The sequence below is a fragment of the Pipistrellus hanaki genome, assembly GCF_964339955.1.
Source record: "Pipistrellus hanaki genome assembly, chromosome: 17".
Classification (NCBI taxonomy): Eukaryota; Metazoa; Chordata; class Mammalia; order Chiroptera; family Vespertilionidae; genus Pipistrellus; species Pipistrellus hanaki.
This window is the reverse complement of record NC_140519.1, coordinates 10568817-10686495: the sequence shown is the minus strand read 5'-3', so window position 1 is coordinate 10686495 and position 117679 is coordinate 10568817. Positions and strand designations below refer to the sequence as shown.

Genomic DNA, 117679 nt, shown 5'->3' with positions numbered 1-117679 from the left:
CCCGACAGCCCGTCCTTCCCCCCTCACGGGTCACTCACTCTCCTGGAGGGCTTTCTTTGCAGGTTGTGGTCCTCAAATCCGCACAGCTCCGATGTGGACTAGTCCTGCAGAGGGGGGCCCAGGCTTCTGGGAAAACCAGGCAGTGTCACCGCCCTCCCCACTCACTTCCCCTCCATTCCCGCATCATATTTTAAATGACGAAAAGTTCAAACCAACGCAAAGAGAAACGACTCACGCTCCAAGCTACTCTGCACAGGTTCACGGGCCTGACGTGCGTGCGGGAACTCTGGTGCCTTGACATTCATCCCCCACCCCCAGCCCACGCACCGACCTCAGTGCTCCGCTGAGCCGCACTAACCCTAAGATATGCAGAAACTTCAAGGGAAGGCCTGATGGTTGAAATCAATGGATACCAGCTTCTTTTTATTTGCATGTTTCATCTTAGAATCCTAGGACTTGTGGGAGCATAAGCAAGCGAAGCTTAATGATCTTTTTTTTTTTTTTTTTAACAAATATATATTTTATTGATTTTTTACAGAGAAGAAGAGAGAGGAAAGAGAGTTAGAAACATCAATGAGAGAGAAACATCGATCAGCTGACTCCTGCACACCTCCTACTGGAGATGTGCCCGCAACCAAGGAACATGCCCTTGACCGGAATCAATCCAGGTCCAGGGACTTTTCACTCCACAGACCGACGCTCTATCCACTGAGTCAAACGGGTTTCAGCATGTAGTGGTCTTATAAACAATCTTATACACATAGGTACTAGTACACAGTCTGCCCTACTCAACACCCTGTATTTACAACAAAAATTTAACATCATTTTACTCTCCTGGAATTACATTCATAGATAATGCCAGTTATTTACACAGATAATTTCAGGAAGTCAGTGTTCTACAAGTGAAAAACAAAGAGAAAGTCATTGATTCTAAAATGCCATACTAATATCAGTAAAAATAATAAAACAATGTTTTTCACTATGTAAATAAGTACACCAATATGAGAACTATACAGGCCAAAAACTGCCCCCCCCCCCCCAATAGAATTTCAATATATTTCCGAGGGAGCAATACTGTGTGCACCGAGAACCTCTCTGAGGAAAGGAAATGCTTCAGATACAGAAACTCATTCTTTTGCTCATGCATTTAACAATCATTTTTGAGCAGCAGCTTCTACCAGCACTGTGGAGGATGCAAAGCTGAGTCAGGCAAAAGTTCTAAGCACTGGTATTACTGACTTCAAGGAGATTACAGTCTAGTAAACAAGCAAAACAACATGAACGTAAAAACATCAAACCAGCTTTCGCCGGTTTGGCTCAGTGGACTGAAGGGTCCTGGTTCCATTCTGATCAAGGACACAAGCTCGGGTTTCGGGCTAGATCCCCAGTAGGGGGCATGCAGGAGGCAGCCAGTCAATGATGTTTCTATCTCTCTTTCCCTCTCCCTTCCTTTCTAAAATCAATAAAAATATATTTTTGAAAAATCAAGCCAGACATCAAGGAGAGATACATAAAGAGACCCTTTTAAGGGTATGGACTGATGCATATAAATCATCTCTCTCTCCCTCTCTTTCTCCTTTCCTCCCTTCTTCCCTCCTTCCCTCCCTCCCTCCTTCCTGCCTCCTTCATCTCCCGCTTTTTTCTTCCTTTTCTGCTGTCTATCCTCCTCCTCACCTGCCTCCCAGTTCTTTAACTTTAGCACCAGCTTATGGTGTCACCTCCTTCTCTCTATAAGCTGTCTATCTGGTTCATGGTCATGCCCACAGGGCAATTCTGTCCAGGAAAACAATTTTAATAGCACAATGCTAATGACAATGTCCTCAGCTGGATTGCTGCCAATTATTTGTAATCCTTCTACAAAGCAAGACGCACCCTAAAAAAAAAACAAAAAAACTACTTGCAGACCTAAGCAATATGAATATATAGTTCGCATAGCAGATTGTGCCAGCCCACATAAATCTGTTTAGAGATCATGCTCACAGAGCAACTTGTTTTTATTAAAATAAACTCATTTGTAAAAATTGTAAATATGACTGATTCCAACAGCTGCGCGGCTGCCGAATTAAGTTCTTAGCCACGGACTGGCACAGTCAGAAGAGTCTAGATTTTTTATGCATGTGTTTTGTGGTTTGTCATACACAGTCTGGTATGGCAACATTTCAGCACTGTTAGGGAGGAGAAGTTGTCCAGCAGCTTTTAAAAAGCACAGCACTGCCGGGACCGGTTTGGCTCAGTGGATAGAGCGTCGGCCTGCGGACTGAAAGGTCCCAGGTTCGATTCCTGGCAAGGGCATGCACCGTGGTTGCGGGCACATCCCCAGTAGGGGGTGTGCAAGAGGCAGCTGATCGATAACTCTCTCTCATCGATGTTTCTAACTCTCTATCCCTCTCTCTTTCTCTCTGTAAAAAATCAATAAAAATATATTAAAAAAAAAAAAAAAAGCATAGCACTTTGGCTGTTCAGAGCCTCTTCTGCCTTTGGAACCATTGAAAGAAATATTTGTAGGAAATGAAGAAGTTTGAATTAAAAGTTCTCAGCACCGGTGTCTCTGAAGAGAAACAGGCTTTTTGTTGTCGTTCCCCTCTGTTACTATTTTTCCTTTTTCTACTCTCTGTGAAAAAGTCTTCTATAAAACATGATAGCATCAAATTAAGACACTTTAAACCTTTAACTAGAGTTTGGTGAACGTGAGAATGTAGCACTAGTGAAATTCTAATTCCCACATTTCTTTTTTTTTTTTTAATATATTTTATTGATTTTTAACAGAGAGGAAGAGAGAGATAGAGAGTTAGAAACATCGATGAGAGAGAATCATCGATCAGCTGCCTCTTGCACACCCCCTACTGGGGATGTGCCCGCAACCAAGGTACATGCCCTTGCCAGGAATCGAACCCGGGACCTTTCAGTCCGCAGGCCAACGCTCTATCCACTGAGCCAAACCGGTCCCGGCTAATTCCCACATTTCTAATGGCTACCTCCGAGGTGAACAAATGTTACTGCTAAAGCTGGTTCAGACTGAACAAACTCAAAGTCAAGTTAGGGCCACGTCATTTCCTATTCCTCTTAGTCTTTGCTTTGGGAAAAATAAAAATGTTATTGATAATAACAGTAAAAGCAAGTTGATATTGTTGGTAAATGCCCTATTTACTCTGTTCCTCTCCTATTTCTATGTCTGGTAAGACGATATATATAGAACTACAGAATCAGGAAAAACTGATTTGTCAGTATTTATTCAAGGAGTAACATGTCAATACACATAAACTAAATTATGGTGTCATCTGGTTTGTTTCCTTCATTGGTATGTACTCTATTTCCATTAAAAAAAAAAAAAAAGTCTACGTCAACACTACATGTGGAAAAAAAAAGTGTCAATGTATATTTTTTTACCTGAAATCTCACCATACAAATAAGCCTATAGGACCATCCAAGGAGAAAGAGATACCAGAGTGAAATAATGCAATGCTTCGTTGTGTTTCAAAATCTTAGCTGAGAAGTCTAGAGCAACAGTTCTAAAATAATGTGCATGGCTGAAACCGGTTTGGCTCAGTGGATAGAGTGTCAGCCTGCGGACTGAAAGGTCCCAGGTTCGATTCCGGTCAAGGGCATGTACCTTGGTTGTGGGCACATCCCCAGAAGGGGGCGTACAAGAGGCAGCTGATAGATGATTCTCTCTCATTGATGTTTCTCTCTATTCCTCTCTCTTCCTCTCTATAAAAAATCAATAAAATATATTTTAAAAATAAAAAATAAAGTAATGTACATGGAAATTGTTTAAAATGTAGGTTCTCAGACCCTGCTCCCAGGGGAGTGGAATTCAGTAGGACTGGGATAAGGGGGTGAATCTGCATTTGACAAACAGCTGGTGACACTTTTGTTAGTGACCTATAGACTTCACTTTTATGCTGATTGTCTGCACTTTTGTGTAGCATTAGCCAGGCTACAGTGTGCAGAGGATTTGAAAACATTCACTGGTGTTGAAGCCCCAGATCCTCTGCATCTGCAGCTGTTGCCGCCTAACAAACCTACCAAAACTCGGTGGCTTAGGAGCCTAAGCTATTACGTGGCTCATAAGTCTGTGGGTCAGCTGGTGGTCCTGTTAACCTGAGCCAGGTTTGGCTGATCTTGGCTGGCCTCGCTCATGCATCTGTGTTTAGCAAGTGGGTTGTCTGCAGCTGCTTGGTCCAGGAGACTCATTCATATACCTGGCAGTTGGCTGTCTAAGGGCTGGTTCATCTAGGATGGCCTCGGTCACACCTCCATGGTTGGCTATTGATCACAGGGTGATTGAGCCATTTGTGTCTCATCTTCCACTAGAATAGCCTGGACTCCTTCACATGCACAGGGTTCTGAGAAATCAAGACGCAGCATTTAAACCTCTTTGGGCTTGGCTCATAACGGACACAGTCGTTTCTGTCACATTCTCCTGGCCAAAGCAAGTCACAGGGCCAGCTCAGACGCCACTTCTTGATGGGAACAGCTACAAAGTCACACTGCAAAGTATGAGGGTACAGGAAGGGCAAACAGTTGTGACCATTTTTGTAACTGACTTAGCACAATCACTATATGATTTTTCTTACCGGACCTGTAAAATGAAGATAATATTATAAATGTGCTTTATCTCAAGGGGTTGATCTTTTAAAATTGATTGATTGATCGATTAATTGATTTCAGAGAGAAAGAGAGAGACACAGTTTTCTTGTTCCATTTATTGGTTGATTCTTGTGTGTGCCCTGACTGAAGATCAAAACCGAAATCTTGGCATATCAGGATGATGACCTAACCAAATGAGCTACCCGCCAGGGCTATGGCTAATATTTATTTCCCAGCAAATATTAGCCATGGTGATGGCTAGGGTCTTTCCAGCCTGAAAATCTTACACATCTATATCCCTGTGGAAGAGAGATTAGGCTGCTTTTTTGGTGGCCCTTCCAGCAGGACTTTGGCCTTGATTTTCTCTCTTGATTTCAAGATGTGTCAGTTAGCACTCTTCTGGTTGTGGTCCAGAAGTCCTCTCACGCTGGCTCAATTAAAGAAGCCAAAGCTACTATTTGTCCTGTCGGTCCATCCCATCCTTCCCACCCTTGACTCTCCTGTAAGATTCCACAGAAGCCGGCCCAGCTAAGTGGCCTTAGCCCAGGAGTCCAATCAGGCTGTTCAGCTCCATTTATTAGAGCTAAATGGCTGGTTCTCAGCGTTCAATTCCAAAATCTAAAGAGAGAAACTGTTTGGTCCAGCACATACTTTCTTACAAGTTCAGCCTGACTAGTCTGCCATGGCAGGGGGAGTGGGTGGTTGGGGGAAAGGGCAGCTTTATGTGGGCAGCAGAGGCTGTGAGCAAGGGCAGTTCCTTCAGACGATGGCTATAAGCCAGCAGACAAAGTGGTTCATATTTCCTGGACCCAGGCAGCCTTCGCTAATGTTTTAAGTTACGTCCTCATCAGAAAGTCAAAGGACTCCACTTCAGGGACCTGACAGAAATCCAACTCCTTTCTGACCACCTCCTGATAAAGTGGAGGCAGGGTGGTCATTTTCTCCCACCCACTCACCAAAAACCTACTACCCGCCTCCGCTGGAGCACAAGTGAATTAGTTTGCTAAGGCTGCCCTAACAAAGCACGACAGACTGGGTGGCTTGAGCAGTAGCAATTTGTTTTTCTCTCAGTTCCAGGGACTCTAAGTCCAAGGTGTCAGTAAGGTTGGTTCATGCTGAGGGCTGTAGGGAAGGATCTGTTCCAGGTCTCTCACACCTGCCGTGGCCTGGCACCACCCACTCATCTGCTCCACCACCCTGCTGTGGTCCTACTCTCTTCAGGGCTCATCAGGGCTGGCAGCGCCTCCCCTGCTGCTGGCTTCCAGAGCTGTGTCCCCCAGTTGTCAGTGCACGTCATAGCGAGCAGTCAAACTCCCGGTTGGGGGGACAATTTGCATATTAGGCTTTTATTATATAGGATTAGCATCCACCCTAAGGATCTCCTTTTCACTTAATTACCTCTGCCCAGATCCTATCTCTAAATACAGTCACATTCTAAGATACTGGGGTTAGGACGTCAACATATGAATCCTGAGGGACACACAATCGGCCCCTAACAACACAAAAACAGCCCTCACTACAAACAGTGTAAATGGTACCTGAGCCCGTTCTTTCCTTTGGGACATCACTGGGCTTGTCTATAATTCCGCTGTCGGAATGCCCCTGTCCCTGAGGCTTCCAGTAACTGCTTGCTGACTATGTCTACCATTTATAAACAAGCCCTTTTTAAAGCTTAAGTCTGTGAAAAAGTGGTCATACTATGTGCTTTTTGAAGGCTTGTAAAACATTATGAAGACATTGTTTTAAAATTATGTGTAATCAAATATTTTGTTTATACATTATCTAAGGCATTGGTTTTCAACGCTGACTGAACAATAAAATTACCTGGTGCTTTAATTTTTAATTTTTTTTTAATTTTACTTTTTGTTGTTGTTAATCCTCACCTGAGGATATATTTTCCATTAATTTTCAGACAGAGTGGAAGGGAGGGAGGGAGGATGAGAGAGAAACACTGATGTGAGAGCGACACATTGATAGGCTGCCTCCCACACTCACTTGACCAGGGCCTGGAATTCTGGTATGTGGCCTTGACTGGGAATCAAATCCATGACCCTCAGTGCACAGGCCAACACTCTATCCACTGAGTCACACTTGCCAGGGCACCTGGTGCAGCCCACCTCCAAAGAGTCTCATGATTTGGTTTCAGGTGGGATAGAGGCACTTATTTTTTAAAAAATCTTCCCAAATGATTCTAAAATGCAATCAGTTTTGAGAACTACTGGCCTCACATAAAGGTTAGGGGAGACAAACAAAACTCGTAGGAAGCACCTCTACCTGCCAGGCCACGAGCTAAGTGTTTTGCTGCATAATTTCATTTTCAAAGCAATCCTGTGAGTGTTAGTACTACACCTATTTACAGGCAAGGAAACTGAGGCTCAAGGACATTGCCCTGCTCAGGATCACAGAATTGGTTCTTGCCCTCACAGCTACAATTAAAATACCCAGAATTAACATATTAGTGCTGTGTCTTGTCATTTTTTATGTAGTTGAACTCCCACTATCTCATTTTAATTGCGAATGCTATAAATGGAAAATATTCGCTTGGAATGATAAGGGTAGAGGTTGGTCAGGCCTTCTCCATTGTCCGTCGAAGGAATCAGCACAGAAAGATCCATTTTTGGAGACCTACCAGTCTTGACTTCCCAGTGACCCTTCCTTCACAGACTCAACAACCATAAAGTGAGTATAATATCTCTGATGGTCAAAAAAGACGAAGCTGGGCTGCTGTGAACAAATGTCCTCAGCTTAACATACAAGGATTTCTCTTTCATCAAGGTTTCTTTAGCTCTCCATCTCCGTCTCCGTGGGACAAGTCCCCACCAAATGGTGACTCAGGGTCTAGGCTGCCTTCTCCCTCAGGCTGTCCCATGTGGAATGTATGTCTCCTAAGTTGCTGAGGCAGAAGGGAGGGAGATTTCCACCAGCTGGTAAATGCTTCTTTAGAAATGACACATATCACGTCTGCTCAGAGCCCTTTGATGAGAACTAGTCACAGGAAATGTGGGGGAGCACAAAAACATTTTGGTGAGCAGTATATGTCTCCACCCTGTTACCTGAACAAAGGCATCGTATATATATTTCAGAGGGAGAAGGAAGGAGAAACATCAATGATGAGAGAGGACCATTGATTGGTTGCCTCCTGCAGCCCCACACTGGGAATGGAGCGCACAACCCAGGCATGTGCCCTGACCAGGAATCGAACCATGACCTCCTGGTTCATAGGTGAGTGCTCAACCACTGAGCCACGCTGGCTGGGCAAAAGGCATCTTTTGTGGAGAACACATTCAACAAGATTGAAACCTAGGTTGACTCCACAGGCCCTCTTTCCCACCACACAGTGAAGCCTCTGGTCCATCCTTCTGGCCTTCAGTGATAAAGAGGAACCTAAATGCTTTACTGAGGTGCATTGACATGTAATTTTACTGTACTATACATTTCTTGGGGGACAGGGACCATACCTCATTCTTATCTCCCTAATGCCTTGCATACAGCAGGACCTCAGTAACAGTATGTATGGACACGTATACAGAAATTCAGCAAGTATAAATTGGTCAATGCAGTTAGTTCTTGTCCTCAGAACTACAATGAAAATGCCCCCAAAATAACATATTAGTGTTGTACCTTGTCATTTTTAATTGAACTATTATCTCATTTTAATTGTGAATGTTATAAATGGAAAGTATAGAGCAATTTGCTCAGATTTTTCATTAATTTGTAATGTATAAGCTACCTCCACCTTCCATGTTTCTTTCTCTCCTATGTCATAGCTTACAGCCAGCAAGGTGATACAATGCTATGTTTGTAATGCTTGTACCCAAAAGTTAGATACCTTTTTGATCAGATAGATCTTCAGACCTTTTAACAACTTAAAAAAATTTATTGTTTAAAGTATTTTGTATGTCTCCTTCCCACCCCCCCACATTGACATTTCCCCAGATGTTCCCACCCTCTAGCACATGGCGTCACCCCACTACCGTATCCAGGGGTTATGCTTATATGCATGCATACAAGTCCTTTGGTTGATCTCTTACCCCCCATCCCCAACTACCCTTGCCTTTCTTCTGAGGATGGACGGTCAGTTTGATGCTTCTATGTCTCTGGATCTATTTTTGTTCATCAGTTTATGTTGTTCATTACATTCCACAAATGAGTGGGATCATGTGATATTTATCTTTCTCCCACTGTCTTATTTCGCTTAGCATAATGCTCTCCAGGTCCATCCATGCTTTTTTTTTTTTTTTTTTTTTTTTTTTTTACAGCAGCGTAGTATTCTATTGTGTAGATATAACACAGTTTTTTAACCCACTCATCTGCTGATGGGCACTTAGACTGTTTCCAAAATGTAAATTACCATCACTCAAATTGTTGCTATGAACATAGGGATGCATGTATCCTCTATGACTGGTGTTTCTGATTTTATAGGATATATCCCTAGACAAGTATTTTTAAAAAATCTTTATTGTTGAAAGTATTATATATGTTCCCTCTTTTCCCCCATTGAACCCCTCCAGCTCACCCGTTATGTGACCTGCCCCAGGCCTTCACCACTCTACTGTCTGTGTCCATGGGTTATGCATATATGCATACAGTTCTTTGGTTGATTACCTTCCATCACCCACCCTCCCCTGCCTTCCCTCCAAGATTCTTCACTCTGTTCCATGCTTCCATGTCTCTGGATTCACTCCATTCATCATTTAACAAAATTTTTTTTTTTTGAAAAGTACTTGCAAGACAGTTGAGGGACAATATAAAAATACTAGAGGCCTGGTGCATGAAAATTCATGCACTGAAGGGGGGTCCCTCAGCCCAGCCTGTCCCCTCTCACAGTCTAGGAGCCCTCAGGGGTGGGAGGTGACCCAGCAATGAGGGGAAGGCAATGCCCCATCACACCTCTGCTGCTGCCACTGCCAGCAGTGCAAGCCTCGACCGGCCCTGGGCAGCTCGGGGGCTGAGAGGACTGGAAGACACCATCTTGTGGCTGTGGTGCAGCCATCTTTGAGGGCAGGACAGTCAATTAGCATATTTCTTCCTTATTGGCTGTGAGTGCTGCCATATTAGAAGGTGGGGCAGTCAATTAGCATATTCCCTCTTTATTAGATAGGATAAGACATAATTTTTCACTTTATATACAAGAAGGTACATTCTGATCTTTTTTGTCCTTAGACATTTTAGATTTCATAAAAATGAGAATTAGTTTAAAAGCAACTTTTAAATATTTACAACATATTTTCATTACCAAAGCAACTTTAAAAAAAGATGAAAATCCATCCATTGTCCTCTTTCTGACCACTATTAGCATTTTGGTATATTTTCAGTTTTTGTAAAGCTTTTTTTAAAAATTAATTTTTGAGAGAGGAGAGAAACATTGTTATTCCATTTATTTATGCATTCATGAATTTATTCTTGTTTGTGCCCTGACTGGGAATTGAACCCACAACTTTGGGGTATCAGGATGATGCTTTAACCAACTGAGCTTCCTGGCAGGGTAAAATCAGCTATTTATAGATAAAAGAAAATACACGTAGTAGTCTGTTTCCTTTTCTACAAGTTTATTTGGCATAAGATTATTCAAAAACTGTCATTTTGGATAGACATTTTCATTTAGCTAGTATGTTACTGATTATATTTCATGCAGCAGCTGTGAGGTGAAGGTTCAGAAGAAACCAGGGAATTCATTTGAGTGATGGTAATTTACATTTTCTCCCTAGTGGGGTGGGGAAGGAGACTTAAAAAAATTTAAGGAAGAAACAGAAAAAAGATAATAAGACATATTCTGTAGCCCTAAATGTGAAATAAGCAAACTAAATAAAAGAAATAATTACACCAAATAAAATTGGGGTAACTTATTTTTATTCCTAAATAATTAAAGTAAAAGCTTGTGTCTTTTTTAAGACCCCGATTTTCCTAAATATTCACAATAAGTAGCTATAATTAGGATTCATCACACATAATCAATTTCCAAATTATTTCATGAATACATTATCTATTGCAATGAACCCCTTATACCCCCAATCTTTACCAGTTGAAGTTTCACAATCGTCTTTTAAATCAATACTTTTAGCAAACAAATGTTTGCAGGTCCAGGGTACCCATGTTTGACATGCTTCATCCATTAAATGTTTTAGTCTCAATATATTTTGGATGTTTAAGTCATTTTGATTTGGCATGTGCTCTGAAGGTAGTAGTATTCCAAGAGCCCTGTCACTGCATGCTAGGTGCTGTTCTCTCACTCCCAGCCAGAGCTCGGATGTTGGCAGGGTTGATTGCTCAAATGAAGTGATTTTATTTCCAACCTCTGTATACTAAAATTACTAGTAGATAGCCTAAACTTAAAGCTTCCAGGGTTTTCCTCTTAAAAACACAATAGAAACGCAATCAAACATTGCTATAATACAGACAATCTTTGAAATTGAAATTTTAAAATAGGCTGTCACAATAAAATGAGTGGTTTGTGACGTTCAGTAATAGCCGAGAAAGCTAAAAAAAATGCAGTCATTGCTGGGGCATTTCATTTTTCTACTTTTATGTTATAAAGGAAGTATCTTAGGTTAGGTTCTCCCCATTGTAGATCCTGAGTAAAAGATGTGAGAGCAAGTAGTTATTTGGGAGGGGATGCAAAGAAGTACAAACAGAGAAGTGAAGTGAGGCAGGGAAGGAAAGGGAGCTAATATAGCGTGCAGGCTCAGGCGGGTATTGGCTGGGATCTAGGACACAACCACATTGGAGTACATAGAGACAAAAATGTTGAACACACCTCAGAGCTGCCCCTCTCAAGATGAAGGAGCTGAGGTATCATTTACCAACTCCCATCTGTATTTGGTTGGTAGCTATTCCTGGGGAAATTGTCCAGGGCTTTTAAATATACACATTTTTATTGTTTTCAGAGAAAAGAGGAAGAGAGAGAAGCATCAATGAGAATCATTGATGGGCTGCTTCCTGCATGCCCACAACCTGGGCACATGACCTGACTGGGAATCAAACTGATCTCCTGGTCCATAGGTTGAGACTCAACCACTGAGACATACCAGCTGGGTGCCAGGAATGAGATAATGGTATTAGAGGGCAAACTAGCACTCTTTTCCTTAAGGTCCTATTATGCAATGCGTTTTTACTCCCACATTACCCCTCAGCAAAAAATAATTAACTTATATTCATGTCCTAACAAAGTCACTCATTTTATGGGGCAATCTCAAATGCATTATTTTGTGCAAAAAAGTAGTGTGTGTGTACGGGTGGTGGTTGCAGTGAAGACATTGAATCTGAAGTAACCACAATACTGCAGTACATATTTATAGGGCTCCCTGAGACAATTAAAATAAAAAAGCAAAGGAAGAGCATCACTCCCCATTATTTAACAGTAGGCAGTGCACAGTGATCTTCCAAAAGGAGGGAAAGAGTAATTTGACATTGGAGAAATCTGAGAAACATTATTTCTGCCATGTGGTCAATGCCAATCATCATGACATTGATAATAGGTGACTTGACATGATCACTTTACTTTTGTGATCTTCCTCCCAAAATCCAATGCAGAAAAAACAGACTAATTGTAATAGAGGGGCATCTTCCAAAGTATTTGATCAGTAGTCCTCAAAATCATTAAGTCATCAAAAGCATTTACATCCATTACTGGAACTGTTGTTGTATTTTAATCCTCATTCTAGATTTGTCTTATTATAACTATTTTACTAGAGGCCCAGTGCACGAATTCATGCATGGGTGGAGTTCAGGGGCTTGTCCTGATTGGGTTGGGGGTAGGGGTTGATCTGGGTGGGATCAGAGGGGGGGGGGGGGTTGTGGTTGGTTGGCTGGCTGGCTCCAACCCCTGGTCAAACTCCTGGAGGGGACAATTTGCATATTAGCCTTTTATTATATAGAATTTTAGAGACAGAGAGAGATGTGAAATATCGATTGGTTGCCATACATTCCCTGACCAAGGATCAAATCTGCAATCTAGGTATGTGCCATGACTGAGAATCAAACCCACAACCTTTTGGTGTATAGGACAATGTTCTAACCAAATAGCCTTTTATGATAGTATCTCTAGAAAAAGCACAAATATTTTACATTTTGATTAAGTTCTATTTATCTAATTTTCGTCTTGTTGCCAATGTTTTTAGTGCTATATTTAAGAAATAATTGCCAAATTTAGGATTATAAAGATAGGTCCTTGTGTTCAAAGAATTTTAATTTTAGTTCTCAAATTTAGGTCTTTGTTCCATTTTATTAAATTATTTTGTATACAGTGTGAAATAAAGGTCCAGCCTTGTTCTTTTACATGTTGATGTCCAATTTTCACAGCAGCATTTGTTGAAGGGATTATTCTTTCCCCATGGAATGGTCTTGGGCACCATGGTCAAAAATCAATTGCCCATAGAAAGGGAGTGGACTGATAATTATCAGGGGGAAAGGGATGTGGGGGGTGCAGGAAGAGGCTGGATTAAAATCGTACACCTATGGATAAGGACAATGGGGGGGGGGGTAAGGCCTGAGGGTGGGGCGGGAACCGGTGGTAGGGAGTTATGGGGGGGAAAAGGAGAAACAATTATAATAATCTGAGCAATAAAGATTAAAAAAAAAATCAATTGCCCATATATATATGGATTTATTTCTGGACTCTCAAGATTATTCCATTGATCTATTATATCTGTCCTTATGACAATACCATTTGTTTTATTAATGTAACTTTTTTATTAATGTGCATTTTGGAATATGGAAGGAAGTGTGAGTCCAATTTTCTAGATTGCTTCAGCTATTCAAAGTCCCTTGCAATTCCATTATTAACTGAACATTGACTTCCCTATTTCTGCAAAAAAAGTACATTAAAAAAATATATATATATATTTTACTGATTTTTTACAGAGAGGAAGAGAGAGGGAGAGTTAGAAACATCAATGAGAGTCATCGATTAGCTGCCTCTTGCATATCCCCTACTGGGGATATGCCCATAACTAAGGTACATGCCCTTGACTGGAATCGAAACTGGGACCTTTGAGTCCGCAGGCCGATGATCTATCCACTGAGCCAAACCTGTTTCGGCTACATTGAGATTTTAATAGGCATTGCACTAAATTTGTAGATATCTTTTGGGAATATGGCTATTTTAATAATATTAAGTCTTCCAATCAATGAATACAGGATGTCTTTCCATTTGTTTGGGTATTTAATTTCTTTCAGCAACAGTCCTGCACCTCCTTGGCTAAATTTATTTGTAGGTGTTTTATTGTCTTAGATGATACTGTAAATAGCACTGTTTTCTTAACTTCCTTTTTGTATTGTTCATTGCTAAGGTTTAAAAATAAAACTGACTTTTATCTATTGATCTTCATTCCTGTCACTTTGCTGAATTCATTTATTAGCTTTAACATTTTTGTAGACTCTTTATAAGATCATGTCATCTGTGAGTAGTTTTACTTCTTTCCCCATTTGGATGTCTCATTTATTTTTCTTGTCTAATTACTATAGACTGACTGTACTTTTAAAAAAACTGTATATTGTATTGATTTTTTACAGAGAGGGAGAGGGATAGTGAGTTAGAAACATGATGAGAGAGAACCATCGATCAGCTGCCTCTTGCACACCTCCTACTGGGGATGTGCCCACAACCAAGGTACATGCCCTTGACCGGAATCAAACCTGGGACTTTTCAGTTCGCAGGCCGACGCTCTATCCACTGAGCCAAACCGGTTTTGGCAAGACTGACTGTACTTTTAAGTAACAAATGAGAAAGAAGCATTATAGGCTTGCTATTTCAGTATGGTTTTGAAAATCTAGGAATGTAGACCTATTACTTCCCATGTCTGTAGACAGTATGTCTGAAAAGGACAGGAAGCTCATCAGTCTTTGCAGCCTAAAAACCTATACCATATAAACATTCCAATGTCAACATTATAAATTATAAGCAGAAATAAAACAAAATTTTGTACCTGTTTTGCACTGAATTATCTCTAGAACAATTCAAAATGATGAATAGAAACAAATTTGAGAAACAATTTTTACATTTAATATTTATTACAGAAATTATACATACAAAATGAAATCCTAGTTATAAAAGATGCATTTGGAATAAATTATAATAAATTTCAATAAAAATAAGTATGTATGTGTATATGTGCATGAATCCAGAAATATGCACATATTCAGTGTTTATAGTGAATGGCATTGCTTTATGCATTACTAAGAGATTATCTTTTAATTAAGGTATCTGAATTACTGGGTTTTTAAATGCTTTAAATATAATATCCAGGTAAATCAACGAAAGGCAGCTCAACGAAAGGAAACTATTAGAATCCAGAATATCTCATTTGAGATCATTATCCCCTAACTCCTTTAGAAAGTTTCCAACAGAAGCTATTTGACAAATATTAGAATGGCTCCTAAAAAAAAAAAAGAAAAGAAAAAGAATGTGCATGGTCGTGAATGGTTTTATTCCTTTAAGAAAAAAATATATTTTTGGTATCATTATTACAAAATTTATTATATTTATATAATTGCATATAAAAGATATCTATAGAATATAACCTAAACACAAATTTAGAAGGATATAAACATTTTTCAAATATAAAAACTTTGTGCTATTAAAAAGCTGTTCAACAGTTGAACACTGGCTTTTATGTGAATGAGCAGGGCAAGCTAAAGATAGATGAGAGACGGATACTGAAGACAACAAAAGGATGGCAAAGATACAATGGCTAAGTTTCTAGTATGATGCAATAAACTACTGCAGGACAGCTAAAATTAAAAGTGCTTAAAACAAAAAAGTATCAATGTCACTAATTACTCTTCAATGTCATAAAACATTAGCTATCTTTATATTGAGTCGTTCATATTTCAACTACTGATATGCCATAGCATCACTATTACTATGTGCCTTGTTCCATCCAATTCCCAGTATTTTATCTTTGTAATTTATCTTACACATGTACATAGATACTAAAAGTTTAAATATTTTTATTTACTATTTTAATATTTTTCTTAACAATGCAAGATTTCACCTTGCATCAGTTATGTGAACATGACAGAGAACTAAATAAAAACAGAATATAAAGAATATGTGATACCATGACATCAGGATCTGGAACAAATGAAGTTTTCTACCTCTTGCTCCATTTTCTAGATAAAGGGTAGAAAGGAAAAGTAGTAAGTTTCAATGTGGAAACGCTAAAGAAACATTATTCTATTGCTTCCCCCCCAGTAAGTACTCTTAAGAATGTATTACCCATGCATATATCTGATATTGAAAACAAAAATTTAGTTCAGTATTTAAGACTATCATATAAACAGATCACTGATGGGACTTCATTATTTAAATCCCTTTCAAATGAGTCTGAGATGTGATCATCTTATGTTAAATTCAAATAGTTATAATCAAGACACTGATGTACCTATTTATAGGTACTAGTATCAGATATATGTAACATGTAGGTACCATAGTATATTTTAGTAGGTATACTAAATACTACATATACTAGTAGGTATATATTTTGGTATCAGTAATATTTATATTATACTATATAGGTATTATCCAGTATCTTTTTTTAATTTCCTCTTTTCCAGTATCTATTTTTAAAAGTTAGAACTCTAATGCAAGATCAAGAAAAATAGGTATGTCTTAAAAAGGAGCTACATATCTTCATTAATACATACAGAAAATAAAGGTTTCCCCATAACTTGCTGATATTATAGTTCCATTGTTTGCATATATTAAATAATGGTCTTTAAAGCCGAGACCGGTTTGGCTCAATGGATAGAGCGTCGGCTTGGGGACTGAAAGGTCCCGGGTTCGATTCCGGTCAAGGGCATGTACCTTGGTTGTGGGCATATCCCCAGTGGGGGGTGTGCAAGAGGCAGCTGATCGATGACTCTCTCTCATCGATGTTTCTAACTCTCTATCTCTCTCCCTTCCTCTCTGTACAAAATCAATAAAAATATATTTAAAAAAAAAATAATGGTCTTTAAAGATTTTTATAAAATAAGTTTATTTCTTATATATATTAGTTTACCTGAATAAGTGTTGTTTTGTCATAGTCCCTGCGATGCTGATAAATACACTGGCTGATTACTGCATATAAATTTTCCAACTGAAAAAGATTGTATTTCTGGCTCTTTTTAACAACAGTCTTCAAAAGATTCTAAAAGAAAACATAAATGTTTACATGTGAGAGAAAATCCTCTGAGATGTTTTAATTTAGAACACTGGGGAAATTTTTAGCATATAAACCAGAGCGAGGACAGACCACATCACCTGATGTGACATGGCAGCTCTGATGATGGCGCTGTAATTTGGTTGTAGTTAACTTTTATCATCATTCTCTGATCCTAGTCTCTGCCCTGGGTAACTTACATCCTAAAAACTATAGTTGAGGAGGTTGCCAATTTCAATTCTAGTCATAAATCTTTACAGATGAACTAGATTAATAGGGGGGAAAAAGCACCATTTTTGCAGGGTATTTTATTACACTATCAGTATATAGTAACTAGTTTCATTATGTGAAAAAGAGAAAGAACTTCATAAATGATGAATTACCTCACCACTTTACAATTATTTTTCTTATAAAAAGGATTTTCCATTTGCTTAGTGTTTTTTTCCTCATGACTGAAATGGTCATTGGATTTCTGATTCTTCAAGTCTGGCCCTAGCAGGATATGTCATTACCTCAAAAAACATGCCATTATGGCTAAGTAAAAACTAACTAAAATAGTCATAGGTAACAGTCATAAAAACAATTTGTGGAATAAGTAATGTAGTCAAGTCTGTTAAAACTATAATATCAATATACTAGCCACCTTCAACCACCACATTTATAAAAGTTATTCTATGTCAAACTTATGCTTTCATAAAAGATCATTATTTATTACATACTGAATTGATACAAAATACTATTACAGTTCTCTTTTGGTGTGTTATGTTACTAATATACATATGACAGCATTACAATTTCAATTTACATACTTTTAATCGCTCGTGGTCCACAACAAGTGAGGGTGTAGGCTGTGAAAGAATTGCCAAAGCCTTTTCAGCACTGATGAGCTGCTGTTGCTCTATTTGGGAATGTCTAGCTCGAGTCATTTGCAGAATCCACCTTTCTAGAAGGAGTGATTAAATAACATTACTATTTGGTAAAACACATTATAATGCCTAAAGTAAATAAATATTAAATTGCAGGACATATTTATTAAGACACAAATACCAATTCTGGTATACTGATTCTGTTGTAAGATTAAAATGATCCCACTTACACACAAAAAAATTAAGAACATTTGAGTATTTCTCAAATTGAGTATTTTAGGGGGATCCTCAACTGTTTTCTACTTAGGCATAACACACAAAATTTAAGAGCTGGAAGGAACCTCAGTAATCGAGAATAGGAGTTGCAAACAACCACCCACAGACAAAATCTGGCCTAGCATTATAAATAAAGTTTTATTAGAACACAACCACTCCCATTTTACATATGCTTGTCAGTGTGGCTTTCCTAGCAGGTTTGAGTAGTTGTGACAGATACTGTGTGGCTAAATATTTCGTATATGGCACTATACAAAAAAGGTTTGCATATCCCTAATCTAGGGCAATCTATTCACTGATAGATTAAAAAAACAAGGCCAAGAAAGGTGAACTGACTTTTAAGGTTAACATACCTGTTATAAGACCCCAGATAAGAACCCAAATCTCTTAATATGTAAACAAGTACATGTCCCACTAAATAGTGTCCTTTTAAAGACGATAATAATAAAAGAAAAATAAAGCAATTCTGAACCTAAATAAAACATACTAAATTATATAGTGAGAAGACTAACATTTAAAGTATCTATACTGGAAAGACTGTATCCTAGTCCCTTCTGCTATGATTACTCAAACACACTGGAACTCATTTCAAGGAAGTATTTGAAAAAGATTTACCTACAGCATATAAGCCATTGGGGGGAAAAAAGTCTCATTAACTCACTTAATATTTGTCATTGACCAAAAGAAAATGTTTACCCTATTCCTGCTCTTTTTACTTAAGACAAAATAATGTTTGCCTTTTCCAAAGATCAAATAAATCTACTGCCAAAGATCCAAGAAGATCCATCCAGATGAAGACAATTCTCAATGAAAAACTTTGGAAGCAGAATTAGAATATAAATAATCTTGGACTTAACCTACAATATAAATAGAGGAATGATGGTTACAGTTTTTCTACACCAATCAGCAAGAACCACAAGAAATGGCTTATCTTGCTTAAAAATTAGGTTATTTTGCCAGCTTTTAAAAAAATTGCAGAGCCGAAACCGGTTTAGCTCAGTGGTAGAGCGTCGGTCTGCGGACTGAAAGATCCCGGGTTTGATTCAGGTCAAGGGCATGCACCTTGGTTGTGGGCACATCTCCAGTGGGGGGTGTGCAAGAGCAGCTGGTGGATGTTTCTCTCTCATCGACGTTTCTAGCTCTCTATCTCTCTCCCTTCCTCTCTGTAAAAAATCTATAAAATATATTTCTTTAAAAATTGCAGCGCCAGCCGAGACCGGTTTGGCTCAATGGATAGAGCGTCGGCTTGGGGACTAAAGGGACCCGGGTTCGATTCCGGTCAAGGGCATGTACCTTGGTTGCGGGCATATCACCAGTAGGGGGTGTGCAAGAGGCAGCTGATTGATGACTCTCTCTCTCATCGATGTTTCTAGCTTTCTATCTCTCTCCCTTCCTCTCTGTACAAAATCAATAAAATATATTAAAAAAATAAATAAATAAAAATAAAAATTGCAGAGCCAAATCCCTTCACTTCTTGCTTTAGATTATTTTACTCAATCCTCAAAATATCTCATTACCAGCAGCTATCTGCCCCAATTCTGCAGAAGAGAAAACTGAGACTTTGAGTCAAGAACCTTGCCCAAAGTCACAAGCTACCAAGTAGTGGATGGACTAGGGTCTCAAATCCAGGTCTAGTAGATGCCACAGTATTCTTTTAGCAACAGTGAATTTATTAGATCCATAGTTAATACTGCTATCTTTCCTAATGAATTAACACCTGCACTACAAAAGACAAGGACAAAAGGCTAAATTGAGATGGTAATTAGTTGCTTAAGAACTCGGAGTAAAACATCTTTTAAAACCAGGAAGTTGTTTGAGACTTACCTTTTGCTTCACTTTCATTAGAAACATTTATTATTTGAGAGTTTAAAGAATCTCCATTGCAAGTAATCTTATCTTTCTTCAGTTCTGTACTTGCAGCAGCCTTCCCAGATTCAAGTTCATTCTCAATGCTACAGATACTTGAGTTATTTCCCAAATCTATTTTGCTTTCAGAGCCATTTTGCTGTATCTCATTTTCTTCCATTGAAGACTCTCCTGTGTTTCCAGTCTCGATGTGGTCTACACTTGTATCGTGATTTTCCTCTGTATCACTCTCAATTTTGTCATCTGTGACATTTTGGCTGCCATCTTTTGTCTGTGAAATCTTTTTTCGTTTTGTGATGGTGCCTAAGTACCACTTCGACTTTTTGCGGATCTTTCTCTTCAACTGAGCTTTAGAGAATTAAAAGAAAAAGGATAAAAGAACATTCAACAATTTTGTAAAGTCTATGGGGGAGAAATATACCTTGAGATATAATAGGATAAGCAAGTTTGAGAAACCACCATAGTTTTGCATGGTTTGTATAGAAACAGAAATATATAGTACTACAAGGCAGAGAAGTGGGCAATGACTTGTCATTCTGAGGAGTTTGAGTTTTACCTTGAATAATTTTTTTTTAAAAAATCTTGAATACTCCTAACTGGTTTTCTCGGTGGATAGAGCGTTGGCCTGTGGACTAAAAGGTCCCAAGTTCGATTCCGTTCAAGTGCATGTACCTTGGTTGCGGGCACATCTCCAATAGGAGGTGTGCAGGAGGCAGCTGATCAATGTTTCCCTCTCCCTTCCTCTCTGTAAAAAAAAATCAATAAAATATATTTAAAAATAATTTTAAAAAATCTTGAATAATGCCTAGCTGGTATGGCTCAGTGGTTGAGCATTAATCTATGAACCAGGAGGTCACGGTTCAATTCCTGGTTAATGCCCAGATTTCGAGCTCCATCCCCATTATGGGCATGCAGAAGGCAGCGATCAATAATTCTTTCTCATCATTGATGTTTATATCTCTTTTTCCTTCTCACTTCCTCTCTGAAATCAATACAAATATGTTAAAAAAATAATAAAGTAAAACACTGAATAATTTTAAGGAGGGCAATGGGTGATCTGTCTGCTGCATGTATTACAAAGAACATTTTGGCAGTAATCTGAGGAATAAACTAAAGAAAAGGCAAGATTAAAAATGGCTAACACTTAAATGCTTATCATACAGTAGAAACTCTTATAAGCTCTTAATGTATGCTAAAAGTTACTGAAATTTCACTTAAACCAAATCAGTTTGTTACCATTATCAACATAATTTCACAGATGATGAAACTAAGGTATACAAAGATTAAAGTTTCTGCCTAGACCAGACACAATATATAACGATACTGTAACATTATGCTTAGGAGATTCATCTATACCAGGGGTCTTCAAACTTTTTAAAGTGGGGGCCAGATCACGGTCCCTCAGAGAGCTGGAGGGCCGGACTATATGAACTACTAATCCCTACTGTAACACCTTGGCTGCGCTCACTGCCCAAAAAACCTGGCGGGCAGGATCAGACTCCCCTGGGGGCTGCATGTGGCCCGCGGGACGTAGTTTGAAGACCCCTGATCTATACTGTTAACTGTAGTTGAAGTTTAATCATTCTCACTGTTGAAAATAGTCCTCATTTTCAATTCTATTGTTGATGGACATTTGGGTTGGTCCAAGTGTTGGGCTATTTTGAATATTGGTTCATTCTTGTATGTGTCTTTGGTAACATAATGCATGCAATCTTGTTGTGTATATAGTTAGGAATGGATTGTTTTAAGGAAGTCATTTTTCATGTCCTCAATTTCTACATATATACTTGGTTATAGTTCATTTGACTGAGAACCCTCTGGTAGAGGTTTCTTGCTGGTTTGCCTTTCTCATACTTCCTTTCCTTCTTACCTCTTCCCATTTTTACAAAAGTAGGGCTTACCTATCTCAAATCAATTATCCCAGGAAGGAAAAACATACAATATAATAAGGGAAAATTCCAACCCCAGTAAAATACACACACACTTTTAAAAATTTCTGTTTAAAAGCATTGGTGTTGCCCTAGGTGGTTTGGCTCAGTGGATAGAGTGTCGGCCTGCGGACTGAAGGGTTCCAGGTTTAATTCCAGCCAAGGACACATGCCTGGGTTGCGGGCTCAATCCTCAATGAAGGGCATGCAGGAGGCAGCCGATCAATGATTCTCTCTCATCATTGATTTTCTCTCTCTCTCTCCCTTTCACTGCCTCTCTGAAATCAATAAAGAAATATATATATAAAAGAAAAAGAAAAAATAAAAGCACTGGTGTCTAATAAGGCATTAAGGAATTAAGACAACTAAATCTGGAAAAATAAATGAAGAGCTGAGAGTTTCACATTCATGGGGCTTAAAGAACAAAACATGGAATTAAGAGCCTGCCAAGGAAGGGAGGTCTTTGGAAAATCCATAGGCTTTGGGTTGGTACCTATAAAGGTATACCCTAAAAACAAGGAGGAATAGCAAATGACCAGGATTTTAAAGAAATGAAAATTAGTTTCAAATCAAATCAATCCACAATTAGATGAAGATGAATTGGGACTGCAAGTGGCATACCGTTACAATCTGGATTTCAAGAATGCATAGCTGCCTCAATATTAACCAAACCAATATAATTCACTAAATCAACATAAATAAAGGAAACTGAGGGAGAAAATAAATGGCATTGGAAGAGCATAAAGGTTACAATTTCATAAGTAAAAATCACCCAAGTGCACTTACCAGGAGTGCTGCAAGCCACAGGAATATTGAGCATCTTGAGCTTTTCATTCTGCTCTGGAACCAATCTTTTATCACCAGCAGAAGTGGAATTTTGCTTTGGCATCACATGGTAATAAGATGGAGCATATTTGGAGGAGCTACAACCTTATAAATAGACACACAAAACATCAAATTAAATTTCTAGATTTCAAAATTACCTGAAGGATTAATTAAAAGCACTCACACTACATTAAAAGCACCCTTTTCTAATGCCAAATCATTTTTTTTTTTACCTCTCTTCTTTCTAGATTCCTGAATTTCTTCACAAAGCTGCTCAAAGTCTTCATCAAGTTCTTCTTTAATTATTGCATAGGCAGTATCTCTTAAAGCACATGCTCTGTGCCTAATAAGACGATCTGAAAAATGAATAAAGAATTTAAAATTTTCTCCTTTTAATAACTTACCAAAAATAAATTTAACATTTTAGATTAAGATTGTAGCCATTATAATTCTTTTTTTTTTAGTTTTATCATGAATAGTAACAGTTACAAAAATTGTGTAATTCTTTTCTTTGTGCAATCTAGTATCCTAGACATCTAATTCAATATGGCAGACTAAATCCAAAAAATTTCATTGCTATGTCCTATCCATACCTTTTTGAAATATCAGAAAAAAAAATCTAAGTAACAATCAATAGCAAAATTAAAATGACAAAACAAAAACAGAAAGGAAGTCTATCAGTTATTAGAGAACAGAATGTAAAGTAATTCTAGAAGAGATATAGAGAATGTTACTGCATTGACAGAGAAACTAAGCAAAGATAATGAAAGAGCAAACCTACACAAGAAACACTGGAAGAAATCCTAAACTGAGTCTAACTACTGTAAACTGGAATATGCTGAGGCAGAAAGCAGACAATGAGTGAATACAAGGTTGATTGAATGGGTTTTATCAGTCCTTCTCACAGGGCAATGACTGCAATATTCACACCCAAGATGAAGATGACAGCAATAGCTACAATATCAGAAGGGATGTAGGAGGGGGCTTCTAACATGGCATTTGGCCTGAAGAAAAGCAGAGCAAAGTTGGAGTACTTGTTTCAGAAGTGTGGGGGCATGAGGATCACTGAGGAACTTGCCAGGAATGCAAATTCTCAGGCCTTTATTCTATCTACAGATTCAGAAACTCTTAATCTCAACAAGTCCTTTAGGAGATTGATACTTCATAAAGTTTGAACACCACTGGTCTAAAGTAATTTTAGGCTGCCACATGGACAGAAAGAGAAGCCAAAGAGAAAAAAAAAAACCTGTTTTCACAGTAAATGTTCCTTCCTTCTAGCTAAGGGGCATTCCCAGTTTGGTAGCCTGTTTCCACTGCTTATCATCAGAAGTCTGGAAAAGCCCAGGGAAAATGAAGTAGACGACTAGTGAGCTTCTCAATTGCTGAAGAAACTCAGTAGGCCCCTATGCTAATTAATCTTATTTACAAGCACAAACAACTGTAACAGCCAATGTACTAGAGTAGGGGTGTCGAACTCAATCAGAGAAGGGGCCAAAATCTAAAATCCAGCCTAAATCGTGGGCCGAATGGTTTACTGAACAGTCATAAACTGACAATGTCATAAACTGACAGTGGAGTGCAGTGATGACAGCGCGGTGCGGGCCACATTGCAAGGCCTGGCGGGCTGGATTTGGCCCGCGGGCCTTGTGTTTGACACATGTGTACTAGAGGATAGCTAATGTAGGAAACAGACTATTAAAACCATATGAAAGTGTTAAGGACAGACACTGCATCTATAAAACAAGAACAGGATGCTAAAAAAGAAAAAGAAGCACCAGAAGAAAAAATATTTTTGGAAATAAGTTTATCTAAAATATTTAGATATTTGAATGCATCACTATGTGTGTCAGGGATGGGGAATGTCTGGCCCATGGGCCATATAAGGCCCTCGAAATCATTTGGTCTGGTCCTGCCAAGGCAACCCCATGTGGGACTCAAAATTCAGTAAATCTAGGAGCTTTTTTCAAAGGAACATAAATTTATACTAAGTGAATTATATTAAGTGAATGATGTTGTAAATATACAAATGGCCATAGGCAGAAAAAAGGTTCCCCACTTCTGATGTATATAAAGAAATATGTAATTTTTAAAAATCCTGTACTTTATAAAACTTTTAATAGATTGGGTAAGGGGAGAATGGGTACATGCATTGAAAAGATATCCTCAAACTTAAGTGTCCACCTTTGAAGAAAAGAAATAGAAGAATTAGTTTTTAAAATATTGTATTACTTTTGTAATAAAAATTATAATTATCATAACCAAGAAAATTATTTCAAACCTATTTGATTACAGAGTGTTTATTTTTCCAATGTGAGAAAGAATATTAGATTCCCCCTCCTCTTCCTCCTCCAAGGTGTCGCAGGTCTGAAATAGGGCTGAGCCACCGGGAGGCGCAGCCCTTTGGATTCCCTGCGGTTCCTGTCGCATTCACTCATATCCTGGCGGCACCGAGCACGCAGCCGCCAAGAGGGTTTAAGAATGCAATGGGCCGAAGCCGGTGCGGCTCAGTGGATAGAGCGTCGGCCTGCGGACTGAAGGGTCCCGGGTTCGATTCCGGTCAAGGGCATGTGCCTTGGTGGTGGGCACATCCCTAGGAGAGGTGTGCAGTAGGCAGCTGATGGATGTTTCTAACTTTCTATCCCTTCTCCCTTCCTCTCTGTGAAAAACCAATAAAAACATATTAAAAAAAAAAAAAGAATATTAATATACAAAGGAAACAAGCTAAGTTGTTATGCAATATTGAGTCTTATTAGAGAATATATTATGTAATAAACACAAGGATTTTGGAGTGAAAGAAAATTGCATTCAAATTCTGCCTCTGCCACTGCCTGGCAGTATAACCTTGAATAAATTCTTTAACCTTGAAAAACTTCATTTTCCTTCGTTGTAATGTAAGGGGTAAGGCTGGTATAAGGATGAATGGCGGGTAAATCCAAGATGGCTGAACAGGTAAACACCTAGCTGTAGCCACACACAACAATTTCAATAAAATACAACTAAAATATAAAATGGACATTACCCAGAACTACAGGAAAGTCGACTGACTGGAAATTCTACAATGAGAAGCAAGGAAAAAACCAGAAGGAAGAGCAGAGGAGCTGTAAAAGCCTAAGGTACAGAGACACGCGGCGCAAGGAGAGGACTGAGCCCGAGAGGAGGGAGGCTGAGTGCCTGGCTGGCATTCACTAGCGGGAAGGAGATAAAAGCTCCGACTGTGTTGAGCCCCAGTTCCGACTGCTCTGAACCCCAGTTCTAGGCCAGACCCCGAGGACCCAGTCTCAAACAGAGGAGCTGGGCTGTAAGGCGGAACCCCGGGGGAGCGGCGAAAGGAGGTCCCGGAGGCACGCACATTGCACGAAGAGAAGGGACCGTTGGCTGTGCTGCGGGATTGCCCTGGCGGGAAGGAGACAGGGGCTCCAGACTGCTCTGAACACCACCTCCAACTCCACTTCCAACTGAACTGAACCCCAATACCGGGCTCAGTGGGGGAGAGCCTAGACTGTTTGGTAGCAGGAGAAAATCGAGGGCACCTTTCTCTCAGAGGCACTTGCAGCGAGTACTGAAGGACCCTGAGATGCAGGAGCCGCATAGGGCGGGGCTGATGGAAGCCAAGGCTGTAGGCTCCACCCTGAAACCCCGCCCCATCAGGGAAGCTGCGAAAATTCAGAGACGAAATAGATCACAAACGAAAGAAATGGAGGACTAAAAGCGACTGGATATAGAGTTCAAATCTACGCTTAAAAGGTTTTTCAAGAATTTCCTAGAAAAGATTGATAAGACCTATGAGGATATGAAAAGGGATCAACTAGAATTAATAAGGAATCAACAAGAAATGATAAGGGATCAATAAGAAATAAAGAATACATTGACTGAAATAAAAAATATTATACAGAGTCCTAAAAACAGAATGGAAGATCGCAAGAATCAAGTCAAAGATTTGGAACACAAAGAGCCAGAAGACACTCCTCCGCAGAAGCTAGAAGGCAAGAGAATCCAGAAAATTGAAGATAATGTAAAAAACCTCTGGGACAACTTCAAGCGAATCAACATCAGAATTATGGGGGTCCCAGAAGATGAGGGAGAGCAAGATATCAAAAACATACTGAAAGAAATAGTGACAGAAAACTTCCCCCACCTGGTGAAAGAATTAGACTTACAAGTCCAGGAAGCGCACAGAACTCCAAACAAAAGGAATCCAAAGAGGACCACACCAAGACAAATCATAATTAAAATTCCAAGAGCAAAAGACAAAGAGAGAATATTAAAAGCAGCAAGAGCAAAGCAGGTAGTTACCTATAAAGGAGCACCTATACGATTGTCAGCTGATTTCTCAACAGAAACCATGCAGGCCAGACGGGAATGGCAAGAAATATTCAAGGTGATGAATAGTAAGAACCTACAGCCAAAGATAAACTATCCAGCAAAGCTATCACTCAGAATCGAAGGTCAGATAAAGAGCTTCACTAAAAAAAAAAAAAGCTAAAGGAGTTCACCACCACCAAACCAGAATTATATGAATTGCTGAAGGGGGTTCTTTCAGAAACATTTGTAATAATATGAACAATAAAAATTTATTAAAAAAAAAAAGGATAAATGGCACTATGAATGTAAAATGTTTATAATATAGCACCTGGCATAAAATCAACCCTTGAAGTTAGTTAGCAGCCCCCATTCCACTAATGCTCACCTCCAGGATCTCTATCTGGATTGTATTCTAAAGCATTACTACAGATCAGATCAATATCACTCAAATAGTCTTTCACAGTCAGATACTTGTGGAGATCAATTTTACTGATTACAGATGAAAGGTCCATTGGTTGCTTTATTACAGTAACATAATCAGGAACCTAAAATTCAAGCAAATGACCAAGTCACTTAAATTAACTCTGAACAAAAATACATTTGAGTAAAGTTTCTTTGTCAAGCAATACAGGAGAGAGGGAGAATAAATACATAAGAGATAATGATAATATATTAATATGAAACCTCTGACTCTCTTTAAGGTTGGTTTTATTTTGTATTTATTCTTAGTCTTGAGCAACTATCTCTCCTGTAATAGCCTATATCTCTTTCCTCAACCAAACGCCACCCATCCTTCAATGAAAACGCAAAAGCTCGCTCTCCAGCTCACTCTGTGTATATAAGAAAAAGATCATGTAGTATTAAGACATTCGCAGATTGCTTCTAGAATGTTTGGGTTGAGCAGACAAATTTAGTTGTCTATTCTCTGTAGGAAAGGAAAATGTGTTCAATAGTTCTTGAAGTTTCTATGTGCTTAGGACATTCCTGGTAGGTTTTCATATAGAGAAAACAAGTTCAGAGTGTAGGCATAGAACCATATGAACTATTTAAATAATCTCTACTTTAGAAGCATTATAGTTTAGAAAACATTGATTCTAAGATTAAATTAATACCTCATCAGGGTCAACAGGTTTAGTAAATATTCTGAATCGCTTATCAATAGCAAGCCTATGTGTAACATTTCTTAAGAAAATCCTCAGTTCTCTAAATGTATTTTCTTCTTGTTCTTCTAGTTGTTTCAATTCTTCTGCTGTCAATGGTCTTGGCTCAGGTGGTGGTGCTACTGGGAGTACCTCCAAGGCCTGCAAAACTTCACATAAATGGAAGGTTTTAGTTACTACTCTCCCAGCATATCAATAAATCATTCAGAGCACACAGTATCAGGCTTTCAGGGCTATCCTCCTTACATATGCCAGGAATCAGAGGATTTGGAATACTAACATGGAATACATTCCCCCAGCAATAACTGGTAACTTGTAATTTGGAATGCTCATTTCCAATCCACTGCCTCTGTTCCATTTTTAGATAATTTAACAGGCGATTACAACTTTGAAAATGCATTATTTCTAGGACAAAAATATTCTATTGAAATGTATTTTTTACTACTTAATTTTTGAACTAATGAAAAACTGCCGTATATTTAAAATAAAAAGAAGTTAATTTTGTTTAAAGAGTACTGAATACTCAGGACAAAAAAAGAAATATGAGAGTATTGTTGCAATAAGTTATCAATCTATTATTAAGGGAGTAAAAGACATAATTACATCAATGTAATATCATATTAGTAGTAAGAAAGAATAAAAAATTAATTTTGCCTACATATGTTAAGGAAGAAAATATGAGTTATACTAGAAGAACAAAGAGTTCCTTAGGCAGAAATGGGGGTGAGGATAGAAGCATTATTGACAGAGAGCAAGCATAAATGAACTTATGAAAAGGCAGAAATATGTTGTGCATGGTTTAAAGACAGAATGCTTTGTAAGGAAAGAGGTTAGGGAGGGAGGTAACAAAAGTGCCAAAAATGGGTTCAGAAAGACAGATTTGGGCTATACTATGAATTCAAGCCCAAAGTATCGATACACACAGATAGAAGCTATGCTTGAAAGGTTGTGTGGGCTTTAGGAACCTTAGTCTATTTTAATGGAAAACAGATTTTTAAGCAGTAGAGGTAGCAACCTCATGCCTGAGGTTTTAAGCTTGTAATAATATAAGATGGCAAGGACATTAATGTTTTATTCTTCCTCAAAGTCATTACATACTAACTTTGATATAAGAACTAACCTGCTTTCTTTTTTGATATAGGAGGCTTAGCAGCTTGTTTTAGAATTAAATCCTCAAAAAATTTTGTCCGTTCTTCTTTACCAGGTAACTGAACATTGAAAATTTCTCCATAATCACGGATAAATAATTCTTGCACCTTAAAAAAATAAAAATAAATTCAACAATAGGTTATTATATACAATTTTAATGACAATCTAAGTTGTTTACTAAAGAAATAATTTTTAAAAAATATATTTTATTGATTTTTTACAGAGAGGAAGAGAGAGGGATAGAAAGTCAGAAACATTGATGAGAGAATCATCAATCAGCTGCCTCCTGCACCACCCCCACCAGGGATGTGTCCGCAACCAAGGTACATGCTCTTGACCGGAATCGAACCCGGGACCCTTCAGTGCGCAGGCCGATGCTCTATCCACTGAGCCAAACCGGTTTCCGCAAGAAATAATTTTTTAAAAGAAATCTTTTATATATACTGAATTTATGAATAAACCAGGCCTATAACTGATTTAAGAATTTAAAAAATAGGATCGCCGAGACCGGTTTGGCTCAATGGATAGAGCACATGTGTCAAACACAAGGCCAGCGGGCCAAATCCAGCCCGCCAGGCCTTGCAATGTGGCCCGCACCGCGCTGTCATCACTGCACTCCGCTGTCAGTTTATGACATTGTCAGTTTATGACTGTTCAGTAAACCATTCGGCCCACGATTTAGGCTGGATTTTAGATTTTGGCCCCTTCTCTGATTGAGTTCGACACCCCTAGGATAGAGCGTCTGCTTGGGGACTGAAGGGTCCCGGGTTCGATTCCGGTCAAGGGCATGTACCTTGGTTGCGGGCACATCTCCAGTAGGGAGTGTGCAAGAGGCAGCTGATTGATGACTCTCTCTCGTCGATGTTTCTAACTCGCTATCTCTCTCCCTTCCTCTCTGTACAAAATCAATAAAATATATTTAAAAAAAAAAAAGAAAGAAAAAAAAAGAAATAATTTTTTAAAAGAAATCTTATATATATACTGAATTTATGAATAAACCAGGCCTATAACTGATTTAAGAATTTAAAAAATAGGATCGCCGAAACTGGTTTGGCTCAGTGGATAGAGCATCGGTCTGTGGACTGAAAGGTCCCAGGTTCGATTCCGGTCAAGAGCATGTACATTGGTTGCGGGCCCATCCCTGATAGGGGGTGTGCAGGTGGCAGCTGGTCGATGTCTCTCTCTCATTGATGTGTCTAACTATCTCTCTCCCTTCCTGTCTGTAAAAAAATCAATAAAATATATTAAAAAAAAATTTTTTTAATAGAAATATCTTTAAAAAAAAAGGATATTTAAAACTCGACTCTGGTAACTGACATGGTAATATTTTACTTAAAGTCGTTTTTTGTTTTTTTTTTAGTCAATTCACTTTCACAGTCAAAGTGAAATATGAGAGAGGTGCTTCAATAAGAATAAAACAATCCTGGCTTGTATTCTCAATGATTAGAGCATATGCCCCACCCACACTGAAGGCTTATGGGTTCAATTCTCAGGAAAGAACGTGTAACTGGGTTGCAGGTTCCATCCCCAACCCCAGCTGGGGGTGTATGGAAACAATCAATCGATGTGTGTCTCTCACATCAATGTCTCTCTCTCTCTCTCTCTCTCTCTCTCTCTCTCTCTCTCTCTCTGTATGGAAGCAACCAATCAATGTGTTGCTCCCTCACTCGCCCCAGAAAAAAAATATCCTCAGGTACGGATTAAAATAATGAATAAATAGGCATAAACTTGGATAGTAATTTGGTACTATCAAAAATGCTCAATGGCCCTGGCTAGTGTGGCTCAATTGATTGAAGCATCGTACCATGCACCAAAGGGTCACAGATTCAATTCCCTGCTGGGGCACATACAGGAGGTAGCTGATCGATGTTTTTCTGTCTCTCCCTTCCTCTCTAAAATCAATAGAAACATATCCTCAGGGGAGGATTTAAAAAAAGTGTTCAATGTGCATACTCTTTAACTAAGCTAGTAATTTCACTTTTATTTTTTTATTTTATTTTATTTTTTTTAAATATATTTTATTGATTTTGTACAGAGAGGAAGGGAGAGGGATAGAGAGTTAGAAACATCGATGAGAGAGAGTCATCGATCAGCTGCCTCTTGCACACCCCCTACTGAGGATATGCCCGCAACCAAGGTACATGCCCTTGACCGGAATCGAACCCGGGACCCTTCAGTCCCCAAGCCGATGCTCTATCCATTGAGCCAAACCGGTCTCGGCGTAATTTCACTTTTAGAAAATAATGCTAGAAACCACATAGTAATGCTTATGCAAATTAAAACCCAAGGATGCAAAATAAATATATAAATAAAACTCAAGAATGTTCACTATAGCAGTTTAATAGAAAAGAACCCTAGAAAACAACCAAATACATATGCATAAGGATTTGGATAAATAAATTATGGTATATGAAGACAAAGGGAAAAGCTATGTTACTCTTAAAAGAAATAAGGCATATCCTGAAGATTACATAAAATATATAAAGCAAATTGCAAAATTGTATGCATCATATATATATACATACATCAACCTACCTAACAAGCACTTATACCAAATAGTTAACAATGTTATCTTTGATAAGAAAGCTTTTATCATTTTATTCATTCTGAAGCATTTGGAATTTTTATATTTTAATAAAAACAACTTTCTTTTTAAGTATAATAAATTTCCCCATACAAATTACCTCTTCTGGTAAAGAAGAATGGGGTTTGTCAGAAGTTGCAAGTAGTAAAACTGGAGCAAATGAAGGAATATTCTGTAATAATGTGGTAAATGTGGCTTTGAGTGTTGGTCCAACTATTTCCCACCACAAGTGGATATGAGGAATATACACTATACTCGGTGCTGTTCTTTTAGCTTCTCGAATCATCTAGTAGAGAGAAAAAGATTTACATTCAGTTAGAGAGTCAGCACATCAGTAATGCTAACTTTATTAGTCTGGAACAATGTTTAACATCCCAGAATTATCATATAAATCCATCAAATTTTTTAAATAGGGGAGTGGGTGGAAGGGGGCAAAGGGTGATAAGGAAAAAATAAAACAGAAAACCCTCACTAAATAACTAAAATGCTTCCCCCTCAATCCTGTTTATAAACGTTTGTCTCATTGTTAGAAAACATAACTGTTTCAAGCAGTTAGAAAACAATTCAAGAAATATAGAAGACTTTTCTGCTGTAACCAAGGTTAAATATAAAAATAAGTATAAAACAACTTTTCATTAAAAATTTTTAAAATAAATAACAAAAACAGAAGCAGTAGAATATCTGAGTACTTACAACATAGCAGTCACTCTTTCAAGTACAATTCTCACAACAGCCATACAAGATAAATACTATTATCTGCATTTTGTAAATGAGGAAAATGAGGCAAAGAGATCTAACAACTCTTTTAAGGTCACTTAGATATTAAGTGGTGAAAATGGTATTTAAACCCAGACTCTTTAATAATCAAGAAATTTATGCCTTAGTTTTATATATTTTTTAAAACCTAGTTACAAATCAGTAAGCAAAGAAAGTACCAAAAAGAAAAAAATGAGGCAATTCTATATTTGTCTCTGGAAGTTTCCTTTATCTACAGCTTATCTAGGCAACAATGAATTACCTGGGCACATGTTTCTTCAGGAGATGTAGCACTGATTCCAAAAAGAACAGGAATGTCTAATGTATACACTGCAAATTTTTCCAAAGCATGGATGACAGCTGGCGCCAAATGAGAGCCTTGCCCAAATCCTGGTTCTCCCACTATCAATATTCTTGGTCGAAAAGACATAGGTTGATAACAAGCATTTCTAAAAGAAATGAGTAATAAGTTATGTTTTAGAAAAATATAAAGTTTAAATTTTCCTCCCAAACTACCAACTATGGACTTATATAGTCAAAACTTTTTAATGTTTCATTGGACAATCATATCAACATGACTCACATGGTTTTGGAAATAACTTCCACAGATTTTTAAGAATATCAGCCTGGCCAGTATGTCTCCGTGGCTGATCGTCTACCTATGAACCAGGTCACGTTTGGTTCCTGGTCACGGCACACACCAGGTTGCAGGCTCAATACCCAGTGGGGTGAGGAAAGTGGGGGTGGTGCAGGAGGCAGCTCAATGATCTCTCTCAATGATGTTTCTGTCTCTCCCTCTCCCTTCCTCTCTGAAATCAATATAAATATATATATATATATATATATGTTTTTAAAAAGAATACATATGTAGTGACAATAGCAAGAACAATTTTTTTGATATTTTAATTTAAAAAAGAAAGAATAGTTGGCATTTTTTTATTTTTCAACAACTATCTCATTTAGTTTTAGGGAATTTACACACACATACACACACACAATTCATTTGCAAGGGAAAGGTACCTATTCAAATGAAGAAAATTAAAATTTTCTTTTGCTTTATTAAAAGAATTTTGAGGAAGCCCATTTTCACATACTGATGGAACATCATCATCACTGTATGCCAAGTCACTTTCTAGCAGAGGACAAGAAATATCTATAAACAAACAAAAAACTGTACATTAGTAACTTTTCTGGATTGCAAAGCAAATTTTAATGCAGTGCTTCAGTTAGCAATCAATGTACATCAATGACATTTAAAAAAAATAAAATATATTGTGTAGATATGAATAACAAGTAAGGTTAAGTCCTCATTTAACAGTCAATAGGTTCTATGACTTTAAGCAAAATTGTGTATAAGAAACAATTTTACCATAAGCTAATTGATATAAACTAGAGTTAAGTTACTACAGCATCTCATCATTGTTATAATAAAACGATGTTAAATGAATCAATGTTATTTGAGGAACTGCTGTAAATATAAAAATGCATTCCAAACTTAAAATATCCAAGCAAAGCATGACCAAGTTCCTTTTAAGATGTTGTGTATAAAGAAACATTTCTGAGATGTATAAAACATTTAGCTTTATGATTATGAAAATGAACTTTAAGTAACCGATCAAATTTCATACCGGAGTCCAGTGTTTTATTTGTTCTGATTTCCGCATGAGGAAATACTCTCTGAAGGGCTTCTAAGATCCTGTGAACAGTACTTTGCAGGAGTGGTTTCACAATGGTGGACAGTGCCTGCCCAGGTGATGTCACTGCTCTTTGGGAGGCTGGTATCATCTTTTGCATAGCTACCTCAAAATCTTTAGCTGAGATAGTAATTGAAGAGAGGTCCAACTGCAGTTTCTCACTAGTGTTATAGATCTGTGGGTAGCGTCGACGCAGAGCACATAAAGCAGCCTCAGAGCATATTGACTTAATATCTGCACCACAGTATCCTATCCAAGGCAAAAAAAAAAAGGAGGGAAAAAAAAGGAATAGTAAACTACTATCCTATTAGCATGATGATGGTTAAAATTAAAAATCAACCTAATAACACAGTAGCAAAATATTTAGGAGTAAGAAGGCTAATATGGTGATGCTAACCATCAACAAGTCAACTTTTGTGAGTGAAATAGGCAAATACTAATATAGCATAGAGGTCAACAGCAACAGTTTTAAGATCACAGACAAGTTTCAAATTCCAGTTTGTCATTTTCTAGATGTGTGCTCTTTGGAGAATCATGTATGTTCTGTCAGCCATTTCTACATTTGTAAAATGGGGATGTTACCTACTTTATAGGACTGATGTGAGAATCACCTGAAATATATGTAGAATGCTCAACAGGATAACTAGAAAACTGTAAACAGCAAAAGACACCTATTATCTACTTTGCTCTCAAAATCCCCAACAGCTAATTTGTCAAATATCTCGATTTCATACCCTGAACTTTGTAGGAAGGGAACAGTAGAGATGAGAAACAAATATAAGTTTATATTTCTTTAACATTGTGAGACTATATTTCTTTAAAATGCATGTATTTCTTTTAATGCTTAAAAGCAATGCTTACCAACACAGTTTTCCGCTAGTTCTTCTAGAAATATGTCCAGTGGTTTAGGATTCCAATCCCTGGTGTGTATCTTTAGAATTTCTTTTCGAGCCTACAAATAAAAACAATTTTTTAACATCTATAATAAAGTAAGTTATATTCAGATTAGAATGATTTCAATTTAAAATATTTTTAATTATCTAAAATGTTAAAGATATCACTCTATATTAATAAAAGAGTATATGCTAATTAGACCAAATAGACTAAATATCCTCAGCAGGGACCAAGGCAGAAGCAGTTAGGGGCGATGAATTAGGCAGGTCGAGGGGTTAGGGGCGATCAGGCAGGCAGACAGAGTGGTTAGGGGCAATTAGGCAGGCAGGCAGGTGAGCAGTTAGGAGCCAACGATCCTGGATTGCCAAGGGGGTGTCTGATTGCAGTCGGACATCCCCCGGGGGGGTCCCGGATTAGAGAGGGTGCAGGCCGGGGTGAGGGACCCTCCCCCCATGCACAAATTTTGTATACCAGGCCATCTAGAACCTAACCAAAAATATGAAATAGTAAAAAAAAGAAAAAAGTATTTGCAAGTTTAAGAACTTTATATTAAACACATATACATTTATAGCACTCAAGTTCCATTCATATAAAAGTGAATGAGAGAAAGTAACTAACTAATGAACTATTGTTCATTCTGGTACATATTAAGAACTGTTAGCCCAGCCAACATAGCTCAGTGGTTGAGCATTGACCTAGGAACCAGGAGGTCATGGTTTGATTCCTGGTCAGAGCACATGCCCAGGTTGCAGGCTAGATCCCCAGGAGAGGGGGCATGCAGGAAGGGCTGATCCATGATTCTCTTTCATCATTGATGTGTCCCTCTCTCTCCCTCTACCTTCCTCTATAAAATCTATATTTTAGAAAATTATATATGTATGTATGTGTATATGTACATATATATATATATATATATATATATGTGTATATATATATATATATATATATATATGTGTGTGTGTGTGTGTGTGTGTGTGTGTGTGTGTGTGTGTGTGCTGACAGCTCTGCCATATTTTCTGCTTGGTTTTCAAAAGATTAAGTGTTGTTGTTTTTAATATATATTTTATTGATTTTTTACAGAGAGGAAGAGAGAGGGATAGAGAGCCAGAAACGTCGATGAGAGAGAAACATTGATCAGTTGCCTCCTGCACACATCCCACTGGTGATGTGCCTGCAACCAAGGTACATGCCTTTGACCGGAATCGAACCGGGACCTTTCAGCCCACAGGTCGATGCTCTATCCACTGAGTCAAATCTATTAGGGCAAGATTAAGTGGTTTTAAAATAACATGGAGGTACCCATGAAAAAGCCAAGGCTAATACATTGGCTAAGGATTGACTGTCTATTTGGCCATATGTTCTGAAGCAAAGCAAAGTTGTATGATTAAATTCAAAGGCTGTGTTCAAATTGAAAGAATTTTAAGAGTATTTTTAAAGGAAGCATTATTTTAAAAAAAGAAATAATAAATTATCTGACGTATTTTCTTTAAATAGAGTAATATTCCCTAAAAAATACATACATACATTATTGGATGTTAATCATAGAACTTTGCTTCAAAACATACAAAACTCAACCTTCAAATTTTCACTGTACCAAGACTTGTTCATGATAAGGGTGGCATAGTTTGTCAAAATTTGAGTGATGTTACTTAAATTCTTACATCTTTATCAGGTAAGCTGAAAAGAAATTCTCTATCAAAGCGACCAGGCCTTCGTAAAGCAGGATCAATAGAATCCAATCTGTTGGTAGCACCAATGACCACAATTTCTCCTCTGCTGTCCAATCCATCCATAAGAGCTAGCAGGGTGGAAACAATTGAACTAAATTTAAAAATAAGAGAGAAGAGATTAATAGATTGGATGTGGAATATATCACTTCTTTTGGTAAGAGGTTAATGCATTAAGCATGAATGAATTTTCTTAAGAGTATCCCAGCCGAAATCGGTTTGGCTCAGTGGATAGAGTGTCAGCCTGCGGACTGAAAGGTCCCAGGTTCAATTCCAGTCAAGGGCATGTACTATGGTTGCGGGCACATCCCCAGTGGGGAGTGTGCAAGAGGCAGCTGATCAATGTTTCTCTCTCATAGATGTTTCTAGCTCTCTACCCCTCTCTCTTCCTCTCTATAAAAAAATCAATAAAATTTAAAAGATAATTATAAAAGAAAATACTTAAAAAAAAGTATCCCACTACTTTCAATAGATTTTTAAAATATGTGTAAAACAGTATACTAAATAACATGTACAGATTAAAATAAATAGAAAACATAGATGGTTTTTAGAATGGATCCTGAAAGCCATTTCATAAAACATAATTTTTCAAATTCGCAAACAAAACATAAAAAAATACTAGTAAGTACCATACAGATAAACAGTATCTAAAATTGTAAAATGTTCCATTGCATATAGATTATCAAAGAACCTCAAAATAAAATAGAATACATATAAAGCATAAAATAGAATATAAATAAAGCATAGAATTTTAATTACTTTAAATATTTTATTGTGGAGATCAGTAAAATAATTTCCACATCTTCATCACCTAGTTTCAACCAACAATATTCCTTTTCTATATCTTTACCTGATAGCTTTAAAAATCAAAACCTAAGGCAGATAATTTAATATAAATATATCATGTATGCATTTCTAAGATAAGGACTTTAAACACTCCAATGATACTTTGACATCAATGTAAATAATAGTAATTCCTTAATATGACCTAATACTAGTACCAAATCACCCACGATTTATTAATTTATTCAATCAAGATCCATACTCTGCACTTGGCCATACAACCCTCAAATCCATACCAGTTCCCATCACATTCCCTCCCTTTTTCCCCCTTCCTCCATGCCATTTATTCGTTAAAGAAACTGGGTCATTTGTCTTAAAGAATATTTTCCCCACATTGTGAACTGGGTTGATAGCTTCCTGATGGGGTCAACATACCTTGTCTTTTATCATTTATGTATCCTACAAACTTCTAGTTAGATCTGGAAGCTTAATAGATGCAGGTTAAATTACTTGGAATGGCACATTTCATAGGAATATGCCATGTGTTTCCAACTGTATACCTCAAGGGGTATACACAATACTAGTTTCTCACTTAAGGTCAGTGGGTTGAGTTTTTAAGAGAGGTGTTGTCAGCTTACTCTACTCATTATAAATTTCACTATGAACCTTTATACTTTACTGTTTAGCAGCCACTGGTAATTACTTGCTGCTTAGATCAGTATTTCTCAATATTGGCACAACTGGCATTTTGGGTCAAAGAATTCTTTGTGGTGGGGAGCTGTCCTGTGCATTCTAGGATGCAACTGCATTCCTGGTCTTCACCTACTATTGTAGATAGCACGGGCTCCTCCCCACACCACACCACACCACAAGTGTGAAAGTCAAAACTGTCTGCAGACATTTGTCCTCTGGGGACAGAGTCACCTCCAGTTGAAAACTACAGGAAGAGACTCACTTTTACATAAAGGGCTGCAAAAATGCTGATTTTTCTAAAAATTAACTCAGTAATTTCCTTTGCTTTTATTAACGGTGATTTTCCTATAAAGAAGAACATTAATTCATCTATTATGAAATTATCCTGATTCATGGCCTGAATCATAGTTATAGAACAGGAAAAAGAAATGCCTGATTCATTCTCTTTATCCAATTTTCAGAGTAATGAGTCACTGTCTTAGCAACCTCAGAAAACCCAATTAGACTTTTTAAGAAAGATCATTATATAACGACTTTTTAATGTACTTGATGCATTTCAATCTATTGCAGTCATTATTATTTTTGATGTTCAAATCGTCCCATCTTTGTCCGATGAAAACCCCTTCAAAATTTACTCCTATTTCATTCTGATACGAACTTAATAGTCTTCGATTGTTTCCTTGCTTCCAGGCATGATGAGATGTTGCAGGCTTGTCTTATTTCCTGCCTCAAATCTGCAATCTATCATCTCTCCTAATAGTGCTAGTATTTAGTGCCCATAATTTGTGTGCTAGGGGTACAATTGCTATTGGATTGTGATTGCTTCTAGACCCTTTTAGTGTCTAGAGCAAGTAATTATTTTTTTCTTTAAAAAAAACTCATCATGAAATCATAATGATATATATATTTAAAACATAACCAAGGAGGTAAAAGACTTATACTTAGAAAACTATAGAACACTGAAAAGAGAGATAAAAGAAGATATAAACAAATGGAAGAATATACTGTGTTCATGGGTTGGTAGAATTAACATGTCCATACTACCCAAAACAATCTATAGATTCAGTGCAGTCCCTATTAAAATACCAATGGCATATTTCAGATCTAGAACAAATACTCTAAAAATTTATATGGAACCAAAAAGGAACCTAATAGCTGCAGCAATCTTGAGAAAGAAGAACAAAGTTGGAGGGATCACAATACCAGATATCAAACTATATTACAAAGCCACTATAATCAAAACAGCCTGATACTTGCACAAGAACAGGCATATAGATCAATGAAACAGAACAGAGAACCCAAAAATTGACCCAAGCCATTATGCTCAATTAATATTTGACAAAGGAGGCAAGAACATAAAATGGAATAAAGGTAGTCTCCTCAATAAATGGTGTTGGGACAATTGGACAGGTACATATAAAAAATGAAACTAGACCACCAACTTACACCACACACAAGAATAAACTAGATAAAATATTTAAATATAAGTTGCGAAACTATAAAAATCCTAGGAGAAAATGTAGGCAGCAAAATATCAGATATCAGCTTGGCTGGTATTGACCTATGAACTAGGTTAGGGTACATGCCCTGGGTTGCAGGCTCAATCCCTAGTAGGGAGCATGCAGGAGGCAGCTGGTCAGTGATTCTCTCTCATCATTGACGTTTCTATCTCTCCCTCTCTAAAATCAAGAAAAATATAATTTTTAAAAATTGTGCTTTCTCCCTTCAGGGGGCGTGTTTGGCCATTCCCTCCCCCTTCTCCTTCCCCCAACATTTCCCCTAATCTCTAAGGGACCTTTTGCTATGGTCAAGAAATTCTTGTTTGCTTTTCTTATAAAAACACACACCACAAAACATATATATATATATATATATATATATATATATATATATATATATATATATATATATAGCTAAGATCTGGAAACAGTCTACATGCTCATAATGATATTTTTAATTCACAGTAAAGATTTTAATTGAACTTACTTTGTATCCTCTTTTTCTTAGGCTAAAATTTTATTTTCTAATGCATCAATATAATTACTTGTACATCAAATTTCTTGTTAAGTTTATTCTACATATAAAAAGTAATATATAAAACAATGTATGATTACTGGTAGGATATATACAGACAACTCCTTTTATCACAGTACTTGACATTTTCATTTACTACTCAAGAGCAACAAATGAAATTGTATAGCATCAAGTCAATTGACTCTCCCACTCGCTCTAAAAATCAATGGAGAAATATCTTCTGCAGAGGTTTAACAAAAAGAAAAATAAAACTCAAGCTAGTTACTGAGGACATTCAGGGCAAAAACTGCCTAATTTCCATGACATGTATCTTATATGACAAAATGTGCTCCATGGTAAAAAAATGACAGACTGTAATTGAAGCTCATGTTGATGTCAAGATTAGCAATGGTTTTTTGCTTCATCTATTTTATGCTGGTTTTACTAAAAAAATACAACTACCAAAGTTGGAAGGCCTTATGCTTGGCATCAATAGGTCTACAGGATCCGGGAGAAGATAATGGAAATCATGACCCGAGAGGTGCAGACAAATTACTGGAAAGGAAGTAGTCAATACATTGATCCCAGATAGCATTGGAAAAGACATAGAAAAGGCTTGCCAGTTTACTTATCTGCTTCACAATGTTTTTGTTAGAAAAGTCAAATGCTGAAGAAGCCCAAGTTCAAATTGGGAAAACTCAGAGCTTTGAAGGTAGTAGTACTGGAAAAGCTATTGGGGATAAGACAGGTGTGAAAGTTAAATGAGCTAATGGATATGAGCTGCCATAAAGAATCTGTTTAAAATTAAGACTTTTAATGGTGATAAGGAAAAAATACTATTTGTAATGTCGTCTTTTTAAATCTTGGTTACAAACTTAAATGCATTGTCCACTAAAGTAAGGCATAAAGCAAATGAGATGAGTGAGACAAACCAATGGTAAGTGGGGGGTTGTGATGTGGAATGTGGCTGAGTGTTCAGTCATAAGAGCATAACCAGTTTTTATCTCCAACCACTTGAAGTGCAGAAGCTGACCCAGACTTGAAAAATAAGTTTTCTCTTTCTTAAATTTTATATTCAAATTTGTAAATATCTTTTAAATATTGCCAACCAATTCAGATTCTTTTAAGATACTGCCTGAGCCAAATAAAATATATCCTAGCATGACTACTAGTTTAATATTCTACTACTAGCACAATTTCCTCATTTTCAGGATGGGAAAATTGAATATCCCTTGTGATAAACTGTTTACTTAAGGGAGTACTTTTCCTTAGTGCCACTGCCTCAAGTCCCAGTTCGTTTTCAGTTTTTCAGAACTTCTTTAAAATGAGCTTGTAGCCCTAACGGGTTTGGCTCAGTGAATAGATAACAGCCTGCAGACTGAAGGGTCCTGCACCATTTAACCATTATAGTGCTCATATAATACCAATACAGGGGAAAAGGCAGAAGTGTCATCAAGCAAATTTTTACCTGTGAATTTGATCTTGCCTGCTTGATCGTACTGGAGCCAGACCATCAATTTCATCAAAGAAAATAATGGATGGGCGCATCTGGTAAGCCTAGAAAGCAGGTTCAGTGGTTGCATGTTATCATGAAAAACTTCAAATATTAGACTTTATATAGACCATTTTAATCCATTTCATTAAAACTTGCTTACAAAACTTCTAAGTTATAAATCTAAATGTAAATTAAATAACTATGCTTTAAGGGTTCAGACTAAATTATAACACATGGCTTCATTTTATTTGCATTTCAACTGGAAATATTTCATACATACTTTACTAGTTATATAATTTAGATTTCATATAGCTATAGTTATTGGGACATATAAAAACCTATAAAAGACCAATTGTCAAAACAATATAAAGAATAGAAAATGATATAACCTCCCTTCCTATCTGGATGGGAAAATAATTAGCACGATGCATTAGTTTGAAAAAGACATACCTCAGTAAAGTTAAAACAAAAATTCTCAATTTAAAGAGATTTAAAAGCATCTGTAATAATATGCCTTAGTAGATCAGAATGTATTATCTCACAATATGTTGTTAATACAATCTGGCATATACAATTAAAGCCAGTCTAGGGATGAACTAATCTTCTATTAAGACATAGCTCACTATTGTTATCTCCCTAAGTATGAAATTACCGCTCTCTTTCTAGGTTCTAGGACTCCAAAGAACTTAGATCCAATCATTCCTTTCTCTTCTTACTATAAAACTATTCTTTATAGGTCAGTGTTATCTTAATACACAAAGAAAAATAATTTAGGAAGATTATATATTTGGATTAAGTCTTCTGAATTTTTGCTTTATGAAAAGTAATCAAATGCAAGATTTATCTAATCCTTACAAACTTTCATCTACAATGACTGAAAAATCTATATAGGTAAATTTTAATATCATACCTGATCAAATAGCAATCGTAGCTGTCTTTCAGACTCTCCTACCCATTTACTTAGACAATCAGCACCTTTTCTCATGAAAAATGCTACTCTCTTATCCCCTTGACTGCACTCATTGGCAAGTGCTCTAGCAACCAGAGTTTTTCCGGTTCCAGGTGGGCCATAAAACAAACAACCTCTGTAAAAGAATAAGTATTATTTTATTATTACTACATAAAAAAATAAGACTATTTAGACAAAATTACAAACCAATTTCATGAGTGTACCTAATTAGTGAATAAAAAATAAATGAGCCCTAGCCAGTTTGGCTCAATGGGTGGAGCATCAGCCTGTGGACTGAAGGGTCCCAGGTTCAATTCCAGTCAAGGGCACATACACAGTTGTGGGCTCGATCCCCAGTACGGGGAGTGCAGGAGGCAGCCGATAAATTATTCTCTCTCATCATTGATGTTTCTATCACTCTCCCTCTCCCTTCAAATTTAAAATCAATAAAAACGTATTTTTTAAAAAAGTAAATGAGACAATTAAAATATTTCAATTCACAGAGCACAACTTAAAACCTTGGAATTAATATTGACACTACAAAATTAATACCGAAACTAAATAAAAACCTTTATTTAAAACACATCTTCTTTTAATCTAGTCTTGGTCTTTTGGCTAAGATGAAGTAAAAAAATTTTCTTTTACTCATTCATTGTGCTCATCATATTACCTTTCCTAAATAAAGGAAAGGTTACACTTAAAAAGTTACACTTAAAGTTACTCATAAAGTTACACTTTTAAAAAGACTTCATAGTTTACAATCTTTGGCTTCAGTCTCAGTAACATAACACAAAGTTTTGTTAAAAAATATGTGGGGACTAAATAGGAAAGGAAGATAAGAGAGAACTTAAATAACGGTGGTTTGGTGGGAGGGACTAAGTGTAAATAATTTAAAATTTTTGTGACACCACTGCCATAGGGTAACCTACTGTTTTTTGCACCCCCCTCCCTCGCCCCCACAAAGTTCTAGTTATTTGTTGTTCTTAGGATAGAATTCTGATAAAATGAACTTTACTCATAATTCTTTTTTAAAAATATAGATTTTTAAAATTATTTTGAGAGAAGAAGGGAGAAGGAGAGAGAGTGTAACATCAATGATGAGAGAGAATCACTGATCGGCTGCCTCCTACACGCCTCCTACTGGGGATTGAACTGGCAACTGGACAGGTGGCCCTGACAGGTAATTGAACTGAGACCTCCTGGTTCATAGGTTGATGTTCAATCATCGAGTCACGCCAGTCAGGCTTATAATTAATAGAAATGTTAAAAGGGTATAGAAATACATGTCATAAATTAAAGTCTATCAAACTAATATGAAATAATCAGTTTTGGATCATCAAATAACTACCCTTGAAAAGAAACACTTAAAAGGAAAATCCCTGCCGGGACCGGTTTGGCTCAGTGGATAGAGCATCGGCCTGCAGACTGAAGGGTCCCGGGTTCGATTCCGGTCAAGGGCATGTACCTTGCTTTCGGGCACATCCCCAGTAGGGGGTGTGCAAGAGGCAGCCGATCGATGATTCTCTCTCATCAATGTTTCTAACTCTCTATCCCTCTCTCTTCCTCTCTGTGAAAAATCAATAAAATATATTTAAAAAAAAAAAAAGGAAAATCCCAAAAAAGCAAAAATGACGAAATAAGAATGACAGGGGAAAAGTCACAAGTGACAGATGAAATCTACTAAAAATTAATAAAATATAAAAGACAGTAAGATAGGGGCAATCAAGTGGAGATGTAAAAATCAAAGTACCTGGTAAGAAAACAACTAAACAAACAAATGGGGGGAAAAAAGTGATTTCAACGTACAAAAAACAAGGTAGGTACAGATTTTAAAAACATATCTATTGAGCCCAGCTGGTGAGGCTCGTGGTTGAGCACTGACCTATGAACCAGGAGGTCACAATTTGATTCCTAGTCAGGGCACATCCCGGGTTTTGGGCGTGATCCCTATGAGGGGCTTTAAGGAGCCAGCAGATCAATGACTCTCTCTCATCATTGATGTTTCTTTCTATCTCTCTCCCTCCCCCTTCCTCTCTGAAATCAATAAAAATATATTTTTAAAAAATGTATCCATTTAGCCAACAATCTAATTTGTGAGACTATATTTTGTTTATTTATTTATTTATTTATAAATATATTTTCTTGATTTTTTACAGAGAGGAAGGGAGAGGGATACAGAGCCAGAAACGTTGATGAGAGAGAAACATCGACCAGCTGCCTCTGCACACTCCCTACCGGGGATGTGCCCGCAACCAATGTACATGCCCTTGACTGGAATCAAACCTGGGACCTTTCAGTCCGCAGGCCAATGCTCTATCCGGTTTCGGTGTGAGACTATATTTTAAAGAAGGAATTAAGGATTTACACAAAGAGGAAGCAATGAGATGTACATCATATTGACACTATGATTATGAAAAGTTAGGAAAAAACTATAGTTAGCAACAGCAAAAGCAGATAAAATGTGACACAATCACATAATGGAATATTACTTAGTTATTAAAATACAAAGAGAAAATATGAAAACAAGTCTACACAATCATGTATTTGATTTCTATTGGAGTAAATACATGTTGTAAAGGTGAAATAAGAGAAAAAATTTCAGGGATTTTGTTCTTCCTTTTTAAGTTCACTAAAATATTTTAACTAGATAGTTCAATACTTCCTGTAAGAAATGCTATTACTTAATATTAATATCTGATTAAAAATTATGACGGAGTAATATTCCTGAAAAGTAAATTTAAAGACAAAAACTGAATTTCACCAATGTTTTAACTGATTATTTTATAGTATACAACTTTTACAATGCAAAAGAATAAAAGTTTACTAATTTTAAGTTTACTTAAATTAATTTTCCATGGAGATGGGAAGTGAAATGGAGAACAGAGAAGTGGGCTACTACCTTTCTTTTTTTTTTTTTAAAAAAAATACATTTTTATTGATATTTTTTATAGAGGAAGTGAGAGGGAGAGTTAGAAACATCGATGAGAGAAAAACATCAATCAGCTGCCTCCTGCACATCCCCTACTGGGGATGTGCCCACAAACAAGGTACATGCCCTTAACTAGAATCGAACCGGTTAGTGCCCTAACCGGTTTTGCTCAGTGGATAGAGCATTAGCCTGTGGTCTGAAGGGTACAGGCTAATGCTCTATCCATTGAACAAAACCGGTTAGGGCAGTACCTTTCGTTAAAGACTTACAGCATAATTTAATTTTTAAACTACGTACATATATTACTATGATACAAATTTAAACTAAAATTTAAAAATGAGAAGAAAGTATGTATGGAAGGAATTTCATTAAATGTTTGAAAAACCATGGATAATCTTTTTTTCTCCATGGAGAATCTTTTTAAAATCATTTTTTATGCTAAACATTAAGTAAAAATATTCAAAGCACTGAGGACCTTGCAGGAAAAACATACAAATTATTGTAGACCTAAAATATTTCAACAGAGAAGCATTATCTTTCTGGACAACAGTTGCATAACACAGATTTTTGGCTAAAATAAAATGTATAATTAAATTACCTTGGAGGTTGAATTTTGAATTTTTCAAAGACTTCCGGATAAAGTAATGGGAATACCACCATCTCTTTTAGAGCTGCAATATGATTAGACAGACCACCAACACTATCAAATCGTACCTGGTGATGAAAGGGAAATATAGACATTCTTTGATTTAGAGTCAAAGTTATTGTAAAATGTTAAAATGTCACTCTATCCCTAAACTATACACAACATACACACAATCAACTGAGTTAACACTAAAATATATCTTAGTTGTGGTCTAAAGATAAAAAAGAAAAATCTGTAAAAATTAAACTTTCTGATAAAAAAAACACCTTTAAAACTAAAGTTAAAGAACACTATTATTACAGTTGAAACATATATTTTAGGACAGTACTCACTGAAGAATCTAATTGCATTGGATCAACATCAGCAAGGCTTGCTCCAATTTTAATTCGATCTTTATAAATTCCTTTTAATTCATCTTTCCGAAAATTTAGTGGCAGGCACCTATTTTTTAAAAAGATGTGAAAAAATATAAACAAAACCATCAACTCACCTTTCTCCCCCAAATGCCATGTTAAAATACACGCATTTTTCTTAAGATTTTCAAAATAAATTAAATTTCAACTAGAGCAATCTTAAGATTATGAATTTCAGTTTCCTCATTTTCTATATAGGTTGAGAATTTGTTAGAAAATAGTTATATCTGAAGCTTTATTATTAAAGACATACAATCAAATGAAAATACCAATTTTTAAGAAGTTGCATCACCATAAGGTAATTCATGACTGAGAATTCAGATTGTATCAATACACATTATAACTAGAGGCCTGGTGCACGAAATTTGTGCACAGACGGTGGTGGTTGTGGTGGGGGAGCCCTCTGCCCAGTCTGAACCCTCTTCAATCTGGGACCCCTCAGAGGATGTCCCTGGGATCAGGCCTAAACTGGCAATTGGACATCCCTTTCACAATCCTGGACCCGATGGCTCATAATCACTCACCTGCCTGCCTGCCTGGTCACCCCTAATTAACCTCCCTCCCCCCACTGGCCTGATCGCCCCATGTGCCCTTGACCAGAATTGAACCCAGGACCCTTTAGTCCACAGGCCAATGCTCTATCCACTGAGCCAAACCAGCTATGGCTGCATTGTTATTATACATTAATCTGTTGTATAATTTTTTAATCAGTCAAGCTATTCTTATTCCTAAATTATTCAGCTTTCTCATTATTAAGAAAAAAGGTGATAGTTTTAAAAGGCTTCAAGTAACATTTACCTGTTGATAGCTCTATTACGACTCCTTTTCCTGCGCCTCTCAAAGTGCTGTTCATCTTCAGAAGAGGAAGAGGAAGTGGAATCACTACTGTGAATTGCATGCCTTCGCCTGAATTAAAGAAGAAACTAAAATCATGATGAAGAATGGAAGGGAAGAAAGGCATAAGATGTAAACATCAGAAATTCCTAATAATCCAAAATGGCTTATCCTAAAATGAATACATTTGCTGAACCAATGAAGTAAGCTTTGTTGGCTAAATCTTTTAAAGGAAATAAAAGACTTGGATAACTAAGAGGAAAGGGAAAAAAGATAAAAGGCTGTGGTAAGCTGACCATCAAATGTTCACTAAGACAGCATATGGTCTAGACCAGTGGTCAGCAAACTCTTTAGTCAACAGTACAACGATTGAGATTTCTTTTGAGAGCTAATTTTTTTAAACTTAAACTTCTTCTAACGCCACCTCTTCACCCAAGCCGTGGTATTTTGTGGAAGAGCCACATGAGGCACAAGAGCCGCAATTTGCTGACCATGGGTCTAGACCACATGTGTCAAACACAAGGCCCGCAGGCCAAATCCAGCCCGCCAGGCCTTGCAATGTGGCCCGCACCGCGCTGTCATCACTGCACTCCGCTGTCAGTTTATGACATTGTCAGTTTATGACTGTTCAGTAAAACATTCGGCCTGCGATTTAGGCTGGATTTTAGATTTTGGCCCCTTCTCTGATTGAGTTCGACACCCCTAGTCTAGACAGTTACTCTTCTTAGTCTTTATATAAATCAGTTACCCTCAAAGAAAGCTGAGAGAAAGAGGGTATTGGAATCTTTGAGACTGTAATTTTAGCAAATTATTTTCAATATTATAGAATATAAAATTTTACATTTGGAAGGGAATTACCTATTTTAAAATGTCAAATAATCTTTGAAGGAGAACATGAGAATTATTATGCAAACCAGAAGGGATCAAGAAGGGTTAAAAAAAGTGCTAGGAAACAGGGACAAATAAAATGGCCTTTTATCTACAGTATATCAGCAACTGTAAATTCACAACTACCACTTAACCACTGTGTAAATGTAAATGAGTTGCCAAACCCATATCTCAATCTTCTCACACAAAAAAATTTATAATGAAATTCTTAGCTTGGTTGATAGTATTAAATAAGGTCTCAAGTGCTACGAATATTCAAAGAAATTTTAAATCATTTCTACTACATTTTGAACAGTTGCAAAAGACCCACAGGGAAAAACCAAACAAATAAAAAACAAAACAAAACACCAAACACAAAAATATCTGGCTGGAAAACCTTTAATTATTCCATTGGCTTCAGATCTAGAGCTTTTTCTGAGTCAGAGTGCAATCATGGTTAAGTAGGTATTTCCAAAAATATAAAAGGTTCACTTTTCTATTGTCTATATAATGTAGGTAGGTCCAAAATCTCATACCTAAAAAATTCTGAACACAAGCTTTTCCATTATACATTTAGCAAAATATGATCTGAAATGTCATAAAGGCAATTCAGTCTCCATTAGTCCCATTTACTATGATTATTCATATCTTCTGCTATAGAATTAATGTATCTGACTAAGGAGAGCTGGCCCAGACACCATTGGAGATGTTTGTGTTGCATGTTACCTTTGTAAATCCCCTCTCAAAAATCTGAATTGTGAAGCACCAATGGCCCCTAGGGTTTTGGAAAAAGGATTATGGAAACATAGATATAAGTGAGAAAATCCTTCACTGTATGTCTTTCAAATCAATCAATAAACACTTTTAAAATAAAAAACATTATGAGATTTTTAAAATAAATTTACTGTGGTAATAGTTGCACAACTCTGTGAATATACTAAAAGCTATTGAATTGTATACTTTAAATTGGTAAACTATTATATATATATATATGTGAATTATGTGTCAATAAAGCTGTGATCAAAGAAAAATTGTTTAAAGGGTTATCAAAACCAATACCAAGAAGGTCAGTAAGTCACATAATATGACTCTAGGATACATAGTAAATCATAGTTCAGAGTACTTTTAATTTAAATGTGCCAGGATCCTCCACTAGTCCATGACATCCAAGGGCAGGAATCCTGGCTTCATCAGTTTTATATCCATAGTACTTGGCACATGGAAGTACTCAAACATTTGTTAAATAATTGGAATGGGGGCCGGGACCGGTTTGGCTCAGAGGATAGAGCGTCGGTCTGCGGACTGAAGGGTCCTGGATTCGATTCCGGTCAAGGGCATGTACCTTGGTTGCGGGCACATCCCCAGTGGGGGGGGTGGGGGGTGGGGGGGTGCAAGAGGCAGCTGGTCGATGTTTCTCTCTCATCGACGTTTCTAACTCTCTGTCCCTCTCAATTCCTCTCTGTGTAAAATCAATAAAATATATTAAAAAAATAAAAATAAAAATAAAATAATTGGAAGGGGGACGGGGGAAATCCTGCACCCAAGAAGCTATGCAACAATGTGAGACACTAAAGTGTAGACTCTGTGAACCAAAAGGGGCAAAAAGTTTCCTACCTGCTACAAGATATACGGTAGGTGGTGATTGTAGAGGTAGTCAGTCAACAAGTATGTTATTTCCAGTATGCTACTTCCAGCAAAGATGAGGGAAGAAATTAAATTTCAAAGTAACTGCCAGCCTCTCACTTCTGCTGAATCAAATAGAGATCTATCCCTTGAGTCAGGCAACCAAGAACTGCCTGGGCCTTATGATTGTTGGGGACTCCAAGGAGCAATATGCCTTATTCTCCTTTTCTGAAGATAATTAAATTTCACTATCAAAATAATGGTCTTTAACGAGGAACCTATGAAAAATATTGACAATGTGGCTTCCTTTCAAGTGCAATTTATCTTGAGTTTGCCTTCCTGGTCTTCTAGTTGTGAGAAAAGGAATAATGATACAAGAAATCTAGAATGTACAATTGTGACTTTGGCACTCTGAAAATTAAAAAGACACAGGGACATAGATTTATTTTATATTTTTCCTAAAAGACAGGAAATTTGTCAGCACCTACAAAGGTATTGCCTTCCATGACCAAAACATGATCAGATAGTCTGCTTCTGGGAGGAGTCTTTTAAGAACTGTTCAAATAGCTGAATTCTTACAGGACTTCAGTCTCACTTCTGAGCAAATTACTATTAGGAAAAAAGTGCCATTTCCCACCTCAGTTTCATTTTTTCCTGCCCTTTTAGTTTTCTCTAACAAGCTCTCTCACTCATGAACAACTACAATGGTACTATTATCCAGAAAGTTCTAATAGGTCAGAAAAACTTTTACTACTTAGGAGAAAGAGGAAATAACAACAATTACCTCTTTGGATTTAAATATAAAAAACAAGCAACAAAAGTTGGGATGTGGAAGAAAAAAGAAACACACAAATAATTTAAATAGAGAAAATTAACACTACATATATAAAATAAATTTTTAAGATCAATCCAGTAAAAGATGGTCAGAGTTGTGACAAATCTAGAAGCAATGTAACTTAGAAGGCTTTTCATCTTAGGAAAATATATTTGTGATAGTATGTGGAGACAAAATTAAACCTATATTTAACTTAATGTAAAGACTAAAGAAAATAGTCTACATAAAATGCTTAATACCAAGCTAGGAATACTACAGTAAACACTGAAGCAAAGGAAGCTCTCTATTATTAAAGTGTGGAACAACGGAGTAAACTACCTTACCATGGTAGTTACTAACAATTCCTATTAGTGGAAGCAAAAACTAGTCAGTGGTAGTAGAAATTAAAGCACTACAGGCAGAGTTAACTACTTCCCCAAATATACAATTCTAGAATCCTATTCTGATATCCTCAATCCCAAGACTCTAGAATCCTACCGTAACATAGCCACAACTATGTCATAAATCAATTACTACTTCAAAACCAAACCTGTTCATTCGTTTGCAGTAAGGACTTCTTGGTCCCGCAGAAGATAATCGATATCTTGGTCTGGCAGGAGAAGCTGGGCCACTATAAAATATGTTGGGCTTTCTCTGGTGACGAGGTTCTAAAAGGAGTTAGAATGTACATGACATTTGAATATGTTTGAAGGTAATTTTGTTCTTCATATAAACACTTTCAAAGGTGCTGCCCCTTCCATGAAAATATTAGTACCGGTACACATCTACTATAGAATATCCTACAATTCATATTTCCAATCATTTATGTCTGCAGGGCTACTACTGAAAATATGTATAGCACATACACCAACAACCAAACATACACTGACCATAAATGACCATTATGATTATACTGACAGATAACAGCTCACTATCAGAACTGCATGAGGCACAACTATCATAAGCATTGAGGCACAACTTTAACAAACAATAAGCAGTTATATTTATATAAACTGACAAATTAAGTAGAAAGCTGTATGATATAAAATAATTAAAGACAGACATGAAATTTCAAAACAGCTCAATTATTTGCTTTGGGTAGTAACTATAATAAAATGTAACTCTTTTTCGAAGAATTGACTTATTGCACTTTTAAGATAGGTTAAGAAAGACAAAAACTATGTGTATTATGCAAAATAAAAACTAAAAAAATAATAAAAAAGGAAGGGCAGAAAGACAAAGGTAATAAAATTATATCTCCTGGGAAAAAAATAGCATTTACTTTCCAATGGAGCCTGGTAGTAAACAGTAGCTTTTCTCTGTCTAAGATAATATCGTTTCTGATTATCTTCTTCTCCATCTTCTTCATCTTCATCATCTTCCTCTTCACCATCATCTTCATCTTCTTGGTCTTCACCCTCTTCAGATGATTCTACAATTTAAAAATATTTATTAGGATAATCACACCAAAATGTTAACACTTTTTAGCATAGGGTAACTGAGAAAGAGACCCTTCTGTTAAAATATATTTACTTCTAGATTCTTCTTCTTCTTTTTAATATATTTTTATTGACTTCAAAGGGGAAGGGAGAGGGAGAGATAGAAACATCAATGATGAGAGAGAATCATTGATCAGCAGCCTCCTGCACATTCCCCACTGGGGATTGTGGCCATAACTTGGGCATGTGCCCTGATAGGGTATCAAAGAGTGACCTTCTGGTTTATAGATTGATGCTCAACCACCAATTCATACCAGCCGGGCTCTTCTAGCTTATTCATAGAAAAAATCTAATTTTTTCTTTACATTTTTTTTTTTATTGATAGATTTCAGAGAGAGAGGGGAAAGGAGAAACATCAATTTGTTATTCCACTTATTTATGTTTTCATTGATTGCTTCTTGTATAAAATAATCTAATTCTGCCTTAGTTGCTTTGGCTCAGTGGATAGAACTGAGGACTGAAGGATTCTGGGTTTGATTCTGGTTAAGAGCACATGCCTAGGTTGAGGGCTTGATCCCCAGTAGGGGGTGTGCAGGAGGCAGCTGATCAATGATTCTCTTTCATTATTGATGTTTCTCTCTCTTCCTCTCCCATCCTCTCTAAAATCAATAAATATATATCTACACTAATAAAAGAGAAATATGCAAATTGACTGTACCTCCACAATGCCCACCAGCCAATCAGGAGTATGCAAATCAAATTAACCCAACAAAGATGGCAGGTTAATTTACATACACAAGTGCCAGCAGCCAGGGGTGACAATGCAAGCGTTCTGCACCGCCCCAGCATCTCTGGGCCTCTGGGCTGTGTGGGAAGGCAGAAAGGCGGCTCTGGCCAGAGCAAAGGCAGAGCCAGCAGCCAGGGGAAGGAAGGCCCTTCTTGCACGAAATCTTCATGCATCAGGCCTCTAGGATATAAAAATCTAATTATTTCACAACATTAAATAACTTTTTAATGAAATAAAATAATTGTAGAATTAAAAACTAGAGAAAGAAAAAAGGAACTAGAGAAAAAAATTTAAAGGCTACTGTTAGCCCTGGCCAGATAGCTCAGTCAGTTAGATTGTCATCCTGATACACCAAAGTGGCAGGTTCAGGTCACATACAAGAATCAACCAATGAATGCATAAATAAATAGAACAACAAGTCAGAGTTTCATTTTCTCTCACTCTCTCTCAAATCAATAAATAAAAATTTAAAAAATAAATTAAAAATAAAGGCTACTGTCAGTAGGTACCAAATTAAAGTCTATGGTATTACTGCTAATTTCATAAATACAGATAACTATACTGGTAAGCTTCAAGTAAATGTAACATGTTGACAAATTTAAGTATCTCCTTATTTAGCTTTTTACCTTTTAAATTTCAGTTTGGATATTCCATCCAGCTTTTCTGGCTGTCCCTGAGTTACATAAGAGAATAACTCAAATAATCTACTTATGATCATTTAAACACCAAACACTTAAAATGCATTTCCGACAACTGGTTTTCACTCAAGAAAATTTCTAACAGAGTATAGTAATAAGTCTTAAAAAGAATAGCAAAACTTTAATAATTTCTTTTAAAAATAAAAATAGGTAAATACGTTATCTGGAGATATGTTATCTTGTATTACATAAGAAAACCAGTTTTATTGCTTTAGAATAGTTGATTTCAAATACTTTCCCAAATACTATCCTTTAAGCTCTCCCTGCCCTCACTTTTTTTCTTTTAAATTGTGACCACTGCCCTGGCTGGTTTGGCTCAGTGGATAGAGCATCAGCCTGCGGACTGAAGGATCCCGAGTTCGATTCCAGTCAAGGGCACATGCCTGGGTTTTGGACTTGATCCTCAGTAGGGAGCATGCAGAAGGCAGCCAATTAATGGTTCTCTCCCATCATTGGTATTTCTCTCTCTCCCTCTCCCTTCCTCTCTGAAATCAATAAAATATATTTTAAAAAATAATAAAAATAAATAACGACCACTACTCTGATCTCTCCCAAACTACTATAAAAGTCAGAGCTTTTGAATAAAAAGGCTACATTCTACTAAATAAAAGTACTCATATTAAAACTCAGGGATAGAACAAGAGAAAAGACTAACCCACACTGCCTTCTTGATTATCAGTTGTTTCTTCATCAGTTCTTTGAATACTTTTTTGTTTTCCTCTTGTGTACATATTAAGATTCCCCTAAAAACATTTAAATAAAAGCCATTATTAGTACACTTATTTAAGAAATTCAATAGTACTTTCCAATATTGCTTAAAATAAATATATTTACAGCCATAAACTCTTACAACTCCAGCAATAACTAGTGACTAGTCAAACAAATGCTGAATAAAACGATGATCAATTTAACAAACAAACAAAAAAGGGGGGGTAGGTACTATAGAAAATGTTAAAGATTATTAAATTATCCCCTTGATGGAAAATATATTTACTTCTTCTGTTTCATTAAACACTGTCAAGTCTTCTAGTCCTCTCATTCGCCGTCTACGCATCTTCTTCATGTCATCCATTTTTTGAAGTACAGCTTCAGCAGTGCTTAAAAAAAAATTATATAAATAAGCTAACACTGTAAAATATTGCATTTTAAAAAACTTAATTTTCCTTCCACTGTATTCTTTGAGTACTAGCATTTTAAATATCTCTATTTCTTAATTTACTTGTATATTTTTTAGATTTTCAAAAATAATTTATGTATACAGAATTATTATAAAGTCCTCTAGTAATAATTCTCCTTTATGCTTAACATAAACTAAATGTATTAAATATTCAGGCTAGTTAAAATTTATGACCCCTCCCCTACAAAAAGTTTTTGTCACCTAAATCATCTTGATCTAAATAATTTTCACTTACTTTGTTATAAGTTTATCAAATAGCACAGACTGGTTCACACTACTGTAACGACTTCTAATCCTACAACTGCGGCGAACTTCAACATCACCATTCTCTTCATGCAAGTGTTCTGGAGTCTGAACAATGTTTCTAGTCCTCAATGACCGAGTAACTGGAATTACTTTGTCTTCATAGATGAATACATGAAAATAAGTAGAAATAGAAATAGCACTTTAAAAAGAACTCTAAAATAAACGACTGAACAGCTACACTTTCACATAACAGAATTATAGTACCTTGAAGTTAGCTTTTATTAAAATATTAGAAAACAAAATTGAAGTTAACATATTCTTATCATATAGTCCAGCCATTCCATTCTCAAGAGAAAAGGAAAGATATATATATAACACAATGACTTGGACACAAATGTTAAAAGCAGTTTTGTGCTAGCACCAAACTGAAAATAACCCAAACATCCAACAAAAGATGAATAAAGAAATTGGGGGGAAAGGGAGAGAAAGAAAGAAATTGTGGTAAACAACCTAATTGCCCATCAATGGATGAATGGATAAAGAAGACATGGAGCGCTGGCTAGTATAATCAGTGGATAGAGGGTCAGCCTGTGCACTCAAGTATCTCAGGTTCGATTCCCAGTCAAGGGCATGCACGTACCTGGGTTGTGGGTTTGATCCCCACCCCAGTCAGGGTGTGTGTGGGAAGCAACTAATCGATGTGTCTCTTTCACATAGATGTGTTTTTCTCTCTCTCTCCCCCCTTCCCTTCCACTCTCTAAAAGTCAGTGAAAAAAATATTCTCAGGTAAGGATTAACAAACAACAAAAAAGAGGAATATAATTAGTCTTCACGTAATACTCTTCCAAATAGGTTCTGTGACTTTAAGCAAAATGACACAAAATGAAACCAATTTTACATTAGGCTAATTAAAGAATTAAATTTCGCCGAAACCGGTTTGATTCAGTGGATAGAGCATTGGCCTGCGGACTGAAAGGTCCCAGGTTCGATTCCGGTCAAGGGCATGTACACTGGATGCAGGCACATCACCGGTAGGGGGTGTGCAGGAGGCAGCTGGTCGATGTTTCTCTCTCATTGATGTTTCTAGCTCTGTCCCTCTTTCTCTCCCTTCCTCTCTGTAAAAAATCAATAAAAATATATTTTTTTAAAAAGAATTAGGTTCCTACAGCAACTTATAATGCAATAAAAGATGAGGTTAGCCCTGAATAGTGTGGCTAAGTTAGTTCTGCGTTGTCCTGTGCACCAAAAGGTTTACGGTTTGACTCCCGGTCAGGGCACATACCTAGGTTTTGAGTTCCATCTCTGGTAGGGGGCCTACAGGAGGCAGCCAATCAATGTTTCTCTGTCTCTCCCTTCCTCTCTAAATATAAAAAAAATATATTAAAAAAGAAACTACATTAAACAAAATGACATTATTCGAGGACCTGCTGTATACACACAATGAACTATTATGAGAAAGAAGGACTTTGCAATTAACACGGATGAACTTTGAGAGCATTATGCTAAGTGAAATATGTTAGATGGAAAAAGAGAAATACCACATAATATCACTTATATGTGGAATCTAAAAAAGCTAAACTCATAGCAAGAGACAAAAATGCTGGTTGCCAAGGGCTGGATGGTAAAGGTTAAAGAGAGATGTTTGTCAAAGAGTACAAATTTCTAGCTATGAGTAAGTTCTGAGGATCTACAGAAGAGTGATTATAGTTAATGCTATTGTAATAATAGTTGAGTAGATCTTATTCTCACCACAATAAATAGTAATCATGTGACAAGATGCAGTTGTCAGCTAAGCTATTTCAGTAATCATTTTGCAATACATAGGAGTATCGAATCAATTTTCCTTTAACACTTTAAACTTATACATCATTATATGTTAACTAGAGACCTGGTGCATGAAATTCACGCATGGTGGTGGTGGGGGCAATGTCCCTCAACCTGGCCTGTACCCTCTCCAATCTGGGACCCCTCAGGGGATGTGTGACTGTGGGTTTAGGCCTGATTCATCATTCATCGCACATCCCTCTAGAATGAACATCTGCTCTAGAGAGCAGATGGACATCCCTTATAACCAGGACTGCTGGCTCTTAACTGCTTACCTGCCTGCCAGTCTGATCGCCCCCTAACCACTCCTGTGCCGGCCTGATTGACACCTAATTGCTCTCCTGCCGGCCTGGTTGCCCCCAACTGCCCTTTCTTGCCAGCCTGGTCACCCCAAACTGCCCTCCCCTGCCAGCCTGATCACCCACAACTTCCTTCCCCTGCTGGACATCTTGTGGAGGGAATCTTCTGATGACGTTGCAGTAGCAATCTTGTGACAATGTCTCATGACTCCACCTACGCTTTTATTATATAGGACTAGAGGCCTGATGCACAAAATTTGTGCACAGGGGTGTGTGTCCTTTAGCCCAACCTGCACCCTCTCCAATCTGGGACCCCTCAGGGGATGTCTGACTGCCGGGCCTAAACAGGCAGTCGGACATCCCTCTCACAATCCTAGACTGCTGGCTCCCAACTGCCTGCCTGCCTGCCTGATTGCCCCTAACCACTCCCCTGCCAGCCTGATTGTCCCCAATTGCCCTCCCCTGACAGCCCGGTCACCCCCAAATGCCTTCCCCTGCATATTTCCTCTTTATTAGGTAGGGGTTTTTCTTTAACATATTGGACAGCCCTAACTGGTTTGGGTCAGTGGATGGAGCAACGGTCTGCAAATTCAAGGGTCCCAGGTTTGATTGCAGTCAAGGCCATGTACCTTGGTTGGGGGCACATACCCAGTGGGGACTATAGAGAAGGCAGCTGATTGATATTTCTCTCTCATAGATGTTTCTCGCTCTCTATCCCTTTCCCTTCCTCTCTGTAAAACATCAATAAAACATATATATAAAATAAGAAACCTTTAAGATTCTCCCATATCTGCCTGGCTGGTGTGACTCAGTGGCTGAGAACCCAGGCTGGAGCAGGGACCCAAACCACCACATTCACAAGTGGCTGTGGGCGGGGCAGGAACGTCCCCACGTCACTATGGTGACGTGGGGACGTTCCTGCCCCGCCCACAGCCGCTTGACACCTGCACTCATAGGTTCCAAGAGGCCAAGGGGCATTCTGGGACTCCTGCCACTCAGGGCCTAAACACAGGCCTACAGGCTAGGAGTGGCCTGGGTCCAGAGGATGTTTCCGGGACCCAGGCCGCTCAGCACCTGGGTATGCAAATTAACCGCTATCTTTGTTGGGTCAATTTGCATACTGGCTCTGATTGGCTGTGGGTGTAGCGAAGGTACGGTCAATTAGCATTTTTCTCTTTTATTAATGTAGATTACAATAAAACTGGTGGGATGGGGGGAAGGGACAGGACAAATTGTGGTATCTATAACAGACTGGATGTCCTTCGGCACAACCTTCTGGAGGAAGCCAGGGCTGTGAGGGAAGCCCGGGTCCTGGGTGCCTGCTGGTGGCCAGAGGGAAGCCCATGATGGCAGCCAGGGGAAGGAAGGCCTACTCTTGCATGAAATTTGTGCATTGGGCCTCTAGTATCTATATAATGGAAAACTGTTCAGCAACAAAGGCAACAACATAGATGAATCTCAAAGTAATTATGCTGTGTAGCTAGACCATAAAAGAATGCGTACTACATAATTCTACTTATAGAATTATGAAATTATAAGTAGAGTATGCTCAAAATGCAAATGAATTGATAGTGACAAAAAGCAGATTGGTGGATACTCAGGAACTTTGGGGGATAGAGGGCATGGAGAAGGTTGGGGGGGTCAGGAGGGATAAAGGGCCTGAGGAAATCTGTCCGGGTCAGGGGGTGATGGTTATCTTCACTACCTTATTGTGGTGATGTCACAGCATATACTTTTGTCAAAATCAAACAAACTGTATACTTTAAATAAGGGAAGTTTATTGTATGTATTACAATGCACCTATAAACAAAACATTATGTTCTTTAAACATCAAAAATGACTTTAGTCCTGGCCAGTATTGCCCAATAATTAGAGTTGGCCTTCACTCCAAAGGATCTCAGGTTCAATTCCTGGATAAGGGTACATACCTGGGTTGTTCCCTGGCCCTGGTTGGGGTGAGTGTGGGAGGCAACTGATTAATGTATCCCTTTCACACCAATGTTTTCCTCCCTTCTTCTCCTTCCCTCCCTCTCTACCTCTCTATCTAAATTCAATGGAAAAATACCTTAGGTAAGAATTAACAACATCAAAAATGCCTTTAACATTACTTACCTTTTTTGCTTTCTTCTTTTTTTTTATCAGCCTGCTGTCTGGCCAACTGCCTATTGAAAAAAAAAATTAAATAATTCAAAATAATTGACATAATTTTAAATCCTCTATTTCATAATATACAAAGTAGGACAAAAATTTAAATCAGTTTGGAGAGTAACTGTAGATACATAAAAACCTAAAAACACTAAAAAAATAGCTTGAAAATATTTATGCTTACATAAATTACTAGAGGCCCAGTGCATGAATTTGTACATTAGTGAGGTCCCTTGGCATGGCCTGCGGGATCAGGCCAAAACTGGCTCTCCAACATCCCCCGAGGGGTCCTGGATTGCGAGAGGACGCAGATCAGGCCAAGGGACTCTACAGGTGCACGATCAGGGCAGAACGCAGGAGGTTGGCCAGCTGGGGCTGGATTGTGGAAGGGCTCCAGGGTGTGTCCGGCCTTTTCTGCTTAGTCCCCATCAGCTGAACCCCAGCAGCAAGCTAACCTACCAGTTGAAGACCCCTGGTGGTCAGTGCACATCATAGTGATAGGTTGAGCAGCCTTAGCATATTATTAGCATATTGACTGGTGAATGGATGACCAGACTACTGGACACTTAGCATATTAGGCTTTTATTATATAGGATGGCTAACAAAGTCTGAGAAACCTGTTGTGAAACAGGCTCATAGAATTTTCATAAAAAGAGCCCCTCCTTCCATACCATGTAGGTCTATTTTTATAAACTAGGTTCCAATTAGAAACTAGGGACACAATGATTGAAGGGGTGTTTTACTTTTCCTTTCCTTTTTGCCTACTGAGGAAGGGAAGCACTTTTTCCCTTATAGCAGTTGGTAAACTATAAATAGTAAATATTTTAGGCTCGTGTGCCATATAGTTTCTATTACAAACATTCACACAACTCTAGCTTTGAAGAAGGAAAGCAATCATAAACAGAATGAATGGGCTTGGGTATATTTCAATAAAACTATTTATAAATGATATTTTATAATCCTAGAATCTTGATGAGTAGTTAAGAATACACTTAAAAATTAAATGCAAATCCTAAAATGTTACTTTAATACTATTATGGTTTAGCATTCAGAAAATTTGTATTACCTTGTAAAATGCCCACCATTAGCATGTTTCTCTGTTACTTCCATATTCTTATCAAAACTAGAATCTGAAGAATTCTGTGCATTTTTTCTCAAAGTCCTTAAAACACGTTTCCGGTGGTAGGTTTCAACTTCCTTAATCGAAGACCCATCCTTGAAGAAAAATTGAGAAGGCCATCTAAGTTTTTATTTGGTCAAAATTCCCAAGTTAAACTACTCCAAGAGTGTTCTCTGATTATAAGTTTGTACAACTGCTTTTTGTGTAGAATCATTTTTTGTATCTTCCCAACAGTATCTAGAATTATTTTATGATATCAACAATATCTATGAAATGGCTAATATAAGACATTGATTTAAAAAATACATATATTTTTATTGATTTCATAGAGGAAGGGAGGAGAGAGATAGAAACATCAATGATGAGAGGAAATCACTGATTAGCTGCCTCCTGCATGCCCCTACCGGGGATCAAGAATCCGCAGGCTGCCCTGGCTGGTTTGGCTCAGAGGATAGAGTGTTGGCCTGTGGACTGAAGGGTCCCAGGTTCAATTCCGGTGGAGGGCATGTGCATTGGTTGCGGGCACATCCCCAGTGGGGGGTGTGCAGGGACGATTGATTGATGTTTCTCTCTCATCGATGTTTCTAACTTTTTATCCCTCTCCCTTCCTCTCTGTAAAAAAAATCAGTAAAATATATTTAAAAAAAAAAGAAAAAAGAAAAAAGAATCAGCAGGCTGACGCACTCTCCACTGAGCCAAACCAGCTATGACAAGATTTACTGATTATTGAGACTTATAGTTCTATTTCACAGTAAGTAGTTTATAAAGAAGTTTTCCATCACTGAAAAAAAAAGTTGTGATAGTTCATAACAATAAGTACTCCTTTCTTTAAGGCTACAGAAATTAGAAAGATACACACACACCACTGTCTGTCATGCAATCACTGATAGCAATCTTAAAATAACTAGGCCATCAGAATTATAATTGAAAGACAAAAAGGAGTTACCTATTTCAACCAGATAATGCAACAACTGAATTCAAAGACTGCTTAGGTAAGTTAATCTATTATAAAAACCAGAGTTTTATGTAACTATTTTTTGCACAATAGACTTCATAAGCTACAGAGTTTCTATCATAAACTATTCAAAAGTTCATATGTACCTTATGAATAAAGGATATTTTTACATTAGAAGGCAAAAGTACCTAACAACTCTATAATTTAACTAGAGGCCTGTTGCATGGATTCGTGCACTGGTGGGGTCCCTCGGCATAGCCTGTGGGGATTGGGACAAAACCGGCAGTCCAACGCTGCCTGCTGCTCCTGCCTGCCACTCCTGCTCATCCCAGCCCCACTGTACCTGCCGCTGCTCCGCTGTGCTCTCTGTGCTGCGGCAGCCAGCCATGAGTCCTATGTCTGATACCTGCTCGTCAGCTGAGTGGTACTCCTGCTGTGGTAGCGCAGACCACCAGGGGGTGCAGCTCCTGCATTGAGCATCTGACCCCTTGTGGTCAGTGTGCATCATAGTGACCAGTCATTTAGGCTTTTACACATATATATATATAATATGAGGGGGGGGGGAGATTAGAGGCCCCCATGGAGGGGGAGGGGTGTCCCTCAGCCCCGCCTACACCCTCTCCAATCTGGGACATCTCTCTCACAATCCAGGACTACTGGCTCCCAACTGCTCACCTGCCTCCCTTCCTGATTGCCCTTAATTGCTTCTGCCTGCCAGCTTGATTGATGCCTAACTGCTTCCCTGACAGCCTGCTTGCCCCTAACTGCCCTCCCCTGCAGGCCTGGTCCCCCCCAACTCCTCTCCCCTGTAGGCTCAGTCGCCCCCAACTTCCCTCCTCTGCCAGCCAGGTCACCCCTAACTGCCCTCCCCTGCAGGTTTGGTCTCTCCCAACTGCCCTCCCCTGCTGGCCATCTTGTGTGTTGGAATGACGGTCAGTTTGCATATTACTCTCTTATTAGATAGGATAGAGGCCTGGTGCACAAGTGGAGGCCTGCTGGTTTGCCCTGAAGAGTATCCTGGATCAGGATGGGGGTTCCCTTGAGGCAAGGGGCAGCCTGGGTGAGGGGCCTGTGGTGGTTTGCAGGCCGGCCACAGCCCCAGCCCCGTCAACCCAAGCTGGAGGCCCTGGTATCTGGGGCTTATTTATCTTCTATAATTGAAACTTTGTAGCCTTCAGTGGAGGCCTGGGCCAGCCAGAGTGTGCAGAAAGCTTGGCTTCCTCCATTACTGGGGAAACCCATGCCTCCTGCCCGTAGCCATCTTGGTTGGGTTAATTTGCATACTCACCCCAGATTGGCTGGTGAGCATGGCTTGTGGGTTAATTTGCGTATTACTTTTATTAGATACCCTGTTTCCCGAAAAATAAGACAGTGTCTTATATTAATTTTTGCTCCCAAAGAAGCCCTAGGTCTTATTTTCAGGGGATGTCTTATTTTTCCATGAAGAAGAATATGATACACACTTATTAAATGAAAATAAAAGGAAATTTATTACCTGTATACGGAACGGTAGTACGGTAGTTGTCAACACAAACCAGACAAACTGTGAATCCTACAGTATCAAGAATTTACTCATTTATTCAATGACAATCATGTCATAATCTTCTGGAACATCATCATAACAATCCAATTCCTGAATTTCCTGGTGAATTTCTTGTGTCTCCATTTCTTTCAGAATCAGTGGACCAAATCTCTCATGTTTAGCGTAGGGGGGGCCTTATTTTCTGAGGGATGTCTTATTTTCGGGAAAACACGATAGTATAAATGCCTTACTACTGTGAAAATTGATAAGGTTGGAAAACCAGGAAGTGTTTAAAAATCAATCCTCCCTGTCCCCATAATCTTTACCCAATTATTTCATTTTATTGAGACATTGTCATTTGATTTTGTTTTGGTCAGAATACTGATTGGTTCACAAGATAAAGATATGTATACCACAAGGATTTGTGTGAGAACTGGGAAAATACTTAATAAAATACTAAGTCATATGTACGATTTATTAACACTTTTATCAGTGTACCTTTATATGATGTATGGGTGAGCAAAAGAAGGTTTATAGTTGTAATACAAATAAATTATACAATAATTAATAAATAATAAACTATTTTGTGTACTCACAACTGTAAACCTACTTTTGCCCATCCCTATATTTAAGGACGTTTGAAAAAAAAGACACCTACACTTTTAGGTAAGTGTATTATTTTTAATAGAAACACCTACATCCTGATGGGTGGTAACATAAGATTTTCCAAGGAAAATTTGAGAATATTTCCAGATTCTCAACTTTCACAGGTACTTTTTCTTAAAACTGACTTGCCTGAGAAGGCAATCTTAACTAACAAGGCACCCTCTTTCATTTACCCAGAGCCCTATCTCTTCTCATTTTGAACCTTACCATTGTGAACTGCCTTTAGGCATTACAAACCTTCACAAAGGCAAACAAAGAAAACACTAGAGTAGGTGTTAAGTAATTGAATGACTAAGCTAAGCAACAAAATCCTTATCTTTAACTGTAAGAGGTTTCCAATTCTTTTTTCAAAATTGAAAAAAAGACCTAAATAAGCTAAGAGACCATTAAAAATAAATTTTGGCAAATGATTTTTGGTATAAAAGTCAGAAAAACTGAATAGCACTGCTAAACAAATTTCTTTCATTACATTCTACTTATTTGTATGAATGTTTTCAGTGCTTAAAATTATAAAAACAATGGAATGGATATCAAACACTGTCTATAGCAATAAAATTTATCTACAGATACAAGAATTGGGTGGGCAAATTCACACATGAAATCCTAATGAAATCTTACTTCCCATGCTTAATCATGTTAATCAAAATGTTTGATGTTTTGTTCAGTTGAATAGTAATTTTAATTCAATACACAAAAGTTTTATATCAGAGCCTTGTGATCATAGAAAAGTAGGAAGAAAATTCAAATTTTGTTTTACAAATATATAACCGGTTTGGCTCAGTGGATAGAACTTCGGCCTGCAGACTCAAGGGTCCTAGGTTCGATTCCCGTCAAGGGCATGTACCTTGGTTGTGGGCACACTCTCTATCCCTCTCTCTTCCTCTCTGTAAAAAAATCAATAAAATATATTTTAAAAATTGGGATAATGCTATTTATGTTTTGTAACTCTTTTCTAGTAATACATTTTCCCATGTTGTGAAATATTATTCTAAAATCTTTTTAAATGAATCAATAGTATCTACCCATTACATAAATGCATTTAACAAATTGCTTAATACATCACACTTAGGTTATCTGCAATTTTTGTGTGTCATAGATAAATTATCTTATGTACATTTGATTTCCAAAGAAAACTAGCGCAATTATTAAATCAAAATAATTCTCAAGAGGTAAGTTAAAAGCCAAGTCATAATGGCAATTAACACTGAATGATAAAAATGGGAACTTTCACTTTCTATTTTTTACAACATGCAGTACCAGAAAAAGTTTCCCTAAGAAGTAAAAAACAAAGAGAAAACATAATCTGAAAACAAATAAGCCTGGAGATATAATGCCCTCATTTATTCTTTGGCTAAAACCTACTTAATTATTGACAGCACTGATAATTCTTTAAAAGTGTTAAAAGAGGAAAAAAATATTTAGATTTTAAGTCTATTACAAGTTTTTAAAAAATCTCCCATATGTTGTACACATAAAGTCAAGATTAGAATATCTTTTCTAACTTTTAAGTAAATATACAATGAAAAAAACAGTATGTTCCAGAGGCTATAGCATGTTTTACTTTACCTAACTTAGAGAATAAAAAGTGTAGATAAACACAATCCAAAAGTAACATACAATCATCACCAAACTCTTTACTATCCATCCTTAACTGAGTCTTCAGTGACAGAAACAACACTAAATTTAATAAATCAGAGCCCAGACCTGAGAAAGCATAGAAATAGACAATAGCTAGTGTAACTCTGAAGGAAAAGGAAACCAGAGGGAGCATCCAAACTCATAGTAAATATAAGCAAAAGTTTAAAAAATTAAAACAAAAAATTCAGAGAATCCATACAAACCAGGAGAAAAAATCCTTAAGCCCAGTTGTGTGAGATCATATTCAAAACATAGAATGAGAGATACTGCTGATCCTCACAGCCAATTGGCTTGGAGATCAACTCTCCCCAGTGATACCACAACAAGCAAGGCTTAACAACAAGACTGCACACACAGCCCACAAAGGGCTGCACCAAGACTGTCCACCTCAGGTAACTGGGAAGGCTGAGCTACTGGGCCCTGCTAGGACACCTAGCACACAAAGCTACTCCATCAACTCAGGGAAACAGCTAAAATGCAGGGGAGAGGCAGTCCACAAAGGAAGGAAATGGAGGAAAGCAAAAGAATGGACATAAGAGTTCAAAAACCAGTTATAAGGTTTTTCAAGAATTTCCTAGAAAAGGCCGATAAAATAAACGAGAGAGGATATGAAAAGGGATCAACTAGAAATAAAGCATACACTAACTGAAATAAAAAATATACAGAATCCTAAAAACAGACTGGAAGATCGCAAGAATCAAGTCAAAGATCTGGAACACAAAGAGCCAAAGGACACTTCTCCGCAGAAGCAAGAAGACAAGAGAATCTAGAAAGTTTGAAGATAGTTTAAGCAGCCTCTGGGGCAACTTCAAGCGGACCAACATCAGAATTATGGGGGTCCCAGAAAAAGAGAGAGAGCAAGATACTGAAAACCTATTGGAAGAAATAGTGACAGAAAACTTCCCCCACCTGGTGAAAGAAATAGACTTACAAGACCAGGAAACGCACAGAACCCCAAACAAAAGGAATCCAAAGAGGACCACACCAAGACATCATAATTAAAATTCCAAGAGCAAAAAGACAGAGAGAATCTTACAAGCAGTAAGAGAAAAGCAGTTAGTTACCTATAAAGGAGCACCCATACGATTGTAAGCTGATTTCTCAACAGAAACCATGCAGGCCAGACAGGAATGGCAAAAAATATTCAAAGTGATGAATAGCAAGAACCTACCACCAAGATTACTCTACCCAGCAAAGCTATCACTCAGAATTGAAGGCCAGATAAAGAGCTTCACAAATAAGAAAAAGCTAAAGGAGTTTATCATCACCAAAACAGAATTATATGAAATGCTGAAATTATTTAAGAAGAGGAAGAAGATAGATAAAAATTATGAACAAATATGTAACTATCAACAAGTGAATCTAAAAACCAGGGGAAATAAAAAATCTAATGAATAGTATTAACTGGTGAATATAATGGAATCAGAGGTATGGAAAGGGAGTGGACTGATGATTCTCAGGGAAAAGGGGAGTGGGGGATGCAGGAAGAGACTGAACAAAAATTGTACACCTATGGATGAGGACAGTGGGGGGTGGGGAAAGGGCAGAGGGTGGGGTGGGAACCTGGTGGAGGGGAGCAATGGAGGGAAAAAAGAGGAACAATTATAATAATCTGAACAATAAAGATTTATTTAAAATAAATTAAAAAAAAAAAAAACATAGAATGAGGACCCAGCCAGTGTGGCTCAATGGTTGAGTGTTGACCCATGAACCAGGAATTCACAGTGTGACTTGCAGTCAGGGCACATGCCCAGGATGCAAGCTCAATCCCCAATAGGAGGCGTGCAGGAGACAGCTGATTGATGATTCTCTCTCATCACTGATGTTTCTATCTTTTTCTTCTTTTCTCTCTCTGAAGTAAAAAACAATGTGTGTGTGTGTGTGTGTGTGTGTGTATATGTGTATATACATGTATATAATTTTAAATGTAGAATGTGGTTAATAAATAGATGACTATAGGCAGGTACCTTCAAAATTTTAAAAAAAAAAAAAGGTCAGCCTCTGAGATTAGCTGGAAAAAAAAATCCACTCTAATATGAATAAATTTAACCATCTTTAAAAGTAACTTACCCTAAGAAATACTCTATCAATGACTGTGGTTGAAGAGACTAAAAAATACTATTAGACCTAAACAAAACCAGGGTGTTAAGCTTCTGAAATACATGTTAAATGCCCCCAAAAAGGGGGCAAGCTATAATTTAACCAAATGCATTGAATGTAATGTCCCCAAGTTAGAAAATAGTCTAATCACAAAGGTATGTTTCTTATTTGGTAATGGTGGGCTTTGTCAACAAGAATACATCACTCTTCAGGATTATCCATTTATTTTTATTCAAACCCATGCTCACTTGGTCCAGAGAGTATTTATAAAAGAGAGGAATACTATGTCTCAAAAAGATATAAACCAGGCCTGGAAAAAAAAAAACCTTTCTACCCTACAACAGCTAGCCGAATGCTAATTGCTCAACCACCACGTCACAGAAATGACATTTATGGCAAATAGTCTCTATACATTTTGCTGTTAGTTCCCTTTGCTAGACTAAGCTCTGTTAGAGCAAGCACAATCCACAACACATATGTACATAAGGGTGGAAAGCAGGGAGACCAGTCTAAAACCTGTTTTAATAATCCAGGAAATAATGTCTTGAATCAGCATGGCAATAATGAGGAGCTGAGAAGTGGTCTGAATACATGGTGAAAGCAAGCCAACAAAACTTGCTAATATAAAATGAAAGAGGAGTCAAGGATGACTCAAAGGCTTTTGGCCTGAGGAACTGGAAAGACAGAGTGGCCATTATCTGACTGTGGTCTTAGTAACTGGCAATGACCGAGTCCTCACTACAGTTCTTGCCAAGTGTTCAGGTCATCTCCTTACATGCATGATCACATTTAATTCACACTGCCCATGTGGTGGGTATCACCTTTTAACATGTAGGAATCTGATTACTGGTAAGTTGAGATTCAACCTAACAGCTGTTCTGAGCACCCAATACATTATCACAGCCACAGGATCCAGCATTGTCCTCAAAATGGTAAACATTCCATACATATCTTCCGAAATAACTACTTTTTTGAACATAGGCTGAGTTCAGTGCAGAAATAAAGCATCTGGCCTCCCCCAGATCTCTGCCAGCTTCTGCACATGCTGGAGAAACAGACCCTGAAAGTCAGGAAATCCTTTTCATAATTCAGAACCACAATTTCAGAGATGGAACAGGAACTCTAACGATGCCCCGCTGTAGATGCAGCATCCACCACAGAAACTGACAACTCTTGCCTAGAGCGTAGGCCTGCGGACTGAAGGGTCCCAGGTTCGATTCCGGTCAAGGGCATGTACTTTGGTTGTGGGCACATCTCCCAGTAGGGGGTGTGCAGGAGGCAGTTGATCGATGTTTCTCTCTCGTCGATGTTTCTAACTCTCTATCCCTCTCTCTTCCTCTCTGTTAAAAATCAATAAAATATATTAAAAAAAAAAAAAAGAAACTGACAACTCTTGTCAGATCGTGAACGCCCCCAACACCACGTTCTGTCCCTTCCCCCTCCCTCCCACCTCCTGCTGGGTCTCTCATTCCCACTTCCAGCTCCTAACCCTCTCTCTGGCCCTACTCCTGCCCTCACCTCCCACCCAACCCCCCTCATCAGCACTAGACTTCCCGCTGCCTTCCCTTCCCTAGTGCTGCCTCCTCCGCTTCTCCAACCTTTAGGGCGAATGAGGTCCCCTCCACCTGCGCCTCCTGCAGGGGCGGGGCGTGGAGGGGACGCTCCCTGGAAGGAGAAGCCCCTCTGTCAGTCTTTCAAAGGCGGATCAACTGCTGCAAGCCCTTGGAAACTTCCCTACAGACGCTGCTGGGATAGGGGAGGGTTTTTGGAGGCTGAGAATCCAGGTCCCCACTGCACCGGGGAGCTGCCACGGACCGGGGTACCTTCTGGGGTCAGTGTCTTCGTCTGTGGGGCACAGAGTCCCACTCGCCCCCGCTCACGGGGCTGCGCTGGGGCTCGGGTGACGCGGCTGCGCGTGCAGGGCCGGTCTCCATCCCTCCACATTATGCAACCTGGCATGCCTTCCCCGCGCTCCCGCTCCGGAACCTCTCCGGATCGGCCCGTCCATGGAGGTCAGGGGACCCGGAGTGACAGTCCTCCGAGGCCCCGCGGTCCCCCAGCACCTCCCCTGGGCGTACACAGTGCTCAGTCAGGACCTGTGCGTCTCGTGCTCCATGGGTGGGTGCGAACCTAGGGCGGGAGCCCGGGCACAGAGTGTGGTGAGGTGGGGTGGGGGGTGGGGCGGCCCCCCCAAACTTGGGGCTCGCCCCCTCCACGGCGCTTCAGCTCCGGAGGGCTTGGGCTTGGGCTTCCTCTTGCGTAAAAAAAGTGGGGCGTCACGGCTCGGCCCGTTTCCCGGTGTCTTCACCCGACCCACATCCCGCGGGGCTCCGGTGTTCAGGGGCCTCCATTTTTACCCGTCCCCGACCCACAGCACGCCTCCCAACCGCCTCCCCCGCCCGCCAACTGTCACCCGGCCGCCCGCCCGCCCCCGGGCCCCACCCGAACACCGAGCCCTCGGGCAGTGCCCCTCCGGCCCGGCCCCGGGGGCCGCCCCGGCCGGTACTCACCCCCTCGGCGGCCGCGGGGACGGCGGGCTGCTCGGCGGCGCGGGCCGAGCGCAGCCGCCTCCGGCCGATCCGTTCCAAGCTGAGGAACTCGCTGGACAGGTCCAGGGAGCTCGCGGCCGAGGCGGCGGAGTGGCCGTGCAGCTCCAGGCTGCTGCGGAGGACCACCATCTTCTCCTCCCGGCCCGGGGGCCCCGGCGTGGGCGGCGGGGCCGAGCGGGCGTGCGGGCGGACGGGCAGCGGGAGCGGGGCGCTCGGGCTCTTCCGCGCTCTGAATTCTGGCGCCACTCGCTCGCGGCCCGCGGCGGCGGCGCGCGCGCCGGGGATCCCTCCGCCGCCGGCCCCGCCCACGCCGCCCCCCACCGCGGCGGGCTCCGAACTTCCCGCCCCGTCCGGGGGGCGAGGGGCTGCGGGCCACGTGGAGGGGAGCCCGCACCCACAGGACGGAGGCCCCGAGCGGGACGTGGCGAGAGGGCGCCGCCTTCGTTGCCTTACGTAGTTCCGGCTCGCGGGGCCCGGCGGAGGGACACGCCGGGGAGCGGCGCGTCGACCCGTTTGGAATTTTGGCGCGAGGCTGGCGGAGGGGGAAGGGAGGCCGCCGCTCGCTCTGATTGGCTGGCGGCGGCCCCGGCGGCTTCGCCCCGCCCCTTAGGACACCTGCCTCCAGCTTCCTCCTTGCAGGCTTCAAATGCAAAACGTGGAGCCCTCTCCTGGGTGGGATGAGGCGCTTGGCCTTTGTTGAGTTTGGGCTTGAATCCACAAGTTTTTTTTGTTGTTGTTTTGTTTTTTTTAATTGATAGCTTAACCTAAACAAGTTCAAAAGCAAAAAGAAAGGGAGTTAAAAGCGCAGGTTCTCTACCCAAAACTGCCAGGTAGGTCCCACGCATACGATCTTAAGCAAATTATCTCTCCCGGTCTTAATTTTCCTCTTTAAACTAACTATAATAATACCTAAAGTTATAAGATATTGCTATACTTCAGAACCGAGTCTACAATTATAAATGTTACTGTTATAGAATTACGGGGGCGGGGGGGGGGGGAGAAGGCTTCTTTAAGATTACAGCAGTTACTTGACTATTTTGAAATAGATAAATAACATGTTGAATGACCAGAATGGGAGTGTTCTAGTGAAACAGAAACAAAAGCTATTTATTGATGTGGCTAACTACATTTACTTAATATCGACATTTATTAAATATTTATTGAGCATCTATTATGTGCTGGGGGCACTATGCTAAGCACTGAGGATGCAGCAGTGAATAAGAAGCAAAAACGCTCCCATACAATTTCAATTCTGGTGGAAGGAGAAAGACAAACTAAACCATTTGTTTAAAAAAAAAAAAAAAAGTGGTCACAGAGAAATATAAAGTAGGGAAAGGGGAAGAAAGTGCAATTTTAACAGGGTGATTAGGGAAGTCTGACCCAGATAATAGAAGTGCAAGCAAAGGAAAGGGGAGGATAGGGAGGATCAAAAAGGAAAGAGCAGCTAATAGCAGATCCTGCAGGGCTGTGGACCTCAGCTGTTTTATTTTTTACTTTTTTTTTTATTATTATAAGTGAAATGAAAAGACATCACAAGATTTTAAACAGAGAAGTGACTTATTCTGACTTTTTAAAAGAATCCCTTTGGCTCCTGCATGGAGAAGGCAATATTTGGGACATACTTTATACTAAGAAAAATTGTTGTTTATCTGAACTTCAATTTTAATGGAGAGTCCTATATATGTGTGTGTGTGTGTGTATATATATATATATATATATATATATAGAGAGAGAGAGAGAGAGAGAGAGAGAGAGGAATGACAAGCATTCTGAAACATTTATTTTTTTCACTCAGAAATAAATATAGTGTACTTGTTTTTTAAGAGAAGAGGCTAAGGAAAGTATTTGTAAACACCCTGGTAAAATGGCGATGATCTCTACCTGGCTGTGGGAATTCCCGCTAGTTCTCTCTGCTCCCAGAACGAACCAGGTGGGTCCCTCTGTGCCCTCCGAGATGAGAACTGCACAGACAGAAAGCAGGAAAGGGGATTGGTGCTACAAGGACAACAGCAGCAAAGCCCTGGCCCGGACTCTGGCGCAGCGAGGATGATGGGATAGGAGATGCCGCAGAGGAGGACAGGGCACCCAAGCCTTCGGTCCTCTGTGGGCAGCGCTTCCCACCCTTTCCGCAGCCACGGGTGCCCCCCAAGCCACTGGTCATTTCCTCGTCGCTCCCTTCAAAACTGACTCGCCATCGTTTTTTAGTTTAGCCTCATCCCAAACAAGGTAACAGATTCGATATGTTATGATTTGGGTGCATATTAAAATAAATCCTCAGGAGCGAAAATGTAAACAAATTTTGTTCACGCACCACCTAAAGTCACCTAGTCTGCACCCAAAACTTCGGGGGAGAGTCCTATATTTCTATTTGCTAAATATGGCAATCCTAGGTAGGAGGCCACTGCAATTACCCAGGCAAGAGATAATGGTGACATAGTATGAGAGCAGTGGAGATCCTGGGAAATGGTCAAATTATGGGTATATTTGAAAGAAAGAGCAAAGTGAATTTTCTGGTTAATTAGATTTCAGCATTAGAGAAAGAGAGGAGTCATGGATGACTGTGAAGTTTGGTCTTTTGTTTGCATGGCTTTTTGTTTGAGCTAAGGAAAAGATGAAGCTACACTTAGATGAAAAATGCTATGGCTAAAGCAAGTCTGGAGGGAATATTAGGAATTCCTTTTGATGCACCTTTAAGATGTAGAATTATTATATATTCTGCACTTGAAATTTTACCTTTAAAAAGTTTTCAATACCTGAAATTCATACAAAATAAGTATTGAATGTAAACTGTGATTGGAAAATAAATTTTAAAAAATGCATATCTAGCCGAAGCCGGTTTGGCTCAGTGGATAGAGTGTTGGCCTGTGGACTGAAGGGTCCCGGGTTCAATTCTGGTCAAGGGCATGTACCTTGGTTGCAGGCACATCCCCAGTAGGGGGTGTGCAAGAGGCAACTGGTCGATGATTCTCATCAATGTTTCTAACTCTCTATACTGCTCTCTTCCTCTCTGTAAAAAAATTAATAAAATATATATAAAAATGCATATCTAAAAAAGATATTTATGAATTGTTCATAATGTCAAAAACTGAAAACAACTGTAATGTCCCTCAGTGAGGCCTCACTTAAAAAGAATGTGATGCCCTAGCTGGTTTGGCTCAGTGGATAGAGTGTTAGTCCAGACTGGAGGGTCCCTCTGTTGCAGGCTCAGTCCCTGGCCACAGTCGATGTGTCTCTCTCACATTGATGTTTCTCTCTCTCTGTCTCCCTTCCACTCTCTCTAAAAATCAATGGAAAAATATCCTCAGGTGAGGATTAACAATAACAAAAAAAGAAAATGTTATACAATCATTAAAAATTATGAATGTAACTGTTAATTATATGGGAAGTTTTAATTATATGGAAAATTATATTTGCACAATGCATTGTAAATTGTTAATAGGATCATAGAGTTCCAGATTTAAAAAGAACTATATGTGTATATTTACATTGGAAAAAACCTAGAAGAAACTACAACAAAATGTGAATGGTTAATTTCTGCATGGTAATATAAATGGTTGTTGTGTAGTTTCTTTGTACTTTTCTCAATTATTATGACTTTGCATTGACTATGTATTACTTTTATAATTAAGAAAGCTTTAAATGGCTGCTTACCAAATATAAATGGAAGAGGAAAGAATAATATTTAAAGTCAAGTGGTCTACCCTTCTGACATGTTCACATTTCTTTATAAATATTATACCTCAAATAGTGGTCCAGTGCACGGATTTGTGCACATTGAAAAGAAATTAATTAGAAAAAATACTTTAATATCGCTATTCGCCCTTTCTTTATAATCGAAGTGTCAACCAAATTCACGATCAACAATGACAGATTGAAACACACATGTGCAGTTGTTGCCAGCGAGAGCTTTATAGGTATTGTGCATGCACAAGTCAACTTAGCCTTTTATATATGTAGAATAAACTTGCTTAATTCTTCCTGCTTTCTGATGTAGCTGATCTTTTTCCAGCTCAGTGAAGCACCCCAACTTGTCTTTCAGGTAATTGTCAGAAACACAGCAGTAAATATCAACATGAAGCAGATTATTATTGTAGATCATGCAGGGAGAAAAAAGGGTAAAATATTTAACTGCAGCAGTGTTTGACTATATTCTGTACAGTGAGAAAATATGAAGTCATTTTCAAGGTCCACCATTCTTACTTCTTTTCAGTTGGGTCAAGTTTCTAAGTTTTCTAAATCTCTGTTTTTAGGCTAATGAAAGAAAATAGGATTCCACTGAGTTTCCTATCTACCTACTCCAGGACTTCTTGAGGATCAAATGAGATGAGGCAGGGGCAGTTGGTGCAGCAGGTTGATTCGTGTACCCTAAAAGGATATGTCTAAGTTATAAACTTTAGTACCTGTAAATATGACCTTATTGAAAATATTGTCTTTGCAGATGTAATTAAAGATCTTGAAAAGAGATCAGCCTGGATTTGTGGTGGGCCCTAAAAACCCAGTGATTGGTGTCATAAAAGAGAGGGAGATGTGACACAACAGAGACACTAAGAAAAGGTAACGTGAAGATGGAGGCGGGAATTTGAGTGGTACATCGTTAAACCCAGGAACACCAACGATTGCCAGCCACCACCAGTAGGAGGGAAGTATGGAAGGATTCTCCCTCAGAACCTCCAGAAGGAACCAACCCTGCTGACACCCTGATCTCAGACTTTTGGCCTCCTGAATTGAGAATTAATTTGTGTGCTTTCTCCCCACCTGGTTTGTGGTGATTTGTTACAGCAGCCTTAGGAAACCTATAGAGCTGGCCTAGAACTGGCCTTTGGCAAGTAGTATTATATTTCTTTCCTTTTCCACAGTCTTCGGCTATTGCAGATAGGAGTGACAGGATTTAGGCAAAGAAGGGGCGATGGAAACTGAGGTTCTTTCCCACACCGCCTGACTGCAAACAGGGTCAAGCTTGTTGTTGTTGTTGTTTTCCTTAAGTGTGGCAGAAAAGAGGGCTGAGGTAAGAGCTAATCATAATTCCATTACCTCATTTGAGATGAGGTCATAGGTGGGTCTCTCTCTCTCTCTCTCTCTCTCTCTCTCTCTCTCTCTCTCTCGGTAACAAAGTTGGAAAGTAAACATCAGTTTATCAGTTTGCATGGGGATTTCTTTCAGGAATGTTGCAAATCTGACCTTAGTTAAACTTTGTAGCTAATCTTACTGATTTTCCACAAAAGAAGGGAAATCATTAGTTAGTCTTCCCTAATACCACAGTCACTGACTGGTCCATGGCAGAGGAGTCTGGGACGATTGCCTCCCTCCCACCCCAATCTAAGTAAGAGGAGCAATAATATAATAGTATTGTGCTCCAACCCAGCCCAATATTGATCCCAAAGGTGAGGGTGCTCCCTTCAGAGTTCCCATAGTACACTGCTGTTCTTAGGATTTTCTGCCTTATATTGAAATTTTCCCCTTTAGTACAGGAAAGTAGCAATCTGTTAAATGCAAACTAAAATAACAATGCAAATGCCAGTTTTACACAACTATTTTGGGTTTTAAAAGTAATAATAGTACTCAATGTGATATTGAGGTATGGGGACATTTCTTTTTTTAAAATATATTTTTATTGATTTCAGAGAGGAAGGGAGAGGGAGAGATAGAAACACCAATGATGAGAGAGGATTGCACGTCTCCTACTGGGGATTGAGCCTGCAACCCAGGCATGTACCCTTGACCAGAATCAAACCCGGGACTTTTCAGTCTGAAGGCCAACGCTCTGTCCACTGAACCACACCAGCTAGACCATGAGTTCATTTCTTAAAACCAATATAACGACATGTATTAAGAAACCCAGAGCCCTGGCTGGTGTGGCTCAGTGGGTGAGCACTGTCCCATGCACCAAAAGATCACCAGTTTGATTCCCAGTCAGGGCACATGCCAGGGTTGTGGGTTAGGTCCCCAGAGTTGGGGTGTGTGCAGTGTGCAGGAGGCAGCCAATACATGTTTTTCTGTTTCTCTCTTTCCTTCCCGCCCTTCCTCCCTCTCAAAAATCAATAAAAACATATTAAATAATAATAATAAACCTGGAAAATATTAAAAACCTTTGACCCAGGAACTCTTATCTCTATCACAGCGTTTTTCAACTAGTGTGCCGCGAGATGTTGCCTGGTGTGCCGTAGGTGCAGACAAGACAAGAATTTTATAATTTTTCACTATTTTGTTTACTTAATATTTCATAATAAAGTAATTATAAAATACTTTCTTTGTGTTTATTTGATTCCTATTCAAGAGAATTACTTTATGTATAGTCAATATAGGTACAGAGTTAAATTTTTTAACATTTTCTAATGGTGGTGTGCCTCGTGATTTTTTTCATGAAACAAGTGTGCCTTTGCCCATAAAAGGTTGAAAAACACTGCTCTATCATCCTAACAGGATAATCAGAGCCATGGACCAAGATTGTCTAGAAATCAATGGAAAAAATATCCCCAGGTGAGGGTTTAAAAAACACACACCACACAACTGGGCCCGCTGCTTTATTGGAATAAAATTATATTGTTTGTACTGTAATCCAACAATTAATTCTTCCAACAATTTGAAATTAAGACCATTTGGCATGAAATGGGCTTCGTTAAGCCACTCAAGGCCCCTAAGTAAACACCTTTCTTGCCTGGCCGGTGTTGCTCAGTGAGCACGGACCTGCTTGGAATGAATCGCCCCGCCGCCCTCTTCTTCCTTGGGGCTCCCGCGGACTCCGTGCTCAACGTGCTAAAGCGCGTTCTCCGCACAGAAGTTCCTGTTATTTCACTCGCACGCACGGAGCCTCGGCACCTCAGCCGGATCCTCCACAGCCGCCATCCGGCCCCGGGGGAGGGGGCTCAGACTCCTCGGGGGGCCTCGCGGCTCACCAGCTCCAAGCGCCCCCCAGACTCCTCTCCGGGTCGCGGTCAGTGACCTTTTCTCTCCCCCCCCCCAAACCTGATCCCCGCCGTCCACCCGGAACCCGCGCAGCAGGGCCCGCTCCTGGCTCCTCCCACTGGGCCCGCTCCTTCTAGAATCGCGCAGACTTCCTCGCAGAAAACGCAGGCCGCTCACCCCACCCCGATCCCGCCCACGACGCCCGGGCCCCACACGGGTCGCGCCCTCAGGTCAGCGCTGGGCCCGTCCACCCAGCCGCTAGGCCCAACGCTGGGAGAAACTGCGCCGCCCGCTCCGCCCTGGCTCTGCCCCCACCCTAGGCTCCACCCAAACCACGCCCACCACCCAGGCTCCACCCACAGACCCCGCCTGCCCAATCCCTGGCCCCACCCAGACCATGCCCACCACAAGTCTCCACCCAGACCACGCCCACACACATCAGGCTCCACCCAGCCTCTCTCCCACCCAATCCCAGATCCCACCCGGGCCACGCCCACCACCCAGGCCCCACCCAGACCACGTCCACCCACAACCAAGCTCCACCCAGGCCCCGCCTACTCACCCAAGGCCACGCCCACCCATCCCAGGCTCCACCGCTCGGATCTGCACCAGCAGCCCCAGGCTCCGCCCACCGCAGCAGCAGAAGCGGAGCGGACTGCGGTGCGCCACCTCCGTTCCCGGAGCCCGCCTGCGGGGCTGATCTAGTTGCCCGCCTCAAGCCGGTGGCCTGGTCCACGCCACCATGGATGGGGATGCCCCCACCGCTGCAGCCGCCCAGTACCAGCCGGCCAGCCCCCCGCGGGACGCCTGCGTCTACAACAGCTGCTACTGGTGAGGGGCGCGGGCGCAGTCCCCGGGACCTCCCAGGCTGGCTCCGCTGCAGCCGGCCCCGCCTCCGCCCGGCCCCTTCCCGGGCCGGACTGGCGGGTTTTCTGGTTTGGCGGGAGGAGGCGGTGGGATAGCGAGCCTCGTCTCCTGGTAGAACGTGGTCTCTGGGTGGGGGTGGGGAAGGACGGATTTCTCCGGGAATGGTAGGGTCTGGGCGCATTACTTCTGCTGGGCGCTCTGCGCTTGGACATTTCTCAGCATATTTCAGTGCTAGAGGGCTAGGTAGGGGAGCTGGAGCTGGAGGGTGGATCGCACAGAGCCTTCTGGAAATTGCCAAAACCGGTGTGGTTTCACACTGATGTGAAGGTCTTTTTAATTTTGGGAGATAATGCAGATACAGAATTTTGCAGTAACTTTCCTAGGGTCACCCAGTTCCTAGCAGCCCGGAATCCAATGCAGACCCTCTTGTACCAAAAACCGTGATCTCAACCACCCTGTTGTCGTTATAATAACGGTTGTACTTACATGGCACTGGCCATATCCCAAGCATGGTGCCGAGTGGTCTATGTAAACGAATTCATTGAAGTCCTACAATTACAAGCCATAGGTACTCATTTTAAAGATTAGAACACTGCTGAAGCCGGTTTGGCTCAGTGGATAGAGTGTCAGCCTGTGGACTGAAAGGTCCTGGGTTCGATTCCAGTCAAGGGCATGTACCTTGGTTGCGGGCACGTCCCCAGTGGGGGGTGTGCAGGAGGCAGCTGATGGATGATTCTCTCTCATCGATGTTTCTAACTCTCTGTCCCTCTTTCTTTCTCTCTGTAAAAAAAATCAATAAAATATATTTTTTTAAAAAGAGATGAGAACACTGAAGCAACATGCCTAAGGCCACATAGCTTGTGAGTAAGGAATGGAGATTTACAGGTAGAATTTGGCTCTGGACTCTACATATTGTGCCCCTGCCCACGGCCACCTCGGTGGCTGAATGAGCACGCCTCCCTTGGTCCTTGGACTCCCACACCTACCCTTCCCTTGCCTGTGTGACTCCTTCCCCACTTCCGCTGGCTTCACACTACTCAGGGCCATCTTGCATTTGAATGTGCTGGAGCAGGGGTCCTCAAACTTTTTAAAGTGGGGGCCAGATCACGGTCCCTCAGAGAGCTGGAGGGCCGGACTATATGAACTACTAATTCCTACTGTAACACCTCGGCTGCGCTCACTGCCCAAAAAACCTGGCGGGCAGGATCAGACTCCTCTGCGGGCCGCATGTGGCCCGCGGGCCGTAGTTTGAAGACCCCTGTCAGCTGGAGGATCACCTTGAGCTTGTAAAACATACCACTCTCAGGCTCCCACCACAGACGCTGGATGTATGAGCAGCACAGTGGAGGAGTTTGAATCCATTGATCACATTTCGAGGAATACAAGCATAGGCAACAAAGTCTGCCCCTCTCTCTTTTAATATATGTTACTGATTTTTTACAGGGAGGAGGGGAGAGGGATAGAGAGTTTCAAACATTGATGAGAAAGAAACATCAATCAGCTGCCTCCTGCATTCCCCCTACTGGGGATGTGCCTGCAACCAAGGCACATGCCCTTGACCGGAATTGAACGCTAGCTTATGTCTGCAGGCTGACGCTCTGTCCGCTGAGCCAAACCAGTTAAGGCCAAAGTTGGCTTCTTGAGCAGAACAAGTCCTCTAAGATCTGGTCACTGCTTGTTCCTCCAATCTCATTTTGAACCTGCCTTCTCTGCTGTCCTGCTGGGTTTCGCACCTTGGTGCCTTTGGTACGTTGAATGCGTTAAATCGTGGCGGCTGTCCAGTGTATTGTAGGAAATGTAGCCGCACCCCTGGCCTGTACTCTAAATAGAGAGAGACCCGCGGCATCCCCTCCCAATTTGTGACCACAAAAATGTCTGCAGGCGTTGACGAATTCCCCCTGGGGGGTCAAATCGCCTCTGATTGAGAACCCTTGATTTGCCCTTGTGCACCTTACTGCCTTTGCTCCTGTGGGTTCTTCTCACTTGAAATAAATGCCACCTCCACTTCGGTTAGCTTCCTTCAGATGCTGCTTATCTTTGAGATCCAGCTTCGTGGTACTAGTGGTGGCCAGTTTCTGAGTGGTTTGTGGAGCATTTTACCTTTCTGCGTGCTTCTCGGACTAAACCCATCACGAGCAATCCTTCCTTGCAGAATCTTGGCCCTAACGCTGCTTTGTTAGCTTTTCTGCTGCCAAAATAATCAACCGACAGGTTGAGAAATTACCATCACTCCCCACTTTTTTCTAACCCAGTTAACTGGGTGCCAGCGCTCACATTCAATCAGGGACTCTTTCCATCCCAGTGTTTCCAAGTATATAAGGCCCTTTTGTTTTAGTAACATTACAAGCTTCATGAAATCCTCCTACAGGATGTTAATTGCACTCTTGAAAGAAAAAGGACAATAGAAATGGACTGTAAGTTCAGTATCTCTTAAATTTATATCTCCTGTGTAACATCCACACACATTTGAAAAATTAGGCCAAATATGTCCAAACCCCATGTGTGTTCAGCCTGCAAGTAGTGCTTATGGTACATATGGACTCATGAGCTTTCTGCATTCTATGCTTATTCGTGGGAGGAGATTAAGGGGAACAAATAAGAAAAAAACAACTGGCCTGTTCCTCCATCTTCCCTTACCCCTTAGAGTTAGTGATTCCCTCTTCTGTGCTTTCTCTATGCATCTTTCATGGCCTCGGATGCTTGCTTATTTATGGGTCTGTATGTCTCCTCTCACTGTCTGTAAGCTCTGATTTATCAGATCTTCCCAGCACTTAGCATAGCGTTTTGTATGTCACAGATATCCATGGCCAACTCTCCAAAATGTCTCTAGGCAAGACAGACAAATGTCTTTTCAAAACTTGTCTCAAAACATCCAGATTTTTTAAAAACGTTAGATACTACATGGTATATGTCCCATTGAAACAGTGCATGTTCGTTGCTCCATACGACATAGCCTATGGAAATATCAATAGTTAGTAGCCATCTTCTGTTGTTAACCGCTCTACCACCTCTTTTTCCATAAGGTTTCTTAGGTATTTTAGTTAAAAACAAGATCATAGCAGAAAAACACAGAAGCTCCACGTCGGTGCTGTAAGCCCAGTCTTCTGTAACATGGAGACAGCTAGACCAGGGCAAGATTCGTGAATAAAAAACGTGTTTATTTCCATAAAATGGTGACAGCCCCCCAAGTGCTTGTGTCTTGCTTTGTTTTTGGGTAGCATGGTGTAGGTGGCTGGGTTAGGCTTTGGCAGATGGAGTCACGTGTGTGAACAGAGTTGGTGTGGTTGGTTTTGAGCAAAGGCACTGTGTGGCTCCCTGGAGAAAGGGGCCCAGAGCTGACCTGAGCATGCTGCCTGGACAGGCATGTGACGGTGGCCACTAGATGGCTTGGTTGGACGCACTGGGCATGGCGTTGTTACACCCAGACTTCGTGATCCCCAAGGACCACCAGGGAGCCGAGTCCGATGCAAGAAACAAAAGAGCCCCACTCACGCCAACAGCATGGCAGAAGAGAGCGAACTTCAAGCCTGGGGTTTTACTCCGGTGGTGATGTCACTGCTTTGGCTGGCCCTGATTGGTTGGGTGAGGGCTAGGGTTCAGTTAATGGAAGATAACTCCACCCTGCCCCACAGTGGAGTCAGGAGTTTATCCTCACCCTGCCCTGCCCTCTCAGCATTACTTAGGTCTTTATCTGCTGCAGATAAGGCCTCTTCTGTAGAAGGAGTTTTATCTGGGGCAGAGGTATAGGAAAGTAGACTTCAATTCAATATGAGAAAGAATGTCATGTAAGTCAGGACTTCCTCCGTACCAGAGGGACTTGGGGAATCACACTCACAGGGGCTTCCCCCTGTTAACAGAAAAAACACACTATTGAAACCTGTAAAGAACTTTTGTGAGTTTATTTGAGCCAAACTGTCGACACATGCCGGGAAGCAGAGCCTCAATGGGTTGAGATAATGCTCCGGAGAATGGCGGGTTACATTTCTATTTATACATTGCAATCAAAGGAGGGACGTAGGTGGGTTACATGAAATTCATTGGTGATGGAGTAAGGAGGCGGGAGAAAGCAAAGAGGTGGGAAACCCATAGGACTGGATAAAAAGTAAAATGATGGACCGATACTTAGGTGAGTGCAGGAACAATTAACATGATAACGAAGGAATTTGAGGCATTTGTCCTGGCACCCATCACACTTGGTTGTGCCCCAGGGGCTCCAGAAAAAGGGAAGCCACAAGTTACCCAGACATCTCATAGGTATGTTATCTTAGACTCTAAGACTTAGAGGCAAATAGGCAAATGGGCTCAGTAAAGATCGCAGTTGATCTTTGGGAAAATATCGGCCTAGGACATGACTACCCACTATAACCTGTTTGCAGTTTAAATATTTAATTTTCAAATCATCTTTTGTGGTTATTTTAGGTCTCTGAGTCTGCAAGACTGCCACGCAGGCCTCCCCTGAGCTTGTCAGGCTAGCATGTGGCTCCTGGACATATCACATCACTGCCCTGATCCTTTCCACTCAGGAGCCCTGGCACCCCACACACCCCCCTGTGCCATTCCTTACGGAGCAGGCAACTGGTATCACCCAGATGTATTGAGTATTTCTAATATAATGTGATTGTGCCCATTTTACAGACGAGAAAGGATGTTCATCTCAGCTCAGGATGTTTAAAGTTTCTTACTTTTGAAGTGTCTTCAGTTGGAGTTCCAACTGTATCTCATATCCCTGGACCCACTGCTTATAGAATATTAGACATTCTATTTTTTTAATTGATTTTTAGAGAGAGAGAGAGAGAGAGAGAGAGAGAGAGAAAGAGAGAGACATTGATTTGTTGTTCCACTTATGTATGCATTCACTGATTGCCTCTTGTATATACCCTGAGCAGAGATGGAACCCACAACCTTGGCATATTGGGACGACACTCTAACCGTGCTACCAGCCAGGGCTTATAGGATATTGATGCAGCTTTTTATCAGTTATAAAATGCCTCTATATACACACATTGCTGGGGGAGTAATGAGCTCTGTTTTTGCAGCGGGTCCACACGGTATAGACTGGGTAACAGCGGGCTGGGGATGTTTTAGAGGAGGTTCAAATGTTTGCGACTCGTTGGATGAGATGGTGTTTAAGGTCTCTTCCAACTGTTTCATGTCATCATCAGTCTTTTGTTCAGATTTGAAAGACACAGTGTTCTTGCTTAATTATACTGATTAGATAATTATTTTATTCCAGTGAAGAAAATATTTGGAAGCTCTGTGAATACATCAAGAACCACGACCAGTATCCCTTAGAAGAATGCTACGCTGTCTTCATATCGAACGAGAGGAAGATGGTAAGTTGGTGAGTGATGGCAGAAAGAAAACAAGAGATTTAAGACATTACATGGCAAATATTAAGTGGGTTTAATACTGTTTTAAAATGTGCTCTGTGAAATACAGCAGCATCTTAACATTTTTTTTTGGATTAGATTTTTTTTTTACCTTCTAGGGTACAGTTGAGTTGGAGAGTTTAGTTTCTCACTTGTAGGTAGGGAAATATGTGATGGTGTTTTCACAACATCACAGATGGAATTCATTTTCTCTAGGAGTTTAACTATTGTAGAACTACAATGAACATATATGAATATTAAATAAAAGGAAGTCCTTCCTGTTTTGTAAAGCACGTTTGCAAAGATCGCCTCATTGGATCCTCATGGGAATCCTGTGAATGAGGCAGTTACAGACAGCTGTCTCCATTTCATAGGGGAGGAAATAGAGACTCAGGGAGGTTTCATGAATAATGAAGTGGGAAAGCAAGACTTGAACCTGCCAGGCCTTCTGATTCCTCATTCCGGTCTCTTCCTACTCTCCAAGGACCATCGTATGATTCACTTTTGCTTTTTCATTTTTAAGGACACTTTAGCAGTAGTATTTGGATTTCCTACCCATTCATTCTTTCACCTGGATTGTTGGTCGCTTAGACATACTTTATTTTTTCGTGTATGTGTTGCTTTGAAGAATTTAGTGGTGGTTTAGTTAAAAGGGTGGCTTATGCAATTTATTGTTTTTGTAGATTCCTATCTGGAAACAGCAGGCAAGACCTGGAGATGGGCCTGTGATTTGGGTAAGATGGTCAACACAGAGAGCGTCTGAAGCGTTATTAGCGTGGTGATCCCTGAGGGCCCTTTAAGTTTTGGTAGAGCAGGAAGAATAAGGCAGTGGAGAAAGGCTAATTATAAATTGACTTTTGAGAATAGATGTTAGTTGGCCTAAGGTAGAAGCCCTTACAATAAGGTGACCAGCCGCCCCGCTTTTGGCGGGACAGTCCCGATTTTCAACAATTTGTCCTGCGTCCCGCGGCGTTTTAAAGAAGTCCTGATTTTTGGAACTTTTTAAAAACGCTGCGGGCCACAGGACAAATTGTTGAAAATCTGGACTGTCCCCCCAAAAGCGGGACGTCTGGTCACCTTACCTTACAGGCATGTTTATTTTAATTTTGAAATTATTATAGGAATGGTTTTATTTTTTGTTTGTTTTGTTGTTCTTTTTAATTCGCATATGAGGATATTTTTGCCATTGACTTTTAGAGAGCGTGGAGAGAGGGGGAGAGACAGTGAGAGAAAAACATCAATGTGAGAGAAACATCAATTCATTGCCTTCTGTCCTGACCAGGGCCTGGGGTCAGGCCTGCAACTGAAGTACATGCCCTTGATTAGAATCAGAACTAGGACCCTCCAGTCTTTGGGCTCTATCCACGGAGTCACACTGCCTAAGGCATTACAGGAGTGAATTCAAATGGTCTGTGTGCCAGATAGACTTGTTATCTCCCAGACCCTTATCCTTTCAGCACTGGGAAGGACTTTAGAAATATCTAGTCCAGCTGCACCTGAGGATTATCTGAAAACTGTTGAAAATACTGTACAGCCCTGGCTGGTTTGGCTCAGTGGATAGAGTGTCAGCCTGGTGACTGAAGGGTCCCAGGTTTGATTCCGGTGAAGGGCACATGCTGGGTTGCGAGCTTGATCCCCAGTAGGGGGCATGCAGGAGGCAGCCGATCAACGATTCTCTCTCATCATTGATGTCTCTATCTCTCTCTTCCTCTCCCTCTCTGAAACCAATAAAAATATATTTTAAAAATGCTGTACAAATTTCTGATGTAGTTGATCTAGAGAGAATTTAGGAATTAGCGTTTTTTTAGCAAACTCCTGCGTGAACGTGACGGGCGTTGGGAAAACACATCTGTTGCAGCCCCTTCCTTTTTCAGGGGAAGAAACCAGCCCAGAGAGGCAAAGGGAGTGGCTCCAGGCCATCTCGCTGGTCAGCGCAGAACTGGGTCTCAGCCTGGTCCTTCCCAGGGCACATCGTGTGTCACCTCCCCCTGGCCCCCAAGGAACAGAATTGCTAATGCTAGTAACCATGGAGATAAAGTAAAAGAAAAACTCATTGTTTTTTTACAGAGAGGAATAGAGAGTTAGAAACATTGATGAGAGAGAAACATCAATCAGCTGCCTCCTGCACACCCCCTACACTGGGGATGTGCCCACAACCAAGGTACATGCCCTTGGCCAGAATCGAACCTGGGACCCTTCAGTTCACAGGCCGACGCTCTCTCCACTGAGCCAAACTGGTTAGGGCCATTCATGATAATTTAACGCACATGTAGTTTCTGGTACGTATTTAAAAGAAGGTACCATTTGAATTGGCTTCATTTAACATGTATTTATTGGGCACCCGTTATACGTCAGGCACAGAGCAGGCTAACGTCCTTGGCCTCACAGAGCTCACGTTGTCACTCTCCCCCGGCGGGTGATGTGCGGCTCTGACGCTGAAGCCCAGACCCAGCAGGGCTGGGTGTTGGGTTAGGAGCTCGGATTGAGAGTCAGACACAAGGGGGCAAAGCCCAGTCTCTCATTGGTGGCTGGGAACTGATGTGTTATGTACCCTCTTTTCTCAGTGTCCTCTCTGGTCCGTGGGTTTGGGAGGCCTCCAGGAGGGAATGCAGGAAGCATCATCCAGGTATTCGGTACGGTGCCTGGTGCTGTGCTCGATAAGCAGTAGCTACTAGTGTTAGGGACACCGCATAACCCCTGTTGCAGACGGTCCATCTCATTGATGACCATCCTCATCAGTGACCCGCCCAGCTGATGTTGAGTCAGGGTCTTGCTTCCCGTCTTAGGAAAACTTGCAGGGCGAGTCCCTCTTTTTAAAAGCCTTTACCAATAAATAAGTAAAAAAATAAAAATGCATTTACATACATAATCTCATTAGTTCTCCCAGCAGACTCTGAGGCACATGCTACAGTTACCTTCATTTTATGAAAGGGTAGCTGAGGCTGGTAAGGGGAATGCCCTTACTGCTTGCTCTCCTGCCTCCTGCCACCATTGACTTGTGCTTCCCATCACCTCTCCGGGAACTCCCCGAGGGTGAGGAGCTGTCTTTCTCACCTCTGAATCTGCATTTCAGCAGCACAGTTTCCCACAAACGATAGGGCAGGGAGTGTGTACTGCAAAACAACTGTAACACGTGTTAGAGAGAAACAGATTTTAGAAGGTAGCTATGCTCACCACTATACTACCTACGCCTTGAGAAACAGATTTTGGATACGGCAGAGACTGCTTCTGGCCGGGGATGGGAGAAGATTGAAAAAACAACAGGACTTATGGGGAAGAGAGCCTTTGAGTTGGAGCTTGAGTGCTGGGTGTGGAGAGAACCGGGGGGCAGGTTGCCGCAGATGGTGGTGGTGGTGGTGGGGGATAAGATGAACTAGCGCAGGGAAAGGAGACTGGGCTGTTATGGGGGAGCCGCTCTCCGTTTAAACCTGGAGGGTCAGGTGCATTCGGAGGGGAGCACAGGGAATGAGCATCCATTTCGGAAGCTATTTCTGCTTTCCTAAGATAGAACTGGACACAGAGGAAGCACTTTAGGCTCCAGTGGTACAACATCTCGAGTCTCAATAAGTGAATTATCTTTCCCACCTCACAGAGTCAAATGAAATAACAGTTGAGAAAATGCTTTATAAGCTCTGAGGTACTAGAAATGTAGGATGATATTATGAATGTTTACCTAATACTAGAGGCCCGGTGCATGAAATTCGTGCACTTGGGGTAAGAGGGGGTGTCTCCTAGCACAGCCTGTGCCCTCTCAGATCTCAGTCTGGGACCCCTCGTTCCTTACCGCCCGCCTGCATCAGAGGTGGGAGAGTCTCCTGCCACTGCCACTGCGCTTGCCAGCTGTGAGCCTGGCTTCTGGCTGAGCAGCGCTCCCCCTGTGGGAGTGCCCTGACCACCAGGGGGCAGCTCCTGCATTGAGCGTCTGCCCCCTGGTGGTCAGTGCACGTCACCGCTACTGGCCATTTTGCTGGTTGTCCCATCATTTGGTTGATTGGCATCTTAGGGTTTTATTATACAGGTGACTGAGCTTTTAATCTCCCAGTGCTGTTCTCTGTGATAGCGTTTTTTGCTTCGAAGAACTCAAAGCACTGGACTGCCCTCATGTTCCTGGATAACCACCCTGACATCCCTTCCAGCCGTGCCCGGTGTCAGGGAGTGAGAGTGAGGATTCACATACTGCGTCCGAGCTGTGCACACAGAGCTCTCTGTATTCCTTAATGGTTACTCATGAGGTTTCAGCTGATTAAAACAAGACCAAAAACAAAAACAAAAGCCAACGTTTTTCTTTCCTTTAGCTACCAATCTATTGTAGTACAAAACCGTCCCCTTTGTTAAGAGGTGGGAGGATATTCTTGCAAACTCTATCCTCTGTATTCATAGGCATGCGTATGTGCTTCTGAATGCGTGTGTGTCCACATACACTTTTTAAAAAGGATATATTATGCACATTCTGCAATTTGCTTCTTCCACCCAGCTATAGAACATGGACATTTTTCTGTTTTCCACATAAATGTACCAAAATCTTTTTAACAGCTACTCCATCCTATGGCTGCATGCATCATCGTTTATTAGCCTTACCCCTCGTGGTGGGCTTCCCTCCCCCCCTGAATTTCCACTATTATAAACAGTGCTGCAGAGATTTTATATATATATCAATATATATAAAATAATATATCATTATTTGTGTGTTGCCATTTCTCTCTAGGGTGGATTCCTCGAGGCAAAATTTCTGGGTCAAAGAGTTTCTGATCTATATGCACATTTCCACTGTCTACCTTGTCACTGGACATTTGCTCTGTTTTCAGGATTTTGTGTTTGCTTTATTTTATTTTGCTCTTACAAAGAGGGCTGTATTCATCTTGTGTGTGTTCCTGGGGCTATGTATGCATTATATCCCAGACAGCTATGTATGCATTCTATCTCAGACAGAGCCACTTGGGTAACTTGGGCAACTTTCACCTCCAGGATTACCACGTGGTTTTGCTTCATGTTTCAAGCGGAGGACAGAGCTTCATCTATGACCTCGACACGGTCCTGCCGTTTCCCTGCCTCTTCGATGCGTACGTGGAAGATGCCTTCAGGTCCGATGAGGACATCCACCCCCAGTTTAGGAGGTGAGGACCGTCAGGACGAGTTTTCCTACTTTCTGACGTGAGACCTTGACTGTTACATGGAGCTGGTTTCTTTCTTTTTGCATTTGATTAGTAAAGATTGCATATCTTGGCATCACCGTGGAGTTGATATTTGAGAATGATGTGTGCTACACAGAAGATTCGAAACGTTTTAAAGCTATAAAGGTTGTTCATCGTATAAAAGGTTGGCAGTCTTTTTGTGGTGATGAGATCTCAAACATTTTCTTAGTCATTTGGGGGGTTTCTCTCAGACTCTGTTTTTGAGGGGGAGGTAGGGTGTATGGTGTGGGGATAGGATACCTTATGATGCCAAAGTTGAGAAGGCCGTCATGGCAGCACCTGAAAATACGGAAATGTGTTTTGCACCCCAATACCAGATGCATTTGGTGCCTTTGTAGTTCTGGATTTCATTTGATCCTCTCTCATGGCTTCTTTAAGAGATAACAAGCCATACACATATTTGCATATTACTACCGTGTTTCCCCGAAAATAAGACATCCTCCGAAAATAAGACCTAGCGCATGGAAAGATAAGACATCCCCTGAAAATAAGACCTAGCGCAACTTTGGGAGAAAAAATTAATATAAGACACTCTTATTTCGGGGAAACAGGGTAATAGTACGAAAATGCCTGCTTAGTTTTAAAAATATATATATTTTATTGATCTTTTACAGAGAGGAAGGAAGAGGAATAGAGAGTTAGAAACATCAATGAGAGAGAAACACCGATCAGCTGCCTCCTGCACACTCCCACTGGGGATGTGCCCACAACCAAGGTACATGCCCTTGACCGGAACCCGACCTGGGACCTTTCAGTCCGCAGGCCATCCGCTGAGCCAAACCAGTCAGGGCAAAATGCCTGCTTAGTTTTGTGCATTGTCATAGAAAATGAGTCTTTACAAAAATTGAGTTAGAATTTCAACTGTGATACCTCCCTGCGGTAAATGAATGCTGGTTTATCTGCAGGAAATTTAGAGTTATCCGCGCCGATTCCTACTTGAAGAACTTCGCGTCTGACCGATCTCACATGAAAGATTCCAGTGGGAACTGGAGAGAACCTCCTCCCTCGTATCCCTGCATTCAAACGGGAGGTGAGCCAAACGCGTTTGGAGGCATTTCCCATCCCTGTGCACGTCAGCCCTTCCCCCTCCTCAGGGACAAAAACCTCATGGCTTTCTGGGTAAACCCTCTGAGGGGTAAAGGGGTCAGAGGAAGTGTGGCTCTGTGTTTTTATTAGTTTCAGAAACTGAGGCACGGAGAACAGGCCTGGAAGGCAGAAGGCCTCATGGGAAAGGAAGAGTGTTGGGAATAGACCTCACCACTTGCTAGAATATTGGGTGTATTTATTGCTGGGACACTGGCCTTTGCGAGGCCTGCATGTTTATGTTATTGAACACGGGCTGGTAGCACCTTGCTGTGGGAGGGTTTCACGTTATGGTGGGAAAAACCGCCAGCGCATCCCGTGATGGATGAGGTGTCCGATCCCTGGCACCAGAACAAAACCTGCATTAGGAGGAGGGGAGAGCTGGCAGGCTGCATTGTCCCACTCCTCCGGTTTATGTGCTTGTAGGCATCCGTCCAGTTAATAATTCCTTGAGATTGGAGTAGGTGAAGAGTTCTTCACCCTATTACTATTGTTTGGCATTCACACAAGTTGAAACATTATTAATGGTTGAGAGTAATTCACAACGGTGCCATTGATTGGTGAGGTCATCCCCTCCCATGGGTGATCCTGTCTGCGGGAAGTGCTCTGTAAGCTGTGCGACAGCCAGAGACATGGAGCAGAAGTATTCAAAGTTCAGCAAGGAAGAAAGTAAGAACATACTTGGCATGTTCGAAGGGCGTGAACTAAGAGAGGAACCAAACTCTGATTTTTAAAAAATATATTTTTTTGGTTTTCTACAGAGAGGAAGGGAGATGGATAGTCAGAAACATCGATGAGAGAGAAACACCAATCAGCTGCCTCCTGCACACACACACATACACACACACACACACACACACACACCCCACTGGGGATGTGCCGGCAACCAAGGTACATGCCCTTGACCGGAATCGAACCTGGGACCCTTGGGTCCGCAGGCCAACATTCTATCCACTGAGCCAAACCGGTTAGGGCTCAAACTCTGATCTCTGTGAGAAGCTCTCGTAATTTAAAAAATGGATACTGGAATCGCTTTTTGGTCTACCAGCCTGCTTTCCAGGCTCAGCACCAGAGTTGGGACTGATCCTGGGCTAGGCGAGGGCTTCCCAGGTCCCCCTTTCAGTCCAGGACAGCCTGCTGTCGGGGGCGTGGTCCGGGGCGATGTCCTTGGGCAGCTGTCCATCTCGTGGATGTGAACTCAGAGCCTGTGCAGATAGACGCTCGGGAAACGCCACCTCATCAGCCCTGATGGTCTTTGAGTCATTCCCAAGGGTTTGATGACTAACATCCTGTAAGGGATGCTTTGTGTCAGGCTTTGTGCATCCCCTTTACACATTAATTTATTTTCTACCACAACTCAACGGGTCCAGCTTTATTTTCCACATTGGATAGATGCATGAGCCCTTTGCCTAAGGTGAATGGCTAGAAAGTGCTTACGGAAGGTTTTTTTTATGGGGGGTGGAGGTGTCTGTTTTTTTTGTGGTTTTTTTTTTAAATGCTGTACAGACTTTTAAAAAAAGTGTTTTTATTGATTTTTAGAGAGAAAGAAAGGGAGAGGGATAGAGAAGTAGAAAACATCAGTGATGGAAGAAAATTATTGATTGGCTGTCTCCTGCACTGGGGGATCGAGCCCAAAGCATGATCTCTTGGTTCATAGCTTGGCATTCAACCACACCAGCTGGGCTATCGATCTTTTTAAGTAAGAATACCTGAAGATAGTAATAAGTTTTAAAAATAATTTTAAAAAATATATTTCTTTATTGATTTCAGAGAGGAAGGGAGAAGGAGAGAGAGATAGAAACATCAATGATGAGAGAGAAACATTGATTGGCTGCCTCCTGCATGCCCCCCATTGGGGATCGAGCCCGCAACCCAGGCATGTGCCCTTGGCCAGAATTGAACCTGGGACCCTTCAGTCCGCAGGCTGATACTCTGTCCACTGAGCCAAGCCACTAGGACAATAATTTTTTACTTAATCATATTAAAGGGCCTAGAAAATAAATACTATTGTATTTCAGAAGTTGAGGTTTCCATTAGCAATTTGTTAAGAATGTTAGCTGACCTGCTCTCTGACTTACATGGGGACACTGGGCTTTGTGCCCATATAAGTCAGTAAAGGAACATATCCCAGGTCAGCAAGAGCTTTTGTCCGTCTCTCCTTGGGGCCTCCTCTCTCTGCTTTGTTTCGGGGTACTTGGTCACCCTGCGTCCCCAGCTTTCTGATTTTGCTGACTATCTAGTTGTTTTTCTTGTAAGGATGGGCTCTTTAAATATATAGGCTCTTTTTGCAGTTCTTTTATTTTCTTGTGATTTATTTGCTGAAGAAACAGTCTGGGAGAAGCAGTCTGGATTTTCCTAATGGTGTGTCTTTTGTATCCTCTGAATTCCCTATAAATTGGCAGTTTGGTTATTCATGTTTTTTTTTTTTTCATTTAACTGTTTAGTTTTAGAGTCCAGAGTACTAACCATTGCACAGTGGAATGAACTGTTTAGTTTTCAATAACTTTAGACTTCTAGAGAATTTGCTAAAATAGAACAAAGTTCCTATATACACTTTACTCAGATTGTGAGTAAACCATAGTGTAATCATTAAAACCAAGAAAATGATACAATTGATAAAAAAAAAAAAATAATGACGTAATACTATGAACTTCGAGAGGTCATTTACATTTTGCAAGTTTTCCCACTAATGTTTTTCTTGGTCCAGGCTGTTAAGTTTCATTTCTGTGACAAATTCTTTCTTTCTGTTGTAACTTTTAAGCTTTTGAAGAGTACTGGTCAGCTATTTTGTAGGGTCTCCCTCAGTGTGGGTTTGTGTGTTTTGTCCTGAGTGGATCAAGTTTTCACATCTGCCAGGAGAAGACCTCAGCAGTGATATTGAACCTTTATCCATTTGAATAAATGCCTCTACTGTTGTTCTTCTGGGTGGTTTTATTGCTGCTAAACCAAAATTGTGTTTTCAGCGGACGTTTCTTTCATGCCTTTTTTTAGATTCCAAAATGAACCTGAATGATTTTATCAGTATGGACCCCAAGGTAGGGTGGGGAGCTGTGTACTCGCTGTCTGAATTTGTCCATCGATTTGGCAGTCAAAGCTACTGAACCTGACATCCGGGTGTAGAGCCATGGAGCAGTGCGGGGACACGAACAGTCAACTGCCTGGTACATTTGGTTTGCAACTGTGTTTTCTTCTTTTAATTCATTTCACTTGAAGCGTGAGTGAACAAAAACAGAAAAACTGTTGTTGTTTTTTTCATGTGTCAGGTTAAAACGTGATGTAGTGTATATTTGCCAAGTTTGTTAAACCACGTGATGACGTCCGCCAGTAATTGCTTTCGTGGTGATAGAGTGTAGACTTCGTGTCTGTTCTGGATGTTTCGTTCTTCTCCAGCAACACTGTAAGCTCCTGGCGGGCAGGGCTGTGTGGCTCACTGCACAGTGGGTATCTAATACCCATACAAGGTGGCCAGATGATGTCTCTGATTGTGTGGCTGCTTGAAGCGGGCTGATACTGGGAGCTGAGTCAGCAGTAAGTATTAGTCTTTTTGGACTACTAAGTTCTTTAAAAAGATTACAGCTTGCTCAGGTTTGATTGTATCAATAGTTTGGCCTATTTGTATGTGTGTATGTGTTTTTTTTAAATAAAATTTACTTAAAATTAATTTTGATATTAAAGATGTTGTGTCATTTTTGATATCCTGAGAGATGCCAAAGAATATTCTTAGTTGTAGGTGTGAACTATGGTTTTAAATTACACTTATCAATCTTCCTTCTTGAAGATGTGTTAGAAATTTGGCTTCATCATAGAATTCCAAATAAAAGGTGTTTGGTGTTAACCCAGCATAGAGCGGCTGCCCTCATTCATGTTTTCCTGATTCTCCTGTAAAAAATAGGTAATTTCTTATAGCAAGGATACCCAGGCTTTTGATTTTAAATGAGTTTCCTGCTTATTAAAAAACTTTAATCCTATCTAATAAAGAGGGAATATGCTAATTGACCATCACTCCATCACAAAGATGGCTGCACCCACAGCTAAGGCCAAGTTCCCATCAGGAGCCTTAACAAGCAATCAGCAGGGACCTGAAACTACTCCCTCCCCCATGGGGCTTGACAGGGGACCTCAGGTTGCGCCCCCCACCCGGCAGGGCTTGACATGGGACCTGAGGCCATGCCCCCCAACCAGTGGGGCTTGATAGGGGATCTCAGGCTGTGTCCCCCATCTGGCTGGCTTGATGGAGGACCTCCAGGCATGCCTGCCCCCTCCCCCCCCCCCCCCCCCCGTTTGGATTAGGGGACCTCATGCCACGCCCTCTGTCCTGGCGCCGGGCCAGGGAACTGCCCGGCAGGGTTTGACAAGGGTGGGATGGCCGGGTCTGGATCTAGCCCAATTGGGTGGGGGAGGCGGCCAGGTCTGGGTCTCATGCAAGTTTGAGGTGCATGTTGGTGGGCGGGGACTTGACTCTGGGTCCTGTGGTGTGTCCCAGACTCTAATAGTTGGAAGGTTTTCATATACATTTTTACTAATTTTCTTTCATCTCTGACACTTCTATTATAGAGAAAGGGCAAATAACAATATTAAATTATTTCCTTTAATTAATCCCCTTTTAATGTGCATGAATTTTGTGCACCGGGTCATTAGTTTACTATAAACTTCCTGCCTTGTGCTGTGGAAGGACAAGTGAAATCATTTACTCAAGGATCAACCAATCTAAGGAAATACCAGGTATCCATGGGGTTCAGCTGACCAGGAAGCTTCTGGGAGAAAGGGATGAATGTTTGTAAGAGGAATACAAATACAACCTCTTAAGTTACTTTATGATTTAGAGATAAATATAGACCTCAAACTTGTATATCTTGTTGACCTTTAAATGTGGCTAAAAGGGCCGAGATCGGTTTGGCTCAGTGGATAGAGCGTCGGTTTGGGGACTGAAGGGTCCCGGGTTCGATTTTGGTCAAGGGCATGTACCTTGGTTGCGGGCATATCCCCAGTAGGGGGTGTGCAAGAGGCAGCTGATCGATAACTCTCTCATTGATGTGTCTAACTCTCTCTCTCTCTCTCCCTTCCTCTCTGTACAAAATCAATAAAAAATATTTAAATGTGGCTAAAAGGAAGAAGATAAAATTTGGCAGGCTGCACCACGGAAATACTTGGTCCTGAAGGAAATGTTTTCAGAGGGACCAAAGGATGGTCATCTGATTTACAAATTGCCTTTTTTTCTTTTTTCTAGAGTATAAGCAGGTTTTCTCAGTGGTATTTAAAGTTATGTCTAGAGCAGACAAACCAGTGTGTGTGTGGTAGTTTGACCTTCTCTGCTACCTTGCCTTGAAGTTGAAAAACCCTGTCTCCTAACCAGGGGTGAAGCAAGGTGTATCATTTTAAGCCTATTAAAATATCCAAGGGCCACAGTCTTAACTTGTGAGTAGCAATAGAGGACATTTATTGCTGCTTCTTTTTTAAAAAATATATTTTATTGATTTTTTTTTTTTTTTTTACAGTGAGGAAGGAAGAGGATATAGAGAGTTTGAAACATCAATGAGAGAGAAATATCAATCAGCTGCCTCCTGCACACTCCCCGCTGGGGATGTGCCCACAACCAAGGTACATGCCCTTGACCGGAATTGAACCTGGGACCCATGAGTCCGCAGGCCAGTGCTCTATCCTCTGAGCCAAACCAGTTAGGGCTATTGCTTCTTTTTACTTAGCACTCCTGCAGTGTCCCTTGGGGAATCCCTCTGCACATTCCATGTCGCTCTGGGGCCTATAGGTAAAGGCACAGAGCCTAACTCGAGCCAGGCTTGGAACACAGCCTTGGACAAGTCTAAGAATGACCTGTATAGTCTTCTCCAGATTTGCTGTGTTGAGTTCAGAGAGAGACATTCTCTCTCCATCAGGATTGCTAAACTAGGGACCAGGGGGGTTTGGGATTCTGTGGGCATCTTGCTGCCATAGACAAGGGCCTGACTGCAGAGTGCAACCCAGCAGTACTGAGAGCAGAGCCATAGCTCCAAGGACCTTTCTGAGTGCCCGGATCTGTCCGTGTTTCAAGCCAGGTCCAGCTATGAAGCTATCCAGTGACATAAACCCGTGTGTGAATTGGATCACGGTCAGTTTGAACTGAAAGGTGGGTTGGTTCCCTTACGAGATTTTTCTACAAAGTTGTTTATTTTATCGGGCTTAGGAACTTTTACATTTGTCTTTCTGTGCTTAATTTTTCTCTGAGGTCAGATTTGTTTCTTTTTATATTCAACATACATGAGTGAACTGAATAAATACTGCCTGCAAAGAGGAACTCTCAAGAAAGCAGGGGGCTGAAATACAATGTGTATGTTGGCTATGAAAATAAGATAAATAAAGTATATGTGAACATTTGACATACAGTGGAACAGGGATGCAAATATAGAAATATAAAGTGCTTCCCTAGTCAGCACTGACTATTTCTTCTTCTTTTTAAAAAAAAATATATTTTATTGATTTTTCACAGAGAGGAAGAGAGAGGGATAGAGAGCTAGAAATATCGATGAGAGAGAAACATCAATCAGCTGCCTCTTGCATGCCCCCCACTAGGGACATGCCCACAACCAAGGTACATGCCATTGACCGGAATCGAACCAGGGATCTTTCAGTCCGCAGGCCGACGCTCTATCCACTGAGCCAAACTGGCTTTGGCCTGAGATATATTTTGAAAGTGTAGACTGCTAGTTGTCCCACCAAATCCATTCTAGGTTGTATTTTTATCCTAGACAAGGGGATAGCAAATCCTATATGATAAAAGGATAATAGGCAAATTGACCAGAACAACTGCTGGACCAGTCACTTTGAGGTGCACTCACCACCTTCTGGTTCCTTTCCCTGGCCCACAGGCTCCAGTCACCTGATGGCCACCTCAGCGGGGATGGACCAGTCAACAGGCAGGAACAGCCAACCTCTCGGTTCCTTCCCCCACTGTCAGGCACTGATCACCGGATGGGAATGGGGAACTGGGGGTGGGTGGCAGCAGGGGTGGGGCCGGCTGCAGGCAGCTGGGGAAGGTGGGCTTGATCGCAGGCCAGGCCTAGGGACCATACCCACACACGAATTTCGTGGGCCGGGTCTCTAGTGTCTCTATAAGGGGCTATAAAGTAAGTATTTTAGGCTTCACAGGCCTTAAGGTCTCTGTCATGACTGTTTAAGTCTATCTGTAGCAGGTAAAGCCACGGTAGAATGTATGAAAAGGTGTGGGTGTGGCTGTGCTGCAGTAAAACTTTGCTTATAAAACCAGCGGGTTTGAGGGGTTGACCCTTTGGCTATAATTTGCTGTCCTTGTTCTAGAGCAAAAGAATTACCATATTTTCTGGCGTATAAGATGACCCCCTAATTTTACAGTTAAAACATAGGTTTAGGCCTATATTCGCTGTATAAGACTACCCCCCACTTCAAAGAAAAGACTTACTTTGCCGTCAAGATCTGCAGGTAATTTTTCTGCAATTTTGGTCTTTTGCCCCTGATTTTCGGTTGACTTTTTTTCTTTCAAAGGCCGTCTTATACGCCAGAAAATACGGTACTGGTCTACCACATTCACATATACTGTGTCACATTTCCCAGTCTCCTTTGCAGGTAGGTGTGGCGATGTGACCAGGTTCTCACCATTGTAAGGGGCAAGATGTGGCCACTTACAGGGCTGGCTTGTGAAACATTGCCTGCCTACTCTTCTTATCTTTTCTCCCTTTTCTACGGAATGGAATGGTGACGACTAGAACGACCTAACAAGTTATTTACTGAAGATAGCAGAGCCTGGATTCCTGAATGATCCTGTGGAGCCGAGTTGCAGACCTGCCTGAAAAGTATAGTGTGGAGCTAACTGTTCATTTACGAGGCAAAAGTGTATTTTCTTAAGTCACAGAATCATTGATGACTCTTGATTCAGCCCTCCTTCTCTACATAAAATATTGCTCCCTCTCTAAACAATACAGTGCTCATTCAAGCACTTGTAATGGTATTTTGACTGGGTTGGAACTAAGACTTTGTGATGTACCTTGTGGAGGTAGATTCTCTGTGCTCATGCAAACCTCCCTCGAAGTGTCCCACAGTATTTGTGGAATTACTGTCCTTCACAGAATGTTCAGGGACCCTGAAAACAGATGTCCGTTTAGATCTCTCGTCTTGCCTGAGGTTCGGGAGCCTGGTGGGAAATAAGCCAGGCGAACTTTGTTCTTACTCAGGGTTCAGAAACAACAAGTCTCTTTTCCCCTGTATCTTCCTGTGACTGACATCTCCCTGACATTCAGGTCTCATCTCCAACGGAACTAATCCTTCCCTCATCAATTATGGAAAGCTGATCGCCCCAAATCAACATCAGGCTATTTAACTACTTTCCCTCCGCCCCACCCCACTTCATAGCAGTCATCACTAACTGAAATTATCTTGTATACTTATTTGTTTAAAAGCCTTTTAAAAAAAAAAAATCTCCCTTCACTAGACTGTGAACTCTGCCGAATTCTCCCCTCTAATGCTGCTGCCCAGGACAGGGTGACCCAGTAGGTACTCGACAATCAGCCCTCAGAGATTTCCTGCAGAAGCAGTTCCTGTCCCCAGAGGGATTTGGAAGATCTGCCTCCCTCCTCTGGATCTCTGGATCATGCTGGAAAAACGCTGCTACATTCCTGCTCTCTGAATCCATCCCTTTGATTCAGTTTCTTTTTTTAGATTACACTGTCCCTTTTCCAAACAGGTTTCTTTTGCAGTCTTTCAAGCCTCAACTCCAGGCCCCACTCTTTCACCTTTTGGTCTGGAAAGCACATTGCAAATGACTTCCGCAGGTGGCAGAGATGATCACGGGCTGATGTAATTAGTGTTGCTCCCGCTCCGTGGACACCTCTCTCCAGCATCCTGTCGTGAGCATGCATGGAAAGCACCCGGTCCTGTGTCTGATGGTGACAGCTGGGGCTCAGGTCACCTCCCCACCCTTCCCTCCAAGCTCACAGTAGCCCAGCGCCAGGGAGTGAGCGGTCTCTCTCACCCTCGCAGTCCAAGGAAAATGTGGCTTTTGCCGTGAGCTGCAGCAGGCGTCTGTTGGGGCCAGGCTTTTAATAACATACATTTGTTATCAAGGAAGCAGTCGTAGCAGAATTTCACTTTGAGTCAGCAGGCAGTCTTTCCTGAGGTTTCCATGGGGACCCGGAGTTTTAGAGCAATTTCGGGGAAGAACATTAGGAAGAAATTGAGGGGCAAAATGTTAACACAGCCTCACTGTGCTAGCACACGCTGTTTCTAGGATATGGGTGATGGCGAGTCACCTCCCTATCCAGGCCCACAGGGTGCAGAGCTCTGTGTGACGTCCTTGGGGTCAGATGTGGCTGAGACCCTGCCTTCAGAATACAGGAAAATTCAGGTTTGAGTCCTTAGTCCAGGGGTCCTCAAACTTTTTAAAGTGGGGGCCAGATCACGGTCCCTCAGAGAGCTGGAGGGCCGGACTATATGAACTACTAATTCCTACTGTAACACCTTGGCTGCGCTCACTGCCCAAAAAACCTGGCGGGCAGGATCAGACTCCCCTGGGGGCTGCATGTGGCCCGCGGGCCGTAGTTTGAAGACCCCTGCCTTAGTCTCTATTACAGACATGCTTTTGTTAATTAAGTGCTGTATGACCTTGGGGAACTCACTTAACCTCTCTGGGCCTTGGTTGCCCTAAGAGTTTTAATTTTTTTAATTTATTGATTTATTTAGGGGGAGAGAGAGTGATTTGTTGTTCTACTTATGTATGCAGTCATTGGTTGATTCTTCTATGTGCCCTGACCAGGTATGAAAGCCCCAACCTCAACATATTGAGATGATGCTCTGACCAATTGAGCTTCCAGGTCAGGGGCAAGAGTTATTTTGAAAGAGCTCAGATGAGATTGTGTGTGTGTGTGTGTGTGTGTGTGTGTGTGTGTGTGTATGTAAGGAGAGAGAGAATATATATTTTTAAATATATTTTATTGATTTTTTTACAGAGAAGAAGGGAGAAGATAGAGAGTTAGAAACATTGATGAGAGAGAAACATCGATCAGCTGCCTTCTGCACACCCCCCACTGGGGATGTGCCCACAACCAAGGCACATGCCCTTGACCGGAATTGAACTCGGGACCTTTCAGTCCGCAGGCTGACGCTCTATCCACTGAGCCAAACCGATTTGGGCGAATATTTTATACTCTGTACGGTAAAGTGTTTTTAAGTAGCTAGCACTGTGTGCCTAATATATGCTAGGTAGCCCTTTTAATCCTTTATATGAATTAACTTGCTTAGTCCTTAAAAATGTTACAGGTGGGGAAATCAAGGCAGTGAATTAAAATAACTTACCCAAAGCAACATAGCTAGTGAGGCAGGATTTGAATCCAGGTCATCCCAGTCTTGGTCCAGTTGCTATCATTCATTCTACCCAGTTCCCTTCCTCCCCCCATCACTCACACACACACAAACACACACACACACACACACACACACACACACACACACACACATATTCTGTAGTCAAATTCCCATCAGCAGAGAGGCACTCCCTATTGTGGAGCAGGAGTGGGACATCCAGCTTCCCCGTGGCCTGGGCGAAATGTCTAAAACTCTTCACCCGAAGTAACCTACCTCTTCGTTACTGCAAAGAACCGTTCATCAGTGAACTTCAGACTTTGAGAATTTGAGATTCACTGGAGAGTTTGTTTAAAAAAAACAAACCAAAAAACTGATGCTCAGACCCCGCCCTGAGAGATGCTAATTCAGAAGCATGCCAGTGGGTCTCAGTTGCAGATTGCAGAGGTCACTCTTGCTACTTGAAGTTGAAGGGGATTTGGTTCAGAGCCACAGCGAAGGGAAGCACACATGTGGAGGGGGGCAATGTGTTTAGCAGCCAGAGAGGCCTGGCTTCTGCCCCTCGGTGCCCAGACCCATGCATTCTGGCCGCACCGGCACTGGCTCAAAGCATGTCCTATAGGACAGGGCCCCAGTGTCACCAGGGGGGTCCCCACGCTGGTGCTGTGCCTCAGCCTTCCCTGGGCCACGCATTCTACCGTCCAGATGACCAGCTACTCTGGGTCACGGGGCCACGGTCAGACCAGAGGGCACCCGGGGGCACCACCAGCACCTGGACTCACTTCCTTCGCTGTGAACAGGCTCATGGCCAGAAGCAGCGCTGCCTTTGGGAATGTCGCTTTCACTCACTGTGTTTAGTTACTGAGTCTCCAAAGCCAAGTCCCGGAGGCTGGGACGCTCCCTGACAGGGTTTCCTATAATCCGACAGTGGCTATATCACCAGACAGGCATGTCAGTACAGACCCACCCTGCTTATTCCTAATGCTTTTGTACGTTGAGTGATCTTACATATGGCCGGGATTTTTATTTCAAAACTTGGAACCCAAGGTACACATCTCAAATATCTAAAGCATTAGCCATTTTTAAAGTAAACAGAGTTGCACAAGCGAATTGCGGAACTTAATTCAATAATTACCTCATAACAGGAAAGAATACTTCTGGCAGTTCCGAGCAATATCAATCCTTGTAGGAATTACCCCAGAATAAAAGGACACATTTGGACTCTTCACCAAGCACTGAAGAAGCCAAGAGTTGTTTGATATGATTACCTCATGGTTAAAAAAAAAAAGTGCTTATTTTTAAAATATAATTTTTAAAAATGGAATTTATTGTGAATGACATTGGTTTGCAAAGCCATACAGGTTTCACGTGGACAACCCAATAAATGTCATTTATTTATTTATTTATTTTAAAATATATTTTATTGATTTTTCACAGAGAGGAAGAGAGAGGGATAGAGAGTTAGAAACATCAATGAGAGAGAATCATCGACCAGCTGCCTCTTGCACACCCCCTACTGGAGATATGCCCACAACCAAGGTACATGCCCTTGACTGGAATTGAACTCGGGACCTTTCAGTCCGCAGGCCAACGCTCTATCCACTGAGCCAAACCGGTGCCGGCCCAATAAATGTCATTTTAAAGAGATCCTTCCTGTTTTCCAAATCCCCTTAGCTCTGTCACTTAATTGACTGCCAGCTATTGAAACTCTAGGCTTTTTGGCAACATAAAAATGAACAAATCAATTTGGTGCTATCTCTATGGAGGGCAATCCAGATATTTAACTCTAAAAGTGACCTATGAAGATACCCTTTGACCTAGTAATTCCTAGGTAGGCCTGGGTCTTATGGATACACTGCCCATATGTAGGATGATGGACACACAGGGTTAGTCAGTATAGGATTGTGGATAACAAAAGATTGGAAACCCCCTAGGGGCTCCTTCGTGGGAACTGATGGAATGAATTATGATACAACTGGAGAAGAAAGTATAAACCTATAAAAATAAATGAAGAAGGTTATATTTCTTAAGCTAGCTAGTGATGTTTTAATTCTCTCACCCTAAGCTTATGCAATATTCTTTTGCATGTGCTGAATAGTTAGTAAAGCTAAGTTTAGAAAGGAAGTGAAAGTGTGTATTAAAAGAGAAATGGGAGGGAAGTAGAAGAGGGTTTAGGGTTTAATGGTGATGGAAGAAGACTTGACTTTGGGTGGCGAACACACACAACTGTACAGATGATGTGTTACAGAATTCTGCATCTGAAATCTATATAATTTTATTAACCGTGTCACCCAAATAAGTTCAATAAAAAATAAAAAAGAATAAAGCTACCATATCTCTTACACATACACACAAAAAATAAATGGTATAAACCTATTTTCTTGTATTTATATAGAATATCTAAAAGAATATCCAATATCCCAAAGAAACTGGTAACATTGGTTGCCCCTGGAGACAACTGAGAGCTGAGGTCAGAGAGGGGAGGAAAATGCCATTGAACGTTCGCCTGTGTGTTTAAGAGTTGTGATCCCTGTAGATATGTTCCCTATTAAAAATAGGATTGAAGTAAAAAATGAATAAACCACATCTTTCCCTCACACATTTACCCACACAACTTAGCTTTTTAAATTTTTTAAAACAAACACAGCTTTTTACAGGTACAGCTTCAGAGGCTGTGTGTAGTTCAAGTTGCACTGAGCAGCAGGAAAAGCCGGATGTGTGATACACATGGAGAGAATGTTTTAAGATTTTAAATTAATTTTTGGAGAGAGAGAGAAGTGGGGGGGAGGGACAAGAAATATCAATCTGAAAGAGAAACATCAATTAGCTTCCTCCTGCACACCCCTTACTAGGGATCCAACTGGGAATCGAACCGGCAACCTTCTGGTACACAGAAGGATGCTCAACCAACCGAGCCACATCGGCCAGGGCCACACTGACAGAACGTGAAGGTAATGTTCAGAACGTGAGGAGAGACTGAGGATTGAGAAAAAAAAAAAATGCCCCAAGTTATTTTTCTGCTATACTGCGCTTAGCTGTTTGTTCAACAGGTCTCACCTTTGGTTTCGGTGCTGTGAGTAAGAGTGAGACCTTTAGCTCAGGAGCTGTGTGTGCTGATAAGGGGTGTGTTTCTGGGCCACATGTGGCTTCGAGCTGCAATTTGGGTGCAGGAAGGTTCAGAAAGTCCATGAGCTCATGCAAAGAGAGAAAAACCTGAGTAGCTACTTCTCGATTCCTTTTAAGAATCTGAAAATAACAACTTGTGGGAACCCATTAGGATAGCACTCATTTTGGACCAGGCACTACTCAAAGCTACTTGTTGCGTATAAAGTTATCATCCTCACAGCAACCCTACGAGGCAGGGATTATTATCATCCCTGTTTTTCAGATGGGAAAACAGGCATGGGTGACTTTTCCAAAGGAATGCAATTAAAACCTAGAGGAACGGGATTTGAACCTGGGTCTGACAGAATGACCACATCATCATAGATCCAGGCACACTGGAATAAGTGCAAAGGCGAAATCAGGGCTTTACTTCTCATGCTGGTCTCGAGACTGAGGAACACGGTGGCTATGGAAGTGAGCCCCTCGCACACAAATGGGTGGCCTGTCTTGGCATGCAGGAGTCTTCAGCGCCCGAGAGCCTCCCACCACCAGGTGAGAATTAGGGCTTAATCGTGTAGGGAAAAGGGGGCTTTTGGTGGCGAGCTCTTAAACGGCAGGCGTGGAGGGTCCTTGCACTGTGGTTGGCAGGGAGAGAGAGAGGAGACCGGAGGGAAAAGGGCTCTACGTGCAGATGGATGGAGGTCAGGGCTGGGGAGGCCTCGGTGGAAAGCAGGGGAAAGATGGATCTGCAGATTTTGTTTTTGAGGATTTGTTAGGTGTGGGGGGTTGTCTCTCTCTTTTCCGCGTCCATCTCCATCACAGAAAAGGAAACAGTCAGGTTCCTGAGGATTAAGAAATTAAAGAAAGAGAGAGACCAAGAGGCAGAAATAGATTCATCAAGCTGGGCGCTAGGTGGGTGCCAGTCTCGCTGATGGAGAGGCATGGAGCACCTGAGTCACGCAGCAGGTTCATTTTATATCCCAAGAATCCAGGAAGTAACATCAAAACTTAGGATCAAAGGAGCTTATTTGCATTCTTAACTAGGCCCTGGCATTACTGGGTTTACATATCTAGACCCATCCCTACTGACACCTGGACAAAGGTAAGTCAGAAACTGAATAACATCCCCCACTTGGGGACACGGACTCTGCCCGTGCCTTGGGTCAGCTGACAATTTAAAGGATGTCCCTGTGCCTTCCAGGAAGCCCTCTACAGTTAGGGTTTGTAGGAGTTGCGGGTTGAAAAGGAAGCAAGGAGAAATAACATGTTTTCTAAAAAATATTTTTATTGATTTCAGAGAGGAAGGGAGAGGGAGAGAGAGAGAAAAACATCAATGATGAGAGAGAATCTTTTACTGGCTACTTCCTGCATGCCCCCCACTGGGGAGCAAGCCTGCAACCTGGGCATGGCCCTGAGCGGAAATGAACTGTGACTTCCTACTTCAGCCACTGAGCAATGCTGGCAGGGGGTAGAAAATAGCATGTTTAACGTGCTCTGTCTTCGTCTTACCTTTACTTTTACTGGTAAGTATATTTAATGATCTGCCAGGTACTCTGCTCAGGGCTTTTGTCATCTCAGTGTCCACCAAAATAATTCTTCAGAAGGTATAGCAGATGTCAATCCCCCCTTCCCTACAGCCCCTGTTGCAAGGTCTGCTTTGGGCATCTTTTATATATATATATATATATATATATATATATATATATATATATATATAATTGATTTTATTGATTTATTTTTTTTTACAGAGAGGAAGGGAGAGGGAAAGACAGAAACATCAATCAGCTGCTTCCTGCACACCCCCTACTGGGGATGTGCCCACAACCAAGGTACATGCCCTTGACCGGAATCGAACCTGGGACCTTTTTGTCCTCAGGCCGATGCTCTATCCACTGAGCCAAACTGGTCAGGGCATGCTTTGGGCATCTTGATATGGGTATGAGAGTGACTGCCTTGGAGGAGACCATGATCAGAGTATCAAAAGCTGAAGATCCAGAGGAGACACAGTGTTGAACAGCAAAATTGGTAGAGAACTCCAAGAGTCTGTTTTCTTGGAGATCGTTTATGAGGGAAGATAAATCCAATGAAATAATCCTTTCAGAGCATGTATCCCTGAAGGGTAATTTTAAATTTATTTTTTTGTCTTTAACACAAAACACACTGGATGGATTCTTACCAAAGAGTGAAGTCTACAGATCAGATATTCTAGGACGGTATTTTTCAGATTATGCTTTACAAGGCACTAGGATACTAAGGAACTTGTTTCGAAGCCTCCTCCAATTATTCTGACCTATTAAGAGGTTAATAAGTCATAATAATTGATTAATGCTTATTGAACTCTAATTAGACCAGGGGCCACTCCCTGTGCTATGTCTTGGTCTGCACGGTCTCATTGAATTCTCCCAGTTACCCTTTCATACAGGTCCTGTTACCATTCTGCTTCACTCCTGAGGAAGCTGAGGCTCCCAGAGGTCACTCAGCCAACAGTGGACAAAGTGGGACTCAGCCCCTGATCTCTTTGACTCCGGAGCCTGCGCCCTTCCAGGCAAGGCTGTCTTCTCCCCGCCCCTTCGCCAACCCCGCCCTCCCTCCACCAGAACTGAAGGTCAGAGTGTGACATGGAGAGCAAACTGGGCGTGACATGAACTACACTGTTGGTTGGGGATTGGGAAAGAATACCTTAAAACATGCCACCCTTCCATGGCCTCCTTTTAGTCTTGGCATCTTGCACTCCCACTGTGCAGGGGAGTTTTTAAATGCGTTTTGATGACTGCATTCTGCTCTTTTGGTACACAAGGGGGAGCATTTAGCACAGGAATGGGAATAAGATCAGTAGGAAGTGAACATTCTTGCTCTTTCCTTCTCCTTTTCCTTCTCCCTCTTCCCGCCCCCCCCCTTTGTTTGCTGAACCCTTTGAAAACAAGTTGCAGGCATCACAAGATTTTACCTATAACACTTCAGCAGGACTTCTTAAAAACAAAGACATTTTCTGCCTGACCATATTGTGATCATGTCCAAGAAATTTAGCATTGATGCAACAATATTATCTAATATCTTCAAATTTCTCCAAAGATGTTCTTTGTTGCTTTATCCCCCAACCCAGAATCATTTTTGTGTTCTCTAAATATTAATTAGATCACGGTCATTTTTCTGGAATATTTTGCTATAAGATGTTTACAGTTTTTGCTGGATACTTGAAATTTCATGAAGCTGTTTTGCCATGATGCATTAATCAATTTCTCTTTGGTTGTTACTCTCACAAATATAACATGGTGCTAAGTGGGACTTCTTTCCCCTCAATGTTGACTCGGGTACCAATTCAGCACCAGACTCTGAAGTGCGAGTGAGACTGACCATCGTCTATGGAATTCACCAAGCGTTACAAGCCAGGTTCCCAGGAAGAGACTCTGATGGAGACATGTGAACAGGGGGTTTGTTCGGGAGTGTTTGGGGGTCAGCACCTGGGGGAGAACAAAGAAAGTAGGGCTGGGCTGATTGAACTTCAACGCAGTCACCACTAAGGCCCTCCGTTAGCGGTGGAGCTGAGGTGTCCCCTAATGAGGCAAGGAGGCTGGGTCATTAGAGCTTTACATGGACCGACCAGTCATGGATGCACCTTGCCCCTGGGAAGGGGACATGACCTTGCTGAGGGAGTTTCCTCCAGTTTAGAGCAGTTTCAGAGGCGCACGGAGGCAATGCGAGCCTCAGTCTTGAGGATAGATCTGGGCGGAGACCACAGCATCCACTACAGCAGGGCACTCTCAGGAACCTATTGTGGAAGGCTTGGCACCTGCCCTCCCCCTTCTCTCCTTACCCCCCTGTACCCCCCCCCCCAACCCCCGCCTGAAGCCAGACTTAATACACCAGCAGGGGTGGAGGTGTGGCAATGCTACTGGAAAGAGCATGTTGTGTCTCCTCCTCCTCCCTCGCTGCCCAGGGGAAAGGCGGGGGTGCTTGCCCTCCCCTGACAGTGTGTGAGCGGGACGTCCTAGGACTATGGATTGAACTTGAAAAATAGTTCCTATAGTTGGAGGCAAAGAGAACTGGCCGGAGTGTCCTGTGACAGTGGATTACAGAGGGTGGGGTTTATCTGCCCTCCCTGGGTTTGCTGGGGCAAATGATGAGAAGGGGGGCCCCTTGGGAACTTAATCAGGTTGGCTCCTGTATCCTTTCAACATGACCGTCATTCTTGAGTGCTTTCTTTTTCTTTTTTAATTTCTTTATTGATTAAGGTGTTACATATGTGTCCTTGTTTCCCCATTACTCCCCCTATCCCCTCCACTCAGGCCCTCCCTCACCCCCCTGGTATCTGTGTCCATTGGTTAGGCTTATATGCATGCATATAAGTCCTTTGGTTGATCTCTCCCCCTTACCCCCACTCTCCCCTACCTTCCCTCTGAGGTTTGATGATCTGATTGATGCTTCTCTGTCTCTGGATCAGTTTATGTTGTTCATTATATTCCATAAATGAATGAGATCATGTGATATTTATCTTTCTCTGACTGGCTTATTTCACTGAGTTTCTTTCTTTCTTTCTTCCTTCCTTCCTTCCTTCCTTCCTTCCTTCCTTCCTTCCTTCCTTCCTCTCTCTCTCTCTCTCTCTCTCTCTCTCTCTCTCTCTTTCTGGGGGGGGGGGGGGGGGCACTTCCTTGTTGTTCTAGGCTTATCCTGTGCTTTCCTTGCCCTGAGCTTGGAAGCCACATTTTCTCCCCTCACCGCTCTGTGCCCTCTCCCCCTAATCACTAGTTTCTTTTCTTGGAAAATGGATTTAAAATCAAGATCTTGGTGCTGGGTGTGCTCATTGCTCCTGGAGCATCATTGCTTTTAAGTCTTCTCCGTGGAGAAGAAATACCCGTATATAGACAAATGTATGCATTTACTTCAATATGTATCTGTATGAAAAGCCATGGTGCATCCATTCATTTTAAGGTCAATGCAGTGTGAGGGGGCGAGGAGAGGCATTTTATGATCCTGTGATTAGATGTGTCTTTCGGGGAGCCTGGGGCCCTAGGCTCTGAACTTCAGCGCTTCTCAGTGTGTACCCACCCTGCTCAGTGAGGCAGAGCAGCCAGGGGAGCCTGGAGATGGTGTTTTCTGCCTCCAGGGTTGCTAGGCTCTGACACAGCTTCGGTTAATCAGCTGCCTCCTGCAAACCCTGAGGCAGTCCCCCACTAGCAGTCAAGCCTGCAACCCAGACATGTGCCCTGACCAGGAATTGATCCAAAAAGTTGATTCATAGATCAATGTTCAACCTGGTTCATAAGTCAATGCTCAACCACTGAGCCACACCAGTTGGGCACTTTTTGTTTGTTGTTGTTCATTATTATTTCTCTTGCACTTGGCTCATTGTCTTGCAGACTGTAGGTACATGATAAATATCTATTGAAAGAATGAATACATGAGGAAATGAATAAATGAATGCAATAAGTGAAAAAAAGGTAAATGCAAGGTATCATTAAGCAGACTTCTGTTTGTCTTCCAATAACAAAAAGAACAGGTTCACTACAACATTGCAGAGTCCATAGCACTTGTTTGCTTTCACTTTTATGTTATGATTCAGATAGCGGAGGTTGTCAGATCCCCACTATTCAATTCGCTTCAATTTAATGATTCACTCTCATCATTGATGTTTCTATCTTTCCCTCTCCCTCTCTGAAAAAAAAATGTTTTAAAGAACAAACAAAATGGCCCTAACCAGTTTGGCTCAGTGGATAGAACATCAGCCTGTGGACTGAAGGGTACCAGGTTCGATTCCGGTCAAGGGCATGTACCTTGGTTGTGGGCACATCCCCAGTAGGGGGTGTGCAGGAGGCAGATGATCAATGTTTCTCTCTCATTGATGTTTCTAACACTCTATCCCTCTCCCTTCCTCTCTGTAAAAAAAAAAAAATAAATAAAATAAAATAAAAAATAAAATAAAATAAATTTAAAAATATATATATATTTTAAAAAGAACAAAATGTAAAAAGTTAAACAATTTGAAAAATTAATAATTTTTCTCAGATCCATTAGAAAAGTGAAGTCACAGGGCAAAGGGTTGCCCTGAAAATTGAAGAGACAGACAGACAGATACAGAGAATCACAAATGAGCAGAGCAGCTATCAGGAACTGGGGTCAGAAAATGTAAACAATCACTGACGAATTGCTACAGCTCAGTGTACACAGGTCTGAGAGACACAAGCTTTAGGAGGTGCTTCTTCTTCTTCTTCTTCTTAAAAATATATATATTTTGTTGATGTTTTACAGAGAGGAAGGGAAAGGGATAGAGAGCTAGAAATGTCGATGAGAGAAACATCGACCAGCTGCCTCCTGCACACCCTCTACCGGGGATGAGCCAGCAACCGAGGTACATGCCCTTGACGGGAATTGAACCTGGGACCTTTCAATCCGCAGACCGACGCTCAATCCATTGAGCCAAACTGATTTCTGCCAGCTGCTTCTTCTTCATGTGCACTGGAGGGGACATTGGAAGTCCTGCAGCATCACCTGTGCACCCAGCACAGAGGGAGGGTGCGTTCTCCAGGCTGTCCCCTCCCCTGCGCTCATGGTCAGAGAAGGCTGCAAGCACAGAACTGAGAATCCAAAGGCAGACAGCGAGCCGGGTCCTCCAAACGGCCACGCTCAGCTTATGGTGCAAGCACAGTAAACCCGTGTGCTGTTTTCCGTTTCCACCAAAATAGCCATCTCTGCTCCCAGAAGAGGCCATGGATGATTATAGTTCCTTAAATGCCCTGAAATTCTCATGAGAGAGGCTTTTTTAAATTTTTTTCCTTCTTTCCCCAAGCAGTGCTTGGAGCAAGAAGACAAAAGGTTAAATTCTCTAAAGCTACAACAATGTAACTCATTTCCTGTTTTTCTCAACTGTCTAGACACAGCTCTCATAAGCATTAGCCATGAATCCCACCATCAGGTTAAAAATAGAAGGTTTAAATATGAAATGCGGTGAGGGAAAGATTGTAGGTTTCTACCTTCATCCGCAAAATGACTACTCTGGAGCCTGATTTTCTGTCCTGGTTGGTAGCTTTTCCAGAAACAGTGGGAAGTTGTATTTCCATGGAAGGAAGACAGGTCCTTTTTCCTTTAGGATACATCTGCCCCCTAGATTTTAAAAGCCACTTGCAAACGTGTATTCTATTGGCTGCTCTTAACAAGGAATGTGATCACACTGAAACAATTTCAGGTTATTGCTCTGATCAACATTTAGTCCCACATAAATTTGCGGGACAAAAAAGATGCATATAGATTTGACATGTTTACTTGGTCTATCTTTTGCTTCCATAAAGTTGTCTGATATTTTCTTTTGAATATATAATTTTTTTTTTTTTGAAAACACATTTTTAAAAAGTCCCCGAACAACCCATGGGCAGTGTTACACAGGGTGAGGACACGCTATGCTGAGTTTCCCACACGTATGGGACCACAGAGGTCTTTCTTTCATCAGGACAGGCTCATTCATACCTCCCAGGGAAGTATCCCACGGAACACCAGTTTAGGAAATGTGAGTTGGATACCACTATGATTTTTATTTCTGGCCTGAGAATTAAAAGAGTTATGCACCTCTTGCAAACTTCCAGGCAAGCGATGCTGAGGGCTCTTGTTGGGGAGAAAGCAGCGGAGAGAGGAGGGGGCCGATCGGGGGGAGACTTAAGAGTAGAATTGATGGGCTGCATGTGTTTCAATCCTGAGTCTGTTTTATTGAATCTAAGATGCCATGGATTGTAAGATGCAGTCTGAATTCAAACATCGAAAGTGAAAAGAGGCCTGGCCGGGGTGGCTCAGTGATTGAGCGTCAACCTATGAACCAAGAGGTCACGGTTTGATCTCTGATCAGGGCACATGCCCGGGTTGCAGGCTAGATCCCCGGTGTGGGGCGTGCAGGAGACAGCCGATCAATGGTTCTCTCTCATCATTGATGTTCCTATCTCTCTCTCTGAAATCAATTAAAAAATTATATATATGTAAATGTGTGAGAAGAATTTCACCTTAGAATTGATAAAATGCAGTTGAATTAACAGCTGGTGTGGGTTCAGCTAGCTCCAGGATTCTTCCTTCTTCTACCCCTTGCCCCCTGTCTACCTAATTCTGCGTTAACTCCTTTCACAGGAACCTTCTCCTCCCCCTATGAGAACAGTGGGCAGGACCGCACAATTTATTAGCCTGGAAAAGAGAAGCAGGGTTTTGGTATCTGCAATCCTGATTGATGCACAAATAAGGATTAGTGAGCATGCCTTTTTTTTAAAAAAATATATATTTTATTGATTTTACATAGAGAGGAATTGAGAGGGATAGAGAGTTAGACACGTCGATGAGAGAGAAACATCGACCAGCTGCCTCTTGCACACCCCCCACCGGAGATGTGCCCGCAACCAAGGTACATGCCCTTGACCGGAATCGAACCTGGGAACTTTCAGTCTGCAGACTGACGCTCTATCCACTGAGCCAAACCGGTTTTGGCCCATGCCCTTTCTTATGCTTCCCAAGTTGAACTCTAGCTGTTCTTGATTCAAGAACACGTTTAGGAGCTATTGATGTGGCTGGGGACTTTAGAGGAGGCACTCCATTTAACAAAAGGCTACCCAGATGTGAAGATGTCATTCATGAGGCCATCGTCATGCTTGGCTTGGGGGCAGCCACATTCTGTTAATTTAAAAATTGATGTTTTGAACGGTGGTGCTTGGGGACCTGGCCCGGTGCTTCCTTCTCCTGGAGCTTTCTGGGGATTCTAGAGAGAGCTTGGGTTTCACAGGCAGATGGAGCCATTACCCGTGTTTTCTTTCCCCTGTGCCGGGCCAGCCAGCCTGTAAGTACCCAGTCCCGGCCTCCCTTGTTTGGGCACTGGGATGGATGGTTATATAAACACGAGAGCAGGCACCGCCTGCCCAGGCTACCCTGTGAGGACCTGAAATTCCTCTTGGGAAGGGATGGCATCAGAACCAAACCAGGCCCTGGGCTGAGGAAAGGGACGCAGTTCCTGCAGGGGCGTGGGCTGTGGGGTTGAAGGACCAGCAGGTCAGGATGGGCCGGTGGCAGCAGCCAGCGAGCTCACCTCTGCATGCCCAGGGCCTCGTGATGAATTTCTGTCTTTTCTAATTGTGACAGGAGTGAAGCATTCATGCACATGTTTTATTTATTTACATATATATTTTAAAATATATTTTGTTGATTTTTTACAGAGAAGAATGGAGAGAGATAGAGAGCTAGAAACATCGATGAGAGAGAAACATCAATCACACCTCTGCACACCCCCCCTGGGGATGTGCCCGCAACCAAGGCACATGTCCTTGACCAGAATCGAACCTGGGACCCTTCAGTCCTCAGGCCGACTCTCTATCCACTGAGCCAAACCGGTTTCGGCATGCAAATGTTTTAAAAAAAGCTTGAGCCGGGCTTTTGGGTTGCAAGTTATTTTAGGACTACATTTTACCGGTTGCTGTTTTGGAAAAAGTACTTTCGCCTTCGCATTCCCGGAAGTGCCCAGCTGAACTGGCCACTCTTACCCCCTACGCCCCCCACACTCTGGAAGTAGACAGGCTAATTTTGAATCCCTCTGCTACTGTGCCCACTTCCCTCTTCTGCCACTTGGGAATAAGAAATAGTACACTTCCCTAGGATTGTTGGGTTAATCAAGCACAGTGCCTGCCTATTCGCTATAAAAGTAACCATACTAGCTACAGTATTGAACACTAACATGTGTCCTATTTCTTTTGCACCAGGCACAGTTTTATAGAAAATAGCTCATTTAATCCAACCAACCATCCTATGAGGACAGTGCTGGTATTATTCCCATTTTACAGATGAGGAAATTGAAACACAGAAAAGTCTGTTCGATATAAGTTAAGTATTATTGTGTCTCTGAAGAAACTCATGTATACCTGATTATAGAATATGAAAATTAATTGGTTTGTATACCTGCCTCTTCCCCATAAATGTGTGGGTTTCTTAAATATGATGGCTCTAACTAGCCTACTGGGAAATCTCAGTTTGGGGTGTCAACATGAAAACTTTTTTTTTTTTTTTTCAGTATTGTCTCCCAATCTTATATGGCTCTTCCTGTGGCTTCCATGGGAACGGCTTTCTTAATGACCTTCAGGTCAGATTCTGAGCAGCTTTTTAGCTCCTATTGGTTATTAGCAGCCTTATCCCAGTGCCCGAGCCTCAGCCTGGTTTATTTTACAAGGTCTCTCTCAGATCCCATCTGTAGCTCGCCTCCTCATTGGCTGCGGTGTGAATGATAAGCTAATGAGATCTGACCAAAAATTGGCCAGCAAGTTCAACATGCTCACAACTATTTGAAATGTGGATTTATATTTATCACTACTAATAATGACTCTTAAGTGTTCAATATGCTTTGAAATATTAGTTAACATTTAGTTAATACTAAATGTTAAATAAATATACATATATACATAGATAAATAAACATACACATATTGAGTTTGGGCTTAGAAATTATTTACTGATGGGATGGTCAGGGGCCACTCACTGGCTTAAACAATTTGAGGGGGTCATGGATTCACTCACTGTGCTGCTTTTTATAGACCTTGGTTTTTACATGGTTTTTCTGCATAGAGCACATGATGCAAAAATAAAATGGAAAGCGGACTTGTGATCCACATAAGAAATGTTTTTGTCAAGTTTACTGTGTGTTAACCACTGCTCTCGCCACACAAAGTGCATTAATCACACGAACTGCGTCAACCTATTCCTCCTCACAGCAGTTCTGCGACGCAGGTGCTGTCGTCATCCCCGTTTCACAGAGAAGGGCCTGAGGGGTGTCTAGGTTTGGCACCGTGTCCAGTACAAGTAGGAAGTGGCCAAGTAGGGTTTGACCCCAGGCAGGTTGGCTTCAGATTCTTTGCTTTTTTTTTTTTTTTTTTTTTTTTTTTTTTTTTTTAAAGGAGTCAATTTAATCTGTTCTCAGTTTCTCTGCCAGTAAAATGGTTTTTTTTTTTTTTTAAGCTAGGAATGACAAGACTTCTGCTTAACTATGTGACGATTGACGTGGACAGTCTTCCTTTTTCTGTTGACTGCTGGAACAGATTAAAATGGCCTAATGTTTTGCCGCCCCTCCTATCAAGAGACTGCGGATCTCTCCCTACTCTGCGAAGCTGGGCTGCCTGTGACCGGCGTTGGTTAACGAATGTGGCAGCGCTTCTGTTGTATGTGTTCAAACAAAGCCTCATGCAGCCTTGCCGCTTCCATCTTAGCCTCTCAGAATGTGGCCTCCACCACATGAGGAACACCAAGCTACACCACTGAGGACAAGAGGCCACATGAAAAGGGACAGCCGGCACCACGGCTGGGACACGTGAGTGAGGCCATGCTAGCCACGCCAGCTTTAGGCGAGCCACCAGGTCATTGCAGCGACACGGATGACCACACACAAAGAGGGCCAGCAGAATGACCTCACGGAGCCCAACCCGCGTTGCCACAGAATCAGGACAAATCATAAGCTATACTGTTGCGTTAAGTCACCAAACTGTGGGGCAGTGTATTATTTCCTAGGGCTGCTGTAACAAATGACCACAATCCCGGTGGCCTAAAACAACAGAAATGTATTCTCTGTTCTGGAGATTGGAAGTCCGAAATCAAGGTGTCAGCAGACTGTGCTCCTTCTGAAGCCCGTAGGGTGGACTTTCCTGGCCTCTCCCCCCTCCTGGTCGTTGTTGGCAGGCTGTGGTGGTCCCAGCTTGTGGTGTGTAACGTCGGCCTTGCCTCTGTCTTCACTGGCCCCTTCGATTCTGTGCTCCTGATCGCCGTGCTGTGCTGCCTCTTTGAAGGAAACAGGGCTCCTGGGAATAGTTTTGCGATGAAGGAAAACCGAATAGTTAGATGCAAACAAAACAACTGAATGCAAGTTTGAAAAGTACCACGAAGGGGAGCCACCCAAACGCATGCATGTGGGTTAAGAGGACTGTTTGGATGTATTTGCTCTTTGGCATCTGCCAAATACGATTTCTCAGAATGTGGTAGTTGGCTGACGGACTCCTACAGCCACTGGATTCTGCTCTCCCTCTGGTTTTTCTTCCGTTCCCTTCTGCCCTCTGAAGCCTTCTTCTAGCCTGTCTTTGCCCTTGTTTTCTTTCTAGGAGCTCATGTTTGTCTGAGTTCTCTGGAGAAATAGAATCAACAGCATGTTTATCCCTATCTATCATCTATCTATCAGTCATCTATCTATCTATCTATCTATCTATCTATCTATCTATCATGTGTCTCCAGAGCTCTGGCCAGTGGGAATTTGTCTAAAAGGAAATTTGAATGGATAGAGAAAAGCTTGTAGAGATGGGTTGTGGGCACCCTGCAGAATCTGTCAGATTCACTGTCTTGGTTGCCTGTTACTGTGTGACAAATCACCATGGACTTCAGTAGCTTGAGAGAACACAGATGCACCAGAAGTTCAGACGCCTGACAAGGATCTCACTGGGCTGAGGTCAAGGTGTGGGGAGGGCTGCGTTCCTTTCTGGGGCCTTCGGGAAAGCCGTTTCCTTGCCGTTGCGCTGTCCAGATTCCAGATGTTGCTCTCATTCCTTGGCTCGTGGTCCCCTTTCTCCATCTTCAAAGGGAGCAATGGCGGGATGAGTCCTTTTCACATGGCATCACTTAAACCGTCCTGCCTCCCTCTTCCACTTTTAAGGAGCCTGTGATTGCATTGGGCCCTCCCAGATAGGCCGGAATGATCTCCCCATCTCAAAGCGCCCAACTGAATCACACCTGCATGTCCCCTTTCCCAGGTGACCTCACAGTCTCAGGGGAGTAGGATGTGGCCATCTTCACGTGCCATTGTTCTGCTTACCATAGCTGCAGGACTTCTGTCTATTTAAAATAATAATTAGTGCCGAAACCGGTTTGGCTCAGTGGATAGAGCGTCGGCCTGTGGACTGAAGGGTCCTGGGTTCAATTCCGGTCAAGGGCATGTGCCTTGGTCGCGGGCGCATCCCCAGTAGGGGATGTGCAAGAGGCAGCTGATCTATGTTTTTCCAGTGGGGGGTGTGCAAGAGGCAGCTGGTTGATGTTTCTCTCTCATTGATGTTTCTAACTCTCTATCCCTCTCTTTTCCTCTCTGTGTAAAATCAATAAAATATATATAAAAATAATAATTAGTGTAAGATGTGATTTTAAGTGGAGACATAATATTTTTATAAATTTTACCTTGTTAGAGTTTTTTAAAAAAAAGAAAATCGGAGATATATTTATGTTTAAGTTATTAAATTTATAAATTATGAATTTTATTTAGGAATGTATGGCTTATTAGGGTTAAAGCTTCTCTGAGCAGGTATTTTAAGTGCTTATAAAAAAGCAAATTCATTAGATTTATAATTACAGCTTTAAAATCTTTAAAAGAATTTTACTAAGTTTGTTAAATTTTTTTATTGATTAAGGTATCACATATTTGTCCTCAACCCTCATTCCAATCCCTCCCTGCCTCATGCCTCCACCCCTCTAATGTCCTTGACCACTGGTTAGGCTCATATGTGTGCACACAAGTCCTTTGGTTGATCTCTCCCTTTTATCCCCACCCTCCCTTTGAGGTCCAACAGTCTGACCCATGGCTCCTTATCTCTTGGTCTGTTCTTGTTCATCAGTCTGTGTTGTTCACCATTTCCCCTAGATGAGTGATATCATGTTCTACTGGAAATATACTTATAAGAATCAAAAATAAGCCAAGCAAAGGACTTTTTTTTTTTTTAAAAGAAATTTTGGTCTGTTCAATTTGAGATTTTCAAACAGTAAAAGAAGGCCTTCTTATTTTGTATGAAAATACTAGACTTGTAAAGACTTAGATACTTAGATGCACTTAAAAGGAACTTTAATAAATACTGAGTCTCTACACTTCTTACTTTATCAACTACTATTCGTTTTTAACCGAGGTGCTATATACATAGACTCATGCTGATTCTCATTCTAACCAAAGGTAAGTGTGTGGTTATAACTGAGACTTTAAAAGCATTTAATGCATATATGATGTGTGGTTTATTCATTCATTCTGCCCTGGCACTGTGCTGGGTACTAGACACGGCCACAGAAAGGATTAGAATGTGATGGGAGAGAGATTAACTTGGAGGAAGCTTCAGCCAGGAGGCGGCCCTACAAGCAATAGGAGCTTACCCGGCAGATGGGAGGGGAATGGCATTCTAGGCAGGATGGAATAGCCTGAGCAAAGAAGGCATGCACTGTTTCTGAAATGGTGACATTTTGTGATCGTGGTGGAAATTTAAAAAAATTACCTCTCATGAACATCTTACATCATTTTGTGGTGGAGAATGGCAGGATCAGGGTACGTTCTAGCGTGAGTGTACAGAGAGTTATCCACAAGCAAGTCACCTGAGCAAATCACACCCAGCTTAGAACACAGTGTAATGTTTACCCCTTTTTCAGACTCAGGGAACAATAACTGTTGATGTAAATTGAACTCATATCATGTGCCTGGCTCCAAGTACTTTACATGGACTAGTTCACTTGACCCCACAACCTGTAAGAAATGAGTGGTTATCATCGTCTTGGAGTTGAGGGGTTTGAGACAGGGATAAGTGTGGTCTCTGTCTGGCAGGGCCATAATCTGCACCTTGCACAAGCCATTTCCTCTTTCTGGAACGCTCATGCCCTGTTCTTCCAGGGCCATGTCCTTCTCACTTTTCAGGTCTCAGCCCCTTCTTTATTCCCTTCACAGCACTTACTACAAATTTTAATATTTTTCTATTAGATTTTATTGTCTTTCTCACTAGAACCCAAATTCCATTAAGACAGGAACCATATGGGTCTCGTTTTTCTTCCTATTCCTAGTGCCTGGCAGAGTCTAGCATACAGTAGTTGTTCATTAGGCGTTGGTGAGTAAATGGATAGTGACTGGAAAGTTCATTAT

General features: G+C 41.0%; 2 protein-coding genes across 4 annotated transcripts; one reads left to right on the top strand and one right to left on the bottom strand.

The window, feature by feature from the left end:
• Nucleotides 1–14577: 14577 nt before the first annotated feature.
• On the bottom strand, nucleotides 14578–70282 carry ATAD2 (ATPase family AAA domain containing 2). 2 transcript variants are annotated; one of them, XM_084864818.1, is made up of 29 exons: nucleotides 69943–70282; nucleotides 60498–60646; nucleotides 59399–59448; nucleotides 55153–55318; nucleotides 54735–54837; nucleotides 54396–54483; nucleotides 52099–52248; nucleotides 51367–51484; nucleotides 47477–47584; nucleotides 46598–46706; nucleotides 46218–46333; nucleotides 42652–42826; nucleotides 41715–41803; nucleotides 36692–36851; nucleotides 34998–35088; nucleotides 34071–34385; nucleotides 33463–33595; nucleotides 32705–32891; nucleotides 31787–31972; nucleotides 29074–29209; nucleotides 27906–28102; nucleotides 27179–27338; nucleotides 22725–22847; nucleotides 22453–22596; nucleotides 19697–20086; nucleotides 17540–17673; nucleotides 16590–16718; nucleotides 15648–15699; nucleotides 14578–14963 (listed from the first exon to the last, which is right to left on the bottom strand). In XM_084864818.1, exons 1-28 carry the CDS (start codon nucleotides 70108–70110, stop codon nucleotides 15655–15657), a joined length of 4119 nt encoding a protein of 1372 aa, XP_084720944.1. In that variant the 5' UTR covers nucleotides 70111–70282; the 3' UTR covers nucleotides 14578–14963; nucleotides 15648–15654. The 2 variants fall into 2 exon arrangements, with proteins under 2 accessions (XP_084720944.1, XP_084720943.1); XM_084864817.1 differs by lacking the exon at nucleotides 14578–14963 and having other exon boundaries at nucleotides 14996–15699.
• A 7210-nt stretch (nucleotides 70283–77492) lies between these two features.
• Nucleotides 77493–93231, top strand: NTAQ1 (N-terminal glutamine amidase 1). Of its 2 annotated transcripts, XM_084864882.1 has the most exons (6): nucleotides 77493–77715; nucleotides 82985–83084; nucleotides 83804–83854; nucleotides 88086–88234; nucleotides 89218–89342; nucleotides 92387–93231. In XM_084864882.1, exons 1-6 carry the CDS (start codon nucleotides 77627–77629, stop codon nucleotides 92494–92496), a joined length of 624 nt encoding a protein of 207 aa, XP_084721008.1. In that variant the 5' UTR covers nucleotides 77493–77626; the 3' UTR covers nucleotides 92497–93231. The 2 variants fall into 2 exon arrangements, with proteins under 2 accessions (XP_084721008.1, XP_084721009.1); XM_084864883.1 differs by lacking the exon at nucleotides 83804–83854 and having other exon boundaries at nucleotides 92387–93070.
• Nucleotides 93232–117679: the final 24448 nt, after the last annotated feature.

Bases quoted from the DNA above. Each gene is read 5' to 3' on its own strand.
- ATAD2 (XM_084864818.1), bottom strand. From the start codon at position 70,110: ATGGTGGTCCTCCGCAGCAGCCTGGAGCTGCACGGCCACTCCGCCGCC. The intron at 31,973-32,704 runs GTAATTCATTGT...TCTCTCTACTAG, and splicing joins CTGAAGAAACATGTGCCCAG to ATGATTCGAGAAGCTAAAAG. The intron at 17,674-19,696 runs GTAAGTCTCAAA...CACTCCTTCTAG, and splicing joins TAATGAAAGTGAAGCAAAAG to AAAGGTGGATTCTGCAAATG.
- NTAQ1 (XM_084864882.1), top strand. From the start codon at position 77,627: ATGGATGGGGATGCCCCCACCGCTGCAGCCGCCCAGTACCAGCCGGCC. The intron at 83,085-83,803 runs GTAAGTTGGTGA...TTGTTTTTGTAG, and splicing joins TATCGAACGAGAGGAAGATG to ATTCCTATCTGGAAACAGCA. The intron at 88,235-89,217 runs GTGAGGACCGTC...GTTTATCTGCAG, and splicing joins ATCCACCCCCAGTTTAGGAG to GAAATTTAGAGTTATCCGCG.